The 144179-nt window shown below is 43.7% G+C and overlaps 1 protein-coding gene across 1 annotated transcript; it reads left to right on the forward strand.

Annotated features, from left to right (window-relative positions):
* The first annotated feature begins 40859 nt into the window (after positions 1 to 40859).
* On the forward strand, positions 40860 to 108880 carry MSN (moesin). The gene is made up of 14 exons (XM_079910650.1): positions 40860 to 40881; positions 41117 to 41272; positions 83651 to 83734; positions 92750 to 92845; positions 93990 to 94264; positions 95609 to 95692; positions 96373 to 96519; positions 97823 to 97919; positions 99642 to 99805; positions 102268 to 102398; positions 102659 to 102819; positions 104055 to 104147; positions 105655 to 105879; positions 106706 to 108880. Exons 2-14 carry the CDS (start codon positions 41261 to 41263, stop codon positions 106868 to 106870), a joined length of 1734 nt encoding a protein of 577 aa, XP_079766776.1. The 5' UTR covers positions 40860 to 40881; positions 41117 to 41260; the 3' UTR covers positions 106871 to 108880.
* The last annotated feature ends 35299 nt before the right edge of the window (positions 108881 to 144179 follow it).

Genomic DNA, 144179 nt, shown 5'->3' on the forward strand with positions numbered 1-144179 from the left:
TGTGTGTGTGTGTAGTATTGCTACTGCTAAACTACAATACTAAAATTTATTGAGTATTTTTATGAATACGTTATAAGTATCAACTCATTTCATCCTCACAACAACCCTTTAAGGTAGGTACTATTATTATTAGACCCATTTAATAGATGAAAATATAGGCTCTGATAGGTTATGTGATTTGCCCAAGGTCACACAGCTGGAAATGACAGGTCCAGGAGGTAAATCTAAGTAGTCTGACTCCAAGTTGATGAGCACCTGAAATGTGGTTACTCTTACTAAGGAACTTAATTTTTAATATAATTTTATTTCAATAAATCTAAAGTTAAAGTTTAATAGTCACTTGAAGCTAGTGGCTACCATGTTGGACAGAGCAGGTGTAGGCAATACTGCTTCTCCAGAAGGATAGAAATCATATCTAATAAACTTTTGTGTCATGACAGTGCCCTGCACAGTGCATGGCAAATCTATTACGTTCATCTATTCAGCTAAGTTAGGAGGATTTTGTGATTCAGGCAAGAAGGGAGTCTATACTACAGCAGTTACAGTCAGGAGGGATATTTGGGAAATCATTGTTATCATCACTATTATCATAGATAGCTAACAGGTATTAAATACTTACTATGTGCTAGGCAACTGTTCTAAGTGATCTACCTGGATTAATTCACAACCTTATAAAGTAGGTATAAGTACTGTTATCATCATTCCCATTTTGCAGGTGAAGGCACTGAGGCACAGAAAGTTTAAGTGACTAGTAAGTTGCAGAGCCAGCATATAAGCCAAGGAAATCTGGCATTAGAACCCAATCTCAACAATGACTGTATACTGTGAAGAAGAAGATAGTATCTGTGGGACTCAATGTTGGGTTAGATGTGGGGATTAAGAGCAGTCAAAGATGACTTACATGTTCTTTTGGTCATGGAATTCTGGGTAACCAGTAGGACATTTATGCATCTAGGGGACACTGGGGCAAAGGAACAGATGTATGGGGAGCAATATGAAGACTTTGGTTTGGTTCATAGTAGGGTTGTGTTGCATGTGGGATGTCCAGGGGAAGATATACAGTAGATGGTTGGCCATGTGGGTTTGGAGCTCAAAGAAGTGTGCAGATCTATAGATAGAACATTGGAAGTCATCAGAATAATAATGGTAATTGAAGTCACAGGAGTAGATGTGATCTCCCAGGGATAATTTGTAGTGTTAACAGAGGCCAGAAAGCACTATGCATCAACATGAAGGAGAGATTCTCTGATAGTGGAATTTTATGTAGAATGTATGGACTCCTTTTGAAGCTTGTGGTAGGTAAGCAAGAAAAAGTAAAAGGAACAAGGAGGTCAGGGAGAGAAACTGAACATTTTCCCCTGTGGGGGAATCTTCTCTGGCTTCCCCCAGTGAGAATGTCTTTCCCCCAAATCTATTCTTATCCAGTGGTCTCTAGCTCAGACTTTGGCTCCCTCATGAACACAATTGGGCAAACCCCAACCCTGGGCGTCATCTTTGACATTTCCATCTCCTTCACCTATCATATCCAATCTGTTATCAAGGACTGTTGGCTCTTTTTCCAAACTTGACCTCTTTCCCCAATCTCCATTTCCCTGGTCCAGGCTACCATCAATTTTTGCCCATATGACTGAAATAGCCTCCTTCTTGGTCTTACTTACATCCTTTCCTCTTTATAGTCAGTTCTCAACTCAGCGTCCAGAATGATAGTGTTAAAACAAAAGTTAGTTCATGTTGCTCCTTTGCTCACAACTGCCCCATGGCTCCCCCAGCACACTCAAGACTTATAATTCTATTAAAGATGCCCAGCCTCTATCTTGGGCTCCAGACTCATGTTTAGCATATCCATTTGCATGTCTTGCTGGTAAACCAAAGACAACTTTGGTTTACAACAGAACTTCTGTTTCCCTCCACCTCAAAGCCTGTCCTTCCACAATCTTCCCTATCAAAGAAAGATGGCATCACTATACCCAGGTGGCAAGTCAGAAATCTGAATTATTTTTGTCTCCTCTTCCTCTATCACCCCCTCATTATTCAGTCTATCAGCAAGTCTTGCTATACTCAGAATATATCCCTAATATATACACCTCTCTCCTCATTTACTTCCAACCGTTGGGTCATAGTCCCCATCATCTCTCACCTGGACAACTGCCATAGCCTCCTAACAGGTCTCCTTGTTTTCACCCTTGCCCCCTACAACACATTCTCCATAAGGAACCCAGAAGAATCTTTGTAAAACATAGATTATGCCTTTCCCCTGCTCAAAACCCTCCAGTGTCTTCCTATCATGTGAGGAACACAAGCCAAATTCTTTTCCATGGTCCACAAGGTCCTACATAATCTGGTCTCTTCCAGGCTCTCCAATACTACTTCTTGCTACTCATTCCCTTTCTCACCACAATCCAGCCCATGCTGACCATTTTCTGATCTTTCAATGGTCCAAGTTCATTGCCATCTTCTCTTCCTTACTTGTCGTCTGATTCACTCCTTCAGGTTCAGATGCTCAGTGGCTCTGGGAGATTCCCTCTCACCTACCAGACTAGGAAATTCCTTTTGTGTTTCACTCTCACAGCATCCTCCCCTCTTCTTTCACAGTATTTACCCCAGGTTCAATTATTGGTGTGGTTATCAATTTAATGACTAGATTGCAAACTCTATGAGGACAGGTATTGCCTGTCTTAGAACTCTGTCCCACATGCCTAACACAGTGCCTGGAATATAGTATTCATTCATTTGCTCATTCATTCATTGAAGAAATATTTATAAGCACTTATTTTTTCCAGGCTCTGTTCTAGAAGCTTGGGGTACAAAACAGACATAAAGTCTCTGCCCTCATGGAGCTTGCATTCCAGTGGGACACACAGTGAGTGGCAGGTATTATATTTGGTATTTACTGGGTCTGTGACCTTGAGCCTAAGAAGAAATGGTATTACTTAGTTTATTCATTTATTCAACAAACATCTACTGATTATTTTCAATGAACCAAGAACTTTTGCATCCTTTCATTTAATCCTCAAAACAATCCTATGAAAGAGATACCATCATGAACCCCATTTCTAGGACAGAGTAACTGAGGTCAGAATGATTTAGCAACTCACCTTAGGTCAAATAACTAGTAAAGAGTCAAGTACAGGCAGTTTGGCCACAAGGCCTGCTAGCTTACACATCACAGTATAGCACGCTACTTTTTTTTTAAACATCTTTATTGGAGTGTAATTGCTTTACAATGGTGTGTTAATTTCTGCTTTATAACAAAGTGAATCAGCTATACATATACATATATCCCCATATCTCCTCCCTCTTACGTCTCCCTCCCACCCTCCCTATCCCACCCCTCTAGGTGGTCACAAAGCACCAAGCTGATCTCCCTGTGCTATGCAGCTGCTACCCACTAGCTATCTATTTATTTGGTAGTGTACATATGTCCATGCCACTCTCTCACTTCCTCCCAGCTTACCCTTTCCAGTCCCCATGTCCTCAAGCCCATTCTCCATGTCTGTGTCTTTATTCCTGTCTTGCCCCTAGGTTCTTCAGAACGTTTTTTTTTTTAGATTCCATATATATGTGTTATCATACAGTATTTGTTTTTCTCTTTTTGACTTACTTCATTCTGTATGACAGACTCTAGGTCCATCCACCTCACTACCAGTAACTCAGTTTTGTTTCTTTTTATGGCTGAGTAATATTCCACTGTATAGATGTGCCACATCTTCTTTATCCATTCATCTGTCAGTGGGCACTTAGGTTATTTCCATGTCATGGCTATTGTAAATAGAGCTGCAATGAACATTGTGGTACATGAGTCTTTTTGAATTATGGTTTTCCCAGGGTATATACCCAGTAGTGGGATTGCTGGATCCTGTGGGAGTTCTAGTTTTAGTTTTTTAAGGAACCTCCATACTGTTCTCCATAGTGGCTGTATCAATTTACATTCCCACCAACAGTGCAAGAGGGTTCCCTTTTCTCCACACCCTCTCCAGCATTTATTGTTTCTAGATTTTTTGATGATGGCCATTCTGACTGGTGTGAGGTGATACCTCATTGTAGTTTTGATTTGCGTTTCTCTAATGATGAGTGATGCTGAGCATCCTTTCATGTGTTTGTTGACAATCTGTATATTTTCTTTGGAGAAATATCTATTTATGTCTTCTGCCCATTTTTGGATTGGGTTTTTTGTTTTTTTCGTATTGAGCTGCATGAGCTGCTTGTAAATTTTGGAGATTAATCCTTTGTCAATTGCTTCATTTGCAAATATTTTCTCCCATTCTGAGGGTTGTCTTTTCCTCTTGTTTATGTTTTCCCTTGCTGTGCAAAAGATTTTAAGTTTCATTGGGTCCCTTTGTTTATTTTTGTTTTTATTTCCATTTCTATAGGTGGTGGGTCAAAAAGATCTTGCTGTGATTTATGTCATGGTGTGTTCTGTCTACGCTTTCCTCTAAGAGTTTTATAGTGTTTGGCCTTACATTTAGGTCTTTAATCCATTTTGAGTTTATTTTTGTGTATAGTGTTAGGGAGTGTTCTAATTTCATTCTTTTACATGTAGCTGTCTGGTTTTCCCAGCACCATGTATTAAAGAGGCTGTCTTTTCTCCATTGTATATTCTTGCCTCCTTTATCAAAGATAAGATTACCATATGTTCATGGGTTTATCTCTGGGCTTTCTATCCTGTTCCATTGATCTATATTTCTGTTTTTGTGCCAGTACCATAGTGTCTTGATTACTGTAGCTTTGTAGTGTAGTTTGAAGTCTGGGAGCCTGATTCCTCCAGCTCCATTTTTCTTTCTCAAGATTAGCATGCTACTTTTGACACATCAGTTCTGGGCCTAAAATGATATGCGAGAACCCTTGCAAGGCCACTGATACAGAGGGAGACCTTGAGAAAAGGCAGCCATGCAGAAAATGTCCAGTCTAGACCAGGCCTGATATGGCTCCTTTTGCATTCTCCACTTCTCACAGTGATAGGGTAGACCTCATAATTGGTTTCTATTTGACAGATGGGGGAAATAGAGACAGGACCAGGGAAGGAGTCACCTAAAGGCATATTGACTGTGAAGAAAGACACTGGCATCCTTTTATTTAAGGGCGCATAGGACAGGGCACTGAGGGTTAACTCCAGGAAGGGGGAAGGCAGTGGTAGCTATAGAACAAGCACTTGATTATCACTCTAAAACCTGAACTCCTAGGGAAAACCCCACTTCCATGCCTTTATATGAGCACTGATCTCCAATTCCTCCTTACCTTTGACCAAGTATCTGGAAGATAAGAGCCAGAGAAAATGGTTCAGTGGTTCATCTCCCACTATAAAGGCAGATATAGGGAAAAAAACTCCAACACTGAAAGAGGGATAAAGTGCAAGGACAGGTAGAAGGGGGCATAGCCCTACCAGACTGGTCTTCCCTGAAGTCCGGGGCAGAGCTCTGTTGCATAGCCACCTTCTGCTAAGTGACTCCCAATCCACAGTGTTGGGAAAACAAACAAAGGAAGTAGGGGAAGAGTTGGCAGTTCCTGGGTGTGGCCTGGGCTGTGCCTATCAGTGAGCATGAGCCTGTGCGTGGGATCTGTTTGTGGGTAAAATGAAAACAGCTTGACATGGAGATAGAGCAGGTCTGGGAAGGGAGGAGATTCAAAGGGGGATGTGGCAGAATAAGTGAAGAATCTCTGTGCCTAGTTTTGTTACCAGAACACAGTGGGTGGGAAGGAGGCAGGGCTTATTATTTATTTATTTATTTGTTTGTTTGTTTATTTTTGGCTGCGTTGGGTCTTCGTTGCTGCATACAGTCTTTCTCTAGTTGCGGTGAGCAGGGGCTACTCTTCATTGCGTTGTGTGGTGGCTTCTCTTGTTGCGGAGCACAGGCTCTAGACATGCAGGGTTCAGTAGCTGTGGCACACAGGCTCAGTAGTTGTGGCTCTAGAGTGCAGGCTCAGTAGTTGCAGTGCACGGGCTTAGTTGCTCCATGGCCTGTGGGATCTTCCCAGACGAGGGCTTGAACCCGTGTTCCCTGCATTGGCAGGTGGATTCTTAACCAGTGTGCCACAAGGGAAGCCCAGGGCCTAATATTTGCATGGCCTGTGCAAACATATGTGTATGTGTGTAAAGTGCCAGGGGAAGAGGACTAGTACCAGTGTCTTTGTAAAGTCTGTCTGTATGGATGTGCATGTCAGTTTCTGTGTGGTATTCAAGAAACACTGGATACAGACAGTATGTCTAAGAGACATGTTACATGAGAGGTATACAAGAGAAACATGGGTGAAGTGAGCAGTGTGTGGTGTGGATTGTAGGGGTACATTGAAAAGTGAGGTTTTGGCAGAGTGCATGGTGCACTGGCTGTGTGGAGTATACATGAGCTGTGGAATGGTCTAGGTGCATCAGGCCCCTCAGTGGTCTTAGCCATGTCTTTTTTTTTTTTTTGCGGTATGCAGGCCTCTCACTGTTGTGGCCTCTCCCGTTGCGGAGCACAGGCTCCGGACCCGCAGGCTCAGCAGCCATGGCTCACGGGCCCAGCCACTCCGTGGCACGTGGGATCTTCCCGGACCGGGGCACAATCCCATGTCCCCTGCATCGGCAGGTGGACTCTCAACCACTGCACCACCAGGGAAGCCCTAGCCATGTCTTTTTGAACCTCAGCCTCTCTGCTGAAAAATCGGGATAATCCCCACCCCTACACAGGGTTGTATGAAAAGTCAGTGAGTTAATCCATGAGACGTATCCAGCACATAATAGGTGCTCAAGAAATGGTTATTACCATTATTCTGGCTGCAAAGTGAAGTTGCTAACATCTGGATCAGAGCAGGGGCTCTTTAAATATTTGCCAAATTGAGGAATGAATGACTTTGGTTTGGTTTTGCCTGTTTGACACGAAATAGTCAATAACTAAATTAGGCCTTGAATTGGCCCATTATTTTGTCTATGTTGAGAGCCCTGGAGCTGGAGCCCTGGACTTTCAAAGTCCGTGGTGGGTGAGATGGGGAAGAGAGGAGATGGGTGAAGTCAGTCAGCCAGGCCTGGACAAAAACCAGGGGACGGACAGTGCCAGGAGCTGTCCAGGCACTCAAGGAACTGATTCCAGGAGAGGTGAAGGCAGTGAGGTGCCAGCACCCAAGGGAATATTGTGAAGGGTGAGAAACATCTAAATTCTCCATGCCTGGCCTGGATTCTGTTATTCCAAGGCAGCTCTTGAGTTTGAGGCTCAAGCCTATCCAGGACAAGGGAAAATTGGCCACCTAGAGAGCAGAGGGAAGGGAGGGGCAAAAATTGCTTGCAGAGTAACTACTCATTGCCATGAACTTGACCATATGTAAAGCATAGTTCTACAACCTATGTCTCTAGGGTCTGGCCCAAGGCAGGGGCTCATGAAGTGGTCATGGAGAACAGAAGCCACATAGTGCCAGGGCTACAACAGTGCTGGGCTATAAATTTGGTTTCCTGATTCCTTACTTGTTTGTATATCATCTGTCTTTTCTCACTGGGGACTGTTTCCCCAGTACCTAAAACAGTACCTGGCATGGAGGAGGTCCTTTACAAAGGGTTACACTAGATCACAGCAGTAAGAGTAGTACTTGTAGCTGTTATTTTCACTTTTCCCCTCTTTTTTGGATATTTTTTATTGTGATAAAATGTGTATAACACTTGCCAATTTAACCATTTTAAGTGTACACAGTGGCACCGTTACATTCAGTGTTGTGCAACCATTGCCACTTATCTATTTCTGAAATTCTTCCATTAACCCAAACAGAAATTCTGTAACCTTTAAGCAATAACTTACTTCTCCCCCTCCCCCCAGCCCCCAGTAACCCGTAATTTACTTTCTGTCTATGAATTTTCCTATTCTGGATATTTCATGTAAGTGGAAGCATACAATATTTGTCCTTTAGTTTCGGACTTATTTCACTTAGCATAATGTTTTCAAGGTTCATTCATGTATCAGTGGCCTATATCAGATTTCTTTCCTTTTAGTGGCTGAATAAGATTCCATTGTATGTATATACCCACTTTATTTATCAATTCATTTGTTCATGAACACTTGGAGTGTTTCTGCATTTCGCTATTGTGGATAATACTACAACGAACATTAACATACAAATATATGTTTTGAGTCCCTGTTTTCAATTCTTTGGGGTATATACATCAGAGTGGAATTACTGGATAATATGTAATTCAATTTTTAGCTTTTAGAGGAACTGCCAAATTGTTTTCTGCAGTGACTGCACTATTTAACATTCCCACAGCAATGTAGGAATGTCCGAATTTCTCCACAACTTTGCCAACCCTTACTTTCCATTCTTTTTTTAAAGCTTTTGATATTTATTTATTTACTTTATTTTTAATTCTGGTAAAATATATAAAACAATGTTTACAGCCTTAGCAATTTTTAAGTGTTCAGTAGTGTTAAATACATTCACATTGTTGTGCAAACTATCTACACAACTCTCCATCTTGCAGAACTGAAACTCTATACCCATTTAACAATAATTTCTTATTTGCACTTTCCTCCAGTCCCTGGCAAGCACCATTCTACTTTCTGTCTCAATAAATTTGACTACTCCAGATACCTCATATATGTGAAATCATACACTATTTCTCTTTTTGTGACTAACTTATTTCATTTAGCATAATGTCCTCAAGTTTCATCCATGTTGTAGCATATGTCAGAATTTCCTTCTTTTTGTAAAGCTGAATAATATTCCATTGTGTGCATAGTGCACATTAAAAAAAATTGTTTGTATGTAGTTCATTTATTTTCTAAATTGAGGTATAGTTGAGTTGTAAGACTATATTAGTTTCAGGTGTACAACATAGTGACTCAAAATTTATATAAATTATACTCCATTTATAGTTATTATAAAATATTGGCTATATTCCCTGTGCTTTACAATATATCCTTGCAGCTTACTTGTTTTATGCATAGTAATTTGTACCTCTATCTTGCCCCTTCCCCCACCATATCTTCCCCCTTCCCCCTACCATATCCCCTATCTTGCCCCTTCCCCTTACCGTATCCCCACTGGTAACCAGTAGTTTATTCTCTATATCTGTAAGTCTGTTTCTTTTTGGTTACATTGACTAGTTTTATTTATTTATTTTTACTATAGGTATTTTATTTTTAAAATTTTTTTATTGGAGTATAGTTGATTTACAATGCTGTGTTAGTTTCAGGTGTACAGCAAAGTGAATCAGTTATACATATATCCACTCTTTTTTAGATTCTTTTCCCATATAGGTCATTACAGAGTATTGAGTAGAGTTCCCTGTGCTATACAGTAAGTCCTTATTAGTTATCTACTTTATATATAGTAGTGTGTACATGTCAATACCAATCTCCCAATTTATCCCTCTCCCACTCCCCTTTGGTAAGCATGTGTGTTTCCTATGGCTGTGAGTTTATTTCTGTTTTGTATATAAGTTCATTTGTATCATTTTTTTTAGATTCCACGTATAAGTGATATCATATGACATCTGTCTTTCTCTGTCTGACATACTTCACTCAGTATGACAATCTCTAGGTCCATCCATGTTGCTGCAAATGGCATTATTTCATTGTTTTTTATGGCTGAGTAATATTCCATTGTATATATATATACCATGTCGTCTTTATCCATTCATCTGTCGATGGACACTTAGGTTGCTTCCATGTCCTGGCTATTGTGAATAGAGCTGCAATGAACATTTTGGTACATGACTCTTTTTGAATTATGGTTTTCTCAGGGTATATGCCCAGTAGTGGGATTGCTGGGTCGTATGGTAGTTCTATTTGTAGTTTTTTAAGGAACCTCCATACTGTTCTCCATAGTGGCTGTACCAATTTACATTCCCACCAACAGTGTAGGAAGGTTCCCTTTTCTCCAAACCCTCTCCAGCATTTACTGTTTGTAGATTTTTGATGATGACCATTCTGACCCATGTGAGGTGATACCTCACTGTAGTTTTGATTTGCATTTCTCTAATAATTAGCGATGTTGAGCATCTTTTCATGTGCTTTTTAGCCATCTGTATGTCTTCTTTGAAGAATTGTCTATTTAGATCTTCCATCCATTTTTTTGATTTGTTTGTTTGTTTTGATATCGAGCTGCTTAGGCTGTGTGTATATTTTGGAAATTATTCCCTTGTTGATTTCTTTGTTTGCAAACCTTTTCTCCCATTCTAAGGGTTGTCTATTCTGTGGGAGAAAGTATTTGCAAACGATGTGACTCACAAAGGATTAATCTGCCAAATATACAAAACAGCTCACACAGCCCAATATCACAAAAAGAAAACAACCCAATCAAAAAATGGGCAGAAGATCTAAATAGGCATTTCTCCAAAGAAGACATACAGATGGCCAAAAGGCACATGAAAAGATGTTCAACATTGATAATTATTAGAGAAACACAAGTCAAAACTACAATGAGCTGTCACCTCGCAGCAGTCAGAATGGCCAACATCAAAAAGTCTACAAATAATAAATGTTGGAGAAGGTGTGGAGAAAAAGGAACCCTCCTACACTGTTGGTGGGAATGTAAATTGGTACAACCACTATGGAGGACAGTATGGAGGCTCCTAAAAAAACTAAAAATAGAGCTAACATATGATCCTGCAATCCACTCCTGGGCATATATCTGGAGAAAAACATAATTCAAAAGTTACATGCAGCCCAGTGTTCATAGCAGCACAATTTACAATAGCCTAGACATGGAAGCAACCTAAGTGTCCATTGACAGATGAATGGATAAAGAAAATGTGGTATATATATATATATATATATATATATACACACACACATATATATATATAATGCAATATTACTCAGCCATTAAAAAAAATGAAATAATGCCATTTACAGCAACATGGATGGACCTAGAGATTATCATACTAAGTGAAGTAAACCAGACAGAGAAAAACAAATATCATATGATTTTGCTTATATGTGGAACCTAAAAAAATGATACAAATGAACTTATATACAAAACAGAAATAGACTCACAGACATAGAAAACAAACATGGTTACCAAAAGGGAGTGGGGGAGGGATAAATTAGGAGTTTGGGATTAAAATATTCATACTACTGTATGTAAAATACATAACCGACAAGGACCTACTGTATAGCACAAGGAACTATACTCAATATCTTATAATAACCTATAATGGAAAAGAATGTAAAGAAAGAATATATATATTATATATATGTATAACTGAATCACTAACACAACATTGTAAATCAACTATATTTCAATAAAAAATTTTTAAAAAGAAAATTGTCTATTCTGGTCTTCTGCCCATTTTTTTTTTTTTTTTTGTGGTATGCAGGCTTCTCACTGTTGTGACCTCTCCCATTACGGAGCACAGGCTCCAGATGCACAGGCTCAGCGGCCATGGCTCATGGGCCCAGCTACTCCACAGGATGTGGGATCTTCCCAGACCAGGGCATGAACCCATGTCCCCTGCATCGGCAGACGGACTCTCAACCACTGAGCCACCAGGGAAGCCCTTCTGCCCATTTTTTAATCAGGGTTTTTTTGACATTGAGTATTGTATTAGTTGTATATTTATTTTGGATATCAACCCCTTATTGGTCGTATCATTTGCAGATATTTTCTCCCATTCTGTGGGTTGTCTTTTCGTTTTGTTGATGGTTTCCTTTGCTGTGCAAAAGCTTTTAAGTTTAATTAGATTCCATTTGTTTATCTTTGCATTTGCCTCCTTTACCTTAAGAGATAGCTCCCCCCAAATTGCTACAATTTATGTCAAAGAATGTTCTGTCTATGTTTTCTTCTAGAATTTTTATGGCTTCTGGTCTTACACTTAAGTCTTCAATCCATTTTGAGTTTCATTGATTTTTTTCTATTGTTTTTATAGTCTCTAATTCATTTATTTATACTCTGACCTTTATGATTTCTTTCCTTCTAAAACTTTAGGTTTTGTTTGTTCTTCTAGTTCCTTTAGATATAAGGTTATGTTGTTTATTTGAGATTTTTCTTTTCTTCTGAGGTAAGCTTGTATCACTGTAATCTTCCCCCTTAGAACTGCTTTTCCTCCATCCCATAGATTTTGGATCATTGTGTTTTTCTTTTTTTTCTTTTTTTTTTTGTGGTATGCGGGCCTCTCACTGCTGTGGCCTCTCCTGTTGCGGAGCACAGGCTCTGGACGCGCAGGCTCAGTGGCCATGGCTCACGGGCCCAGCCGCTCCGTGACATGTGGGATCTTCCCGGACCAGGGCACGAACCCGTGTCCCCTGCATCGGCAGGCGGACTCTCAACCACTGCGCCACCAGGGAAGCCCCATTGTGTTTTTCTTTTTCATTTGTCCCCAGGTATTTTTTTAAAAATTTCTTTAGTGATCCACTTGTTGTTTAAAGCAGTATCTTGTTTAGCATCCATGTGTTTGTTTTTTGTGTTTTTATTCTTATAGTTGATTTCTAGTCTCATAGTGTTGCAGTCAGAAAAGATGCTTCATATGTATTCAATTTTCTTAAATTTATTGAGGCTTGTTTTGTTGCCTAGCATGTGATCTATCCTGGAGAATGTTCCATGTATGCTTGAAAAGAATATGTATTCTGCTGCTTTTGGATGGAATGTTCTATGTATACCTATTAAGTGCATCTGGTCTAATGTGTCATTTAAGGCCAGTTTTGCCTTATTGATTTTCTGTCTGGATGATCCATCCATTGATTTAAGTGGGGTGTTAAAGTTCCCTACTATTATTGTGTTAATGTCAATTTCCCCTTCATGTCTCTTAATACATGCTTTATATATTTAGGTGGTCCTATGTTGGGTGTGTGTGTGTCTATATATATATACACACATATATATATATAATTATTATATTTTCTTGGATTGATCCCTTGATTTTTATGTAATATCATTTGTCTCTATTCAAATCTTTTGCTCATTTTTAAAATTGGACTTTTTGTATTTTTGTTGTTGACTTGTACGAGTTTTTGATATATTCTGGATATTAAGCCCTTAACACATATATGATTTGCAAATGTTTTCTCTCATTATGTAGGTTGTCTTTTCAGTTTATAGATAATGTCTTTTGATACACAAAAGTTTTTAATTTTCATTAAGTCCAAATTATCAATTTTTTTCTTTTTTGTTTTTGGTGTCATATCTAAGAATACCAATGGTGGTAATTCTTCTTTAAATATTTGGTAGAATTCATCAATGAAGCTACCTGGTCCTGGATTTTCCTTTGGGAGGTTTTTGACTACTGATTTAATCTCTTTACTTGTTATAAATCTGTTGAGGTTTTCTATTTCTTCTTGAGTCAGGTAATTTGTATGTTTCTAGGAATTTTTCCAATTCATCTAAGTTATCTAATTTGTTGTTATATAATTTTTCCTAATATTCTCTTACAATCCTTTTTATTTCTGTAAGGTCAGTAGCAATGTCCCCACTGTTATTTCTGTCTTTAGTTTCATGTGCATTCTCTTTCTTTTTCTTTGTCATTCTAGTTAAGGTTTGTCAGTTTTGTTGATCTTTTCAAAGAACCAACTTCTGGTTTCAGTAATTCTCTCTATTGGTTTTCTTTTTTAAAAAAATAAATTTATTTATTTATTTTTGGCTGTGTTGGGTCTTCATTGCTATGCGTGAGCTTTTCTCTAATTGTGGTCAGTGGAGGCATCTCATTGTCGTGGCTTCTCTTGTTGCGGAGCACAGGCTCTAGGCATGCAGGCTCAGTAGTTGTGGCACATGGGTTTAGTTGCTCTGCAGCATGTGGAATCTTCTTGGACCAGGGCTTGAACCTGTGTCCCCTGCATTGGCAGGCGGATTCTTAACCACTGTGCCACCAGGGACGCCCTCTATTGGTTTTCTTTTCTCTATTTTCTTGTCTCAATTCTAATCTTTCTTGTTCCTTCCTTCTGCTACCTTTGGGTTTTTTAATAATTCCTCAAGGTGTAAAGTTAGGGTATTGAGTATAGATTTCTCTTCTTTTTAATGTAGGTATTGACAGCTATAAATTTCCTTCTGATAATTGTCTTCAATTCATCTCAATAATTTTGGTATGTTGTGCTTTTATTTTAATTTATATTTAAGTAGGTTCTAATTTTCCCTGTGATTTATTCTTTGATCCATTTGTCATTTAAGATTATGATGTTTAATTTCCATATATTTACATCATTTCCATTTTCCTTTTGTTATTGACTTCTAGCTTCATTCCATTGTGGCTGGATAAAATGCTTTGTATGATTTCAATTTTTTTTTAATTTAATGAGACTTGTTTTGTGACTTAACATATGGTTTATCCTGGAGAATGCATCACCATGAACTTGAAAAGCATGCATTCAACCATTGTTGCATAGTGTTCTATATATGTCTGTTAGGTCTAGTTGGTTTACAGTGCTACTTAAGTCCTCTGTTTTCTTGGTTATCTTCTGTCTAGATGTTCTATTTATTATTGAAAGTGGGTTATTGAGTTTTCCACTAGTTTTGTACAATTATCTATTTCTCCTTCAATTTTGTCATCATTTGCTTTATGTTTTGGGCACTCAAATGTTTGGTGCATATATGTTTCTAATGATTATATATTCTGGTTGCATTGACACTTTACCAATATATAATTTCCTTTTTTGTGTCTTGTAATATTGTGACTTAAATTTTATTTTATCTGATATTTATATAGCCACCCAGCTACTTTTGGTTACTATTTGCAATGGATAATATTTTTCCATCCTTTCACTTTCAACCTATTTGCATTTTTTGGATACAAAGTGAGTCTCTTGTTGACAGTATATAGTTGGGTCATGTTTTTTAACCACTTCATCAATCTCTGCCTCTTGATTAGTTAGTTTAATCCATTTACATTTAAGAAAATTACTGATAAGTACGGACTTACTTACCCTTTTGCTATTTGTATTCTTTTTTGTCCCTCATTTTCTCCATTACTGCCTACTTTTGAGTTTATTTTTTTTTCATGAGGAACCATTTTGAGTCCCTTCTCTTTTCCTTATATGTATATACTTTAGATTTTTTTGTGTAGTTACCATATGGATTATGTTTAACATATTTATATGTTAATAACATATTATGTGTTTATAACAATCTAAATTGAATTATTAACAGCTTAACTTCAATAGCATACAAAGACTCTGCTACTATACAGCTCAGTCCTTTTGTGTTACTGTTTCACAAATTACAACTTTATATGTTTTGTGCCCAATAACATATTATAATTATTTTTATATGTCTTTTAAATAATGTAAGAAATAAAAATTGGAGTTAAAAGTATTAGCCTTGATGTTTACCTATCTATGGACCTTTATCAGAGATCTTTATTTCTTCATATGACTTCTAGTTACTGTCTAGTGTCCTTTCATTTCAACCTAAGAGACTTGCTCTAGCATTTATCTTGCAGGGCAGGTCCAGTGTTAACAAATTTCCTCAGCTATTGTTTATCTAGAAATGCCTCAATTTTGCCCTTGTTTTTGAAGAAGAGTTTTGCCAGGTACAGAATTCTTGGTTGAGAGGGTTTTTTTTCCTTTCAGCATTCTAAATATATCATCACAATATCTTCTATCCTCAATGGTTTTTGATGACAAATTGGGTGTTAATCTTCTTCAGAATCTCTTGTATTTATTTACATAATGAATCACTTTTCTCCCTTACTGCTTTCAAGATACTGTCTTTTGACAGTTTGATCATGTATCTCTGTGTGGATATCTTTGAATTTACTCTAGTTGGAATTTGTTAAGGTTCTTGATTTGTAAATTCATGTCTTGCATTAGATTTGGGAAGTTTTTGAACATTATTTCTTCCAGGATTCTTTCTTCCCCTTTATCTCTCAATTCTCCCTCTGAGATTCCCATAATATGTATGTTACTCCACTTGATTTACTTCAGGTCCCTTAGGTTCTATTCACTTTTCATTATTCTTTTTTCTTTCTACTTGATAAATTTCACACTTCATAAATTTCAATTGGCCTCCCTTCAAGTTCACTGATTTTTATTTCTCCCTGATTAAATATGTTGTTAAATCCCTCTGTTGAATTTTTTCAGTTACTATACTTTTTAGCTCCAGAATTTCCATTTGGTTCTTTTTTTTTTTATAATTTCTATCTCTTTATTGATGTTCAAAACTTTTTGATACATCTTCCTTCTGATTTTCTTTAGTTTTTTCTTCATGTTTTCCTTTAGCACTTTGAACATATTTAATACAGTTGTTTTCAAGTCTTTGTCTAGTAAGTCTTATGTCTGAACTTCATTAGGGATAGTTTCTATTAATTTTATTCCTTTTGAATGGGCCATACTTTCCAATTTCTTTGCATATCTTGTGATTTTTTTTTTGTTGAAAACTGGACATTTGAATATTATAATGTTATAACTCTGGAAATCAGATTCTCCTCCTTTCCCAGGGTTTGCTGTTTTGTTGATTGTTGAAAGGCTGGAGTAGTCTGTATGTTTAGTGAGTACTCCAAACTATTTTTGAAAAGATTGTATTCCTTGTCATGAATGGTCTCTGAAGTCTCTATTCCTTTAGCTCATGTTTGGCTAGTGTTTTGATAGAGATTTCCCTGAATGCCAGGAGCTAAAAACAAAATCAAATAACAAAAATAAAAGAAAAGCACCCTCCCTCAGAAAAACCTGAAACACCTCTCCCAGTCTTTACAGACTGGTTCTGTGCTGGGGCAATCTAACACTTAGTCAGGTTTGCACTGAGCTGGGGTGAAAGTTAGTGTGGTCTGAATTCTAAGTTAGGCAAAGTAGAGACAAGTTCCTTGCATTAGTCCTTCAAGTAGACCTCATAAAACTTAGAACAGACATATACAATACTTTGCAAATAAGGTCTTCTCTGCTCCCTCTGGAACCAGGGACCAGGGTCCCACACTGGAAGCATGGGCTTTTACCACATTAAGACTGCTACCATACCGAGGAAGGGGGGAGCAAGGGTATGCACCACAAAGCTCTCCTACCATTTCCAGTTGCCTTTTTCTTGATTTAGCATTCACTTGATTGCTAGAAACATTTGACTGCTTTTCAGAGTTCTAACAAAGTTGGTTCTAACACTTTCTGCTTATTTTTTGATGTCTCTGTGGAGAAATGAGAGCTTGGAATTTTCTACTTTGCTATTTTGCTACATGATCTATAATTTTTTAAACAATAGCTTTATTGAGATATAATTCATATATCATAAACTTTACCTTTTAAAGTGTACAATTCAGTGGGCTTTAGTAATCACAGAGTTTTGCAAACATCACTATTATCTTAATTTTGAACATTCTCATCACCATAAAAAGTGACTTTATCAGTCACTTCCCATTTTCCCCCTCCTCCATCTCTAGGCAACCATTAGTCCAATTTCTGTCTCTAGGGATTTGTCTTTTCTTAATATTTCATATAAATAGAATGATGCATTATGTGGTCTTTTGTTACTGACTTCTTTCACTTAGTATAATTTTTACATAGTTCATCCATGTCATGACATGTATCAGTACTCTATTCCTTTTTAAAAAATTAACTCTTAATTTTGAGATAGTAGTAGATTCACATGCAGTTGTAGGAAATAAGACAGGGGGGTCCTCTGCAGTTTTTTCCCAGTTACCAACAACTATAGTACAATATCACAACCAGGATGTTGACGTTGAAACAGTCAAAATACAGAACATTTCCATTACTACAAGGATCCCTCATGTTTTCCTATTATAGCCATATTCACCACTCTCCTACCTCCACCCTCTTCTTTATACCTGGCAGTCTCTTATCTGTTTTCCATATATATAATTTTTGTCATTTCAGGAATGTTAAGTGACTATAATTTTACAATATGTAGCTTTGGGAATTGACTTTTTTAACTCAGCATAATCTTTTGAGGTCCATACATACTGTATGTTTTAATCGTTTATTCCCTTTTTATTGCTGAGTGGTATTCCATGTTATGGATGTACCACAGTTTGTTCAAACATTCACCCACTGAAGGACAGTTAGGTAGTTTCTGATTTGGAGCTATTATGAATAAAGCTGTTATGAACTTTCATGTGCAGGTTTTTGTGTGAACAGAAATTCTCACTTATCTGGGATAAATGCCCAAGAGTGCAGTTGTTGGGTCATATGGTAGTTACATTTTTAGTTTTATAAGAAACTGCCAGAAATTGGGTCATCTGTAGAGACGTGGATGGACCTAGAGACTGTCATACAGAGTGAAGTAGGTCAGGAAGAGAAAAACAAATATCATGTATTAATGCATATATGTGGAATCTAGAAAAATGGTACAGATGAACTGGTTTGCAAGGCAGAAATAGAGACACAGATGTAGAGAATAAATATATGGACACCAAGGGGGGAAAGTGGTGGTGGGATGAATTGGGAGATTGGGATTGACATATATACACTAATATGTAGAAAATAGATAACTAATAAGAACATGCTGTATAAAAAATAAATAAAGTTAAATTAAAAAAATAAAATTCAAAAAAAAAAAGAAAAAGAAACTGCCAGGACTCCCCCGGTGGTGCAGTGGTTAAGAATCTGCCTGCCAATGCAGGGGACATGGGTTCGATCCCTGGTCCAGGAAGATCCCACATGCCATGGAGCAACTAAGCCTGTGTGCCACAACTACTGACCCTGAGCTGTAGAGCCCACGAGCCACAACTACTGAGCCATGTGCCACCACTACTGAAGCCCACATGCCTAGAGCCCATGTTCCACAACAAAGAGAAGCCACCACAATGAGAAACCCATGCACCACAATGAAGAGTAGCCCCCACTCACCACAACTACAGAAAGCCCGCGTGCAGCAATGAAGACCCAATGCAGCCAAAAATAAATAAATAAATAAATAAATTATAAAAAGAAAAGAAACTGCCAAACTGTATTTCAGAGCTACACCATTTTGCATTCCCAGCAGCAATGTATGAGTGAATCAGTTTCTTCATATCATTATCAGCATTTGGTGTTGTCACTGTTTCTTTATTTTAGACATTTTGATGGGTTTATAGTGATATCTCATTGTATGACCTGAGCTATTTTATGGTGTCCACCTCAATGGGGTTCATGTGAGAGTTCATGTGTGTTAAGTGTCTGGCATAGCTAGGTAAATGCTAGCTATAATAATTATTACAAAAATGTTAATGATATAGTCCCCACCTTCAAAATAGTCATTATATTGCGGAAGAAAACGACATGGAAACAATAATGTCAACCCAGATTGCTAAATGGAGGAGGCATGAACCAGAAATTAAGAGATCCCAGACTGGGGATGGAAGATGGTTGGGCAAGATTTCCTAGGAAAGGTGATATTTAGCTAAGCTTTGAAGAACAAGTTAGTTTAGCTAAGTAAAGGGAGGAGTGACATGGATGCATTTCAGGCAGAGAGTACACATAGGGGATGATGGCCAGAAGTTTAATATGGCTGTGTGACAGGGAGATTGGGGTGGAGAAAAGTCTCCCCAACCAAAAGGTTGTGGAGGAGGCAGCGAGGGATCGAGCAGGGACTTACTACAAAATGGAGTTTAGAATTAACCTCATAGGTACTGGGGAGCCATAGAATCTCCAGGAGTGACATTTAGCCAGGTTGGAGACTTTTATGGTGTCCCTTATCTCCTGAGGCTTCTTTCTCAGACTCCTGATGTCAAGGAGCTGGCTATTTTCTGGGTCTCCGATGGGTTGGCCATGCTCCCTTTTCAATGGTTTGTTATAAAAAGCTCTCTACATATTAGACATATTTATAATTCCTCCCTAACCCATCACCAAACAAGCCCAAACATGGCCATAGATGTGTAATTAATCACATCTCAGTTCTTATTAAGACAATAAACTCCGATTTCCATTTTTTAACCCCCTGCTCCTGTTTCCCCTGTTTTCCCCCAGGCCTCTTTCAGGCTTTCTTGCTTTCTCTTCCTGTGCCTGACCTAGTGAAATTCAGAGAGCCTGGGTTGCCTCATCTCTACCAGGAAGTGTGTTTGCTTTAATGGTCTGACATTCCTTAAAGCTATTTGTAATAATAGGAACTCTTCTCACACTTGTAGTTTCTAATAGCTTATTCTCTTGTTAACCTCATGAGAACTCTGGCAAGATAGGTATTCTGTTTTGTTAAAAAGGAAGCTGAATTTCAGAAGGATGAAGTCACATGCCCAAGTTTACTCAGTGTTTCTGAGGCAGTTGGGCCTTAAACCTATGTGGTCCAATGCCTTACTAGATTAGACACCGCTTCTTCACCTTCTTGGCCAAATCTCTTTGCTTTCTCCCCACTGATCCTTACAACCCCCAAAGGACAGGTTTGGGCTTGAAAGTTTCTACTTCTTATCCAAGGACTCTGACAAAATGACTGAGAAGGGGCAGTCAGAGAGGCATCCAAACAGGTCTAGAAGGGAAGCACGTCCTTTCATCACTGTAAACTAACACCCAGAACCACGGTGGCACATCAGGTGAAAACCTTTAAAGGTCCCAGATGATGAACAGATTGTGGTGGCCCTGCCAATACGTAATTCAAAATAAAAACAAAAAGCCATTGAAATCAGTGTAAAGAAGTTAATTAATATTCTGATATCTCATGATAACTAATTTGAAGTGTTTTAAAATATCAAATAGGAAAGTGTTCTCACTTTAGAGGTCATTTTTTTGTGCACTGGCTTTGAGGGTGACTATTTATTGGCCTATCTGCAGTACATGGTGGGTGTGAGTGCCTAATGAGGGCTGCTTGGGCTGACGGCCACACTTGCCTTGGTCTCTCTGTCTGTCATGGTCTCTGGGGGGCCCTCTCAGCTCCCACCCCTGAGGAACTGGGTTTCGTAGGGACTGCCTCAAGGGCTCAGTTCAAGCCTCTAGCTAAAAGTTGTTGGCTTGATGAAGGAGTTTAGGACAGGACAAGGAACTGAGGCTCCCTCTTTTCTCTGGCTCCCACTCTCCCTTTTTCTCTGCCTGTCTCTGACTATATATATATTTTTGCCTCTTTCTCTTTGCTTTTTTCTTGCCCTCTCTATTCAGTTATATCTCTTAGTCTTTCTCTTTCTTTGCCCTAGTCTCTCAGACTCAGTTTCTCCTTTATTTTATCCTTTCTATTTCTCTCCTTGTCATTCTGTCTTTCTTTCTCTATTTTCCTCATATTTCAGTGTTTCTTCCTTTGCTTCTTGACCTTTGTGGATGTGTGTCTTGGTCTTATTATCTCCCTCTCTTTGTCTTATTTTCTTTCCCATCACAGAGCCCACAGGGACTTTTAAAGAAGTTAAGTTGCTATATCCTGGGCTTTTTCTCCAGAGGAGTTAGGGATGGAGACTTAAGGCTAAATTTGAACTTTTCAGGCTTGGGTGGGGCCCTCCAAAGAGAAAACTAAAGCAGGAGGGAAAACTGGCTTACTCAGTAATAGGATGGAGGCTGGGGTGGGAACTTGGCAAAAACTGTGAGCTCCAATGTTCAGTCAGTGTCCTGGCCCTGTGCTCTCTAACTGAGGCCTTGAGGCTATTTTTGGAAGCTTTCAAAATATCCCAGAAGACTCCTACCCCCTCCATTCAGCCTGGGTTGTCAGAGGATTCATTGATGATAGAAGAACTAAGGCCTGCCGTCTATCCTTCCTGAGCTCCCACCAGGCCTGAGAAAACAATAGTAACACTGGCCCAGAGTGGAGTGTCTTGGAGAGAGAGGGGAGTAGTCGCAACACATGATGAGACACTCAGGGAGCACAATGGAGGTGAATAAAGCACCTCAAACCCCAAGATGCCAAAGTATCCTATCTGGAAGGCATCCTAGAAGTCAGCTGGTCTTGCTCCCTGAATATGTATACATGGGGAAGACTGGAGAGGGCACTATTTATATTTCTCAAAAAGGAAGGGAGAAAAAATCTCTTAGATCCATTTCCATCACCTGTGTCCTAGTTTACTATATCTGTCATGGATTGTTTCAATAGCTTGTTTTTTTGGCTTCTAGACTCTTTCTGGGCAATCTAGCCTCCATACTGGCCAGAGAAACCTATCGTAATTTGGGGTTGGAGTGGGATTGCAGGAGTGTGTCACACCTGCTTAAAGCCTTCACTAGCTCCCCAGTACCTATTGGATAAAATCCAAAATCCATTAGCTTGACATGTAAGCCTAAGCCTGTTTGTTAGTTCCCACTTACCTTTCTAAATTATTCTCTTACTTGCCATGTTTCCCTTTGGAATGTTCAAACTCCCTGCCACTCTCCATATTCTCACAACCTGACATTCTCTCTTTCCCCTCTCCCAACATCTGTCCCCCCCAAAAAAAACCCATTAACACATGCCTACTGGTAGAAATTAAAACAGCTTATTGAGCATCTACTATCTGTCAGGTACTGTGCTGGGTGCTGGGAGTGTACAGTGAATGAGACCAGAGGGGGAGGACACAGAGGGCAAACAGGCAATAAACATAAAGAACACATGGTAGTCTTCTCATTTTATGGATGAGGAAACTGGATCTCAGAGAGAGAATATGATTTGGCCACAACATACAGCTAGTGCTGAGATCCCAAATGCAGATTTGTTTAACTTTAAACTTGGTACTATTTCCGCTATTTCCACTACCTACCTCCCTGAACCTACTGCCTCCAAATCATTTCCTTCACCTACCTTAGTTCTCAAAATTACTCCATTAGAATGGTACTCTTGTGGGGTAGCACTTGCTTCCAAGAATTCCCTATCAACATGTTAGGACAGTATACCTGGGAGCCTGAGAACACATAGGTGGCTATTAGCATTTCTCAGTTTACTAGCTTTAATCTCTAGCAGGAAGCAAAGGAAAGCAGGTGCCAGATGCTGAGCTCTGATGGAAGGCAGAAGAATGATATAGTAGCCAGAATGGGGGCTTAAATGTATTGGAAGTAAATATGGATTAATATTTTTATAACCTTGGCAGGACAAAACAGAAATAACAAAACAAATATTGATAAGGTTGACAACAGAAAAAAAATTTGCATTGTGAAAAATTAAAGTCAAAAGACAAAGGAAAAACTGATGACATATTTGCAAGATATTTGACATATAAGGGGGTGATATCCTTAATTATAAGGAAATTTTCTAAATCAATGATAAAAAGAGAACACCTCAGGAAAAATTGAACAAAGGATATGAGTCAATTCACAAAATAAGCAATATATGACTAACTTAACATGAAAAGATGCTCAACCTCACTAGTAATTATATAAATGAAGATAAAGATGAAGGAATTTTTTTTTTTTGTCTAGCATATTGGCAAAGATTAAAATGATTGATACCCAGTGTTGGTGGGCATGTGGGGATAAAAGTACTTGCATGCACTGCTCATGGAAATGAAAGAACAATCTCTCTGAAGATTATTTGGCAACACGTATCAAAATTTAAAATTTGCTTACCCTTTGACTCACTGAGAAATAATTGTGGAACAGTGTGTAGAGATATATGCATAAGGTTATTCATTACAATGTTGTTTGATAATACAAAATTAAAAATAACCCAAGTGTCCTTAGATAGCAGAATGCTTAAATAAACTATGGTACATCCATGCAATGAAACACTATGCAGCCACTTAAAATGATGAAATAGATTTATATTAGTTGATATAAAAGGATGCCCATGAAATACTTTTGAGCGAAAAAAAGCAAATTATAAATCATCATGTAGAGAGTGTAAATTATGGTTGGTGTGTGTGTGTGTGTGTGTGTACACACACACACACACATATATTAGCTTTAAAAGTAGTTTATTTCCTTCTTCAGAAACACATGAGCCTTCTGACCATTGTGCAAGACAACACAAATATATATATATATATCCTGGACTATATTAAGAGAAATATCATTTCTAGAAGAAGTTCAGCTACACCTTGGGCAGAGTCCTCCAGCGTCCAGCTTTGGGCATGGTGTGTTAACAGGCACACAGACAAATGACAAATGAAAAATTGAGGTCTATCCAGAGGGAAGTAAGTAGGCTAGAAGGGACCCAACTCAGGGAAATAGGTGAAGGTGCTGGAGCCAGAGAGGATAAAAATTCCAGGGAAACTGGTTCTGGCTTAAATAAAAGAAACTCTTTAAATGCTCTAGTTCTCTTGTGATTGAGTAGGCTGTCTAGCTAGGTATGGGAAGTGAGCTTCTCACCACTGGAGGTAAGTAAGAAGAGGGTCAGGGAGTCAGTTAGATGGCTTCCAAGTCAGTTCCCCTCTAGTTTTTGAGTCTCACACTTGACAAATGTGGACCTGCATTGCCTGCCTGAGACGGATGGGAAAGGCAAGGGCAGGAGCCCCTGGGAATAAAGCCTGGTGGGACCTGTGTTGAGTTAGAGCAAAGACCACAGTCAGCCTGGCTTCCCACCCCCAGTCCCTTGGAGAGATCTCCCCTTACCTCTCCTGGCCTCTCTTCCCCACTAGCCCTTTCCTTCTCCTACAGCATCTGACCTGTTGGGACTGCAGGGCTTCCAGCAAGGAGACTGGAACTCCTACAGCCCTTCCCTCCTTCTGGGTCAGAGAGTTTAAATTGGTTGATTGTTAGGCTGAATAGGTAGGCGGTTACCTAGGTGGTGTGATTCCAAGGGCACTAGGCGGATCCCCTTGTTTTAAGAGACCTCCCCAATGTCTGATTTTTCACCATAGTGCTTTGTCCTTTGAATCTTGAATGCTTTCCAAAGTTTCTTTGCAAAAATGCCAATAATTCCGGGAAGGGGATCACCTTAAGCTGCCAGGAAAAGGGGAGGGGTAGGGAAGGGCTTCTGCATTCTGCAGAAAGACTCTTCTGAGAGTATCTAGAGAAGTTTTGTATGCTGGGAAGCTAAGTAAGGCAGAAGAGGGGAGGAGGCCTTTGGGGAGGAATTTTTCTATCCAGGGGCCCAATCTACAGTGCAGTTAAAGCTTAGAACAGCTAGACTCAGTAGCTCCTAGGCCTGGCTGCGCATTAGAATCACCCAGAGAGTTTTTAAAAATACTGATGCCCAGATTTCACTCAAGCCAGAAGATTCTGATTTAATTGGTCTAGGGTGGGGTTCAAGCATAGTTGTTTTTGCAAGTCTTCCTAACTGATTCTAATGTGCAGCCAGGGCTGTGAACCAAGTTAAGAGAAGCCCAGTCAGATATAATCTAGTTTGGGGGAGAACAAACAGGGCTAGATCAGCCTTCTGGTTCTCAGTAGTGCAGAATCATGTGGAAGGGACAGTACTACCCCTCTGCCCCCCAGCTACAGCCCCTTGCCTCAAGGGTGATTAAAGGTAGGAGGGCTAGTTACTTGTGTAGATGACCAAACTTTCCGGTTTTCCTGGGATTTTTCTGATTTTAAAACTTTTCTGATTTCCCACATCCCCAGCAAATCAGAAAGGGTGGCCACCACAGTGTGACTGCAAGTATTTAAACCTTCAGTCATTTATTTGAACACAGATTGGGACAACCACTTCTTTTTCCCCCTCAGTTTTCTCTTCTGTGAAACAGGAATAGCCTTTGAATGTTTATGCTGACTCTCTCACTTGCTACTATAAAATGGAATAACATTAGTGAAAGGGCTCAGTGATCTGTAAAGCACTGCATACAGTACTGGATGGAATGTTATAAATAATAAGCACTACCTGCCAGGCTGTAAAGGTCATAGGATTCTTGCCAGTCAAATCTGTAATGTCCATTGTGGTGATTGGCTGGCTCTCATTTATCCTTTTCTTCTCTCCCATGGTTTTCTTTACCTCTTCTTTCAACATTTAAAAAATGTTGGAAAGGACCACTGACACCTTTCGGTCCTATCCCACCATTAAACAGATGGAGAGACAGAGGCCTAGGAGGTAAAGTAACTGTTGATCAAGATCATACAGCTCATTAATGCCAAAGCTGGGATTCAAACTCAGCACATCTTGATGCCCAGCCCCTTCATTCCAGAGTTACATAACATTGTCCAACCACCTCCCTGACTCCCATAAGCCCATATGTCCTTTATGAGGGCACTGTATTGAATTTTTCCCATAAACATTGTCTGAACACAAAGAGAAAAGGAAGCTCAAGGGACTATGGGAGTTCAAGGCAGGGGAACCAAATTCAGCTTGGGGAAGTGGCTATGGTCAGGAAGGGCCTTTCAGATGAGATGAGTTGAGACTTGAAGAAAAGTAATAGTTCTTCAGGTAAACAGGGGTGTGTGTGTGGCGGGGGGAAGCCAGCAGGGAAAGGGCATTTTAGGCAGTGGGAAAAGCAGACCCAATGGCCCAGAAGAGTCAGAAAACATGGTTCTTCAGTCCAGTCCAGTGGTTGGTGTGACTAGAAAGCAGGGTGATTGGTAGCTGGACAGATGAGGCTGGTCATATAAATTCCTACTAAGGAGTTTGAACTTTAGCCTGTAGATGTCAGAACACCATTGAAGGGTTTTAAGCTTGGGTCAGATATTTAACTCTCTTTAACCACTTTTAACTCCAGGACAAATAGAGAGGGATTAACAAAAACAATGTGAGAGTTAGCGTTATCCTCAATCTCAGAACAAGACACACACTTTCCTGGCCCAAGTTGCTGAGTAATGGAATGACACCTAGCCCTGACTCATCCCTGGGATACTGGACTGGGAGGAGGCCCAGCTCCTGTGTGGAGGTTCAGCCTCACCCTCCCCTGTCTGGGCTGAGTCTAGGCTGAGCCAGATAGACTCTGGGCCCAAGCTGGCTGGCCTTCAGGCTGTCGCTCAAAGAGTGTGCTTCCTAGGTTGCTCCGGGACAAGGGGCCCAGGGGCCCCGGGCCTCTCTACCCCTGGCAGTTCTGTTCCCTGGAAATGCATCCCCCAAGATCTCTGCTCTGGTTCTTGTTCCAATCTGCACTGGGGGAGTGTTCCCCATCTGTATTCTGGGCTTCATGTAATGATCCCTTCAATTCAGTTCCCTATAGCACAAGGTTCTCTTCCTTTCTCCCCCATGGAGTTTTCCTGAAGCATGTTCATTCACTGACAGTCTAATGAGGAAGGCAGACAAAAGTAATTATAGGACAGTAGGAGAGCTGGGTGTCCAAAGCATAGTGGTAACACAGAGAAGGAAGGCAGTACCTGTGGTGGGGGTGGGCAGCTTCCCAGGGAAGATGACATATGGCTTGAGATGTAAAGGTTGATAGGGGTTGGTCAGGGGGAGAAGGATTATAAAACTGAGGGAACAATAGGCTCGAAGGAACAGAGCTTTGAACTGACCTAGGGATGATTAGGTGCGGTTCCAGCATAGAGGAAATGCATGGTGGGGTTAGGGAGGACAGGGAATGCGGGAGGAAACGTTGAGATAAGACTGCTCAGCTTCCTCCTGGGCCTCTCCACTTGATGGTTCATGGATACCTCAAACTCATCGTGTCCAAAAACTTCATCTTCTTGCCCCACAAATTGGTCCTCTTCTAGAGCTTCTAATCACTGAGTCCTAGTAATTCTACCTCTTTAATTTCTCTGTAATGTATCCTCTTCTCTCTGTTCCTAAAACTACCATCCTAGCCCAGTACTGAAGAATGAATATGACTTTTCCCATTCTACAAAGAAAATTATGTGACTGATCATGTCTCCCTTTTCATATGGAGTACAGGATGCTCAGAGCCAAATTCACAGCTCAACTGTGTCAGCCCTAGTGGCTTCCATATCTGTCCTCTATTCTTACCAATTTATCCTCCTCTCTCACCATCAACAAGGTTCCTCAATTTTGTCTTCTGATTCTAATGTCTGTCATACTGATTTAAAAATTGTATTTATTTATTTTATAATGCTATTGCATTTCTGTAGTGAGTTACCTCAGATCATTTATGGAACAAATTGAGAACTGGATGAGTTGACAGATGGTTGGCCCACAGGAGATAAAATATTTCAGATCCTCATTATTTTCACCTGAACTATTACAATGGCTTCCAAACTGAGTTCTATATCTCACACCCCTATCTCATCCCCTCCAATCTGTCTTCCTCTGGCCTGTAACATTATTCTTTCTAAAAGCAAATCCTGATCAAGTCATCCCCCTGCTTTAAAACCATCAGCAGTTCCTCATTGCCCTGAGGATAACATTAAAGACCCTTAGCATGAGTTGCAAGACCCTTTGGAAACTTACCACCTTTCATTTATTTGTACTTATTGAGTACCAATTATACTATGTGCTAAATACTGTTCTAGGCACTGGCATTCAATAGTGATCAAAAATATGTACTGTTCTTGCCCTCATGGAACTTACAGGCTATTTGGGGAGACAGACATTAATCAGCTCAAGACTCAAATGAATGTATACTTACAAACTGTGGTCAGTTCTCTGGATGAAGGGTGGCTAGTTCTCTGAGGACATATGGCAGGGGGCCTAAGTTTTAGAAAGTTCCACAAGAAGTGGTATTTGGTCTAAAAGAAGGAATAGGTTGGTGTTAACTAGGTAAATTGTGGGTGTAGGGAAGTATGTGCCCCCTGCAGAACAAATAGTATGCAAAGGTCTTTGTAGGGGATAGATTGGAGGAAGCATGATACATTTTAGAAACAGAAAGAGAACGCCAGTGTAACTGGGATGCAAATAGCAACAGAGAGAGTTGGTTGAGAGGCTGTAGAGGCAGGCAGGAGCCAGACCATAAAGGGCTTTCAAAGGCCATGACAAAGATTCTGTTCTTCATCATAAGCGCTAAGAGAAGAAGCCACTGAAGGTTTTTAAACTAGAGAGTGACAGGATCCGATTTGCATATTGAAAAGTTTCCTCTGACTGCTTTGTGGAGAATAGATTGGAGAGGAGCCAGAAAGGATGTGGAGAGATCAGTTAGGAACCTGCTACAGTTGTCCATTTGACTCAGCTGGGACCAGGGTAGTAACAGTAGAGATGGGGAGAAGTGGACAGATTTGAGAGCTATTTATGAGGCCCATTGATAGGACTTGGCAATGGACTGAAATGGTAGGGGTGAAGAAGAAAGAGATGTTAAGAATGACTCTTAGGTTTCTGAAGGAGGACAGGTTTGAGAGGGAAGATAAGAGAAATCCGACTTTTTGAAGTGTTGAGTTAGAGGAATCTGTAATGTGGAGCCTCTTTGCCACATGACCTAGTGCTCCAGCCTTATCAATCTGCTTGCAGGTTTCTAAATTTCTGTGATCTCTCTTGCTTTCTTCACTTTATAGATCCTGTTCCTTCTGTCTGATGCACTACTTTCATTACTCCCCCCACCCCATCCCCACTTTCCAGGAGGAAGGAGTAGCTAGAAGAATGTCTCTAAGGTGTGAATGTACAGGGTGTGTATGTGTGTGTGAATATAGAATAACCAAGTGAGTGCAGTAGTTAAAAGTGTGTGTCCTGCGTCAGAGCATCTGGGCTTATATCCTCTCATCTTCAGATGCCAATGACCTTGGGCAACTTACTTAAACCTCTCTCAGCTTCAGCTTCCTCATCTATAACACAAAGATAATAATACTAATGATTTGAGGTGGTTGTGAGGATTAAATGAGATAATAATGCATATCTAGTACTTAGCAAGGTGTCTGATACATAATAAACACTCAATTAAGATTGTATTTATTGTTGGGCATTTGTGTGTGTGTGTGTGTGTGTGTGTGTGTGTGTGCTTGTGTGTGTGTGTAGTGGGGGTTGGGGTGGGCATGGGCAAAGAAGACACCAGCCTGATAGAGAAATCCAGCTGCATTTAAAGGGAGAGATGAGTCTGGAAATGAAAGGTATAGGGCCTGGCTGTGGACAGAGAGAAAGTGCCAAAAATCACACTGTTCATAAGTCACCAAAGGAGCACTCACACCTAGGCCAGGATGCCAAATCCTATGACCCTTCTACTCAACTTACTGTTTTCGTTCACTAGAGGGAAAATGAAGAAAAAGTGCTTGCTAAAAGGCAGGGTGTATCACTTCAGCAGGGAGATGGTGGAATGTTCAGGATGTAGTCTAAGGGAAGAAATAAGGTAGGTCCAGCATATGGGATATTGCGTAAAAAGGAATGGTGGAGGTAGGCAGTAGTTAAAAAAAGTAAAATTATTACTGGGTCTAGTGTCTGGTGAGCTGGACTCTAGTTTCAGCTCTTATACCCTGGCTGTGTGGTTTTGGGCAGGGCTCATACCTTCTCTGAGCCTTTTCATAGTAGGGCTGGGAATCTCTACCTTGTCAAAACAAGGAATAAATAAGATAATAAAATTAACATGTGGGAAAACAGACTATAACCACCACCATCCACAAATAACATATGAGCATCATTGTTAACATTGCACATGCCAGATAGCAGGAGCTCCAGAAAAGGTTCTTGGATGAAAATCAGCATCTGTATATAAGAAAGTGTGAAAAAGAACATCTGTACATTCCTGTGTGGATAGACAGGTGGTTGATATAGAGTTCATAGGCTTCCTTTTCTTAGAAATAAAAGATGTGTTTCCAGGCTTCTAGTTTCTTTCTCCTACCAAACACTGGCTGGGAAGTTACTGGCCTCTCTTGGGCTCAGCCCCTTGAAGAGAAGGCCACCCCACACTGAGGGGCATTATGGAGGGAGGGTTTGTGGGGCATAAGGCATGCCCAGGCTCCATTCATTATCAAAACCAACCAGTGTTAATTGAGATCCTACTCTGTGCCAGGCACTATATTGCATGCTGGGGCTACGATGGTAAGCAGAACCTAGTTCCTGCCCTCATCAAAATTATGGTCTAACGGGGAGTGTAATAGTTTTCTATGGCTACTATAACAAATTAGTACAAACTTAAAGACTTAAAGCAACACTAGCTTATTCTCTTACAGTCTGGAGGTCAGAAATCTAAAATGGGTCAGCAGGGCTACGTTCCTTTCTGAAACTCTGGAGGAGAATCCGTTTTCTTGTCTTTTCCAGTTTCTTGAGACTGTCTGCATTCCTTGACTTGTGATCCCTTCCTCCATCTTCAAAGTCAGCAATGGCAGGTTGAATCCTCATCACATCACTCTGACATCTTCTTGGGCCTTCCTCTTCTGCTCTTCCACTTATAAGGACCCTTGTGATGACATTCGGCTCACCTGGATAATCCAGGATAATCTCCCCATCTCAATGTCAGCTGATTAGCAGCCTTAATTCTATCTGCAACCTTAATTCCTCTTTGTCATAAAATATAACATATTCACAGGTTCTGGTGATTAGGAGGTGGACATTTTGGGGGGGACATTATTCTGTTATTCTGCCTGCTGCAGAGAGGTAGACATTAAATAAGCAAATACATAGATAAAATACATTATTGCAAACTATAGTAAGTGCTGGGGAAACAAATCTCTGAGAATAAAGGGTTTTTTGGGGGGAGGTGGGGACAGAAGGCATTCTACTTTAGAAAGGACGGACAAAGAAAGGAATTATATTTAAGCTGAGACCTAAAGGAAAGGAAGGAGCCAGCTATGCAGATAGCTAGAGGAAGAGTGTTCCAGGAAGAGTGTATCAGGCAGAAGGAAAGGCATCTGCAAAGACCCCAAAGTTGAAAAAGTATGACACTGAATGGTAAGTGGAAGTAGCCCAAGTCCAGCCTTTCCTAAAGAGTGGGAGAGCTCAAGTAGGAGCAGAATACCTCACAGAAGTAAATCAAATAAATGTGATAAGGTGAAGGGGTTTCATTGCCTCCACCTCCATTCTCCATGTAGTCTATGAGGTCAGAGGCATAAGGATGAGAAGCAGCCCCCCTAGACCAGCAGGCAACCCCATGAGCCCTGCAGTGTACTGTGCTGATTCAACTCCCTAGAAGATGGGGACAATCAGAATGTGGAGCACCAAAGGACTGGTGTACTTGCAGCTCAAGGACACATCCAGCCAGTGGGTAGATCCAGACAGAGGCTTTTGCCCAGGAAGCCAGGATGATCTCATCTCAATGGCAAGCATCATCAATCAGGAGGCCTGGAGTTGGGCACGTTTCTGGGAGATGAAGAGAGAATGCAAGCCACAATCCTTGATGTCAGGAGCTTTGGCTGGAGATCTGGAATTCATGTCACAGGAGGAATAAGACCTACTCAGTTTCCAGATCAACTGCTAGACAAGAGAGCCCACATTTTTCCTGGGTGTCAGATACTCCGCTGAGCCATGGTAGGTAATTTGTCCAGGTTTGTTCTCGGCAGAGAGACTCACCAGCATGCTTCTGTACCTTTATTCCCCTCCCCAAGAACCACTCAGCTTCTATTTCCAGGAGATATCCCCAAAGCAACAGGACTGTAGGACCATTCCTCTTTTCTCCTAACTTGCTTGACCCTTATTGCTCTTGAGTTCGGAGATCCAGCAGAAAGAACACTGGCCTGGGACTCAGGAGAGCTAAGTTTTTCCCTGAGCAAGTTCATTTGCTTCTCTTGGTCTTTATGTGCTCACATATAAAATGGGGACATGTACCCTAGATGACGTTAAAGGTGTGATATTTCAGGATTCTGATTTCTGTTTTCATCCTTTCACAAGGATGTGAGAGAGGTGGGATTAGGAAGTGATGAAGGACCATGCCAGTTCTAAGATTCAGTGTTTCTATGAGTTAAACACAGGGCTCTCTCTCTTCTCCCAAACATTGTGACATTCAGAATAATTGACCAGAGGTCTTGGGACATCTGGCAGTACATTTGAGGCTTTGTTGATCTGAGGAAAGTAGAGCCAGACTTCTCAAGCTCCCAATCCAAAAGCCTTTGAGAAGGGGAGGCTGAAAGGGTTGGGGAGTGGTGTTTGTGTGAGGGGAAGTGGGGAACAGCTCCTCTTTTTCCCCTGAGGCATTACATCCACCAGCAGCACATCATCTAGAGCCACTGGGGTGGTTAAGGAGCACATGATATGTCTGGCTCTGAAAGGCATGTCCAACCCAGGGGAAGGCCCCGCATTTTCCCCATTGAGAAACATCCACATATGGGCTCTCATCTGCATGTATACAAATGGCTGGGTTGAACATACCCAGTGCATTGGGGGGCGGTGGGAAGAAGGGGAAGAGCTCTTGAAATATAGTTAGGGATGTTTGAGACCTACATTTCTCAGGTAAAAGAATGTTAGAATGTTTTCTGGTCTGAGACTAGGGATTAAGGAAAGAAAAAGTATTTCAGGAGGATGAACCTACATGTCACTCACTTGGAAATACACACACATACATGCAAATGCATAAATAGACAAGTATGGGAGCATATAGACAATACACATATGACCAAATAGAGGCACATCTGGACCCAGGAAAACCCTGGAACATGCATTTCTACCCCAAATAAACACAGCTATGACCATCCTTTTTCCACATGCAAGTACCTTATGGTTTGCAAAATACTTCTCATGTTCAACCTTATATATCTTCTTGACAACAATCCTGGAAGGTATCAATTATTATTACCTCAATTTTTACAGATGAGGAAACTGAGGCTTGGGGTTAATCAATTGATTTGCCTAAATTTATCGAACTAGTAAATGGCAAAACTGAGGATAAAACCCGGTCTTCTGGCTTCAAATTCAGTGCTCTTTTATACTATCTCATGCTGCATTCTATGTGGTGCTTTCTTTCTCTCTCCCATACACATACAAAAATTCATGCTGCTATCTTGCTGCATATATGCCTATCTCTATATGGTACAAATATGCATTCACATTTTCTGAATGAATAAAATGGATGGATGAATAATAACGTCAAATGGCTTAATACATATATAAATGCACAAAGCCACCAGCAGAAGGTGCTGAGCAGCACTTTTATGGAGGCCTCAGTAATGAGGGGAAGAGTCTGTTCAAACCCACGAGTTATCCTTCCTTCTGTTCCTTTTCCACTCACCTATGGGCTCCTTTTACAGAGCATAGGAGCTTTCCATGACGGGCCAATGATTTCAATTGGCCCTGCTGAGATGAAACCTTTGATCCCTATACCTCAACACTTAGGATGTGGGGAGTAGTGGAAAGAACACATTATTTCTATGTTTCTTCTCTGTCTCTCCCACCGGGCAATGAGCTCTGTGAGAGTGGGGATTTCTTCCGTCTTTTCATGTCTATATCCCTGGGGCTTAGTACAGTGCCTTGTGTATAATAAGCACACACACACACACACACACTCATTTTCTGAATGAATTTAAAAAATGGATGGATGAATAATAAAGTCAAATGGCTTAATTTCAACTCCTTACTTGTAGTGTGATCATGGCCAAGTGCCCTAACTTTTTTGAATTTCAGTTACCTTATCTGTCAAATAAAGATTGATACCTACTTTGTCTACCTAAGTCTACCTAAGTTTTTCTTAGGAGTAAATGAAATAATGATTTGAAAATAGCCCTGTTTTTACTTGAAGCTTTTAACATGCTGGTTTCATAGACTCTCAAAGTATAGCAATCTCCTCTTCAACCACCCACAGTGTGTAGTCATCCAACCTTTGCTCACACACTTCCAATTATGACTTCAGTATTCATTGAGTGGCCATTTCCAGTTTTAGACAGATATGACCATAAGGACCTTCTTCCTTGCATCCATCATAGCTTTCTCTGAGCTCTGCCCTTTGGGGTCATATGGAGCCCGTCTGTTCCTTCTTTCTTAAGGTGGGCATTTAGCAGTCCAAAGACATAGACAACATCTCCTTGAATCTTCCCAAGGTCAAACAACCTCAGATCCTCCAACTATTCATGTGTCCTGGGCCCAGCTCTCTCCCCAGCTAGCTCACATGGACATATACCCCAGTGTGTGTGTCTCTCCCTTAAAGAGGGGTGCACAGAAGGATACAGTCATCAGATGGGCTCAGACCAGGGAAGCAAAAGGCAGGACTGTCCCCTTCCCCCTAAAAATTAGCCTTCTGAGTTTGAATTAACTCTCCTGGCAGCCACAGCTCACTGCTAACGTTCACGTAGTTTATTAACAAGTAAAACCTCAGAGGTCTTTTTAGCCATACTGCTGCTAAGTCACATCTTTCCCATCTTTTCCTCACAAGGTGATTATTTGGACCCAAGCACAACCTTTACATCTGTTATCCTTTTAAGCTTTACCATCACTCGGGCTTGTCATAAACTTTTTGGATCCTGACTCTGTTGCCCAACCTATCCACATTCCCTCCCAGATTTTTTTCTTCCTTCTCTTCTTCCTCCTCCTACTCACCTTTCTTTCTTTCTTTCTTTTTCTTTCTTTCTTTCTTTCTTTCAGGCTCATTGAAAAACTCAAATAGTATAAAAATATATATATTAAGAAGGAAAAATTCTCCCTTTACTCTCCTCTAAAATCCCAGTCCCCGTTCCAGAGGTAACAACTAGTATCAATTTCATGTGCATCTTTCCCCTTTTCTGGGGACTTACAAACATATTTATAAAAACATAGATATTTTAATTCATAAATGGTATCATACTATTCATACTGTTCTGTGATTTCAGAGTAGATTTTTAAAAAAGTCTTTTCATAGTAGTTCATCCTTTTAAAAGGCTGAATAACATCCTGTTGTATGGCTATACCATGTATATAGTCAGTCCCATAGTGATGAACATTTAGGTTGTTTCTTTTTATTATTATAGTATTGTAGTAAATGTCCTTATAGATGCCTCTTTGTGAACAATAGAGTGTTTCCCTAAGATAGACTGGTAGTAGAGCTGGCGCATGCACACACACACCCCCAGCCCACCCCCACAAATAGAGCTGTGAATGGGGGGAGGAGTAATGAGATAGGAATAGAAGGCTCTATTCATTGGTCTTGTCTCCTAACAGGAGAATTTGAGGCAGTGTAAGGGGGAACTTGGGCCTTCAGAGAATCTGCACAGAATACCAGTTGATAGGCTTCTAGGGTTGGACATGAGAATAGTAGATCCCTCTCTTTAGCTGAGCAATCTATCCTGAGCTCTAAAGATATGCCTGGAAGTGTGCTGTGCTCCTTCTGCATGGAACACAAAGTGTGATCCCTTTTGAGGGACAACTACAGCCCAGCCTGGGATGGAGGAAAAGAAAAAAAAAAGCAGCAGCTGACAAGACAAACCAGAATGTGGGCGGGAGGCCAGATGAACACTGCAGACCTGGGCACTACAGGAGCTGGGGGGAGGCAGAGAGCACAAGGAGGGCAGGAGAGATCAAGGGAAGGCTTTGTGCAGAGACAAGAGGGAGCACACTGGGCTGTGTGCATGCGGTGAGAGTAGCCTGGCTCGAGCGGAAGGGCTGTGCTGAGCAGCTGTGGGAGCAAGAGAAGCCTGCAAAGGTTAAGTGTGTGTGTGTTGGGTGGAGGGGGTCATCTGACGTGTGCTCAAGCACAGGTGAAGGCTGCATTTCTGAAGATCACCATGGTGACCATGTGGAGGATGGCCTGGGTGGGGCAGCCTGGAGTCAGGGAGACCAGGGAGAGTCGGTGAGGGCTGACCTAGGGCACTGGCAGCAGCGATGGGAGGGAGAGAAGCTATGAAGGACAGACAGACAGAGAGCAGGGCTTGGTGATCAGATGGTAGAGGGGAAGGCAGAGGGGAGTTAAAGATGACGACATCGTGCATACAAAGTATGGCGCTAACAGCAAAACCACCAACAAGCACAGAGCGGTTGGGAAGGAGAGCTCCTGGGGAGGAAGAGGGTGAGTACCCCTTGCAGAGCCTCACATAGAACTGGGCACCCAGCAGGCACCTGGTCACCGCTGGAGGCATGGTAGGATGGACAGATGGATAGTTTCCTTCTAAGTGTATTGAGTTTGAATTGTGGGTTGTTCACAGAAGGAAGGGCCATGTGCTCAGCGGGCTGTTTTCTCTCTGGGCCCCATAGGCAGACCAGACACAGGTGTGGTTGCTGGTCACTGGCTGCTGGGGGTAGGGCTGGGAGCTAGTGATTCCACTGGGAGACCCTCTCTGCAGGACTAATTTCACATTCCAAGATGGCACTGGCTCAAACTGACTTGATATTGGCTGGCTGGGGGAAGCTCTCAAAAAGCTTCCAGCTTTACTACTAAGAGGAAAAGCCAGAGAGAAACTCTCTTCCCTCTCACTGTGGTCCATTTGTAGGATTAATAATAAATATTCCCAGGCACTTTATATTGGCAAGATGCCATATTACCACTGTTTATTATTATTACACACCCACTCTCTCAAGCTGTCTTGTCTGACCACTGAGGTGCAGGGGTGATATGAATCTTAAAATCCATCTCCTTCCTCGGGTTTGCCTGGTCACAGCTAGGGACTGAGAAGGTCACAGGTCAGACTGGTGGAAAGAAGGTGGACCTTGGACTCACAGGACCGGGCCCCAAATCCCAGTCCCACCAACAACAAATTGTGTGACTTTTAGATAACTCCTTAGACCCTAAATTTCCTCATTTCTACCCTTAAAGGTTCTTGTTAGGTATTGAAATGGCCTCCCCCCTGCTCAGCACATGATAAGTGCCTCATTAATGATATCTTCTCTTCTTTAAACCAAACCCTAGCTTTTGTTTCCAAGAAGTAGGTAGAAGATTGAGGATGGTTAAAAGCAAGACTTCTCTACTGCTGCAGTTTTTACTCTCAGCCATATTATGACAAGAGGACCTCTTACCTTTGGGGAGACAAGAGTATATCCTTCTGCTTATTTTCTTGTTTGTGTAAAGAGCACAGCTAGCCTAGTGCTTGGGCTGCTGATCCAGGGGAATTAAGAGAGAGAGAGAGAAGGACTCTGAGTGCATAGCCTTAAGCTTATGTTTGTCCTCACCTCTCTGTTAAATTTCTCTTCTATGAATGAAGGAGAAGAGCAACTTAGAGGCTTAGTTAATTCCTTACCCAAGCATCAGCCAAGAGCAATTGTGTGGAGTGAAGCAGAAGAGATCTAATTTAGATGTAAAGAAGGACTTTCTAACAATGATGAAAATGAAAAGCAGTCCTCAGAAAGTTCTGAGTGAAGGGGAACTTTTAACTGTTACCATCCAATGGATTGGGGAGGAATGCTTCTTTAGTCAAAGTATTCTTGGGATTCAGGACTGCACCCTACCCAGTTCCTCTCTGATATTGCCTCTCCTGCACTATTGTGTCCTCTGAAAGAGGAATACCATTTAGAATGCAGAAGCTTCTTTACTGCAGTGAGCTTATATCTTGAGTGGGAAGTGATTACAAGTCCAATCTCAGTTCTCTCTTGAGCTTGGCATAGGCTTTCACATAAATCAGCCTTACTCAGTTCCTGCTTGCCATTTCCTTGACTCTGACATCCAGATGTGGGGCAGCTCTGGAACAGTCCCAGCCTCCGAGGAATCCTGAGCCTTTCCACTTGAACCCATGTATGGCCCTAAAGCACAGGTCAGATTTCTCCTTTTGTATCTCCTACCCCCTGATTCAGATCCCCCCCTCCACCCCCGCTTCTTTGGACTCCAGCTTCAGAATGTCCTTGCACTGCCCCTCACCTAGCTTTACTGCTTGAAAAATAGTTGCCTGTTCCTCCTTGAACTTTGAATTCAGCTCTTCTAAAAACCCAAGTGTCTGGGCTTCACTGGTGATGCAGTGGTTGAGAATCTGCCTGCTAATGCAGGGGACACGGGTTCGAGCCCTGGTCTGGGAGGATCCCATGTGCTGCGGAGCAACTAGGCCCGTGAGCCACAACTACTGAGCCTGCGCGTCTGGAGCCTGTGCTCCACAACAAGAGAGGCCGTGATAGTGAGGGGCCCGCGCACCGCGATCAAGAGTGGCCCCCGCTTGCCACAACTAGAGAAAGCCCTCGCACAGAAACAAAGACCCAACACAGCAAAAATAAATAAATAAAATTAATAAAAGGCAGAATAGGTGATAGTGTGCCCCGAGCACACTATTAAAAACAAAAAACAAACAAACAAAAAAACCCCAAGTATCTTCATACCTCTTACTTCCCTCACCCAGCCAACATATGTGGGGATGTTTAGCCCTTACTCCCATGTCTTCTCTCTACAAACACTGGCATAAACCTCATCATGTCTAAAGCTAAGTATTGGGATTACTCTGGCCCCAAGAAGATTGAGCTAACTCAATTCACATGGGATCATGGTAGGGTGTGGGGTGGGTGAGGGAGATTAGTTCTGGCCATATAGGCATGAAGTATTTTACAAAGAGGTAAAAACAAAGGTGTGTTTCCCTGGCCATCTTGAAGAACAAGAGGGCACCTCAGCTGCCTCTGCTCTGCTTTGGAGACATGGAAATATCAAATATGGGTCCCTCCTAGCCAGGAGGTTTCAAGTCTAACCTTCAAGCAATGTCCAGCTGCTTGACTATAATCACCATAACAAACTTCTGTCTGGTGAAGTGGCGGCAGCACTACTCCTCTGATTGTAGCCTTCAAAAATTCTTGCTTGTATTACAGAAACAGCTTAACTGAGCCCTTTGTCTTCTTTATTACCCCTGAATCCATTCTCCACACTAGTTGCCTGATCTTGAGTAAGTTCTTTCCTCTTTTGGATCCTCAGTTCCCTTGACCTGAATGGGGGCTAGACTAAACAGTCTCCTCCCATTTCCCCACCCTTCTCCCCAGGGGGCTAACCACCTCCTCTCTCAGCCCCTCTTTCCATCAACCTCCTTGCTTCCCTACCTTTTGACTTCCCTTCCCTCACTTGAACTCCTGTGTCTCTTTTCCCTTTTAATACTGTGTTCAGATGCTTGACACTCCCTAATCAGGTCTCTTATGTGCCTGTGTTTGGAGCAGGGGGTGTGTTGGCATGGGATGTGGGGAATGACACACAGGGGGTTTCCACTTTCCAGGATGGACAATGAAAGTTGGAGTTTCCAATCAATTTCTCCTCCCGCTTTAGGCACTTAGCCTAGTTCCAGGCCCCTGTGAGCTCTAGAATATGAATGAGGGAATCAGTGAGTTCCTTGAACTCCTGGGAGAAAAAGGCCATGACAATGTCAAGGAATGTGATTGATGCCATTGCTACCCATGCTGCTGAGGCTTTCTGGGGAGTGCTGCTCTTCCTTGGGTCAACTGCTCAGCTCCAGAAAATGGTCTGGGCAGGGAACTCTGTTTTCCCTAGCACATATCAATGGATTTTGACAGCACTGAGAGAAGCTGAGGTACATTGATGCATGGACCCTGTTGAGCTGGGAAAGCATAGTGAATAGGACTGCTGATTCCTGAGAGCAAATGCAAGGCCAGTCTTTATGCAACCCTGCTAGACTCATCTATTGTCCTAGGAAGTCTACTTCCTTTGTTATCCTTTTATAATGTCAGAGTGGGAAAGGACCTTGGAAGCCCAGGAGTTCAGCCCTTTCTTGTTACAGAAGGGGAAACTCAAGTCCAGAGAGGGGAAGGGACTTACCCAAGGCTACACAGTGATCAGAGAGTGAGTTAATGGCAAAGTTATGACTAAAATCCAGGTGTCCCGACCATCCCTCTCAAATATCCTTTTCACTGCCCCAAGCTGGCTCATCATCCCTGAGGTATGTGTTACCCTACCTCACAAAGAATACTCAGACCGTGCCTCCGCACAATTACCAGTGGATAGTAGAAAAAAGAACTATGGCCCGTCACTTTCAAACTAAAGCTCAGACTTAACTAGATGACTGTTACAGTCTAGAACACCTCTATCCTGGGATTCTGTGACCTTGACAAGAAGCAGAAAGGGTGCTGGCAGACATATCTCAAAGGAGTGGACTGGGGGTGCATCTAACCTGGGGGAATTATCAGACAGTGAATCAGGTATCAGTGAATGTGTTGTGGGGGCTATAGGATCAGGATTTGAAGAAAGTGGAGACTGGGATTTGTAGGAAGGAAAGTGAATAGAGACAGATATGGGAAAAAGGAGCCCAATTCTGATAAAAATGAGGATTGAGCAAGGATGGGGTTGAAATATGATGGGAAAAGCGATATAGAATCCTACAGAAGAGAATTGATGAAGTGTTGGAGAAGCTGAGGCAGTTTAGCCAAGAGAAAAGAAGTTTCAGGGGGATATGGGATCTTCAGACTTCTGAGGAGTTAGGGACAGCAGGGGATTTGTGTTGTCTCAGGGAGCAGAGCTGAGATCCATAGGCGGAGCCACAGAGGAGTTCAAATACACACGGGAAGAACTTTCTGAGAGTCAGAGCCGTCTTGAGTAGGAACGGAGAGTTTTGACAGGTAGTGAGCTCCCCATTAGTGGAAAGTTGCAGTCAGAGCTGTAAGCCTCTTTCCAGGGTGCGGCCTAGGGCCCAGCCCTACTTGGGGGTGGGGCCGAATGGCCCGGATGCTGAGGGCCAGGGGCCGTGAAGGGGGTGGGAGAGGGGCAGGGAGGCCCAGGTGAGGGGTGAGAGCCCCCACCGGGGCGCCCAGGCCCAGCCTGGCCCCCAAGTAGCTGGTGTGGCCAGGCAGGGCAGGGCAGGGCTGGGCTGGGCGGGGCGAGGCCCGCGGCCGGCTAGAAGGCGGGCGCGAGGGCGGGGAGCGGTGCGGAAGCCGGGCCACATAAAGGAGCGGGCGGTGCGACGGGGGCGGCTCTTTCCTGGGTGGGGTTTGTGAAGTCGTGGCCCGTTAGCAGGAAGCGGAGCAGTCGCCCCGACGCTGGCGAGAGACCCAGTCCGAACCCCCAGTCCCCGGAGTCCGAGCCCTGTGTACTGCGTTCTCAGCGCCGTCCGACAGCTCCCAGCCAAACTTCACCAACTCCGCCGCCTTTTCCGCCACCATGCCCAAGACGGTGAGTGCCGGGGATGGGCGCTTCCGACCCCGGGGGCTCTTGCGGACCCTCATAGCCCCTCGCCGATGGCCGGGGACTTGGGCAGCCGCGCGTCCGCTCGCGATGCCGCGCCTTCCGCCGAGGCCAGGCGTGGGGAGGGGCGGCAGTGGAGTCCGGGTCTGGCGCGCCCTCGCGGGTAAAGGGGTCCAGGGATAGAAGTGTGGGCCGGGCGGGCCGGTTTCTTTCAAAGATTCTAGTTCCTTGTGTTTGGATTGCCACAGTAGGGAAGGCTTCCTTGGGGGCCCAAGGTCTCCTTTTACCCCTGACGGGCCCTGGGCGCAGGGGAGAGGACTCTGGTTCGGAAGAGGACACTTACCCCAGTCCAGGAATTGGCGCTTTTATGGGGCGAGGCTGCCACTGACCAGGAGGGGCCATGGGAACCGAGAAGCAAGGAGGAGGGTGGGAGCTGCTCAGGGCGGATCCCGTAACCCCACTCACCTTTCCCACAGCCTCCCCAGGCGGCTTCAGCTGTTTCCCACTAGGAGGGGAGGAGAGAGTTGTGGACTCATCGAGGCCGCTTGCTCTTAACCGGGAGCGCTAACACTTCACTAGGCACCAGTCTGAAGGGAGGCAAGAAGACTTTGCAGGCGGGGCGGGCTGGACGCGCGCGGTTGGGGGGCGGCTGGACGCGCGCGGTGGGGAGAAGAAGACTGGTTTCTTCCTCTTCACCACTCGCCAAATCCCTGCCTTTCCCATTACTTACTGGCTCTCTATTTCCTCCTATTCACTCCGTACTATTCTGTGAGGTGTGGACTCTCCAGTGGGGCCACACCTTTCTAGGGTGGTGGTAGCTTCTAAGGATCTGGTCTCCACCCTACTGGCTGTTTTGAGAAGAGAAGAAGCCTCCTGGGAGTGGGGCCTAGGGGGGGCCGGATGCCCAGGAGGGAGGGGGGAGGGGTGTGCCTGAATAATGAGCCCTGCTTGCTTTTGTGCAAGTCATGCCAAATGGCTGCTGAGGCTCTTCCCTTGCTCAGGAAAGCTGGGTGACCACCCTAGCTTGAGTCCCTTAGGCCAGGCAACTTGTTGCACTGGCTTAGGCTCTGCAGTTATCCCAGACCCCTCTCCCTAGGACTGTCTGAGCCTTGTAGAGCTGAGATAGTGACTAGTGGCCTTGAGAAGGACTGAGGGTCCCTGAAAGAGAGGAGTGGGGGGCCCAGTTCTTTTGGTGTGTGCTGAGCTTTAGTTGCCACATTGCTGTGTTCCAGCCTTACTGCAAAGTCATTGTTGCCTTTCCAGAACCTGTCCTTCAAAAACACCAAGTTTTCAACAAGTGTGTACTTCTACCTTCTCTCTCTTTTCAGTTGCTAATGGTTTTATGACATGGGGCTTTTCCACACACCCCCTTCTACCGCCCCACATACACACAAAGTGAGACAGAATGGTTTTGAAAAGGGGGGAGGGCAGTCTCTGCTATCACAGGGGATTATAAAAATCCTTCCAGGAGCCTCTCTTTGGCTTTATCTCTCTGTGGTTGACTCTTTGACTCCTTTTCAGATGTGGCTTTGCCTAAATAGGTGGGTGGATCTCTGGGAATAGACTGTGCCCCACAACCGCTTTTCTTTAGTGACATGTCTCCTGTTCAATCCTGAGATATCTCTCATTTATGTGCAACTTAATGGGCCTGGAAATTATCTCAAAGTTATCTAAACCATCCTGTCTCAGTCAAAAGTGGCAAAGACGACAGCATGGTGATCTTTTTCCTGCTGTGGAGAGATTGGAGTATGAGCTGTTTGAGGTCAGGCCTAGGGTACTGAAAGTACCTGAATACTGAAAGTAGTTTTATACAGATTGACTGGAACTTGAATCATGTTGGAAGGAGAGGGCTGAATTTTGATAGACTGGCAGATTTGGAGAATTTCCTATGCTGTTTGGCTCAAGGAATTGTGGTACTCCAAGGACAATGGTGCTTCAAGGACAAAGGACGACCCTGCCTGAAAAAGTTTCAGCGTTACACCCCCTACCTGACTCTTAATCTCCCTCCCCACCATGTTGCGATGGTTACGAAATTCCTGAGCCCACCTGGGTGACGCCCACCTGGGCAATGGGACCTGTCCCAAGTAAGGAATGGTCAACTTTTAGGAGAAACAACTATATCATGCCTGTTAAGACCATAGAATCTTAACCTGAAAGAGATCTCAGACACTATCTAGTATCTCTCTCTCTCTCAACTAATGAGGATATTTAGGCCTAACAGGAAAGGACTTACCACCTAAGGGCACATGGTGACAGAACCAAGATCGGGGTCTGTGCTTTTTGATGCTCATTCCATTGACCCTCTATTCTCACTCAGTGAAGGATTTTTGAAGTTGAGCCCCTTCTCTTGCTCAAAGCAAATTGGCCCCTATTCTCAGGACTTCTGGTCCTCAGATAAAAGGAAGTAGATGATTTGGGCAAAGTAACCAAGGTTGGCATTTGTGTGGTCTCCTGGTGAGAGTTTGAGGTGTCACAAAGTGCCTCATGTTACTTTTCTCATTCCTTATCCCAATGCTGAGGCATCCAGGGGCACACTCTAGTTCACTGCATACCAGCTAGTAACTTTAATGAAGAGAAAAAATTCCTTATTCTCTATTCCTTCTTTACTAGTGTGCTTTAGGCTATTTCTGGAGTATGACAGATAGGGAAGGTAGTGGAAAAATCAAATCCATTCATTCATATGAACGATGTCTACAGTCTGTCTAGGGTTAGTTTCACTTTTACAGCCAATTTTCTCCCTTAGTCACCCAGCTACCTTTAAATCTGTTAAAACATGCCCCTCTACACGCCCGTCCCCCCAACCAGTTCTTGGATTCTGTGCTTCTACTTGCCAGTTTCCTGAGTCTGCTTTAGTAGCCAGAATGAAGAAGTTTATTAACTACTGTCTATACTTTGTGATGATGATAAGACAGTTGTAAAACAAAAAAAAAAAAGTTTTTTCCCCTCCCTACCCTCTTTAACTTTTTTAGATCACAAAGTCTTTGGGACTCTTGGATTCCCTAAAAAGTGACTGTTTTGAATTTTCAAGATGTTCTTGAGTTTTTGGTTTACTAGAGTCGAAAAGGCTCTTCACAATTGTCAAGTCCAATTGTTCTCATTGTATAGATGGCGAAACTGAGACCCACAGATAGGAGGGACTGACCTAGAATGATGCAGCAAGTCAGTAGTGAAGCTAGGATTTGAATCTGGGACTTAGTTAGAGGATCAGTCTTCGTAAAACCTCTTCAGTTTGCTGAGTTTTTAGCTCTAGCTCGTCAGGTCAGGGGAAAGGTGATCAAATGGTCATTGATGGGACCATCCATGTGAGCAGATGTAAGGAGTCCAGCTCCTTGAAGTATCTGAAGGCTTCTGGGTCTGCATTCAGCTAAACTTTAACAGGGGCTGTGTGGACTGTTTATTCTCCTGCCATTCCTAGCATTACTTGAGCCACTCGAGTGGCACTAAAGTGGTACTTGCTGAATAGGAGGCAGAATATCAGTCTCTTAACCCTTCCCTGTCTGTAGACTTCAGGGGTGGACAAAGGATCAGGAATGGAGGTTATGTGAGAGAGACTACTCTTTGGATCCTGCATTTGTCCACTTCTTCGGTTCTCCAGTTCACTTGGCCCTCTGTGAAGTTTAGATGATAGAGCAGGAACCATCTTGGGGATTTCCTTTAGGCTTCTCCTTGAATAGCTCTCTGGGAAGAGGGGCTAGTGTGGCAAGAGAGCCTTTGTGGGACCCTCGAAGGTACCAACTAATCTATACTCTATGTAAGGCTTGGAGAAGGGAAGGTTGCTCTATGAGTGGGTGACAGAGATGGTATTGATCACAAGTCTGCTAACTCTTCATTATTATCTAGCTGCCTGTAACAATAGCTTGTTTTAAGGGTGTTCTTTTTTTTAAACTTTAAAAAAAAATTTATTTAGTTTTGGCTGCGTTGGGTCTTCGTTGCTGCATGCAGGCTTTCTCTAGTTATGGCGAGCGGGGGCTATTCTTCGTTGCCGTGTGCAGGCTTCTCATTGTGGGGTCTTCTCTTGTTGCAGAGCACAGGCTCTAGGCTCATGGGCTTTAGTAGTTGTGGTGCGTGGGCCCAGTAGTTGTGGCTCACGGGCTCTAGAGTGCAGGCTCAGTAGTTGTGGCCCATGGGCCTAGTTGCTCCGCGGCATGTGGGATCTTCCCGGACCAGGGATGGAAGCCGTGTCCCCTGCATTGGCAGGCAGACTACCAACCACTGTGCCACCAGGGAAGCCCTTGAGGGTGTTCTTCTTACTTTTCTCTTTCTTCCTTCTCTCAGGAGATTGCTTTACTGAATGGTGGAGCTGGAAGGGACATTCAGAGGTCATCTGGTCTATTTCTCTGACTCCAATTCCAATTCTGTCTAGAGGGATGAGATGAGTTGACAGCTACATTTATTCTGAAATCTTTTCTAAGTGTTACTTGGCAACAGGATATCTAGGTCCCTTTGTAGTTTCCTGGGAATCCCCGTCACTGGAATTTCAAAACTCAAGGTCCCCAGAAGGGAGAATATCTGTCTACCAACACTACTAGGATTGGGTCTTTAGCGGCTAGAGTTGCTGAAAATTGGCATCATTACAGGTTGGGAACAGTCTGTTTCTGATCTTTCAAAGATAGAACTGAGTTTATCATGTATATCTTTCCTAACTCATGATATTTTCTCCCTGCTACCTCATTCTACTCTTCTTCCCCCGAAGAAAACAGTACAAAGGTGATACCTTTTGGGGAAGTCTGTTGGTCAAGTGAAGGAGGTCGTCTTGTCGTGACTGACTGGTTTTGCTGTTCATTCCTCCTCCTTTTTTTTTTTTTTAAAGGAAGACTATTTTTTTTTTGCTGTACGCGGGCCTCTCACTGCTGCGGCCTCTCCCGCTGCGGAACACAGGCTCTGGACGCACAGGCTCAGCCACTCCGCGGCATGTGGGACCCTCCCGGACCAGGGCACGAACCCTTGTCCCCCGCATCGGCAGGCAGACTCCCAACCACAGCGCCACCAGGGAAGCCCCCCTCCTCCTATTTAATGCTTGATAGAGCTGAAAAACTTTTCAGTTCCAGGTTCTGATTTGTGGTGCAGGAGCAGTCACTTGGAGGGTTAGCTCAGGACTCCATTGATTTGGTAGGTGGGTGTTGGGAAACGGCAGGTAACACTGACCTGATAATTTTTCTTCTTCTCTTTCCATGTAAGAAGAACATCTTCCCTGTCCTCAGTAAAGTGATCTAAATGAAGTGGGCCTTTAGGCAAGGTCTTTCTTCAGGCCCTCAGTCTCTCCAGCTTGTCATGAGAGAACTGTACTAGTAATAGATACATTCTAGGGACCCTTCCAGTACTGATGTTCTTGAAAGCCTTGATGGTACAACCTCAAGCCTCCCATTGGTACGTCTATTCCTTCAGACATCCTTTCCTTAACATTTGAGTGCCTTCTTTGTACCAGGCAGTATGCTAGGCTATGCTGAGAATACAAAGTTCAACAGCACTTGCTAAAATGTATCTTCTTGTCTCCCTACACCTCTGGAGTGCTGTTTCTTCCTGGGTACTGGGTTCAGAATAGAGAGTTTCTAGCTTGGGAATTGGTTTGTCTCATTAGTAGCTCTGACACGAACACTGGCATGAGTGTTCTTGGCCGTTTCCTCTTGAGGCTACAGACTACGGCCTATGTCTATGGGCTATGTCTGAGGAACAAGAAAGAAACCAACTGAGACTATATTGTGAAGGCTGTGGGTTGACTGAAGAGCCTCAGACAAACACTCAGAAAACCTCCTGGGTTTCCCCCCATTTCTTCTCCTTGACTGTCGCTGAGAGGCCAGGAAGCTACTGAGTTATATTTCAAGTTTACTTTTCACCTGTGTGGTAGTTAGATATACTGGTAGACAGTGAGGAGCTGGTGGGCATAAACCGACCTCCTAAGGTATCTATCACCAATGAGCTGAAGGCTGGCTGTTGTGGGGTGCAGCATTTCAAATGCATCTGTATTTACGATGACCAAGAGCTTCCTTAGCCTTAAGCTTCCCTTTTAGCTGATTGTTCTGAGTGGTCTGGGTTTCTCACAGGAGTGTTGAATCACAGAGCAAAGGAGCTGGCCTTAAACTTTGTAGTTTAAGTTTAGTTTATATTTTAGATGGGGATACCAAAGTCCAACAAACAGAAGTAATTTGAATGAACTGGTAATAAGGCTATGACTAAAATCCAACTTGCCTGGTCCCAGATTAAGGGAGGAATTTTGAATGTCTGCCTTTCAAATGGCACTTGATGCAGTGTGCTCAGTGTTTTCGCCCTTTGTGCTGTGGGTGACTTGACCATAGTGTTAAAATGGTCCTGGGAAGAGCAGTCGTTCTGAGTATGTAGAGCTCATCTCAAAGGTTACTTTGTATGGAGATAATTGAGATGGTTCAGGCTCTGACCTTGCTTTTGGGATTCTTTGTAGCACTTCCCAGGAAGGTAAGTGTTTTGCTTTGACTGTAAAGTGTGGTGGAAAGTAGATATGTGCACTGAAGGGAGGTAAGGAGAGGAGACTAGCTATGTTTTCCTGCTTGAGGCTAGACTTCACAGTTTTAAGAGTCTTTATTTAGATATATATATGTATATATTTTTATTTATTTATTGGCTGTGTCGGGTCTTAGTTGCGGCATGCGGGATCTTTTGTTGCAGCACATGAGCTCTTTGTTCCAGAGTGTGGGCTTCTCTCTAGTTGTGGCACACGGGCTCCAGAGCGTGCGGGCTCAGTAGTTGTGGTGTGCGGGCTTAGTTGCCCTGCAACATGTTGCATCTTAATTCCCCGACCAGGGATCAAACACACGTTCCCTGCATTGGAAGGCGGATTTGTAACCACTGGACCACCAGGGACGTCCCAGTAAGAGTCTTTATTGAGTAGAGTTATTTCTTTCCCATATTCATACCTGGAAAGGTTAGCCCGCTTGTTCAGGATCACATGAAGTTGGTAACAGGTTTTGTTTTTTATGATAGCTATGATTATCCTTACCAATTAATTAATTAATTAATTAATTTATGGCTGTGTTGGGTCTTTGTTGCTGCGTGCGGGCTTTCTCTAGTTGCGGCGAGCGGGGACTACTCTTCATTGCAGTGCGCGGGCTTCTCATTGCGGTGGCTTCTCTTGTTGCGGAGCATGGGCTCTAGGCACATGGGCTTCGTTAGTTGTGGCATGCGTGCTCAGTAGTTGTGGCTCATGGGCTCTAGAGTGCAGGCTCAGTAGTTGTGGTGCACGGGCTTAGTTGCTCCACGGCATGTGCGATCTTCCCGGACCAGGGCTCGAACCCGTGTGCCCTGCATTGGCAGGTGGATTCTTAACCACTGCACCACCAGGGAAGTCCCTCGGTAACAGTTTTGAAAGGAGAACTTGGCTTTCCTGATTCCCAAGTTAGTGATCTCTCACTGGACTTGCCTGACTTGGAAGGATGATTCTTTTCATCCATGAGACACAGACGTCCAGAGAATTGGCTCTGTGGTGATTACATTAACAATATGGCCACAGTGGAGTTCCCCTAAATAGCTTCTGCTGTAGCAAGTTTCAGTCAGCGGGTGACTCACTTCTTCTGGGGCCTCAAAATGACTTTTTTCTCTTCCTGCCTGCCCCTCACCCAAGTTCCCCACTTTCTCTTTGCCATTTAAAATTTTGAGCTCTGACCTCTTTGTATTCTGACTCAGTGCTCCAGCTTGTCTTATTCCTTGAGTTAGGTGAATATTATGGTACTTTCTTCCACTTTGGTGATGCTATTTTCTGCTTTGCAACCATTTGAATACAGACTGGAGTGTCCTGGCCTCAACCTTCACTACTCACCTTTAGGTTTTGTAGGCCAAGGCTGATGAAAGTAGCTAGCCAAAAAAAGGACTTTTTAGGCCTTTATAGGAAGGGAACATAGAGTACTGGTGAAAAGCACAAACTCTAGAACCAGACTGCTTGGATTCAAATCCCAGCTCTGTGACCAACTAGTTTTGTAGCCTTGGGCAGGTTACTTAACTTATGTGCTTCATTTTCCTCAACTGTAAAGTGAAGATAATGGTAGTACCTATCTCGTAGGGTTGTTGTAAGGATTAAACAGGGCAATTCCTATAAAGTGCTTAGAACTGTGCCTAGCATCTATCTAATCAGTGCTATGCAAATGTTAGTTATTATTATTTATGGAACTACTATGTGCCCAACCCTGTGCTAGGTAGGATGGTAAGAATGAAGGCAGGCAGCTGCATTCTCACTGTTATTTGAGTGGTTACTAGGTACTATTTACTATAAGGGATACAAATAAATGAATGGAGGATACAATTGCTGCCTTCATAGATCTCCTATTTAACTGGAGATTTAGGGCTAACTCACTTAAAAACAGTTTGACAAAAGTGTGTACATGACATTTTCTATAGATTTTGAGAAGAAGGGAGTTTATTGGGACATGAACAGGGCCTTAGAGGATGTGTACACTTGGGGGCAGTGGCTTTTCTGGGTGGGACAGTGATGTAGTTTTGGTATGTGGGTGTAAACCAAGTGGCCCTATGCCAGTGTTCTCTTGAAAATGAGTTTGTCTGAAATGAAGGAAGGCTTGATGTGCTGACTGTTTGAAGGGATTGTGGATTGTACAAGCCACAGAGTACATGTCAGCATAGACCAAGTTGCTTTTTATAGGGTCAGTTGGAGCCAACAGTCCTGTCTCAACTGGCAAACCCCTTCTGAAGGGGTCTGTTGGGGGAGACTCTACCTTGGGTTTTCCAGAATCCGGTGAATTAACTAAAACAAATTTTGTTGTCTTTGTTGCCCAAGTGGGTATGTGAGCAGCTCCTTCCTTCATGTTTCCATGTGAGCTAAACCAAGGAATAGAGCTTAGTGATTACTCTCTTTAGGTCAGCAGCCTAAAACCAGCTTTTAGTTGTCTCAGTGGCTTTGCTATGACATAGGTATTTGAGAAAGGATGTAAATGAGGGGAGGATTTCTTCGTGTGTGATTGTGATAGGTTGAAGAGTGTGGAATTTTCTGGCCAGGACCCAGCTGGAGCATCTGGGCCTTAAACTTGAAGAAAGAACTTTTGGGTAACTTTCAAAGCACAGCTCTTCAGCTGTGCCTGATGACAGAACCAGATTTGATGCTCCTTTCAGTGGGCTTGTTGTGGCATAAGGTAAGTGTTGAGTTAGCTCCTAGGCCACTGGTATGGTGACCTACCACTGTGTTTGCTTAGTAGTAATGCTTTGCCAGGTAACTCCTGTGATAGGTGACTTCAAAGGTTGAAGTTTCTTCCTGTCCCTGGGGACCGTTCTATGTGGGAATTTGGTAGATATTTTGTGTGGGCAGGGTATCAATCCGGATCTAATGAGAGAAAAGTTGAGATGTGGGCATTTGGTCATACGTAACAAAGTATAACCCTGAGAAATCCTTTCCTGGATATTTATTTGGCAGATAGGAGGGGGAATAAGGCATACCTATCGGGCTTGGTCAGCATTTCCTTCCCTATCTTTAGTCCTGGCCTCCCTTAAATACCTGGGAAAGGTCAAGGCTCGTTTTTCTCCACTGAAGTATATTTAGATAAGGTTCCTGATCTTACTGTTTTGGTCTAATCTGCCCCTCACCCCTCCCCCACCCCTGTCCTTTTTCAGAAATCTCAGCCTGAAGGTTAGATGAAGTATACCAAGAGTATTCCTATATACCTGTTGTATACCTGTTGTAATCTTTAACTGGGGTTGACTAAACTGTGGTATGCAGTTGGAGGGTGGGGGTCAAGGTAATAGCCAATTTGGTTGTCTTTAGTTAAGGTGTACAAATCTTTGCTATCTTCAAGGGTTTTAAGTGAGCCAAACGTCTCTCTAATTATCCTTGCAGATATTCCTGGGAGATTGACTAACCCATAGAAGTTCCCTTGTTGAGAGCAAAAGTAACTTAACATTTTATGTTTGAATTTTTCTTTTCTCTGACTTGAAAATACCAACAATATCAGAAATATATAACTGGAGTAAAGCCCTTTTCCTCAGGTTCCTTACTCTTCTTGGCACCTGGGCCTTGGCCAATCTAGCATATGCTTGGTGAGGACATCTGCCACTTTGCTTCAGGGTTATACTACACCTCTCTGCTGGTACTTGGAGAGGTGCTCCAGCAGGACCTGAAGAGGGCCTGGGGAAAATTTAGCCTTAGTTGCCTTTCTTTCTACCATAGCCTGGGCATTTTCCTAAGGTTGGGAGTTTGCCGCCTGGCCTTAGGCCAGTTGCCAGAGGAAACCAATGACTAAAGGCTTCCTCCCTGCGACGTCAGCTTCTGGAACCTTTCCTGATGATTCCTTACCAGTCAAGTATGCCTTATTTGGCTATATTTTCCCCCCTCAAATGCCTTTGCCACCTCAACTAGTGCCTTGTTCTTCTTTGGTACAGGGAACACCTTCCTCATGTTTATATAGTGCCATCTGCAAACTTTTATTTTCTCCTTCTTTGGGTTTTGTTTGGAGCAGGAGGTGAGGCTCTTTGTTGGGGCCAGGGTGGGGGCCAGTGAGAAAGGAGAGAGGAAGATGAGAGAGCTTTGGAATGACTGTGATTTCTCCACCCTGCTTTCTTATCTCTCATTGCCCTCCTTACTCTGCCTGGTCACCTCCCTCTAGCTTCTTACTTAGATCTCTGATAGCCTAAGAGTAGTCTTGCTCAGCCTGGAAAGGCTCAGAGTGTGGGGGTGGGGTGGGGCGCGGTTGGGCTCTCAGCATCTGAAATTACTCCTTTGGAGTAAGTAAAGCCTTCCAGTTGCTGAGTTCTTTACGTGTGCCTTTCGTTTGCTTAGGCTTCTCAATTGACTTTCCTGAGCGGGCTGCGTCCAGCGTCCCTCTGCCTCTTATCTCCAGTCCTGAGCTGTCTAGCCCTAGCTTAGAAGAGCTTAGCTTTTGACACAGCTTGGAGCACTTGTCTGGAATTTTTTTTTTAATGCTTTTGAGTAGAAATGGTACAACAAAAAGAATAACAGACCGAATCAGGATATTTGGTTTTTAGTCTCTGCCTGTGTGACCTTGGGCAGGTCACTTTTATGGGCCTTAGTTTTCATATCTGTAAAATGAGAACATTGGCTTTTTCTGACATTCAGATTATTTGTGCCTAGTCTTTAAGAAGATAGTAAGAGGTTCTTGGAAAGAGTGTAACAGAACAGAGAACAGTGACTATTTGGAGAAGTTGCTCTTTCCTCTTTAGAATGGTATTGGAAGTGTCATTTCCCCCCCAGCTATCAAAGTGTAAGTAGCCCTCTCTATTTCAGTGAGTTTTCCTTAGGCGTATTAGATCCACCTACCACAGAGCTTGCCATAGGTATCCTGGCTTGGAGAGACAACTGTTAACTGAGTGCCTTGGGGGTGGGGCCTTTGAGTTCAGCCTGCAGAGTACAGTTGCAGGCTATTTTGGGTCATTGGTGACTCCAGGAAGAATAGAAGACCCTTGAATTGGTCATTGTTCCAGTAGGGAAGGAGAAGACCAAGAAACAAACCAAAACTGAAATGCAAATGAGATTTGACTTCCTCTACTCCCTTCCCCCACAACATCCCTCTCCTTAGGGTTATGAAATTGCTTTTGGCTGAGTCTTAAATTGCTAAGCTCCCCGTCACCTTCTTCTGTCAGAGTCACCGGTGCCTTTGTTGCCCTTGGATCGGGAGAGCTAGGTGATGTGGTCTTGGGTGGAGTGAAGGGGAGAAATTTCTAGTGAGGGAGATTGCCATAGGCCTAGTGTTCAGCCTTCAACTTATCTTGCATTTTGTGAATATGGCTTCCTGTGGTGTTAGACCTGTAGATGAAAGGGGAGGGATTTCTGAATTTCCCATGAGGGAGTGATAGGCTGATGAGGCATAAGCTAGTTCCTGGAGATGGTGTGCCCTTGGCTGGATCTGTTTTCACCCTTCTTCTTCCTCCTCACTGACATTTTGCACAAGGATCCTGGGCTGTATATCAACCACCTAGGAGTTGGCCATGAACATGATCTTCACCTGCCCTGAGCCTCCTGGAGTGAGGGCAAGATAGAAGTCTTCTTGGTGTCTGTCTTCTTTCCTTTGGGAATAAGTTCTTAGGGCAGTTTAATCAGAGAAGACTTAGTTGGGTAAAGCTGGACAATGCTTTTGGGTGGAAGATTCTTCTCCAGCATTGAGCTGGAACGGCCTCTGGACCATGCAGGAACTTGCTGCTTGGAGTAGCCACCTTGCTGGCAGCCTTTCCTTCCTAGGGGCCTCACATGTGTTGTTAAGGATTCCAGTCACAGTTGGTAGATTAGAAATGCTGTTGGTGAGGGAGAGTAGGGAAACCGGTAGAGGAGAGAGAAGGGGAGAAGGAAAGAGGAGTCAAATAGAAGAAGAGTGGTTATTTTTATACTTCTCCTTTTTATAAAACCCAACGTGGCATATGACAGAGTTTAGCAAATAGAGGGAGACATCTTCCATAAGTCCACCATTTTAACATAGCAGTTATTGTTTATGTGTATTTCTCATCACATCTCATATATGTACCTTAGTTTTCCATGGTATAATCGTATTGTACATAAAAAAATCTTACTTCTTTATCCCTATTTAACATATCACTAAAAACTTAGGTAAATGCTATTTAGTTTTTAAAAATGAACATTTTAATGCCTTTACAAAATTCCATCCAATGACTATGTCATAATTTACTAACCATTCCCCTTTTGCCGGTCATTTAGATTACTCCCAGCATTTGCCAGTATTTATAACACTGCAGTGAATGTGAACAAGAGAAAATTTAAACCCCTTAGCATGGTATATATGGAGAGCCCTTTGATACCAGGCTCCATCCTAGCTCTCTCTCCAGACTCAGGTCCACTTGGCCCCACATGTACGCTATGCTGTAGCTTTGTGGGATTAAGTTTCCCCAAGTAAGCCATACCTCTTATATCTTTCACCTTTAGCATATGTTTCTTCTTTCAACTTGAAATGTTAAGTGTCTCTTCCTCCCCTCCCCTCACTCCATGACACCTCCACTGGATATTTTCTTTAATACTCCCAGGTAGTATTAGTTGTACTATCTTCTGTGTGCCCACTGTACCTTGTAAGAATTTCTGTTATGATACTTACCATGTGGTATTGAAGCCACCTGGGCTCCCATGCTTTCTCCTTTAGTAAACTTGTGGATTTGAAAGTTTCTAACTCCTCCTGCTTCAAGAAGGGGCTGTTGTGGAGATGGTTAGGGATGGGCAGGCCTTTGAAGAGTGCATAGTCAGTGACAGACATGGAGAAGGGGAAGCAGCAGTACTGTATGCAAGGGATCCAACAGTGTTGGATGAGCACCTGGTAGGACATACTAGGTACTGATAATAGAGAAAATACACGTTGGAGAAGGGAAGATGCATTAGCACCTATAGGGTGGAGAGCCCTGAGAGAGAGTCTTGCTGGCCTTGACACACCAGAGTAGACTTCTCAAACCATTCCAGATCTCGATTTCCCATCTGTAAAATGGAAAGGGTAATAGCACCCTACTTCTTAGGGTTATGGTGAAGATTCGGGCACTAATGCACCTGGAAGTGCTCTGTGAGGTGTGGGGCACAGGGGAGGGAGGGTAGGTCCATGACACCCCATAATTTTTGTTCCAGTTGGCCTTTTAAAGTTCTGCTCTATGTGTGTTGCTCATCAAGCTTCTGAGCCCATAACGTCAGATGCTAGAGTTTCCCCGAGCAAGCATTCCCATAGGTGTGCCACAACCTGATGCTTTTAGTGGGAGGTATGCAGGGAAGTCCCTATCTCCCCACTTACCTGGGCAGCATGGCTCCAACTGACCCCAGTACAGCCCTACTAAAAAATGGCCACAAGTGGCCGGGGAGGGAGGTACCACCTTCTCTTCAGCTCTTTAGCAACAAATGAGTGGTACTAGAGTAGAGGGTTTCCTAATGTCTCTTCATCTGGAGGTGGAAGTATTTATAGAAGCTTCAGTGAAACTGGGCACCTTTCAGGCCTTCTGGCCTCAAACCAGCCATGTACTGTTAGAAGGACAGGACTCTGTGTCTGTCACTGACTATATGCTCTTCAAAGGCCTGCCCATCCCACCTGTCTTGGGCAAATAGCTCATGGGGAACATTCAAGGTCTTTGGATAGAGATTCTCCTCCATCTAGTGTGACTTTTATTTTCTCCACATACTACCCATGGCTTCTTGCTGCTGTCCTGGCCATTTGAAAACCCCGAATCCACCCCAGAATTTTATGTTTTATAAAGGAAGCAAATTACCTGAATCTATGGAAGATCTTTGTCAACTGTAAAACACAACAAGGTGAAGAGACTTGCTCAAGGTCATGTAGAGAGTCAGGGGCAGAAGCAAGGCTTTAAGCCAAGACTCTCAGGAGTGTGTTGTTTTCATTCTATCAGCTTAGCCCACTGAGAATGTAAGCTTCTCGAGAACAGGGACAGTTTCCCATTTTATCCCCAGTACCTAGCACAGTGCTTGACATAGAGGAGGTGCTCGACAAATATTTGTTGAATAAATACATTAATAGCTACTATTGTCAAGTTGGAATTGTCTTGCACAGACTCCTTTGGCTAGGTCTACTAGAAAGCCAAACAATTTCAGGGACCCACTGGAAATTACCTAATGTGGACCCAGCTGGGCCCCGGCAGAGTGGAGCTAAGTAGTGCCAAGAAATGGGGAGGAGTTTTCCCTCTTGTGCACCTTGAAGAACCTGTTTACCTGTGTGTGAGTGACCAGCTTGTTCATAGCTAATTTCCATTCCCTTTTCCCATGTCTTCACACAATGCAGTAGTGTTCACACCAAGGGAGAATATTCAAATCAAAGTTTTTAGTGGATTTTAACAGGTAGCCATGTAAGCATTTCTATCTGCGTTTGTGAAGCAACCCAGAGTTTGACCCTAGAGTACAAAGTTGAAGCATTACCCAGCTTTTAAAATTTTTTACTTTTTTTGTATGTGTGCTGCTCATTGTGGCATGGCCAGCATTGCAGGACTGCATTGTGTAATCTAATCCTGAGAGGTTTGTACTCCCAAGGTTTAAGGATTGAGTTGGCTCCTCTGCTTAGAGATGGGTAGGGCCAGAGAAGGACAGCAGGGAAATGCTGTAGTTCATCATGTTGGGGCACCCAGCAGCCGTGTTCTGCTGTTGCTGCTGTTGTCACCACCACTGCCACCACCATCACCCAGGCTGCCTTAGGTCCCAGACTGCATATCTTTGCAGAATTCGGCCTGTTTTAGTCAAGGTAGGCTAATTTGGGGAGCAGTAGGAGGTATTCTTCCTCCCACACATTCCCTTGAGAGAGGGGTATGGCCAGCATTTGGGAGGTATAGGTTTAGGCTTACTAGATAGGGTTGGGTGGCCTAAAATAGCAAGAGCCTCTGAAGGTTATCTGGTCTTTAAAGGACTTTTTCCATCTGTTCTTATAGTGCTGAGCTAGACACCGTACGAAGAATAGAAACAGACATAGTCTGTGCTTTTTGGTAGGGCAGACTTAAATAAAACCAGACTTTATTTATTTTACAATTTTTGATTTGTGTTTTTTCATTGTGAAACTAATACGTATTTGCTGTGAGAAATAAAACAACACTGAAAAATACAAAATCCCCTGTTTTCTGCCCTGACTCTATTCTCCAGAGAGAACCAACATTTATGTGACCTAGTTAGTTATATGAACTTAGACTCCTTTTTAAATGCATTTATATACATATAACTTTAAATACACACATAATGTAAATCCATACTGTTCTGCAACTTGTTTTTTTAAACTTACTATGTGGTGGCCATCTTTTCATATCAAATCAGATTTTAACATCTATATGGGCTCATTAATAATCAAATTATCAAGTGGGTGGAACACTTAAAAGCACTTAAAAGTGTTTCACAAATGAAAAGGGCTCATATTCTTCATTGAATGGAAAATAAAGAGAACATTGTAAGGGCTTGCCTGCCTGAGAGAGAAGGCTTTCTGGAGAAGGAGGGAGTTGTGGACCCTTCTGTTGGGATGAAGGATAGGGTGATGAAAGCTGTTCCCCTTTTCAAGCTCAGTAGGCCCCACATTTAGAGATTGCTGTGATTTCACCCATGCCTAAGTGATCTGAGTGGAGTGATTTGTGGTAGGGTAAACCACTTTTCTGTGCTTAACGTGGCCCTCTCCCTCTTCTGTGGTTTCGCCAGTTTGGGGTAGTTTGATTCCAAACAGTACCTGACTGAGAACCCTGTTCCTCAGAAGACCTCTGGCTGCTATAGCTATCTGAGGTTGAGGAAAGAAGCTGTGTTTTTTGTTGGTGTGCACATGCCTTTCCAGTCTTCTCCAGAGAAGAGCAGTGAAGCTGGATTAGAATCCCCTTACCCCGTACTTACCAGGGATCTTGTCCAAGTGGCAGAAAAGTGGAATTTTGCAGAGTGCTCAGCTATAGCTGAGGCATCCTGTTGAAGAGCTGAGAAAGATAGTGTTTTTTGAAATACAAATAAATACAGTTGACCCTTGAACAATAGGGAGGTCATAGGCTCCCCACCACCACCGTGTTCTGCCAGTCGAAATTGCATATAACTTTACAATTGGCCTTCCATATCCCTGGTTCGACATCCGCATATTAAACCAACCAACCACAGATTCAGCCAACTGCAGATTGTGTGGTACTGTGGTACGTTTTTATTGAAAAATACTCGCTTATAAGTGGACCAGCACAGTTGAAAGCCATGTTGTTCAAGGGTCAGCTGTACACAGTATATTAAAAAAAATCTAGCCCAGTGGCCACTCCTACTCTTCGAAGCTTGTTAGATTGAGGGTACTGATCCGAAGCCAGGCCAGGCAAGGAGAAGCAGGATTACCAGAAATGCAGGCTCTCTTCTGCTCATTCATGGCATGCCCCACCCTTCTCTTGTCTTCTTAGTTCCCAGACTTCCACGGTGGGTGGAGCAGAGCTTATGCTCGCCCAGCCTTTAATCCTAGAGCCTCTGCCGCCAGAGGTTGACCTTGATTAGGCCAGGCCTACTACAGGCCACTGCAGGCATTATTCCTTCCCCTTTAGACAAACAGGAAGCTGCCTGCAAATTGAGGGATTGGAGCTTTCTGAATCCTTGTGGGGCAGGGAGAGCAAGGCTCTGAGGTCAGAGTCTAAAAAGGGCAAGGGAATGACATTTTAAAGAATTCCTTGCACTACTTGAGAAGGCTTGGATCCAAAGTATCTTCAGGAATTTATTGTAGGTCAGGCTTGTAAGAAGATATGTGTTTCAACACATATTAGCTGTGTGACCTTTTGGAAGTTCCTTAACCTCCCATTCTTCATCGGTAAAGTGGGGATGATAATCCTCAGTGCTGGTGGGAAACTTGGATAAGAATACATTAAAAAGCCCTCGAATGTTAGTTCTATAGAAAATCAAGCATATAGGATTCAGGTGCTCAGAGAAGCGTAAATCATATTTTCTCACCTTCTGTTGACAAAAGCAGTAAAATGTGTTCAGTGGATGAAAGGCTTTCACCTCACCATTAAGAATGGTTATGATCCTTAAAAGGGTAAGCCTCAGTTATCAGGAAAAGTTCACTTCTGTGGAACAGATCATTTATAGACCATTTGGGACGAATGATGCATTGAAATATAATCAGCTCTCAACTATCCATAACAAAACATTCTTCTCCTAGCTATGTGTGGACTGCCTGTCCTAAGCCATATGAGCCCAGGGAATGCAAACTCCCTTGGCTCTTCTGATAGTCCAAACAAGACATAGTTAGTTACATAAATATTTCCAAAAAAAACTCGAAGTGAAGTGGTTAGATTGCTACTGCTGAGTTATCCACAGGGTATTATTCTTACATTGATGTGGATAACTGACCTTAACCAAAAGAATAATGGTGAACTTTGGCTTCTGGAGCAAGGAAAATGATGGGCTTCTACTTCGCAGATCATTTATGCCCTCTGTGACCATCCCTCCAGCCTATGAACTCAGGTAGATGTGACAAATTTATAAGACTGGGATTGGGAGAGAGGCAACCATTCAAAGGATGGAGCTAGGAAAGACCATGTGTGAGATTGCCCTATATGGACTGTTATTCCAGGGAGGATTGGAACAGTTCTCAATCCCGCCCCCCCTGCTGGGATCTAGCCTTTGTCAGAAAGAGGCAAGACTGAAGAAATCTTGAAAGAACTACTAGAGACCTCTCTGGGCAAGTTCCGCTGGAACCTCTAGCTGTTGAGCAGCCCAGAAAAGGGAATTTTTTGGTTAGGAATCTGGGAGGGAGTTATAAGTTTAGAGGGTAGCTGCCTGTTGTCCAAGTAGTTCCCTGTTTAAAATGGCCCTGTCAGATGTGAATTGAAGGAATCCCTTTATAGGTTGGCTGGCATTGCCCTGCAATTATTTTTCAGTGTTCCTAGCTGTACTCACCCCATGTCTGGACCAAAAAAAAAGTCCCCAACACAAATACTGATAATATTTACATTTGCGATATGCATTGTAGTTGTCAAAACCCTTTTTACCACTATTATTATTATGTCATTTGATATTCATTAACTCTCTCCAGTTGGCAGGTTAGGAATTATTTTTTTAACATCTTTATTGGAGTATAATTGCTTTACAATGGTGTGTTAGTTTCTGCTTTACAACAAAATGAATCAGTTATATATACACATATGTTCCCATATCTCTTCCCTCTTGCATCTCCTTCCCTCCCACCCACCCTCCCTATCCCACCCCTCCAGGCAGTCACAAAGCACTGAGCTGATCTCCCTGTGCTATGTGGCTGCTACCCACTAGCTATCTACCTTACGTTTGGTAGTGTATATATGTCCATGCCTCTCTCTCTCGCTTTGTCACAGCTTACCCTTCCCCCTCCCCATATCCTCAAGTCCATGCTCTAGTAGGTCTGTGTCTTTATTCCTGTCTTACCCCTAGGTTCTTCATGACATTTTTTCCCCTTAAATTCCATATATATGTGTTAGCATACCTCCAAAATTTATAAGCAGCTCATGCAGCTCAGTAACAAAAAAACAAACAACCCAATCCAAAAATGCACAGAAGACCTAAATAGACATTTCTCCAAAGAAGATATACAGACTGCCAACAAACACATGAAATAATGCTCAACTTCATTAATCATTAGAGAAATGCAAATGAAAACTACAATGAGATATCATCTCACACCAGTCAGAATGGCTATCATCCAAAAATCTACAAACAATAAATGCTGGAGAGGGTGTGGAGAAAAGGGAACCCTCTTGCACTGTTGGTGGGAATGTAAATTGATACAGCCACTGTAGAGAACAGTATGGAGGTTCTTTAAAAAACTACAAATAGAAATACCATATGACCCAGCAATCCCACTACTGGGCATATACCCTGAGAAAACCATAATTCAAAAAGAGTCATGTACCAAAATGTTCATTGCAGCTCTATTTACAATAGCCCGGAGATGGAAACAACCTAAGTGCCCATCATCGGATGAATGGATAAAGAAGATGTGGCACATATATACAATGGAATATTTACTCAGCCATAAAAAGAAACGAAATTGAGCTATTTATAATGAGGTGGATAGACCTAGAGTCTGTCATACAGAGTGAAGTAAGTCAGAGAGAGACAAATACCATATGCTAACACATATATATGGAATTTAAGGTTAGGAATTATTACCCCCGCTTTTTCATATGGGGAAACTGAGGCTCAGAGAGGTTAAGTGACTGCAGAAATCACTCAGCTAATGAATAAGGAGCACAAGAGTTCAGTGGGAAACATTAGACTTTGGTTTTAGACTTTGCATGGGGTAGGGGGTGTAGAAAGGGGAGATGAGTGTTGTTTCATAAAGGCCTGGACTTAAGCTCTAGTCATGATTAGGCCAGAGTTTTGAGACTAGAAAGGAAGTTTCAGCTTTAAACATCAGGTCCTTCCCCTGTTCTAATAGTTGCTCAACATCCCTTTAGTTTCTCCTAAAAGATCATGAGTGAAGAATAAAGTTCAGAGAGAATTGTAGTAGTTGGGATCTGTGTGTGGATGTCCACCTGTCATGTTTGTGTTCTGCCTGCTTGGGGCCTGGCCTGACACTTGTTTTGTATCTGGCTTCGTATGTTACCCTTCTTGCTAATGTCAGACTACTGCCTTCAAGGCTAGTTGAGCTTTCCACCTGGTTGGGCCAATAACTTACTTGGCTTTACCTTGCTCTTAGACACATAGATGTTGCTTGTTAGGAAGTGAGAATTGTTTGGGGATTGTTTCAGCCTAGCTAATGTAGAGTCTTGTTTGGACCTTGGTGGGAGCGTTAGTGGAAGAGGTACTGGGGAATTGTGGAAAGAGCACTCTTCTGGAGTTGGAGAGCTGGAGTTTAGTCTGAGCTCTGCTGCTAGCTTCCCAGGGCAATCTTTACCAGGCCCTTGCCCCTTTTAGGACCACCGTCTGTTCTACGAGGAGTTGGTTTGGCTAATCTCTGAGTGCCATTCCTGCTCCTCAAGTCTGTGATTTATTCAGAGATGTATTCCCTCAACAATGGAGGCTGGTCTGCCCCACCTTGGGTAGGGGGATTGTGGCATACATCTCAGAAATGTTCTCATTCTGTGGGATACTGGGCCAAATGGCAACCCTGCCAGCTCTGAGAGGTTGGGAGTGATCAGCTACACCTGGCCTTAGAGGCGAACCCTTCATAGAAAGGCCTTGGAAATGTTATGGAGCATAATTGGGTAGACGGTTGGGCAGGCCAGGGTGGCAAGAGTCAGACCTGGCCTGATCTGGGTAAGGAAGGAAGAGGTGCTCTGGAAAGGTAGTACTTGGGCAGCCCCCCAGAAACAGGCAATAGGATGGCATCATGAGGTGTAGACAGTTTAGTGTAGTCTCTGGCCAGATAGTTCCTGGTCACAAGTAGTTGGTAAGCCCTCAGGAATGTGACACTGTCACTAAGCAATGTGTCACTAGAGCAGTCAAAGGCTGTGGAAGCAGGAGGAACAGCTCTCCCTTGTCACCATTCCCATTGTGTAGAGTGTGAGGTCCTTAAAGTTGGGCCGTGGAGACCAGATGTGGCAATGGAGAAACCCAGTTTGTAATGGCAGATAAGCCTGATCTTTTAGAAGAAGGAAAAATCATAATGCTTGCTTAATGTCAAAGCATGTGAGGTTGAATTTACTAGTGCTGATGCATTTGAATTCTTTTATTGTGGATTTGAAGCAAGGTTGGGAAAAGGGGGAAATTTGAACTCGTGACCCTAGTGGCCCTAAGGGCTAGAATGAAGGTGGAGTTTAACTGTTAGGGCTCCCCTTCTTATAGTAGGGTGTTGAGTTCTGCATGGGAACAGCCTTCTGATCCATTGGGGAAGTCCAGCTTGCCTATACAGTTAGTTGGTCTTGGCCAGCTTGTGGAAGCATGTTGTAGACTCTGATTCATGTTTTGGCTTAGGGCTTTGGGCATCAGTATTTTTTAAGATCTCCCGTAGGATATTCTAATTTTGGGCCAGGGTTGATAACTACATCCCTAACTGAAGCCTCTCCATGTTACATCTGAGAAAACTGAGCCTAAGAAACGGAGGCCTATGCCCATGAACACAGCATGAATATAGCTAAGCTGAGCTGAGATTTTGTCTAGGGCTATTTCCACTCCATTCGTAGCTGGAAGTAAAGGTGGCCCAAACAGCTCAATTGAACATCCTCTAAACTTGGTTATTGGGCCTGGATGAGATGGGAGTTATGCACCACTCCCCACCTCAAGTACTAGAGGAAGGGGTGAGGTTCACAGAAACTAACTGGGCCCCAGGGAGGTAAGCAGCTCTCTTTAGAGCTCAAGTTCACTGGCTAGGCATCTGCATACCAGTGGTGGTGGGAGAGAAAGGGTAGGACAGGATGGAAAGTGAGTAATGCTGTGGACACCAAGGCATTCAGTTAGTGGGAACATTACAGGGAGTTGGTGAGTAAGAGCCCAAGGACCTGGTGACTTCATTCCTCAGTTCCATATAGAAATGCTGGGCTGGGACCCTGCCTTGTGTCCAAGGCAAGGTGCTTTGGAACTGAAGACTGCTGATTCTCCACTTCCTGCTTCAGCTGGATGGCCTTTACATCTGACTAGGTCCCAGCCCTTGCTGCTCCTGTACTTTCAGAGTACCCCAAGCTCTCTCGTAAGCCCTGGTACCATATCACAGTGTGGTCTTTTATTATTTCCCACTGTTTTGTATGTGGCACCCCAATTAGAGAATAAATTCCTTTTATGGTTGGAAAGAGGGCTTTGCTCCCAGTCTTCCCAGAAGCACAAGAAGGTGCTTAGTGTGGAGAACCAGGCAGTGCTAAGAGGGTATCTTGGTTTCTTTTCTCCTCCCAGCCTCCAAAGGAACTTTTTATTTGAAGAGAAAGGTGACTGGGAGCTTCAGGGTGGATATAGCACACACTGCATTCTTTGGGATCCAATAATTACATCTTTTCACTACTAGATGGGGAACGCTTTGAAGTAGGGGCTTGTCATAATCTCTGTATTCTCAGTGCCCAGCACCCTGCCCCACACTTTGCAGGTGCTCAATAGCTGCTGAATTGATTGGAAGGCATCTCTTCTCCTGGTCCCTCCCTTGAGTCAGGCTAGATTCCCTAGAAGCCTTCTGTCTCCTGGGGGAAGAATCTGGAAGCTAGGGAGGAGGAAAGGGCTGCATCTGAGCATTAGCTGTTGGTGTATTCCTTGTATCCAGAAGCCCACAGTTCTTAGTAGTAGTTGACTTTTAGAGTACACATACTTTCGCACATATGTTTTTTTTTCTTTTTTTCTTTTTCTACAGGAGGGGCAAGTATGAGGAGCCAGGGCGTGAAGTGGGAGGTTAGAAGGTGGGCACTCTTGAATGGTTGTTTCTTTTCACCACTTCCTTGTGAGAGAAGTGCTAACTGGATCCTGAAGATCCTAGACCTCGTCCAGAGGAGAAAGGCTTGTGTGCAGTGTTGGCCACTAATGGAGGTCTTTAGCCTTGGAACTTTGTGGTTGGCATTAGTTTCATTCTTAGCTGTCCCTCCCGCTGAGTTTGGCAGCTCCAACTTGATTTTCTTTTATTTTCCAAATATTTTCTAAGGGGATAGGGAGGGAAACAAGCCACTTATTATGTCCCTTTGTTTCTTTAGCCCTTAATAGGCCGGCTAGGAAGGTGCCCTTCTTCTTTCTTCTTCATGCATGCCTCTTGCTCTTCAAGGCCAGGGGTTTGAGCCAGAGGCCTAGGGGCCCCACAATCCTTGATTCAGCCTTTGGTCTGGGGCCTGCTATTGCAGGGGGGTCAGCTTGGCCCAGGGCCTTTCTGGTATCTGAATGAGCCTTTGGGGAATAGATGGTTAGTGGTCTAAGCTTATTACCTTTTTTTCCCCCACTGCCTTTACTTAGGAAGGGAATAGGTTACTGTGTATGATAATCTGGTCCAGTTTTCTTTGGTTAACTTTCAGATAAGACTCTTTCTGCCCATCTTCTATGGAAAGTAGAATGTGAAGAGTGCTATTGGTCCAGGTTTGAGACCTTGCAGATAGTGAATGGAGTTACTAGCCTAGTCTAGCAATTAGCAGACTTGCCCGTGAGGCCTGATTTTGTATGTATTGTAAGAATAGGTTTCATATTTTAAAAGCATTGTTAAAAAGAAAAAAGAGGAATATGCAACAGAGACTGTATGTGGCCCATAGAAACAGTTTGCCAACCCCTGGTAATCTATGCTTTACACTACCAAGTTATCATATACCAATTTCTTTTTCTTTTTAAGATTCCAAAATCCTTTTTTAAAAAAAATATTTATTTATTTGGCTGTGTTGGGTCTTAGTTGATGTATGCGAGATCTTTCATTGTGGCATGCGGGTTCTTCGTTGTGGCACATGGGCTTCTCTAGTTGTGGCACATGGGCTCTTGAGCGCGCAGGCTTAGTTGCCCTGCGGCATGTGGGATCTTAGTTCCCTGACCAGGGATCGAACCCACGTCCCCTACATTGGAAGGTGGATTCTTAACCACTGGACCACCAGGAAAGTCCCTATTATGTACCAATTTCTTATAAACTCATGATTCCTCTTCCCTGAGCCAGGCACATGGTAGGCCTTTGACTCCTGATTTATGATTGGGATGTTTGTAGCTAGTCCCTTCTGTGTTGGTTACTGACTAACCAAACCACATTGACTCCTTCTGGTGTGTACTTGGTGTCATAGTCACTGGGGGTTAGAATTAGAATTGTATCCTTCTTGGAGGGGAAAGAACCCGATAGATGATGCTCTCCTCCAGCTCACTGTTCCTGTGTAAGACTTAGCTTTTCATCTCAGATGGCCCCAAATCTGATAAGTAAGCAGCTCCTGTTGATGGTAATTAGGGAGATTTGAAAACAAAATCACAAAAGTCCAAAGCTGTGTTCAACAGGGGATTCTGGAGCAGGGGCTGATTCTTCCTGCTCCTCCCCGAACACTTCATCCCTGGCTTTGCTGAGCCTCCTAAAATCAATCCTGGCTTTTTGAGAAGGTGCCTCTTTTGTGTTCTTTCCAGACTGTGCTTGAACAGAAGGAATCCTGGGTACTTTTGGAATAAGATACAGAGACCGTTTGTTTTAGGGGTGATATTAGAGCATAGCTTTTACCCAGACAGGGAGGCATTCTCAGCTCTATCTGGAGCCCTTACATCCAGTGTTCTGGAGGTTTGCATTTTGTTAACTGTTGTGTGTTTCTGTGGGTATATGCCTATTTGGTCACCCATGCCCATTCTTGCCGAGTTCCTGGGAATCCTGTAATGGAGACAGTATGGTGCCAAGGCTGAGTCATTCTCCTGGAAAAGCCAGGATTATAAGAGGTGTTGTACTAGATCTGCTTTGGAATGCTTTCTCTTTTCTCCTCTGCTGTCCCCACCCTTCCCCAAACACACCTAGGACTGTAGATACCCACCCAACTCTAAGCTACTAGGCCTGGGAGACTCAACCACTGAGCTTTCTGAGGGGTGACCAGGGCTGTTACTCCTCTCCCCTTCCTTTCTGTCCCCAAAGCCCTATACCTCTATGCCCAAAAGTATAGAAGACTTGTGGAATGTGTAAAGATGTTTCTACCCTTAGGGACTGAAGCATGTTTGTGAATAGTCAGTGAGTGAGGCTAGCTTAAATGGTTTTAAGGCGACAATTAATGGTGAGCATTGCAAGTAGAGTTGCCTCAGGTTTTTCTCCTGACTTCTTTGGGCCAGTGTCTGGTCGGCATTGTTCAAGGTGACTTGAGAGAAAGGAAGATGGTAGCCATAAGATAAATTAAGTGGGCCAATTATGTAGAATTATTTTCTTTTTTAAAAAAATTTATTTATTTTTGGCTGCGTTGGGTCTTCGTTGCTGCACGTGGGCTTTCTCTAGTTGTGGCGAGCGGGGGCTACTCTTTGTTGTGGTGCATGGGCTTCTCATTGTGGTGGCTTCTCTTGTTGTGGAGCACAGGCTCTAGGCACGTGGGCTTCAGTAGTTGTGGCACGTGGGCTCAGTAGTTGTGGCATGCAGGCTCAGTAGTTGTGGCTTGTGGGCTCTAGAGTGCAGGCTCAGTAGTTGTGGTGCACGGGCTTAGTTGCTCTGGCATGTGGGATCTTCCTGGACCAGGGCTTGAACCTGTGTCTGCTGTATTGGCAGGCGGATTCTTAACCACTGTGCCACCAGGGAAGCCCCTGTAGAATTATTTTCAACCATTATTTATAGCTGCATGACCTTGGGTAAGGTATTTAACCTTGTGAATCTTAGTTTTCCATCTTTAAAATGGAGATAAAAAATGACCCCCACTTCCTTGGAATTTATGAGAGAGAAAAGAGCGCATGAGCATGAAAGTATACCTAGAAGGGTGCCTGGCATATTGAAGGTGCTTGATAAAAGCCCCTTTTCTCTTAATTTCTTTCATTGTATTTTGCCGTCTTTAAGTATTTGAGATCAAAGAATTTTAGTACCCTAGTTAGGCTTTTCCTCTAATTTGTAAATGGGCTCCCTGCACTGCACTACCTTCCACTGCAGCCCGTTGAGGGGAAACAGTCCAAGAATTTGTGTGGGTGAATCTGTTGCTCTGTGAAGAAGAACCCCAGCTCTGGGGAGTCTTGAAAGTCCCAAGATGAGGGAGTTGGGTATTATGAGACCCAGGTTAGACAGGATGGTTTTGGAATGGGAAGAAGAGAGAATGTTCAGAGGAGACAATGGTTAGAGGAACCCTTACTCAAGAAAGCAAAACAGTTTGTGAAATCATTGGGTCCCCACCCCTTTGCAGAAGCTAGGCAGCCATAGCTGAGGCCCACCCCAAGCCCTTGCTGTGCTGGTAGCTTTCACTTCCTGCGTGTGTGTGTGTGTGTGTGTGTGTGTGTGTGTGTGTGTGTGTGGTAGGGTAGTGTGCAGGGGGATCTTAGTCTGGTCACCCTTCCAGGTCTATCCGTGGGTAGACAGGTTTTCCATATGGACTGAAAGTGGGTTGTAGTAGGATCCCTCAAGATCTGGAGAGTGGTTCCCCCAAAGTTTGTGGAAGCTAGGGTAGGGAGTGCTCATTAAGCTAAGCTGGTACCTCAGTGTGGCTGTGTGGAATAGAACCAGCTTCCTACCTTATCTTGTATACTAGGCCACCTTGTCTGGCTTTGTCTTCAGGGATTTCTGTCTCTGCCTGTGGCATGCCTCTCCCCCACATCTGATGAGCTGGTGTTTAATACTGTGATGGTGGAAAGCTCTCTAATGTATTTTCTTCTGATTTCTGGCAAGAGGGTCAGAGAGCTGGGAAAGGAGGACTTGATACTTAACTTTGTACTTTTGGGAGGGATTTCACATATTGTATATTTTCCTATGGCATTTGAAGGGCCTACACTCTGTGTCCTTGTACAGGCTATTTGTCTACCTGGAATACCATGAGCTTCCCTTTCCCTTTAACATCTTTTTCCTGTGAAAATATTATTTGTCATTCAGGACAGGTCTGCTCTTTCTCTAGAAACCTGCCCTCCTGCCTTCTCCATTATGGCCTGGGTGCCCCTTTATGTTTCCACAGTTTCCTCTGATTACCTCTATCACTGCTCTTGCTGTACAGCACGGTAATTCCCCATGAACTTGCAACTCCTCCCCAACAAAAACACTCTCACACACTTGCTCACTCACTTTCACAATGCACATTTGCAAGCATTAGAATCATCTCAAGGCCTGGTCCATAGTGGTGTGTGAAGCAAGCATGTATATATATGTGACTGTGTCAGGGGTAGAGGTCCTTTCTGAAAAACCTGAGGTAGGTAAGAGGTGGCCCTGTTTGCTTTTCTAGGTCTTATTAGAATTGTAGGTACAATTTTAGGACTCACTTTGGATTGTGGAACAATATCTATAGCCTGGGCCATAAGAGAGGCTGCCAGGTAATTTCTATAGAGATTCTGGTGGGCCTCTTTCCTGCTGCTATGGAAAGAAACTAAACCAAAGTTAGGGTGTGGGCGCTTCTTACCCTACCCGAAGAACTCTGATGTGTGTATGTGTTGGGAGTGAGTGGTTTCATGCATGCTCAGCCTTACCATTAGGGGATACAAAGATTGTAAGTTTCTGGTGGTAGGGGTGCTAAAAACCCTGGTATTGTTGGTTAGATGGGTTAAACAGTTTTTACTGGTCTCAGTAAATTAGTAGCTGAGCTTGTGGTTTGGAGGGCAAGATGTGGCTTTATCAGCTCAAAAAATACAGAGCCAGCATTTAAAGAAGTTATGTTAATCTACATAGGGACCAAAATTAATAAGCTGGATGTCATGTCCCTGTTCTCTTACTGACTGCCCCCCTCACCCTGCCCTAGGACTTTTCCAAAACAATCATAGATCCACAGAGCTCAAGGACATTATTTGGGCTCTCTATACCTCTGCTTCCAGGAAGGTTACCGTGACAAAAATGAAGACTGTGGCTACAAACAGAGATACCTAGGGCAGGTGTGATGCCAGATGCCACTCTTCAGCCTTCAGCACATCCACTGGAGGCAGGTGCTAAGAGTTGGTATTTTCTTAAGGCCTATATGACAAACCTTGTTCCTTGATGGGGGCAAGAGTTAGATTGGGCTGCAAGATTAGGTGTCAGAGAGCAGCAGGCTGGTTGGGACTGGGGACGACTTGTTTAGGGGTAGTCAGTCAAGGTCTCCCATATAAATCTAGCCTGGGATTATGCTGCACTGAAGGTCTGCACTTAGTGAGGCAGTGCTGTGGAATGGCATCTGCCTTCTGATTTCTCACCCTGGATGAATGAGGAGGCCCTCCCTGAATATTCAGATGGAATGTTCAACTGCATTCTTTGCTACTTATAGTCTGGGAAGGGAAGACAAGGGGGGATCCAGGGCGTCAGCTGGTCAGAGAGGAGTGAAGGGAACTTGAACAATGAGTGGGCTCAGACTGTGGTACCCCCTCACCATCCCTTCCTCTGATCTTGTTGGGGGAGCTGTTCCTATTGGACTGAAGTCATTTTCTTTTATCCAGTGGCCAAAGCCACTCTAGGCCCATTAAGACCCTGTGCAAATCATGTTGCTTTAGCAGAAATGCTGATACTGGCATCTAAAACCCATGTGTAGTGAGACTTCAGTGATGTTTGGGAGCCTTTAAAAAATACGTTTACTGTATTTTTGCATCTCCTGGTTCATTAATCAAGGAAGAGCATTGGCATGTTTTCTTTCAGTTTCCAAATATAGGAGAAGTTGCCAATTTGTGTTTTCTCAGAAAATTCATTTTTCCAGAAGTACTTTGGACCATCACTATCTTTCTCTAGGCATGGGTCCTCCAGTGTGGAAGGTGCTCCAGTGGTTAGCTGGTCACCCTTCCTGTCCCTGTCTGTGAAACTGGGAGATTACTGCAGATTTTTCAGCTTGATCAAGCAGGTTACTCTAGCTCCCTCCCCAGTCAAGGAACGCCTCTTCCAGGGAGGGGAAGTGTGGTAATGACATTATCTTTCCCCAGGCAGCCACGTGTTCTCTGAGAACAGGATGTGGGGAGGGCTGGGGCCCAGTCACAGGGTATGGGGGCGGGCACGGGAAAGTGGGCTGGTAGTGTGGCCATGTGGGTTGGTGCCTGCCTCCTTGGCTTTGAGAGGCATGAAGAGCCCCTCTATTCTCGAGTGTTAACTCGTGTACACCCACCCACCCATGGCATGTCTGTGTTCTTACTCTAAGAAAGAACTGTAAACACCTGTGAATGAGGCCCAGCTCTTCAGGTTGGAGAAACTCAGTGGCAAGAAGTGGGTGGGCCCAGGCTGCCCGCTGTATCAGCCCATGCCTTGTGACTCCTCCAGCCATAGGCCATTTTGGCAAGGTTTTGTCCGGGGAGCTGTACCCCAGTAGAGAATGGGGTTGTTTTGTTGCTTATCCCCAGGCCCCAGTCACTCCCCTCTGAACAGATGGCTGCCTAGAACACTAAGGTGATTTGCATGTTCAGTTTCCTTTCAGGCCCCATCCTCTTCTTTTCCCCGCCCCCACTACTTCTTCTGGGGACCTTTGGAGATGTGCTGCCTGGGGTGGGGAAAAGAGGATGTAGCTAGCTTCCTGTGCAAGGGAGGGTGGGGCGCCCGCCTTCCTGCCTGTCTGCCCACCCGACCAGCTGACAGCGCTTGAGGAACTGACTGTAGAGTTAAGTTCAGAGTCATCAGAGGCAAAGGGGCTTTCTGGGCATAGGGATGAGGCTTTGCTCTTGTTGGTCTCTCATCACAGTTCTCCACCACGAGGATTGCTGGGCTCCCTTTTCCTAGAATCACAAGGCAAAAAAGGGCTTTTAGAGACTAACTGGTCCAATCACCTCATACCATAGATGGGTAAACTGAGCCCCAGGGAGTCTTTAAGTCCTCTAAGGAATCAGCAGAGTTAAGATGAGTAGATTTTTACAGGGTTAGAACTGGAGCTCCCTCCCTTCCCCCAAGCTGCTAGTCCAGTGGTTTGCAAACTGTATTTGGCCAAGCTGCCTGGGGAGCTGTAGCCATCCTTCGACCAGAACAATTCTACTTTTATGTACTTTATATCCTGAAATTTCATGAGATTTTCTGTTTGGGAGAATGAAGAGGCAGGAAGCTGCTTAAAAAAGTAATAAAACTGAAAACCACTGATCAAGACCTACCCAGTACAGTTAGGGACACTCCAACCTAGAGGGGGAAGGGACTATCTCAAGGTTACTGGTCCACTGTTTTTGGCTGGTTGCTTCCAACTAATGGTGTGGCTCCCTCCACTAGAAGAAAGACTGTTCCCACCCTGTGCTGCCTTGGTCTTCTCCCATCCCAAGGAGAGCCCCTCTTGTAGCACCCTGAGACAGAGCTAGAGGCCAGAGGCCACTAGGTTTCTTGGATGAAATAAATGATAGCAAGTAAGCCTTTGGAAGGACTCTCTTGCAACCTTAAATAAGAGAAACTTGGAAGGGCAAAGAACAGTGTACTTGCTAGTAGTCGAGGAGACCTGGGTTCTAGTCCTGTCTCCTTCACACTTGAGCAAATTGCCATTTACCTCACTGAGCTTCCATTTTTCCTGTCTATAAAATGGTGCTCATCTCTGCTCTGCCTTTCATACAGAGTTGAGTTCAGTGAGAGAATGCATGTGGACAGTGTCTTTTAAAGTGTAAAGCACTGTGCACATGGGGTTAGGATTTTTATTGTATAAGGGTGAGCCAGAGGTCCTGGATTGGATAATGAGGTTGCAGGAGAAAGGAACTAAAATGTATCAAACATCTAATACATGCTAGGTGCCAAGCCAGGTCCTTTCTTATGAGTAAAGGAGATAATCCTGTCCTCACAACAATCTGTGAGGTAGGCATTGTTACTCCCATTTTACTTTCAGGAAAACTGATGCTTCAAGAGATCTAGGGACTTGCAGCGCCCCCAGGGCTTCCTTCCAGGACCCACACTCTCCATCATGTATTTGTAAAGAGACCTTAAGAAAGTGCTGTGGTTTCCTTTGGGGCTTTCCAACCCCATTCCCTGCTCCACTCCAGCCTCTCTCCTCTGGTGGGGATGAAACTGTCTCTTGTTGCCTTCATGTCTTAGTCCTGGGCTCTTTACCTCTTGCTTTCCTTGGTGGTACACCAGGTGCACTTAGGTGCCCTTTGGGTGTTAGTTGATGGAGGAGCCCTTTGGGTCAGCTCCCTTTTTGTTGATGAGGGCTTCCTACTGCCCTGGGGTGCTGGTAGCAAGAGCCTGGGATTTGTTGCTAGTTGGACAGACCTGGTTCTTGGCCAAGATCATGCAACTAAAGGATGGCAGTTGCTTCTGTTCATTGAGATCAGTTTCCTCATTTGTAAAATGGGCCTAAAGGTGGCTTACTTCATGTGTGTTTCATGTGCTGGTAAATGTTTCACAACAAACTCTCTGGTGAAGCCATGATTTGAACTGTTTACTAATCCCTGTGGTGTAAATACTCTCACCATGGCCAATTTCAAACTACCAATACAAGGGCTTTGAAGGAGGAGTTGTACGGAGTGGCACATGATCAGCTCTAGTACGAGCTGGTTCCAGTGCACTGTTATTAATCACACCTATTTTAGAGTCCCAGGCTCACTCCCACCCTCAATCTGTTCACATCTATATGCAAATGCAAGACCCTCTCACCATGTTTTTTCTGTTCCCCAAGTTCCCAGAGCATCCAGGAAAGAGAGAGTATCATTTAAGGTCTGCTTCTTGCCTAAAAGTTCTCCCAAGAGAAAGTGTTTAAGGGGCAGAGAACTTGACAAGATTTTGATTGGGGCCCTAATTAGAGTATTATTATTATTATTATTTTGCGCGGTACGCGGGCCTCTCACTGTTGTGGTCTCTCCCGTTGCGCTCTGGACGCGCAGGCTCAGCGGCCATGGCTCACAGGCCCAGTCGCTCCGCGGCATGTGGGATCTTCCCGGACCGGGGCACAAACCGTATCCCCTGCATCGGCAGGCGGATTCTCAACCACTGTGCCACCGGGGAAGCCCCTAATTAGAGTATTTTGATCAATGTGTTTTGGCTGCTGAGGTATTTGCACCAGTTGTTTCCTCCCACTGTCTAATTCTTAACTAGATGGGAAGATAATGGAAGGCTCTGGACAGTGGCCTGAGGGTATGGTCATATCAGAAAGCACTTAGCTGTCTTCCTTTTTTTTGGCTGAGCTGGGTCTTCCGAAGCGGGCTTTTCTGTAGCTGCAGCCTGCAGGTTTAGTTGCCCGGGGGCATGTGGGATCTTAGTTCCCCGACCAGGAATGGAACCCCATGTCCCCTGCATTGGAAGGCAGATTCTTAACCACTGGGCCACCAGGGAAGTCCTGCACTTAGCTTTCTGATTGGAATTCCAAAGCTTTCTCCTCCCTCTTCTGCCTGCAGAGCATCCTCTGCTGGGTTCTAACCTAAAGGTTCCTGCCATGAGGATCTCTGGGCCAGGAAGCATTTTGGAGGACCGGAGCTCTGGTCTGACCTCTCATTTCATCTCAACAGCATCTGTGCCAGGTGATGTTTCTTTAAACTTCCCAGAGGGTAAGAATCACTTGGGACAAAGCTACTGCTTCCCAAGCTCCTCCTCTGGAGAGTCTGTTTCAGTAAGCTTGGAGTGGAGTCCAGGTATCTGGGTTTTTAAACTAGTGCCCCAAATGATTCCCAACAGTTAAGTTTGGGAAACACCACATTACCACTGCACAACTGTCTGCCAGGTGGATGTCATTATGCCCATTTTACAGATAGGATGATTGAGAGATCATGACTTGTTATTGGCAGAGATGGATGCTGCCCTCAGGTTTTTAGACTACAAATTTATGTTCCTGCTACAAGAGAGAAATTGCTTTAGTATATAATAGTGTCTGTGGTGGTGGGAAGTGATGATACTAGGTAGGGAGGGGCAAGGATAATTCCTGCCCTACTTTACAAATAAAGAGACCAGGTTGCAGAGGGCTTTGGAGGCAGTAGCAGGACTGACTGCATTCCTGATCTTTTGTGGAGGTGAACTGCATTCAACTCTGGAGAGCCATTCACTAGGCTAACGGGCCTAGATGTCCCTGTAGTTACTGCTCTCTACTTGGCTTTGTTTCCCTTCCATCAAGCATCCCTCTGGCCATATTAACACCAGCACATGAGAGGCTGTATTCCATTCCAGAGGTTCCCAAACCTGGCTGGGCCTTGGAATCATCTGAAGCTCTTAACTTCTGGTGCCCAGGCCCTGCTTCTTACATAATAATAAATCATGATCTCTGTGGATGAAGCCAGGGAATCTGTATTTTAAAAAGTTTGTGATTTTTCTGGATAACAGCTGAAGGACTTTGGACGTCTTAGTGTGTTGTGTTGAAGGGTTGGGAACTTGTATATATTGATGGGACATGTTTGGAGAAAATGGCAAGGCAGAGCCTAGAACGAGGAAAGAAAATCAGGCAGCCTTTAAAAGGACAAGGTAGCATAGGTGCTCTGTTGTATTCTGCCTCCCCTCAGGGCTCTGCTTCTTGGGGGAAATCCCCATCCCTCCCAAGAGAGAAAACATTTAAAATAATGCAAGGATATGTGTGTGTCTACCTGATGTGCATGGCTTCAAACTGTGTAACCAAGTAGAAATCTAATCACATTTTTAGAGTTTGCCCCTACAGTCAAAGAGTCCTTTATGCTAGGAGGGTTCTCTGGAGGTCTTCTTGGGCAATCCATAGCCCTTAGGTGCAGTTGAACAGGTTTTTGTTTTAAATCATTTCAGAGAGGTAGAATATTTGTAATAATATGGCTTAAAAAGGAGGGGTTAGTAATCATCACATTCTACTTATGATATACCAAGTACTTTCATGTCTGTTATTTTAACTTAAATCTCCCAGTAACCCTGTTGTGAGGTTGATGTTATTAGACCCATTTTATATATTAGAAAACTGAGTTTCAGAAAGAGGAAGGTCAGAGAGACTCCAGAACCTCTTTCTGCTATACCATGATTTGTTCCTCAAAGAACTGAGACCATTATTTCTGGGACGAGGGCTGCAATTTTGTGAGTTCCCCAGATACCAGGTTTGGCTGTTGGCTTACCAGCAACATTGGCAGGAAGCTGACCTTAGCTTAGCTCTGGGGTTGAAAACAGAGCTGCTTTTTTTTTTTCAATTTTTATTGGAGTATAGTTGATTTACAATGTTATGTTAGTTTCAGGTGTACAGCAAAGTGAATCAGTCATACATATACATATATCCACTCTTTTTTAGATTCTTTTCCCATATAGGTCACTACAGAGTATTGAGTAGAGTTCCCTGTGCTATACAGTAGGTCCTTATTCGTTATCTATTTTATATGTAGTAGTGTATATATGCCAATCCCAATCTCCCAATTTATCCCTTCCTCCCTTTCCCCGCTGGTAACCATAAGTTTAGAAAACAGCTTTTTGATTTACCCTGGAAGCCTCCCCTTTCTCCTGCATAGTTGACTGATCCTGGCTTCAGCAATTTTAATACCGAGGAGCACAGGACAGGGCAGAAATCCCATGAGTAATGGATGGAACCCAAGCTGAGGCTTAGATCATCTCCAGTGCCTTTCAGAGCTGGGATGCTGGAGGTCGCTGTGATGTGTTCTTGAGCACAGAAAGTAGAGCCCTCTTCTGGTGCTCTGGGCAGAACTGGTGTCTCCAGGCAGCTGCAAATGGTCTGTGTTTCCAGTCTATAAATACTTCCTGTGAAACTTGTAGGCAGGAAGCTGGGTCAAGCAGGAAACTGATGCTAGAGACTGAAGCCCAGCTGGGTGGGGCCCCAGAGAGGGGCTTAACCCATTTGAGAGACTTATTTTATTAATGATGGGCCCTCTTTCCTTTTATTTCGGCAGCTTCAAAGTTTTATGAGAATTGAAGAATCTGTTGTTCTTGGCTATCTAGATATAAATCCGTTCCTCAAATTCCCTGCCTCTTTCCTTGCTGTGTCGTCTCCACCCTCTCTGTACCTCCCCGCCCTGTCCCAACCTCCAGCTTGGCTGTGACTGCTGCCAGGGACCTTCCCAATCAGTTGCTATCCAAGTTTTTGCAAAAGAAAATATCCTAGAAACAAGGGATCTTTGAGTTTCCTTCCATGCTGTTATAAAAGGTTTAGTCTCCCTAGAATGGGTGATGGTGAATGTATCAGAGCCTGAAAGTTAGGCTTGCCCTCTGTCATAAACTAGACTTCCATTCGGTGTCAGCTTGGAGTTTTTCATGGAAGCAAGCTGGTCCTGCCTCCTCCACATAGTCTTTCCAGCTCAACAGCCTGACATGTCTCCTGTTTTCCAAGTGCTAGGATGTTTCTATTGCTTATTATGGCCAGTGGTTCAAGAGCCAGATTTTTAATCCTTGCTCTCACACTGTCCAGCAGCTGTGTGACCCTGGGCCAGTGCTTCCCCTTCCTTGGACCTCAGTTTCCCGAGCTGTATATTGCAGAGTTTGAATCAAGTGATCTCTAAGGTTCCTTTCAGGTCAGATAGTTGGGGATTCTGGATTATTTATTCTTTTGGAGAATAAGGATGAGAAGTTCAGAAGGGTTTATTCTGGAGGTGCCAGATGAGATTCTAGGATGAGTGGATTGAAATCTTGAGGAAATTTAAAGAGGAATGGCTATGCTAAGGAGCTTGTGGGGCAGTCCCCTGTGCCTTGGAAAGAGAGATGTGCTGGGGTGGGGGATAGGGGAGTGGGTGGTGTTTGCTCCTGGGATATGGTTTGTATGAGCTGATTTTGAAAATAAGTCCTGGAGTTAGGTATAAATGGTGAGGAACTAGTTTCCTTCCTGACCTTCATGTGTTGAGAAGAAGAGGGGGAATCTACCTTAGTCTGAGTTTGAGCAAAAGACTGTGCAATTAAGGCTGAATTAATGGGGAAGCTGTAGCTTACTAAGGTAACCTCACTGTTTCTGACCTTTGACCTTTTCAGCTTTGTCCTCTGTCCTGAGCTCTCCTCCTATAGTGACAATGTAGTTATATTTTCATTGCTAAGAGGGGTTAGTTTTGTTTGGGGTTACTCCTCTAAGTATATGATAACTGGAGGAGTAACACCCAGTATCCGATATGCCCTTGTCTCCCAGTTGAAATGCTTCTCAGGGAGCTTTTGGAAGGCAGGACTGGGACAAAGCAAGTGAAAGGGGACCGTTGTCTCCCATGCCCTTTGCAGCAGTTGGAGTGATTAAAGAATTACTGCTGACCCATTAAAGGTATGGGTGTGCATGGGGTTGGGTGTGGTCTCCTTTCTAGAACCTACTGGGAAAAAGCACAGGCATAGGAAGGGTTAACCCTAGGCAGGTCTTGCCAGCTGTATTAAGGGTCTGGAAATGGGCAGGAAGAGGTCAGAACAGATAACTGTACCAGGTACCACTTCCAAGTCCACAGGGAAGAGACTGAGTTGCCGGGAAGTGAGTCAGTGGAGGAGGAGGAGGGGAAGGGGGAGGGGGAGAATGCCTCCTAGGCTAGAGATTCAAAGCAACCCTTGTTTTACCCCTTATGGAAAACAGCTGCTTGAGGCAGTGCTGTCATCCCAAGAGGCAAGGCAGACCAGGCCCTGCCCTGCCCTGCCCTGCCCTGGCCCCAGTTCTGGAAGCAGGAAGTGGTGGGTGCTAGAGCCTAAATAATGGGGATAGGCAGTTTGAGTGACACTGTGGTGACTGCTCTCTGCCCAGGGAAGAGACTGAAGTTCTGGGGTTACCCTGGTAGGGCTTGTCCTGCCTCTGGCCACCCTCCTACACATACCTTTGCCTTCTCCATAGCAGCAGTGCCACTGAAAGCCCAGAGGAGTTGGGCCTTTGAAGAGAATGGTGGGGTGGCAGGTGAGGGGTGATGTCATTGAGCTCAGCCCCGACTGGGCTGACTCATAAGCTCTGCCCTGGCAAGGGGGCCTTCCCAAGCAGTGCTTCCCAGATGTGCCCAGGCTTCCTATGCTAAAGTGTTTGGGCCTTAGCCAAAATAGCTGCCAAGGCGGTGTCTGAAGTCAGCAGTGAAATCAGCGTTACTGGAGAGGTAGGTGGAGTCAAGGATGGTGCTCTGGGAATGTCCAGAAGACTTGTCTTCACCACTTGCTGGCTGAGTAAATGTGGTTTCAGTGATGTTGAGTGAGACTGTGAGTGAAGGGGCTTGGCACATAGTTGCTATACAGTAAGTGTTCATTTCCATCCTTCTGTTACCTGCCTTTATGCTCGTCAGTTTCCTTATCCATGGTGTGAGGCTGGTAATGCCATTTGCCTTCTGTTTACAGGTCCATGCTTCAGACAAGCCACTTGTGATTATTTGACTCTCTCTGCTTTGTCCTCTATCTCCCCCAAATTCCTTTCCAGGAAAGAGCCATCTTGTAGTTCAGTGACAGGGGTGAGTAAGAGGAAACTTTGCCCTGATCTCACTGTGGCCCAGCTACTGCTCATCTGGGTGCTCCTGGCCCTAGGGAAAGAGAGGTTCCCTTATTTGAAGCTGGCCAGGTCCAGAGAGCAAAGTACCCCAGCTGTTGCAACCAAGGCAGAGGTAGCATGTGGCCTGGTTATTTTGTTTCTTAGGCCAGCCAACTGGGGACACAGGAGAGATCCCAGTTTGTTGAGGGCTTTGGATGACAGACCACTGACATGGGCTTGTTAGTGTCCAATGAAAGGCTTGGTGTGGGAAGTGTCTGTGTTCAATTGTTCAATAAATAACAGTGGATTTATTGTTCTTGCACTAGGGGTGGGAGGGCTAGGGTGTATGAGAGGGTGTCACCCCCCCACCACACCCAGACTTTTTTTGTTCCTTAAACTCTAAATGTTCTCCAGAGACACAGTTTTCAAGGACAGGCTTAGACAGGGCGTTAGTTCTCTGTTGGGGACCACATCTTGAAATGCTACTCCACCCAGGCCAGCTCCTCCACTCCTGCTGAGCTGAGGGCCTGCCTGGGAACTTTCTGCTGACTTTGGAGGCTTTATTTTCAAGTTCTTGCCTCTCAAACTAGACTGCCCTCTTCTCCTCATTGAGATTGAAGAGGCCAGGCCCAAAAGGAAGGCAGTGGGTGCCCACTAGGGTGAGCATCCAGTGGGCCCTGTGTGGCAGTGGGTCTGGGCCTGCAGCTCCTTGTACACATTTGAGTCTCAGATTACTCTTATGGAAAACAAGGGATATTCTTTGATCAACACTCCTGCCCTATACCTATCACCTTCAACCCCAGTCATGCTATTACCCTTACTACCCCCTACCTCTGACACACAGAAAAAAAGGAGAACACAGACCCATGACCCTGTCTTCATGACTCACATTTTCTTCTGAGTTAAGTGATGGCAAGAAGAGAAGTCCCTTTGTGTTTGCTTTTCTTTCCAGTTTTTTTAAACCTAAGATTATTTGTCTCCACAGTGAAGTTCAGGGAACCACAGGCTGCTTTCCCTCGAGAAGCAGCCACAGTGGAATGACAGAAACTCTGAGCAGAGATTCTAGAGAAGTAGGTTCCAGTTTGGTTTCAGCTGGACAGCTTCAGATTTGAGGAGAGCCCTTGTTCTGGGGCGATGCTCTATTAGGAGGGAGGAAGCTGTACAGTACTAGCCTCTCTGACATGCTTATTCCTAACCCAGGCTGAGTTCTTTTCTACCAGTTGATTTATTTAAGAAACATTTATTTACCAAATATTTAAGTTAAATATTTGGACTTGTGGGCCAGCCCTTGAAGATGATAGATTGGTATGACCTGTGATTGACATGATCTGCAAGAGACACTGAATTTCCTTTGAAAATTCTTCCCAGTAGTGTGAATTAAAGGGAACTCTTGGGACTTCCTTGGTGGTCCAGTGGTAAAGAATCCGCCTTCCAATGCAGGGGACACGGGTTTGATCCCTGGTCAGGGAACTAAGATCCCACATGCCGCGGGGCAACTGAGCCCATGTGCCACAACTACTGAGCCCCCTCACCTCAACTAGAGAGCCTGTGTGCCGCAAACTACAGAGCTCATGCACTCTGGAACCCACACGCCACAACTACAGAGCCCACGCACCCTGGAGCCTGCACGCCACAACTAGAGATAGAAAATTCACACGCCACAACTAGAGAAAAGCCCGTGCACCGCAATGAAAGATCCTGCATGCCCCAACGAAGATCCCGCGTGCTGCAACTAAGACCCAACACAGCCAAAAATAAATAAAATAAATAAATAAATAATAAATCTTAAAAAAAAAATAAAGAGAACTCCTAGCTGTGGAATGTTCCCTAGAGCCCCACCCCTTTCCTCGGTGTCCTCCCTGGGTGCTTTCTTCTAAAAAGCCCTGTTCTGATTCTGCCCCACCCTGCTCAGAACCTTCAGGGTGGCTGGCCACTCTCAACAGGATTAAGGCCCAGCTTTCTAGCATATTCTTCAAGGCCTTCCACCTACCTTCCTGGCCTCTCTGCCCACTCTTCACCTTGCAGGCCTCATTTACCCTGGAGGAGACCTGCATGCTTTTTTTTTTTTAATTACAAATGTGTTTTTTTTATTCAAACAGAAAGTCACAAAAATTATAATCATCCTCATCAGTTCACTCAGTCCCATGTAATTAATTTTTTTTCATCTTGATCTTTTGTTAGTACTTTTATGAATTAATCAGTTTTCCATTAGAGTTCTGAAAATGCTTATTCATTCAGTTCAGCAGTATAGACCTGCATGCTTTTATCTCTGTCTCCTTTTGGGCCATTGCACGTGTTTCTTTCTCTACCTAGGGCATTTGTATGCTCTTCCCCCCAATTCCCACCCTCTCCCTTTTTCAAAATCCAGGTTATCCTTAGAGACCAGTGCAAATACCACTTTGAACTATGGTTCCGTATTTCCACAAAATGTTTCTTCTGTTCTGGTATGGCACTTCTCAGGGTTTCCCTTGTATATTATAATTTTGCTGTTAATTCAGTAAGTACCTTGGGGTCAGGGACTGGTCCTGTAGCTCTACTGCAACCATAGTTCTTTAAACATACTATTCCATTAATATTGGGTAAACTGAAATAAATTTATAGGAAGCTCCTTAACCTGGAGTCCTTGAGCCTCTGTGAAGTCCATGGGTATAATTTGAAGTGGGAAGGATCTATGAAGTTGGATGGAGGAAAATTACATATTTGTTTTCACTAACCTCTCACTGAAATTTAGCCCCTCTTTCAATTATGAATGTAGGCCAAAAAAAAAAGTTAGTACCTATGACTTTGTCACCAGTGGAAATCTAAGATACTTTTGTATCACGATTTACTTATTATAGATTTCTCAAAATATCATTTATGCCGAAGACAAAGTTGAAATTACAGTAGTAATAATTAATAAGACCCAGTGTTAGGTAAATATATAATATAATAAAGAAGTACATATTAAACTTTGATAACTATTTCAGTATAATTGGTCTCTTTGTATCTACTTTATTTCATGCATTTACAAATATTCTGAGAAGGAAGTCCATAGACCACACTAAACTGCTTGGCAAGGTCCATGGCACAAAAATGTCAAGATGTAAAATGTTCCCACCTCTGATTCTGTATACTATGTTATATCTATCTCTTATATCCCCTTGCTTAGTACTGTTCATTTAGCCAGTATCTTGTGAGTACCCACTGAGTCTTGGATACTAGAGAGGTAACTCTAATTAAGACAGAAACCTTGAGGTGAGAATGAAATTTCTCAGTGCACTAAAAGGGCCACTGTCCCTTTTCTACTCTTCCCTATCCCTATCAAGTCATTGGTGTTTTGAGGGCTCACCTGACTCAGCTCAAGGGTGATTTAAGGCTAGATGTTGAGGCCAAATTCCAGCCCTTTGGGCCTCATTCTCCCTACCTTATGAGGGCCTATTCTATGGAGGTCACTGTATTGGCAGGAAGCCTAGGTAACACTGAGTCAAAGTGGCTAACCCTGCCCGTTGTCTCCCACTGGGGTACTTGCCTTACTTGTTCCTGCCTTCATGGCCTTTCCTGTCCCATTGTCAATCCTGAAATAGATTTCCTCCTTGGCTCCCTGGTGAGATTTATTTACAAAATTGTTCCCCAGGCCTAGTCCTCATCAGAATTGTTTAGCTGGCAAAATTGCTGTCTGGCCCTCTCTTCCCTGCTAGCTGACCCCTGTGCTCAGGAAGGGCCCATAGGTGTCAAAGACTGATAAGGCCTTATGTCTTACCCACTCCGTGGGGATTTGCATCTTTGACAATTCTATTTTTAGTTCCCTCCCAATAGTATAAGTAATATGTGAGCATCTTAGAAAATGTAGATTAGTTTTTTTTTTAATTTAAAGAAGGGAGAATGCTCTCATAAGATCACTACCCAAAAACCAAGACTGACTAACACTTGGGTATGGTTCCAATAACCTCTGTATGCATACTTTTTACAAAGTTGAGCTCATGAAATCTTGTTGCTTAGTCTTCCTTACTTAATATTACTGAAGTATTTGCCTTGGGCATGAAATAGTCTTTATGAATATTTTATATGACCATGTAACAAGCCATCTTGTGGCTATACCATATAGGTTACTTAAGCAAAATGTCCAACAACAACAAAGAACACTTAATCTTTGATTTCTTTTAATGGAGACTTTTACACTTTGGTGTAAGAGGAGTTTGGCGTATTGGTTTAAATTGTGAGGCTTGGACTTAGATCTGAATTCAAACCCTGTCTTCCCCACTTACTAGTGATGTGACTTTAGGCAAATATCTAAGTCTTCATCCCCACTGTGGAGATAATACTCTCTACTTCACAGGGTGATTGTTGATATTAAATGGGGTAGTGCATATAAAGTGCCTAGTGAGTAATAAGTCTGCATACATGAAAGCTGCTGCTTATTATTGCTATTAATACTATTACCACCACCACCAAGCTTTCAGCCAAAGGAACATATCTCTATTGATGAAATTTCAGCTATCATTGACTTTGGCTAGGGGATCTCTTCTTAAAGGTAGAGGGTACTTTTTCTAGTGCCTGTGAAATACTGTGTGTTTCCATCTGGGCCTGTCCCTATTCCTTTTCTCTCTGCTGACTTGGCTTTGGGAAGTCAAGCACCTCTGTGCTGCCCACACCTATCTCTGTTGAGGCCCCTTTCCTATCTTGAGCCTAGGGAGACCAGTGAGACATAAATACAGGAAGTGTTAACAATGTAAGTCAGTATATAGAACCATAGAAGTCAGCACTGAAATGGTTGTTGGAGATTGCCTAGTGTAACTGACAACCTCCACCCCCTGCACTCCTGCCCTTGCACAGATGAGGGGAACTAAGGCCCAGGAAGGGGATAAGACTTATCCAAGGTTGTGGAGTGAACCAGTTATGATGCTAGGCTTAGAATGCAGTGTTCTTTATCCTGCCCTTAACTTGCCTCTGCAAAGATCAGTGCTGTAGATAATCCAGGCTATAGATCAGAGGTGGGGAGAGAACGCTGTGGGCTTGCAGCTGGCTGGTGTAGGTGGAAGAAGTACAGTCAACACTTGTTTCCTCTTGATAGTAGGTTGATTTGCATTCATTTGTTTGCCCCTTGGTAAGCATTGCCCTGTAGCTCTGGGGTTTTTTGTCTTCAGTAAACTGGTTGGGAGCAGGGGCTAGGTTATTGTTTGTTAAAATAGTCTCCCTTCCTTCACACCAGTATCTAAATGTCTTAGGTTCTTGCATCTTAGTTCCCTCTCCTGTGGTTGAACAGAGACTTGTCCCAGGCTCTGCTGAGCATAGAGCCAGAAAACTAACTTGCCTCCTTTGATCTCATCCTAGATCAATGTGCGTGTGACCACCATGGACGCAGAGCTGGAATTTGCCATTCAGCCCAACACCACTGGCAAGCAGCTGTTTGACCAGGTAAGGGAGGGACTTGTTGCTCCTTAGCCCCCCACTTCTCCCAATAGCTTCCACCATAATACCCACTTTTGGGGAATCTCTTCTACTCACTCCTCCAGGATAGGTCAAAACAAAGGCTGGCCTCAGCCTTAATAACAAAGGAGGCAAAGTTTAACTTTGGCAGCCTACACCTTGATGGCCCCGATTAATCCTATCCTTGGTGCTGAACATGGGAGAAAAGAGAAGTGAGTAGGATATGACTGTGCTAGATGCTTTTAAAATGTCAGCATGCAAAGCCTTTCTCTCAACTCTGAAAGATGTAAGTGATCTCTATTTTGATGATGACGCTCAGAAATTAAATAACTTAATTGCACTCAGCTGGTATCTGGCTGGTATTTGAACCCCATGTTCTTGTCACTACAACATGGCCTCTGTCACATTGTTTTTTCTTCCTAGTAGAAGGAAACCAACATATTCTCCCTGAAGTAGTGTGCTCTATGTACATTTCCCTCAAGGAATATTGGGACTTAGGATACCACTGGGGGTGATGAATGCAATAAGAGGATACCTCAGCTCCTGTAATCATGCCATGGAGATGATGCTGAAGTGGTCATTCCCATCTCCAATCCAAGGGGTGTTCCTTTGCTGTGAATCATCATTGTCAAAAGGGATGTGCTATATAATAGGCAGGTGGGGGCCACAGAATCTGTTAGCATTCAAAGACCCTCCAGGGGCCAAAGGAGTGTGCCATCTGTGACCAGACTTCTAGGAGTAAAAATGGGTTCCCATTTCCAGAGATTGGAATCCCTCCAGGTGGGCCATTATCCTACTTCCACACCCGCCTCTGGTGAGGTGGGAGTCTAACATTGTCCTGGATGTTGGGACCGCATGTCCCCTTAATGGATTTTCCAGGCCCTCTTGCTTCCCTTCCTTTGCTCTCTGAGTACCTCTGCTGTCTGAGAGCTTACCCAGAGTTGGGAAAGGAAAGGAAGAAGGAGATTATATTCAAATGAGATCATTCTGTTACTATGAATACTCCTGACTGGTGAGGGGAGAGGATGGAGATGGGGATGGTGCAAGGCTGTTTTCCATTCAGATCTCTATGTAAAAGGAAGGAAAATATGCCTAGAAATGTGAGGACAGCTTGGGCATGTCTCCTGAGTCCCTGATGTCATGTGGTAGAGTGGGAAAATTGTTGTCTATGGCTATTACAGATGAAAGTTAACATTTGTCCAGGGCTTACAGTATGTCAGGTACTGTGACAGACATTTTGTGTACCATATCATTTGACTATCACAAGGCCCAATGAATGCAGGAATTAGTACTGGCCCCATTTTACAGATGGGGAAACAAAACTAGGCCTTGGGAAAATTATTGAACCTTTCTGGGTTGGTAGTCTCATTCCTCTCCTGGCCCTGCCCCCCAAAAGTGGGTCTAATACCTACCTCAAAGGCTTTTTGTGAGGTTATGAAAGAGTATGTTATTTGTATCTCACTTGCTACTCAGAAAACTTGTTACGGTGGTTTATAATTATACAAAAGGATAAATTAGAAATAGGAGAGAAAGGCAATAAGAAAATATAAATAGAGAAGTGAGTGTTATGTGAAGCATCTGGCATGTAGTAGAGATGTAATAAATGATAGCTTCCAAATGCTGTGACACTTCTTGTCTCATTAATCAGCTAGAGTTGGGAGATGGGCTTGAAGATCCTCAGCATATCTAACTTTGGATCTAGCTAGAACTTGCTTCTTCTCTGGAGTTTGTTTTGTATCGAATGGTGAAAGGTAGTCATTGATATTTAATTTACAAAAGACAAATTAGTCAGAGGAACATTTAAACACACATTTACTACAATTAATGTGCTGACATTCACATAGTTCACAAGTGATTACAATGCTAGTCTGGAATGACTGAATGCATTTTGATTACATTAAGGTTTTGCATTCTCCCTTTGCATGCAGGTTTTATACTGGAAAGCTTTTCAAGGGACAGCCTGGTGAAGTCGAAAGGGCACTGGATAGAAAGTTGGAAATTTGGAGCCTTAGGCCTGGCTCTACCACTAACTCTCCTGATACCTTACACAAAACTTTCCCCTCTTTGGGCCTCAGTTTCCCCATCTGTACACTGTCTAACTGATATCTCAAATCTGGTTATCTCTCAGAAATTTATCTGTGGCATTTATTTCTGTATTCCATATCTTTTCTTTCCCATTTCTAACCCCACTATTTGGATTTCAGATGACCCCTTTCTGTAAAAAGGAGGGAAATGCTTCACTTGAGTATGATCTGTAATTGGCATATGCCAGTGGGTGGGGAGGGGAAGGATACCTGGTGAGGGGACAGCTCTTCCTAGATAGGCTTCTACTGTCTCTGGGACAAAAGGGAGAAGGTGTCCATACCATAGGTAGGCTGTTGGGCCCTTTGCTTCAGACAGCAGTATCATTCTGGGCAGCATCTGTAGAGAGGAGAGTATCAGCCAATGTGGATTTTATAGTCCAGCTGGGTACCAGAGACTCCCTTGGCCTCTACCCAGACGCCTTCCCAGAGCCCTGGTTCTATATCCCACCTCTCTCAAACAAATGACACTGTTCCCTGCCTTCAACACTGGGGGCTTTGTCCATTTGCATTGGAGGGCGTTGCTGTGGAGGGTGAAGAAGGCATAATTTAGAGCCTAGAGCAGAAAAATACTTGAACAAAGGGGTTTGTTAACTTTGAAAAGCCACAGGGCCGGATAGTTCTTTGTTAGTGTTGGTTTGGTTTGCGTACTGTGGGTGTGGTTCTGAGGGAAACCCAGTTGGTAGGGAGCCCTGGCCAGATTGATGTGCTAGTTCTGAAAGCTACTGCTTCCCCAAAAAAGCCCTTGAGAGACTTGAATCTTTCATACTGGTTGGGGAGAGGAAAGGGAGGAAACCCGGAAATTCATGATTTCCCACCAGGAAGATAAGTGTTGTTTTGAGAAATATGATTTAGTGAGCACCTACTATGGACTAACCTTGTTTGAATCCTTGTAGTGACCCTGCCTATGAGAGGTGAAAAAACACACTCTAGGTTATGTAGTTAGTAAATTGTGATACAGAGTTTCAAATATAGCTCTGACTGTAAAACTATACTTTTCCCTACTGTGCTACTCTGTTTGGGGTGAACGAGCCTGTTTAGCTTGGAGAAGACTCAAGAGAAGATGTATTCTCTGTCTTGAGATCACTGAGGGGCTGTTGTAGGAAGGAGGGGGCAGTCATGTTCTGTGAGGTCAGAAGGAGCAGAGCTGGGATCCCATAGGTGAAAGCTACAGGAAAAAAAAATTTCAACTCTGGCACAGAATTGAGCATCTGGCACTCTCGGGACCAAGGCCGGTCTGGATGGAAATCCTCAGAGATGCGTGTTCACAGGCCACTGGGGCATTTGATCTCTTCCCTTCTTCCCTCTCTCTAAGTTGATGAGGCATAAGGAGGGAAGTCCATTCTGTCTGACCTTTGAGATCCATCATTCAGGGAGATCAGGGGCCGAGAAGGAAGGAGCTGGACTCCTTGGGAGGAATTGACAGAAGCTCTGGGGCCATCCTGGAATCCAGCAGTTGTCTGGCTGATGACCAGAGAGGAAGCTGACTGGAGAGGAAGCACCCTCCTTGGCACCAGCGATAAATAACAGGCAACAATGGGAAGCCATAGCTTGAGGAGTTACAAGGCCTGGTGGGAAAGGGAAGTGGGGCCCATAGTTCTTCCCGTTTGCTTTTGTTCCTTCTTGTGAGTGTGTTCACAGCTAGGGAGGAGAGAGAACACATTTTGTTACAGCGATTTTGTTACTTAGCCCCATTTCTAAAGCGTGAGGTTCTTCCGAGGGCTCTTGATTACCTAGGTGCCACTAAGGGGCAGTGCTGCCATAATAAGTTCCACTTTAAGAACCCTCTGCCTGGCTCCTCCTCAGCCGTGGTCTCTAGCTCTAGCTCTATTCTAGCTCTACCTGCCCCCTCCACTTAAGGTTTTGAGCTCTAGAAGAGAGGTGAAATCTCAGAGCATCCATCCATTCATTCATCTGTTCATTGACTGATTCAGTATTGACTGAAGGTCTACTGTGTCTCTAGGAGAATCTCTAGACCTATCAAACACCATCTCTGTCCTTAAGGAACTTGGAGTTACTCACCTATGGAAACAGAGAAAAGTACATGCAACTCTCCTCTCACATTGAATGAAACAAACACCCTTGAGGCTCAGGTTGTATATAGAGGTGGTATATAGAGCATGGGATTTGGTGTCAGCCTTGGGTTCAAATTCTGTCCTGCTATTCAGCCGTATGACCTTGGACGGCTTGTTTAGCCTCTTAGGACTTTACTTTCCTCAGTAAAATAGTAATCACACTAATCTTAGAGATTTTGTAGTCTTATTTAATCCTCGAGTAAGTAAAGTGCCTGGTGCATAGCAGGCATTCTAATGTTGCTTATTCTTGTTAAGGGCTAAATAAGTGGGTGGAATTTCCCCTGGGAGTTCAGATAAGGGAGCCATGAAATCAGGATGCTTTTCTGGCTTAGTGAAAGCCTTAGGATTTGTCGACTCTGCATTGAAGGCAGCAATCCCTTCTTCTCTTTTTTACCATTTTTGTTTTATAAAATAACTAATATCTATTATTATAATAATAGTATCCCCATCTTATAGATGATGAACTGAGGCTTGGAGAGGGGAAAATACCTGTTTAAGGTCAGATAGCTAGGAAGTAGTATAGTGGCTTGAACCAAAGCTTATAGCAAAGCATAGCAATTGCAATCTTTTGTCAGCTGTGTCCTCTGTGACCTCCTCTTTATTTGCCTGTTTCCATTCTAAGAACAAAGTTTGGTCCCTAAACTTAGAACCCTAGCCGAACGGGTTCTGTGTTACAGAGCAGGTGGCCACTTGGGCACAGGCAGTGTGGGGTAGCAGAAGCAGCGATGGTGGCAGCCCTCCTGGAATTTTCCAGTTGTGCACTGATTTGCTTTCAGGTGGGTGGCTGATGCAGCTGCTGCCAAGCCTGTAATGGGATCTCAGTGGGCCTCAGGTGTTTGGGCATTGGTGCAGTTTTGCACATAATTTCTCATGCAGTTTTCCTCTTGAGGCCCAAGCCTTGCTTCCCAATCCTGCTCTGGACTTCTGAAGTGACTGCTTATGTCACTAGTTTATTTACTCAGATAGATGCATAAGGGATATGAGGAGGGGGGCTTTGGTTTCCAGAATTGACCTAATCTCCTCTCCCCTCCCCAGACCTCAGACGTAAGTAGCCTTCACATGCAAAAGAGAGGCAAAAGGGAGTTCTTGCTTACATCCAGATGCTCCTGGTAATTAGTGAGGATTTTCTCAGAGGCAAATCTCTTTCCCTCACTGGACCCCAGTTTTCTAGTCTATATGCTGCTTGGATCCTGCAATGCTCCAGTCTGTTTGGGGGGTTTCTATTGTGTGGCTGAATAGAATCCACAGCCAGTGTCTTACAAACTGAAGTCCTAGTCCCTCTAGGTGAATGTGGCAGGTTCCAGGAGGTACACAGAGCCGTGGGATGGATGTGATTTAGTATCTTGGCGCATCAGTTTTACTTGTAGATAATATCTATTTCATTATTAAAACATGGATATTTAAGGAGTAGAAAGTAAAATTTGCACAAATGATTAAGGTTAAACCTTCAGGCTTCAAAAAAATTGTGGCTTGCAGCCATCTTCTTGTATCTCACGCTGCCACCCCCACCCCACCCCACCCCCGTCCCCGGGGTATATGCATTCATTATCTTCTGCTGCTTAAGGATTTCTTCCATGGCAGCTTTGAGAAATACTAGCTCAGGCCAGATGAGCTGGCTCTCTGGAATCAAAGGGAGCAAAGAAAGACATTTTTTCTCAGGGATGCAGCCATTTCTCAGAGTGGAATGGTAAGGACCCGTCACTGGAGCCACAGATGTTGTTCCTGGAACTGGGACCTAGATACTCTTTCCCACTAGAAAATGAGGTTTCTGTTTCCTCTGGAGTAAGGTCTCAGCTGGAGGCAAAGCTGGAAGCAAGCTAAGCTTGGCCTCATTTCCATATTTCAGGACTTTGAAATGGGGCCAAGAGTTGCCTGATCAAATGATTCCCAGCACCCTGTGGACCTTAATTGGAGTTTTCCTTATAGCCTGGGGTCCGGGGGTCATCTGTTTTATCCTTTGTTCTTTTTCAGTCTTGATTCTGACTTCAGACCATATTTCCTTCCCCCAACACCCTCACTTCCTCACTTTAGGACTTCAGTGGAGGCTAAGAGACATTGCTCATCTCTCCAAGCCCTACAGCCTAAGGAAGTGGAAAATTTATATGCATCTGATTTCTCTGTATTCATAAGGGAAGAGGCAGTGCTCAGAGAGATTAAAATGCCTTGCTGATCCTGAAATCTTTCTTTAGATATCGCTTTAGCTATTACTTTATCCTCAGAGATACTCTAGATCCTGGAACTGTTTTGGCTCCCATGATCCTCTTCTCATCACACCCCTACCCATCCCACTAGTGAAACAGACAACATGGTGCAAGAAGAGGCTAAGGAACTTACTCCTGGGACCTGTGGGACTGGCTGTGTAGTCCGTGCCTTCCTCATTTCCTTTTAGTTCTGGGGTCTCTGAGCCTCTACAGCTGTGCCATTGGTACAGACAAAAACCAGTTGCTGCCCTACTAGTTCTGTTCCCAGTCTGCCCTGCCGTGACCTAGCATCCTGGCCCTAGTGGTCCATCTTCAACATCTTCAGTGGGTCCCTTTCTCTCTTGGGGCTGAATCGTTTCTTGGAACTTATTTCTTTCCACCAACTGTACCTTGGTACATTATTATTTTGCAGCCTTGTGAAAAACCATTAGAATTGTTAATTAGGCCCTATCTTAGATATAGGATAAGAGGTGCTTTAAAAAAATCTTTCCTGTCCACATCCTCTCCCTCTGTCCTCTGCAAAAAAGCCAAAATCACATTTCAACATGACTACTTTGTTGTCATCTAAAACCTGGTAATTCCTACTGCCTATTGACTTAGACTCAAGGACTCACCTTGTCATTGAATCCTGGAAGTCTTTTGATCTTTCCTCATACCCTGCACCTTCCTTCATTTATTTTTTCTAAGCATGTTCCTAGTTACCCAAGTTGGCAAGAGGTAGGTGGGAAATGGGGTTGTATTTCTTGGTCATTTACAAATAACCTAATTAGTAGAATGGTAGAACTTGAGAGCAGAAAGAGGTCATTTAAGCCACACCATTTGTAGTAGATGGGGAAGCTGGATAGATGAGGAAGCTGAGGCCCACAGAGGGAAATATGCTACCTTAAGATCATACAGCAAATTGGAGACAGAATTGAGACTTCCACTGAGGTTTTCTGATACCTGATTCAAGCTAGAAAGGGAGGGGTGATCACCATGCATACCCTGGTGAGCTCACGAAGGTTAATGACCTCGGGATATGGCTTCTCTCCAAAGCTGTTGTTGACTGAGTCTAGTGGGAAAGCCAGGAACTATATCTAGATGCAGAGGTAGTCAAAGTTCATTGTCTGGCTGGGATATCTGGGCCAAAAGAGAGACAAGGGAGTTAGTCACTTGGGAACCCCGGGGCTTCTAAGATCCTTTGAGCCCTTGGCATTAGGAGATAGCATGCAAGAGAAAAGGGTATAGGTTTTGGAGTCATACAGTTAGGATTCTAGTCTAGGCTCTACAGTTTTAGACAGGTTGCCTCTCTAAGCCTTATTTTCCTCATTTATAAAATGGAGATAATAACTATCTCATGGTTGTTCAGTGTTTGATACCTGGCACATAACAGGTACTTTAATAAACATGATCTACTTTTTCCTTGGGACCTCTGAAGCTCTAGATCGTAAGCTCTGGGAGTGACTATGGGGCCTGGCCTTGGATGTGTAGTGCAGACTTTGGATACAGTGCAGTGTGTGTGTGTGTGTGTGTGTGTGTGTGTGAGCGTGCGTGTGTGCGTTTTGAGGGGAGATACTGATTTATTCACAGGGAGGACATAAGCAACACTGGGTCCTTGTTACCTGTTTCTAAGTCCAGGTAAATTTCTTCACCTCAACCCCCCCCCCGGCACCCCCCCCACAATAGAAGAAAATATAAAGAAGACTCTGATGCCAGTGTGACCTCATTAGGATGTGGCTCAGCTTTATTGCCTCTATCCCCAGTGGTGGGCATGCTGGGTTTGAGCCACCGGCCAGAACTATTTACATGCTAATGTCGGGGACTGGAAAACAGACCCCATCTGTCTTCTCCTGGCTGGCCTCCCTTTCCTGCCCACTGCTCAGCCAAGATGCCCAGAACACCATGGGGCCCCTCAGCTACCACATTGAGGTGCTCACCCTGTTTCCACCCTCATTCCCACTCTCAACCTGTGTGAGTGGTAAAGGGGAATCATGACTGAACTCTAATCAGGATTGGAAAGAAGCATCTCAGCCCCTAGGCACAGCACAGCTTTGGGGTGTATAGATACCACAGTCCCTGCTCTGTCTCCTCAAACATTCTTTATTTGGACATTGTAAATAGGACTCAGTCTGAAGGGTGTGGGCATTATTCCTAGTTGCTAAACATAAAGAAGTAATCCAGGAGAACAAGATTCAGGATTTAAACCAACAGTTTTTACCTTCAGCTTTTAATCCATCCTGGGTGTGTGAAGCTGCAGGGCATAATTGAGGGGGCTGGTGGTGGTGGCAGAAAGCACTGGATTTGAATGGGTTTGGAGTCAAACAGACCTGACTCTGCTACTTACTAACTGAACCTTCACTTCTGAACCTTACTTTTATTATCTATAAAATTGGCCCAATTGTAATTATATCATAGGGCTATTGTGAACATTCAAGGAAATAATGGATATCAAGTTATTGGTGTGTGGTCGTGCTCATAAGTAATCGATCCAGTCCCTACCTCAGCGAAAGTACTTTGTTCAGAGAGATGTTGACATCGTTTCTTAGCTCCTGCCCAAGTATATTTTCTTGCCAGACCCTGGGACCATGTGAGCTCCACATTTCTGTCCTCTGTGCCTGGCACAAGGTAGGCATTCAACTAGTGGTTGTTTTGTGTTTTTTCTTTCAGGTGGTGAAAACTATCGGCCTGAGGGAAGTTTGGTTTTTTGGTCTGCAGTACCAGGACACTAAGGGTTTCTCTACTTGGCTAAAACTCAATAAGAAGGTAATTGCTTATCCCATCGTCAGGTTTGGAATTCACTCCTCTGCCAGATCTTTCTCAGGGGTGTAAAATGTGTTCGCTGGCAAATGCAGGGCATCTAGGGCTCAGTTTTTCATGAGTGAAAAATTCTGATCGACCACTAGATCAGAATAAGGGCAGACCTCTTGCTGTCTCCACTTGGACTCCTAACAGCGGGAATGGCCAGTGTCCAAGGAGGATGGGACCCACTTATGGACCATAGCCATTAGTAGTTCTTCAGGACGGAATTGGTATCCTTTTTTCCTTTCCAAACTGAAGGGCTTTAGGAAATTTGTTAAACAGAGAGTCATAGACTATTAAACTGGAAAGAATCTTGAAAGTCTCATAATCTTTATCTTGTCCCTTTTCTTGCCTGTCAACTGTTGCCTGAGCCCCATACAGATGTGTCCTTTCTTGATTTTCTCTCTCAGTTGAACTCCAAGTGGGATGGTTTAAGTATATGTCCATTCAAACTCTCCACCTCCAAGCAGCATCTCTGCAGGAACTTGGCAGTTCTCCATCTCATTACCCTCAAACTGGCTGACTTTGTCCTTGGAGGTCTCCATTACTGTCCTATGGCTTATTTTCCTGACAGTGTCTAGGGGATGGGTGCCCCACCTTCTGCTGGCAGAGTCTTCTTTTCACAAAGAGTGGAGACTTCTGCTGGAAAAATGTGGAGCCGCTAATAGCCAATTTCAGGCTTTAAAAGACAGTCTGATTTGTGCTTTTGCCTATAGTCAATTCCCAGACCTAAGTCATACATCCTAGTCTTTATTTTGCTGATTTATGGAGTTGGGGGGGCCTTAAGAGAGAAGTTTCTTAAGCCTACTTTCAGAACGTGGGGGCAGCTGGATATATTGTCAGATGATGATGGCTTAAGGGCTTATGACTATCAGTGGGTGTTAGGTTTTTTCAGGAAGAAATTCCCTACAGGAAGCAATTATGGATATGGGATTGGGTCCCCAATGAAAGTAATGTGTCTCTTTTCTGAATTATCAGGAGAATTGCCACCCAACTCTTTGGGATTATCCAAATTGATGACTTTTCAGTGTCTTCTCCCCACCCTACAGCCACTCCCCCATCCCTAAAGTCTATTTTTTGAGAGCCCATAACCCCTTGCTGCTCCCAGGTGACTGCCCAGGATGTGCGGAAGGAAAGCCCCCTGCTTTTCAAGTTCCGGGCTAAGTTCTACCCTGAGGATGTATCCGAGGAATTGATCCAGGACATCACACAGCGACTATTCTTCCTGCAAGTGAAGGAGGGCATTCTCAATGATGATATTTACTGCCCACCTGAGACTGCTGTGTTGCTGGCCTCCTATGCTGTCCAGTCCAAGTATGGTGACTTCAATAAGGAAGTCCACAAGTCTGGCTACTTGGCCGGGGACAAGTTGCTGCCACAGAGGTGAGGTGATGTACTGGCCATCTGCCCTGTTCAGAGTGAGCTGCAGCCCAAAGCTGACTGATCCCTATTATACAGAGGTTGCCAGATCTGTCCCTCTCCACTAGGGTCTGTCTGAAGACCGTGTTATGCTGCTCAGACAGACATATTTGCATATGGCACTATACCCTGTTGTTATTTCTCTGGTTCTCAAAATAAAAAGCTTTTTTTCCTCCTCTGTTTGCCTAATTACAGGACTTCATTCCCCTGGAAACAGGTGCTTATATAGAGAACCAGAGATGGATTAATTCTCCTTGCCCCAGTTCCATTTTCTCAATCCTTTTCACTGATTTAGACCTCTTATATCAGAGGTTCATAGGAGTGAGAAATACTTAAGCCAGGGATGTGGGGAGCTCAAACAGTCTTTTAATATTGATAACCAGTGTACAGAGATTTCTGCTTTTTTAAACTTCAAAATTGAACATTCTCAAACACTCATTCTTGTTTTAGCATCACAACAACATAGAAAATGAATAAGGCAGCACAATCCTTATTAGCTCAGGAAATAGATGTGCAGAGGTGCTCACTCTGACCTGCTCAATCTCCCACAGCTCATTTAAGGTGACCTAGAACCCTAGTCTCTTGATTTTTTTAACCCCACTGCATCCATTTGCTATTTTCATAGGCTTTTGGATTGGAAGGAAAAGTTCTGTTTCATTCTGGTAGCCTCAGTCCCAGTGGAGCTGTGGCAAATGTACAACTCACCTGAAGGTATTAGGGATAGTGGTTGTGCCCTGGGACTCTACCTAAGTCACTGCCATAATGTCTGAGATAGCATATTTAAAGCAAGCCTTGTTTATGATCTAGTAGATCTGGGAGGTTGAGCCCATTATCAATAGTTTCTCCCGGAGCCATTTGGGCTCAGTTCTTTGTTCTGTAGCCACAGGCTGTAATCTTATCCCTGAGCAATAGTCTCACAAATGCAAACTGTTGGTACCACAAAGATCTAGGAGAGCGCGTGCATGCCTCCATGAGGCCCGTTCCTACTCTTAGCCCCACAAGCCAGCACAGACTGTTGATATGTTATTGCTCTGCTTAGAGACCACAGCACATTATTGGATTTTCTGGTTAAAGGTACAAAGGAAGGTGTTCCTATTGTCTTTCTTGGTCACGCATTCTGTATCTCTCATACTCCTCAGGCAGTTCCCTATGTCTAATTAATACCTCCTGCTGTAATTTCAGTCTGCTTCTGGTGTAATGACCCCACATACTTTTTGCATCAACCCCTTGGGGAGCTAAGTAGACTTCCCTTTACCCCTGCTTTTGGACTTTGTGCTTTAAACTACTCACCATGCATTGTCTTTCCAGGGTCCTGGAACAGCACAAACTTAACAAGGACCAGTGGGAGGAACGTATCCAGGTGTGGCATGAGGAGCACCGGGGCATGCTCAGGTAAGCCGGCCCTAGCAACTGTGGGCTCTATTGCCCCTGCAGGGAGAATGAGAGTTGATTCTGGAGAGAGAAGAGGCAGAGGGCAAGGAACACTGGAGGACATTGGAGAGAGAGAAACAGGAAATTAGAAATGGAAGGCAAATCAGGGCCATCATAAAGCTGTACTTTTTGTGAATGATGGCAACTGATAGCCCAGACAATTTTGACCATAAAGAAATGGAGGAGATCTCAGGATCCCTAGGGAGCTTCTGCGCCACCAGGGTCTCCTCCCCAAGAATGAAATGAAGAAGGAGCTCTATAAACGTGGCATGCCATTTGGGAATTGTCTAGTTGAAGAACAAATTTTACCATTTTGCCATCACCACCTCATCTGGGCTCTGCTAATAATGTGCCTGCGTACGAGGCTTCTGTGATAGCAAACATGCCAGAGGCCAGCAAGGGTCATCCCGCCTTTATTCCCCTTTGGGAACCTCAGACCTGAGGCTCCTGTGAGCATGTTTTGGCAAAAGTCATGTTGTGCTCTGTTCGCCATCATCTGTTCACCTTCCATCCTCTTTCCCACCCCTTATAACAAGATTCTTGTCAGAATTGCAGAACAAGTAGGCTTTCTGTCTCCCCGGGTCTGATTCACAGGGTCCCCTATATTCCCCGCCCCCGCCCCACCCTGCTCTCTTGTTTAGGGAGGATGCTGTCCTGGAGTATCTGAAGATTGCCCAGGATCTGGAGATGTATGGTGTGAACTACTTCAGCATCAAGAACAAGAAAGGCTCAGAGCTGTGGCTGGGAGTAGATGCCCTGGGTCTCAACATCTATGAGCAGAATGACAGGTATAGTTCAGAGCTTACTTAGTTTTTTGGGCCACTTTGACACCTAGGATTTGACAGAGTAGGATTATACTTCCTGGGTCCCACCTATATCATTCTTCTTCTACCTAGTTTAGACCAGTCCAGATGATTGTACAACCTCCCTCAGGTCTCTAAATCTTGCATTGACTAGACTTGCACTGTCTGCTATGGTAGCTTTTGGCCACATATAGCTGTTGAGCACTTGAAATGTGGCTGCTCTGAATTGAGATGTGCTATAAGTGTAAACTCCATACTGGACTTTGAAGACTTGGTGTGAATAACAGAATACAAAATATCTCACTAATATTTTTAAAAATATTGATTTACATGTACAAATGATAGTATTTTACATATACTGGGTTAAATGAACTGCTGTTACAGTTAATTCCACCTATTTCTTTTTACTTATTTTCATGTGGCTGCTAGAAAATTTAAAATTACATGTGTGGTTCTCATTATATTTCTGTTGGACAACACTGGTCTAAAACCTACCTTGTCACGATTTGTAATTAATCTCCTTTGCATATGATGATTAAGTGCCTTTTGGCCTATAATCCCTCTTGCTACAGCCTTATCGCACTAGCTTATTTTTTTTCCTTGGATTGCTCTTTTTTTAAAAAAAATATTTATTTATTTATTGCCATGTTGGCACTTAGTTGCAGCACATGGGCTCTTCGTTGCGGTGCACGGGCTTCTCTCTAGTTGTGGCGCGTGGGCTCCAGAGCACGTGGGCTCAGTAGTTGCGGCATGTGGGCTCAGTTGCCCTGCAGCATGTGGGATCTTAGTTCCCCCACCAGGGATCGAACCTATGTCCCCTGCATTGGAAGGTGGGTTCTCAACTGGACCACCAGGGAAGTCCCTTCTTGGCTTGCTCTTGATGAGGATGGAGATCAGTATATTATTGTTTTGTGTAACTTCTGAGTCTTGGAACTTATTATTTACCTTCTCCCCAACTTTTACAACCTTGGTAGAATAGAAGAGTTCCAGTTAAGTAGGGCTGGGGATTCTTGTGAGAGATTGTTACAAGGTCCATGCCTCAACAAAAAATAAAATAAAACAAACCTCAGATATTGGGACAAGGGATATGTTGATTGTGGTATCAGGAGGTCCTTTGTGCACCCTCAATGCTGGCAACTGACCTGGTGGCATGTGATGACACTGGCTGAGCTGGCAATGAATCTACCTCCTTAAGGGAGAAGTTGGTGGTGGGGAGGGCAAGGCACCAACCCTCTAAGTCCTTCTTGTCTTGCCTTTATCCTAATGTTCTTGGCATCCATTTTTACAGACTGACTCCTAAGATAGGCTTCCCCTGGAGTGAAATCAGGAACATCTCTTTTAATGACAAGAAATTTGTCATCAAGCCCATTGACAAAAAAGCCCCGGTAAGTGACTCCTCCCACTGGCCAACACAGGTACTTGCCAAGGCCTGGATAATGCTAAAAGCAATTGTGTCATTCTATATTTCTCTCCCTTTTTTGGCTTTTTTGTGTATGTGGGTGGGAATAGGAGGCACAAAAGGCGATTGGCAATGAAAGGGGATGCTGATGTCAGGAGGCATCCTATAACTGGTGCCACACTGCTACCTGTGTCTCAGGAGAAGCATGGATTATGGAGAGCCACAGGCAGTCTAATTACTGCCTCTTAGCCACTATCTTTTACTTCCCTGAGGCTCTGGGGTGGAAACAGAGAGTACATCTTATCTTTTAAAGCCTCTAGGCCCTAGAAAGTGGAAACTGTTCATGTACTCGATTTATCTTTAATTCTGGAGAAAGGACAGAGCCAGGAGAAGTCCAGATCCAAAGATGATTCTCCAGGTGTTCTTTCTGTTATAACTTTGCTGCTGTCCTCTCAAGACTTCTTTCCAGAGCAATCCAAAACCAAGAAAGTGCTTTCAGTCCAGTCATTCCTCTAACATGCTTGCCATTCCTGTCACCTACTCAGTTGCCTGTGGCTGACAAGACTGGAAAGCTGGTGCTTGGGAATAGGATAGAAAACTGAGAGGAGACTCTCCTCTTTTGATGTACCTCATGTCCAACAAGGGCCAATGGCCATGCTGAACCAGACCTTTCTCATGAGGCCTCAACCATTCCTCTCCAGCTCTGAGGTCTCTGAACTTGCCCTGCTAGGAACTTTATATATGTTGTCTCTTTAAACCCTCAACGACATTGTCAGGTAGGTAGTAGCATACCTGTTTTATAAGTGATGAAACTGAGTTTCAGAGGGATGGAGTGATTTGCCCAAGATCACATAGCTAAAAATGATAGAGCTGGGATTTACACCTAGGTTGTTTGACCTCTGGTTCTTGTGCTTCTTCTACTGCACCCCAAGCAATGCGAGATGGTAGCAGTTTGGGTTCAGTGGCAGAGGAGCTGGTGGTTAGTCCATCAGCTGGTGACCTTGGTCCAGTGGTATTTGTAGTAAGAAACTCAAACTCACTGGATTTTCTTGTGTGTGTGTGTTTTTTTTGTTTTTTTGTTTTTCTTTGTTTTGTTTTTTTAATACTGCTGCTGTGCTCAACTTTCATCAGAAAAAGGTAAGTAACAAAGTCAGCTGAGATCAAGGGCATATTTAAAAAACAACAACCAGGATAATCGATGTTCAGATTTATATATTCATGTATGTATTTACAAACTGCCTTATTCCAAACAGGATTGAAGGGACTGGGTCTAGGATATGCTTTTAGGAGATTATAGAACCAGTCCAGCCCACCCATACTACACTCACCACGGTATTATGCAGGGATTATTTGGCCTCTAAGAGAGGCCCCTGAGACCCAGCAGGATATCTAATTAGCAGATAAAGTCAGTTTCTATCTTTCAACTGCATTGATGGTATTTTAGGATGCTTTTCATAAGCAAAGGTTGAAAGAAATTGTGGCTCGGTGGAAAGAGCACTGGTTTCGGAGTCAAGAAGCCTGGGTTCCAGTCCTGGGTCTGCCACTAACCTGCCATCTGACCCTGGGCAAGTCACTTCACCACTCTGATAATTGGTCTTCCCATCTGTAACATGATCTTTCCAGTGCTTTTGGACTTAGCTTTTCAGAAGGCAGAAGCCCACCTTCATCTGTCCCTCTAAACTCTTTCTGACTGCTGGTTTTCCACCAGGACTTCGTCTTCTATGCTCCTCGGCTGCGGATTAACAAGCGGATCTTGGCTCTGTGTATGGGGAACCATGAGCTATACATGCGCCGCCGCAAGCCCGACACAATCGAGGTGCAGCAGATGAAGGCACAGGCCCGGGAGGAGAAGCACCAGAAACAGATGGAGCGGTAGGTGACGTGGAACTGAAGTGGGGGCCAGGGCTGTGGCAAGGAAGCTTCTCAGAGGTGCCAAGCCTGCTAAAGGCAAGGCATGAAGCCATCCTGGTACTGGGGGAGAGAGAGATGTACAGGGATACACCCCTTCCATTAAGTCTCAGGCATCCCCATCCCCAGGAGGCAGGCATTTAGAACCCTAGGATTTCAGAGGCTGATAGGAGGGAGGGACATTTCATAGTTCCCCATTATCTATGACCCTCATGCCATTGCTTTTCTAGGTGGACTCTGGGTTGCTCTGGGCTATCTGACCAGTATAGCAGCAGTAGCAGAAGGCTTCATGCACATTTAAACCTGGACTCTAGGGTTTTTTGAGTGAAATTGGGCAGAGCCACCAGAATTTTCCCTACCAAGCCCTTTTGCACTGAGGACCCTTGCTACTCAAGGTGCATCAAAGCTCAGCAGCATCAGCATCAACTTTGGAACTTTTTAGAAAGGCAGTATTCTGAGACCTACCTCAAAGCTGCTGATTCAAAATCTGCAACTTAAGATCCTAGTTGAACATTTCTTCAAAGAAGATATGCAAATGGCCAGCAGGCACATGAAAACACCCTTAGTCATTAGGGAAATGCAAGTCAAAACCACAGTGAGGTACCACCTCATACTCACTAATATGGATATAATAAATGAAAACAGAAAATAACAGTTGTTGGCAAGGGTATGGAGAAATTGGAACTCATGCTCATTGCTAGTGGGAATGTAAAATGGTTCAGCTGCTGTAGAAAACAATTTGATGGTTCCTCAAAAAATTAAATGTAGAATTACCATACAATTCCACAATTCCACTCCTAGGTATATACTGAAAAAAATTGAAAACAGGTGTTCAAACAGGTACATGCACATACCTGTTCATAGCTGTGCAATTCACAATAACCAAAAATTGGAAACAGCCCAAATGTCCATCAGTGAATGAATGGATAAACAAATTGTACAGCCATCCAATGAAATATTATTCAGCCATTAAAAATTTTAGAACAAAGTATTGATGCATACTACAATGTAGATGAATCTCTAAAGCATTATGCTAAGTGAAAGAAACCAGACACAAAAGGTCACATATTGTATTATTCCATTTATATGAAATATCCAGAATAGATAAACAGAAGGCAGATTGGTGGTTGTCAGGGGCTGGAGAGAGGGGAGATGTGGAGAAAGTGCTTAATACCAGGTATGAGGTTTTCCTTTGGAGTGATGAAATGTCTTGGAACTAATAGAGGTAGTGGTCATACAACATTGTGAATGTATTAAATGCCACTGAATTATTCACTTTAAAATGGTTAATTTTATATCATGTGAATTTCACCTCAGTAAGTTATTTGAAAAATAAGATCCCTGGTGATTCCTGTGCATGTTAATGTTTGAGAGCACTGTTTTAGTAGATACTCTGTCATAAAGAGTTTGGAACCTCAGGAGGCTTCTAATCTAGTAGGCTGGAAAATGACTCCGTGTATGGGAGGTTAGACACCAAAGTTCACATTTATTCCGGAAAAATGAAATTAGGGGCAGTTTACAGAACTGGATCTGGCAGGAACCTGCCCTCAAGGACCTCACAGTATAGTAGAAGAAAGGGAAAAAATAGTATATATATAACGGTTCAAGGTACAAATGCTGTGTCATTCATTCACTCAATATATATTTATTGAGCAGTGAAAAATAAAGAGACAAAAATCTCTGCTCTGCTCCCATGAAGCTGTCATTCTAGTGGGAAGAGACAGACAGATCAAATAAGCATATTATATGGTATGTGACATGATAAGAAGTACTATGGAGAAAAATAACAGGGAGGAGGGATATGGAGAAGGGTAGGCCAAGTATTCTGAGGGGTCAGAAAGAGAAAAGACATCTAGCCAAGGGAGAAAAGAAGGCCTCCTGGAAGAGGCACTGGGGCAAGAAAAAGCAAATACTTATTTTAGATTTACAACAAATTCTGGAGAAAAGGAGCCTAGAGCTGAGCTTCAGAGGGCAGGCAGAGGACTGATGCCCCAGCCATAGGGATCACCAGACTTGAAGCACAGTATATCAGCACAGATCCAAAACTTTTCTCCCTGTAACTTTATAAGGTAGATAGGGCAGGACTTATTTGGCCATTTTACAGATAAGGTTACTGAGAGCAAGAGCAAAGAAATGATGTAGCTAAGGTCACCCACTGATTACCCACTGGGTAGTGGACAAGCTGAGAGTCCAGGTTGGATCTCCTGATTCTGGGACAAACTGACAGGGCCCTGAGCATACCGGCCCACGTAGGGCTGTGATGTAAGGACAAGAATGTAGAGAGAAGGGAGAGTGGTCTTGTCTCACAAGCCCTGAGTGTGTTGGATGGGTGGGGACTGAGGGGCCAGGGCCAGGGAGCCTTGGGAATTCCAAGGCTTCCATGTGGCCTTGCTATCCTGTTCCCTCCCTTCTTTCTCCTTTCCTAGTGCTCTGCTGGAAAATGAGAAGAAGAAACGTGAGATGGCAGAAAAGGAGAAGGAGAAGATTGAACGGGAAAAGGAGGAACTGATGGAGAGGCTGAAGCAGATCGAGGAACAGACTAAGAAGGCTCAACAAGGTGAGGCTTGGAGTCACCTTGGAGACTGGGTTTTCCCACAGTCTGACTCTATGAACTGGAAACCCTTCTGTCTGAGCTGCAGACTCAGGCCATATATTCCAGATATGACTAAAGAATAGAGGAGTGATGGAGCAAGAGGAAGAGTGCCTAGAACTTTCTGCCAGCTGTGTCCTGGGGTGAAGCATTTCCAGGAAGGAAGTTAGGTGTCCCTTCTTGATCTCTGCACTTTTCACCACCTTTCCCCTACCTTCTCTTCCCAGAACTGGAAGAACAGACCCGCAGGGCTCTGGAACTTGAACAGGAGCGGAAGCGTGCCCAGAGCGAGGCTGAGAAACTGGCCAAAGAGCGTCAAGAAGCTGAAGAGGCCAAGGAGGCCCTGTTGCAGGCCTCCCGGGACCAGAAGAAGACCCAGGAACAACTGGTAAAGCTACAAAATGGGCTGGGATTATGGGACCTTAGTTTTCTCTTCTGTCTGCCTACCTATTCACAGCTACCTCTGCTTGCAGGACTGGTTCTTTCCAGCAGGGTAACTCTCAGCAGGCTTCCAGCAGATAGCTCCTTCAGAAGCAAGCTGAGAAGTCATTTTGCAAATACTCTTCCCTAACCCTTACTTTTATTCTCTTTCTTAGCAATTGGGGATTTGAGCTGATGACCTGACAAAGGAGAGAGGGAGGAAAGTAGTAAAGGGATTCACACTTGATTGACTAGCTACGTGTGTTACAAGCTATACTAGCAACTTTTCCCTTTTCCTTACTTCCTTATTTCCTCTTCCTAATAACCCTATGAGATTAATCCTTGTGGGATAATATGCCCAGAAAAGGAAATTAGGACTCAGAGAGGTTGAAGAGACTCGTCAGAGGTCACACTGTTGTGACTGAGTAAGAATGAGAAGTCATTTCTGCCTCTCTTTTAAAGGTTTGCTCCCTAAAAGCACACGTAAAACTGTGTGTCTATACATTTTTTAGGGGAGAAGGGTGAGCATCTATTCTTTCATCACAATTTCCAAGGGTTCTGTGACTCAGAAATTAAGAACCTGTGTCCCAAATTCCTTGACGTATGCTCTTCCCCTGTACTGTTTGGAGTGAGAGTGCAAGAACCTAAAACCTAATTCTCAGGGGGAAATGTCCTCTGGGAGATTTGCCCGAAGTGTGAGGGCATGCATAAGCTTATTCCCTTCTTCAGATCACTTTGTGACACTTGAGTGTCATTCCTATACTTGTCCTGGGAAGAGTCTTAGTGGAGCCCTGAGCATTGTAGGATAACAGGAAAGGGTCTGCCACTTCAGGCAGTGACACAGTGATCTCCAAAGCTTTACTGAGGCCCTAACTGTGCAATTGGCAATACCAAGAGGGAGAGAGGGAGAGAGAGATGAGGAAGAGCCAGAGATGACACGTTGTTTGTCCTCAGGTCTATAGTCTAGGCAGGGAGCTCTGACTTACAAGGAAATAGTTTGGAGTTAATAGGGTGCTATAGTAGATCTGAGAATGAGTGTTCCTCTGGGCTTCCTGGAGGAAGTGTGGTAAAAAGAGCCTCCAAGAGCAGCAAGCAAGTGGAGCAGGAAGTTCCCTGTTAGTTCTCAGGGGATCTGGGGTTGAAGACACCTGGGGCCTGAGGACCAGAAGGCCCACCTCTCATAAGCTTCCAATTGATCCACAGGCCTTGGAAATGGCAGAGCTGACATCTCGGATCTCCCAGCTGGAGATGGCCCGACAGAAAAAGGAGAGTGAGGCTGTGGAATGGCAGCAGAAGGTAAGATACCGTGCCCAGGACAAAGCAGTGTGGGATGGGGTATCATATGCATAGGCTCCAGTTCCTTAGATTCTTTTATTTATTTATTTATTTTTAAAGATAATACCTGGAAGTATCTTTTATTTTTTTTTTTTTATTTATTTTTTCCGGTACGTGGGCCTCTCACTGTTGTGGCCTCTCCCGTTGTGGAACACAGGCTCCGGATGTGCAGGCTCAGCGGCCATGGCTCACGGGCCCAGCCGCTCCGTGGCATGTGGGATCTTCCCAGACCGGGGCACGAACCCATGTCCCCTGCATTGGCAGGCAGACTCTCAACCACTGTACCACCAGGGAAGCCCCATTATTTTATATTTTATTTAAAAAATTATTTTATTTTTTTTAACATCTTCATTGGCGTATAATTGCTTTACAATGGTGTGTTAGTTTCTGCTGTACAACAAAGTGAATCAGCTGTGTATATACATATATCCCCATATCTCCTCCTATTGCATCTCCCTCCCACCATCCCTATCCCACCCCTCTAGGTGGTCACAAAGCACCGAGCTGATCTCCCTGTGCTATGCGGCTGCTTCCCACTAGCTATCTATTTTACATTTGGTAGTGTACATATGTCCACGCCACTCTCTCACTTCTTCTCAGCTTACCGTTCCCTCTCCCCGTGTCCTCAAGTCCATTCTCTACGTCTGTGTCTTTATTCCTATTCTGCCCCTAGGTTCTTCAGAACCATTTCTTTTTATTCCATATATATGTGTTATCATACAGTATTTGTTTTTCTCTTTCTGACTTACTTCACTCTGTATGACAGACTCTAGGTCCATCCACCTCACTGCAAATAACTCAATTTCATTTCCTTTTATGGCTGAGTAATATTCCATTGTATATATGTGTCGCATCTTCTTTATCCATTCATTGGTCGATGGACACTTAGGTTGCTTCCATGTCCAGGCTATTGTAAATAGTGCTGCAGTGAACATTGTGGTACATGACTCTCTTTGAATTATGGTTTTCTCAGGGTATATGGTTTGCCCAGTGGTGGGATTGCTGGGTCATATGGTAGTTCTATTTAGTTTTTTAAGGAACCTCCATACTGTTCTCCATAGTGGCTGTATCAACTTACATTCCCACCAACAGTGCAAGAGGGTTCCCTTTTCTCCACACCCTCTTCAACATTTATTGTTTGCAGATTTTTTGATGATGGCCATTCTGACCGATGTGAGGATTTGGGTTTCTTCACGCTTCTATCCTTCCTTGACAGTGGGTATCATGGGAGAAGGAGCTCAAGCCTTTCTCAGATACTTCCCAGAATTCTCCAGTACCCCCAGGGAATTTGGTACTAGTAATAGGAATTACTCCTATTATACAGCTGAAGGAACTCAGGATCACTCAGGCAAAGTGACTTGGCCTACCTGGTGCCTGCTTTCTGCTGGGCCATTCTAGGCACACATAGGGATGCCGCAAGTTAGCCTGGTCTGACTGCCAGACCTTCTCTTCCTCTGTTACTGGGCAGGCTCAGATGGTACAAGAAGACTTGGAGAAGACCCGTGCAGAGCTGAAGACTGCCATGAGCACGCCTCATGTGGCAGAGCCTGCCGAGAATGAGCAGGATGAGCAGGATGAGAACGGTGCAGAGGCCAGCGCTGAACTGCGGGCTGATGCCATGGCCAAGGATCGCAGCGAGGAGGAACGTACCACTGAGGCAGAGAAGAATGAGCGTGTGCAGAAGCACCTGAAGGTATCAAGGCTGACCCAAAGGGTCATGGAGACCATGTGTATTGACTTAGTAGCCCATGGCCTTCCCTAGATCATCGGGGCACGGGAGCAGTAGAGGAGCCTGTCTCAGTGCTCTGTGGGAGCTTAAGCATTTCTCAATGAGAGCTTTAAGGGAGAGCACCTCTCACTTATTTTTTTAATTTTTAATTTTTATTTTTATAAATTTATTTATTTTATCTTTGGCTGTGTCGGGTCTTCATTGCTGCACGTGGGCTTTCTCTAGCTGTGGCACGCGGGCTTAGTTGCTCTGCGGCATGTGGGATCTTCCCGGACCAGGGCTTGAACCCGTGTCCCCTGCATTGTCAGGTGGATTCTTAACCACTGCGCCACCAGGGAAGTCCCAGCTCTCACTTATTAATCAGAGCCTGGACCGCCTCTTCCTTTTTTTTTTGTTTTTTTGCTCCATCCTCCACCCATATTCCATTTACCTCATATTCAGAAAATACTTAGTTGTCACAATTCCTACTTGAATCTCTTTGGTGTATTGTTCTACTCTCAGGATTCTGTCATCAGTTGATCTGCTAAGTTGGTGTTCTGGTTTTGTTTTTTTTTTTTATTATTCTTGCCCCACTGCAGTTCTAACAGAGCTGGAAATGGCTCTCAAAAAATGTGTGTGTCTGTGTTTGTGTGTATAAAGAGGGGGGCAGGGGTGGGGGAGTGAGAGAGAAAGGTGGTGGAGAGGGTGGGAGGAAGGTAAGAAGGAAATAAATCAGGAAGTACATCTGGTTAACGAGGGGAGGTAAAATGAGAGGAAGCCATTAACCCCTTATCCCCTTGCACCCTCACAGGCCCTCACTTCAGAGCTGGCCAATGCCCGTGATGAGTCCAAGAAGACTGCTAATGACATGATCCATGCTGAGAACATGCGACTGGGTCGAGACAAGTACAAGACCCTGCGCCAAATCCGGCAGGGCAATACTAAGCAGCGCATTGATGAGTTTGAGTCCATGTAATGGGCACCCAGCCTCTAGGGACCCCTCCTCCCTTCTTCCTTGCCCTCACACTCCTACACTCTTGCCTAACTCACACTGTGCTGGAGCCACTAACTAGAGCAGCCCAGGAGTCATGCCAAGCATTCAGTACAGCCATGGGACCAAACCTAGCCCCTCAGCCCTCACTCACTTCCCTAGGCAGAGAGATGGCCCACTATGGTGATGATGGGACCCTCTTTTTCTTCTATCCCAGGTGATCTAGCTTTCTAGAAGAGATCACTTTCTCAGCTCAGAGGCACTTCCCACTTGATTTGGGAAATACCCCCACATTTACTGTTGCTTTGCAGGAGTCAAGTGTAGTAGGTTGAAAACTAGCCCCCACCACTGCCTTCCTCTTCATGGTCCTGTGATTTGCAGAATTGGAACATCATAGGGTTTAGAGAAGGAGGCGGAGCCCTGGCTATATGCTCTAGGATGTCAACTGCCCTAGGATTAGGCCTCCCAGTGTCCATCCCTTCTAGAGTTATTTAGGCTTTGTAATGATTGGAGGCTAAAAAGATGTTCACTCATTCTTCTCTCTACCTCCCAGATTGGACCTGTTACAAACTTGGTCCCAGTAAACCTTGTCCCTGAGTTCAGGGACTTAGTTTCTCTTCAGGGTGATATGGGGGAGACAGTGCCTGCAAGAGGCTTCACCAACATCCTGGAAGGCCGTTGGCCATTCTGTTCAGACAAGATTGGGTAGAGGATCTGCCCCTATGCCTTATGGGAGCCTAGACTTGTTTCAAGTGAGCTCTATGGGCAGAGATATCCCTTATTATTCTGTGTTCCTCTTCCCCTCTTGGGATCTGCCCCTCCCCACTCCAATCCCCAAACCCCCTCCAAGTAGAACAGTAGGGATGGTTACCCCCAAACCCAGCCAGCCCCATCCAGGACTTTTGCTAAAGGGAGGAAATATTCACACGTGGCTTGAGTATTTTACCTGCCAGGGGTCCCAGACTACTTCTCCCTTCAGAGTTGGACCACAGCTCCTGCTTCAGGGCCATTAAGGCCTTGGTTTGGTGAGCCCTAGATCTTGATGTCAGTTGGCTCAATTGGTGAGTGGGTGGAAGAAGCTGAGTATGGTGAGAGAAGTTTGTGGCCTAGATCCTACAGTTTACACCTCTCCAAGGTGGTGATTTGGTCCTGCCTCTGTTTAATAAATCTCTAACCCAGGTCTTGCCACCAACTGTGCTATCCCTTGGAGCTGTAAACCAGAGAGCTGTTAGGGGCTCTGGCCTGGTCCTTTTCACACTCCCACCTCTTTCTTTCAACCCAGGAGCAGCCTCCTCCTCCTCTCTGTCTCATGTGTGTTCTTTTTCTTTCCACCAGTATTATATATTTTAGTGGCCTCTAACTAAATATTGATTTCTGTGTTTCTTGCTAATGCACCCTTAGAAGATATTAGTGTTGGGACAGGATCATTTTGGCCTCATTCCCTTACCACCCCCTACACCTAGGAAGCATATACTATATTGTAAAAGAATATTTTGCCAGAAAAATTAATGTAGGAAGCTTTCAGTATTAGTGATATCACCTGTCACTATAGGTCATACAATCCTTTTTTAAGGTTCTTGGTATTTGGTTTTATTGTTCCTTTTTTTGCCTTCTCCTCAGAGTTCATTCCCCAAGGGGCCCTACTGTCCTTGCATGCAGTGCCCCTAGCCCAGAGCCCATGGCTTTGATCCCTCCCTCCCCTTGCCTCCTGCTTGACCTTGCGGAGTCTTATGTGCATTGCTGTGAATTATATTGACACTCTCTTGGTGATACGCCCTATATTGGCTAAATTCAAACCTGGAATTGTGGGGCAATCTAGCTGCCTTAAAGGTAGTACCCCCCCACCCCAGGGAAGCTGGGGAAAAAGGTTAGATTTTATATTCAGTTTTTTTGTGTGTGTATTTTTGGGGTTTTTAAAATTTGTTTTTGGAGGGGTTTATGCTTAACCAATGTTCTATTTCAGTGCCAATAAAATCTAGGAAGACTTCACTGTGACTTGATCTTTCTTTGTGGCATGAGTGGGTGGCTGTAAGATACTTCACTGTAATTTGCACTCTGTGGACCACTTTCCTATCCCTGGTCTCATTTCATTCTCACTTCAGTCCTATGGAGAGTGGATATGACTATCCTCGTTTTATAGAGGAGGGAATGGATTTGAAAAAGTAGAATAACTGCCCAAGGGCACAGGACTGTATGACTTAATAGCCTGTGTCCTTTCCGTAGCCCTAGGCCAATTTTTTCTGGTGTAGATGGGCCCTGCATTGACCATATGATGCTCCTGGGCTTGTTTGGCATTGGAGCTTTGGGGCTGCTTGTGGGGGGTGGTTTATATCTCTGGACTCCCCCTGGGGTGGTCAGGCCCTATCCTGCCTCTTTTCAGGAAGGCCTCCAGGCTTGCTCACCTACTGTCCTCACTTATTGCAGTGCCAGTGAAGGTCAGAGAAATTACCTTGAGCACTGTTGCAAAAGGTAATAGGGAGTGGAGTATGAAGTAAGAATGGAGAGTAGTATATGTATGTACAAAAGATGTTGTACTTTATGGTTTATAAAACATGGCAATTTTGTAGCCTAGATGTGGTTATCCCAGTTTTACAGGCGAGGAAACTGAGACCCAGATCAGCCTTCCGGGCCGTTTTGGACCTGGCATACTCTCACTTACCACCTCCCTTCTTGGTGAGCCAATACTTGCAAGGAAAAGTAAGTATGTATTCTGTGAGCTTTAAATCCTTACGACAACCCTTTGAGGCAGTGGCTCTCAAACTTGTCTGCATATTAGAATCTTAAAGATTCCAAAGCCTAGACCACATCCTCAGATCAAATTACAATCTCTAGTAGTGGGACACAGGTATCAATGTAGTTAATGATTCCAAAGTGTAGGTTTCCAGCAGTTAAGGAAGTGGGGGGAAGCCATCTGAGAAGTAGATCTGGATATATAAGAGAGCAACATGAGAGATCCTTGCAGTGATACTCTGTCTTGACTGTGTCAATATTAATATCTTGGTTGTGAAATTATACCATAGCTTACAAGGTATTACCATTGGTGGAAAGTGAATAAAGTATACATGAGATCTCTTTGTATTATTTGTCTTATAACTGCATGTGAATCTACAGTGATATCAAAAGAAAAAGATATAATTTTTAAAAGGGGTGGTGGTACTCCTGGGTACATATCCAAGAGTAATGAGTGCTTCTGTCCACCAAAAGACGTAGCAGTACTATTTGCAATAGCTCCAAATCTGAAAACAACACAAATATTCATCAACTAGAGAATGGACAAAACAATAGTATATTCATATAATGGTATATTGCTCAGCGGTAGAAATTAAAGAAAAAACAACTACTGACACTACAGTATGAATGAATCTCACAGGTAATATCTTGTACAGAAAAAAAAAGTAGACACAAAAGAGAACATATAATTCCATTTATGTCAAGTTCTAGAGCAGGCGTGGTTGTCTGGAGCTGGGATGCGAGGGATTGACTGGAAAGTGGCACAAGGAAACCTGAGGTCATGGAAATACAATTGGTTTGGGTGGTGGTTACAGGGTACAAACATGTAAAAATTCATCAAGATGTATATAAATTACAAATCCATATAAAAGAAAAGATAAAGGGGGGGCTCCCTCACTGCAAAAGTTTGAAAATATCTAGAATAATGGTTCTCAAATTTTACTGTCTATTGGAATCTCTGTGGGCTGCTTAAAACAGATTACTAGACTCCACCTCCAGAGTCTCTGATTCAGTGGGTCTAAAGTGGAACCTGAGAATTTGCATTGATGCTGCTGTTCCAGGGGCCACACTTTGAGAGCCACTGGAGTCCAGACTAGACAAATACTTTCCTGAGGAGAGATAAGAGACTTGTCTAAGGTCACACAAGCAGTCAGGCAGATAGGGGCCTAGAACTTGCTTCCTGACTCTTCGGTAGGCCTTCAAGGCCTAGGTCAGGCCTTCTCTGCCATCCAGGAGTAGTGCTCCATTGCTTGCTTTACTATATCCCTTAATTATAATATCTGATCAGGAAGGGACCAGAGAGATTTCTGGATCTAATCCTTTCTCCCCATTCTGTAGAGTGGGAAACTGAAGCTCAAGGATCCAAGGTACTTGTCCACAGTCACAATGGCAGGACTTAGCCTTGAACTATCTCCTGTATCTGCCCCAGACCTGTACACAGTCTACCATGGGGCACCCTTACTGCCTTAGCTGCTTTGTTTCCAATCTTCTTCCTAAAGATATCCCCCCATCCCACATTTACATATCTGTGCATAGGTGATGTTTCTTGAAGCCTTTAGTCAAGATCTTAAGGAAATAGGCCACACTACTTCTAGATCATTTTTCTAGAGCTGAAATGGAGGGCTCCAAGCCTGTTGCTCTTTGAGAACATCCATTACCTTGCTTAGCTTAGGGAGCATTCATGACTCTTCAGAATTTGACTTGTCTTTTCTTCCACTATTCATCATCGTCTGTCTCCCCCCAGCACTTTACATTCTAGACATAGAGCCTTCCCAGCCCCTCAACATCTCAGATTTGCTCATGGCTTTGTAATAATAATTGTAATTATAATTAATGTTTACTAAGTGCTTACTGTATGTTGGACACTCTTCAATGTGCTTTATAGTTCTTCATGTTATTTTCACATCTCTGAGTCAAGGCCAATTATTACAGATGAGGAAACTAAGGCACAGAGAGGATAAATTGTCAAAGGTCACACAGCATGGAGTGACAGAGACAAGATTTAAATATTTCTTGGAGCCTTAAATTCAGAATGTCTAATAAGCAAATATATTCTCTATATTGTCACCCTACTCTGCTTATCCTCATCTGTTCCCCTCTCACTTGGTGGCACCACTATCTACTCATTTTTCCAAAATAAGAACCTGGATATTTTCCTTGACAATTCCCTCTCGTCTTACCATGTCCCTGTTCCCAGTCCTCCTGCCTTTAATACTGTTCCCTAAATAACTTTTTAATGCCACATCTCCTTACTCCTCCTCTGGTGCTGGGACGATTGCCATGGCTTCCTCACTAGATCTCCTGTATACCTTTCTACCCTCTGCTGCCAGCCACCTGCTAGAAACCCCTATACCCTTCTCATCTTCTTTGCTCAGATTCTCCTACCAGGTTGGTCCTGGTCCTTATTTTTGTTCCTTTAATATTCTAAGCTCATTCCAGTATCAAGGCCTTTAACTGTCCCGCTATCTGCAATGCTCTTCCAATGGCTGGCTCCTAATTGTTCAGGTCCCAATTCATGGAGTCCTTCCTTTCCTACCCTATCTAAATTAGTCCCCAACTCCCAACACATACACACCTACAATAAATAAAACATATGACTTCTTATATGACAGATACTGTTCTAAGCTCTTTATATATATTAAATCATACTCATTATGCATCCATGAGGTAAATACTTTTATTACCTCATTATAGATGAGGAAGGAAACTAAGGCACAGAGAAATTAAACAGCTATAGAAGGTGTGGCCAAGATGGTGGAGTAGAAAGACCCTGAGCTCACCTCCTCCAATGGACACACCAAAATCAAAACTATTTACAGAGCAACTATCTAAGAGAATTATCTGAAGACTAGCAGAAAATATTTTCTACAACTAAAGATTTTTAAAAGGAACCAAAACAAGATGATTGGGAGGGGCAGGGACATGGTATAGTCAAGGCCCACACCTCCAGGTGTGCAACCCACAAATGGGAAGATAATGACAATTGCATAGGTTCTCCCCAAGGAGCAAGGGGTCTGAACCCCACATCAGGCTTCCCAGCCCAGGAGTCTTGCCCCAGGAAAGCAAACCTTCAGAACATCTGGCTTTGACACCAGCAGGGCTTGCATATCGGAGAGCCAGAGGAAACAGAGACTCTGCTATTAACAATTTTACATGCTCCAAGTCCCAGTGCAGAGGCAGTAATTTGAAAGGAGCCTGGGTCAGACACACTGATGATCTTAGAGAGCCTCCCAGAGAGAGAGAGAGAGAGAGAGAGAGAGAGCAATTGAGAATCTCCCTGGGGATGGAGATGCTGGCAGTAGCCATTTTGGGGAACTCATTTTACTGTGAGGACACTCATGCTGGCAAGCACTATTTTGGAGTTCTCCCTTTAATTTAACAAATGCCGGAGGCTTACTCACCACCAGTGGGCCAGCACTAACCCTGAGTCCCCTGGGCCCTGCAGCCAGCTGCACCAGGACCAGCCCTGCCTGCCAGTGAGCCAGTGGGCCAGTGACCATCACATAAGGCAGGGCCTGGCAGTCAACTGGGCTGGTGGCCATCTTCACCTACCAGCACAACCACAGTAGTAGGCCTTGCCACAGAGTAGGGCCCATGCAACCAACATGGAAGTTAGCACTAGAGAATATAGCTCTGGTCACCAGAGAAGAGTATGCTTCTGGGCCTCATAGGATGTCTCCTACATAAGGCCACTTCTCCAAGTCAGAAAATGTAACAGACCTACATAATACATAGAAATAAACAGAGAAAATTAGGCAAAATGAAGAGACAGAGTACTATCTTCCAAATGAAAGAACAAGAGGGCTTCCCTGGTGGCGCAGTGGTTGAGAGTCCGCCTGCCGATGCAGGGGACATGGGTTTGTGCCCCGGTCCGGGAGGATCCCACACGCCGCGGAGCAGCTGGGCCCGTGAGCCGTAGCCGCTGAGCCTGTGCGTCCAGAGCCTGTGCTCCACAACGGGAGAGGCCACAACAGTGAGAGGCCCGTGTACCACAAAAAAAAAAAACAAACAATATATAACCTCAGAAAAAGAAAATAAATGGAGATAAGTAACCTACCCAAAAAGGAGTTCAAGATAACAATCATAAATGCTTAATGAACTTGGGAGAAGAATGAATGAACAGACAGAGAATTTTAACAAATAGAAAATATAGATAGAGAAAGAACCAAACATAGCTGAAGAATACAATAATTGAAATAAAAAATACACTAGAATGAATGAACAGTAGATTATAGGATACAGAAGAATGAATCAGCAAGCTGGAAGGCAAAGTAGTTGAAATTACCGAAGTTGAACAGAAAAAAGAAAAGTGAATTTTAAAAAATTAGGATAGTTTAAGACACCTCAGGGACAAAATAAAGCATACTAATTTTTGCATTATAGGGGTCACAGAAGGAGGAGAGAGAGAGAGAGAGAGAGAGAGACGAATGTACAGGGAACATATTGGAGACATCATAGCTGAAAACTTACCTAACTTGGGAAAGGAAACAGGCACCCAGGTCTAGAAAGCACAGAGTCCCAAACAGGCTCAACCCAAAGAGGACACCACCAAGACACATTAAAATGGCAAAGAGGGAGGTCAAGATGGTGGAGGAGTAGGAGGATATGGAGTTCATCTCTCCCCACAAATGCAGCAAGAATACATCTACATATGGAACTATCCTCACAGAGCACATGCTGAACACTAGCAGAGGACCTCAGACACCTAAAAGGTCAAGAAATATCCCCACATAACCAGGTAGGCCAAAAGAAAGAAGGGAAAAGGAAGAGGAAAGGAAGTGGGATGGGACCTGCACCCCTGGTTGGGGGAGAACTAAAGAAGAGGAGAAGTTTCTGCATCTGGGGAAGGCCCTTCACTGGTGAGGAGATCAGCTGGGACAGAAGGGGAGCTTCGGGGGCTTGGAGGAGAGCACAGCAACCGGTATGTGGCAGGCAAGACAGAGTAAGACCTACACAGATGGTCTGTGCCATCTAGCTCTGCACACCCTAGGCTGAGATGGGTGTCTGCCAGTGCACAAGGGGGATGGGTGCTGGAACGTGGGGTTTGGAGAGCAGACATGGGGAGGGGACTGCTGTTGGCTGTGAAGAGACAGCCTGAGGGGACGGGAGTAAGGAAATCTGCAAACAGGAGTGCTCATGGAAGAAGCCCGGACCACCAGAGAAGCAAAGCACCATTGTTGTGTGAGGTGCAAAGGGTGGGGCCACCATTGCAGCTTCTGCCCTCAGGTGCTGACCCCTGCCTCCATGGGCACTAGGGCGGGGCCCCGCAGGAGTAGGCTTACACGACCGACGCCTCCTCTGCCCCTCCCCACCTGGGCAACATGCTAGCTCCGATTTCTGCCTCTGCTCCCTCCTTCCTGGGCAGCCCGCTTGCCCCATCGCCTTTGCAGCTCCCTCCCACTTGACAAGCTTGTGTGCTCTGGTAGACTTTGGAGCAGATGCCAGTGGGTGGCCCACATGCAGAGGTGAGACTGAAACCACAGCTGAGTCCCAGAGGTGGTGTGACTAAGGAAGGAGAGCTGAAATCTCTCCTCCCACCAGTGTGAATGGTAGAGTTATAACTCTGCTAAAGGCTTCCTAAATTCAGCACCTGCACAACATCCGAACAGACAAGTGCTCCTGCAGCTGAGATGGGTCTGGCTTTAGCAGATGTGGGATTTGTGGGCATGTACACATGGGGGTTGGGTCAGGCCAGAATTTGAGCTACTTCAATAGCTCCCATAGCAGGTCCAGGTACATGATTACTGCAGTCCTGGGACCTGACCACAGTGATTCTGCACTGGTGGCCTGGTGAAAGAGTGCCTGAGAGACACCAGAGCCAATTGCCAGCATACCCATGGTGAAAGGACTGAGACCAGTCCCAACAACAGTGTACTTTGTGAGCCAGCACAATGGGTGAAAGGAGACACAACAGAGCACACACACAGTTGAACAGCTCCAGAGGAAGAATTCTCAGTGCCTTCCCTCCCAGTGGGAGTGCTCCAATCCCACCTACCTTGCAACGCAGATCAGAAACACAGTAAAGAAACAGAACTGGGGGCCACTACTCCAAAAACTAAGGAGAAGACACTGTCCCTGACAGGGCAGTGACAACCACACAGCAAAGGGGAGGCCCCACTCAATATCCAGGGTAGGCTCTGGTCACCAAGACACCAATCAAACACCCTATCAAGGGAAAAATGACCAGCACACACTGAGGAAAGAGGTGGCAGTCATCCATACTAAAAAGAGCCCTTGACCAAAAAAAAAAAAAAAAAAAAAAAATTAACCCCATGCAGATGCAGGCTACACAGGGACATTTCCTCTTGGAGAGCACACACAAGGCCTCATGTACAGTGGAACCCAGCAAAAAGCAGTACTTCCGTAGGAACACAGGTCTAGACCTACCTAGGGGTCTTGGAGCATCTCCTAGAGAGGCGGGGTTAGCTGTATGTAGCTCACTGTGGCGGCAAGGGGATAGGTAGTGGAGGCCCCAGGGAATATTAATCACTGTGAGCTCTCCCAGAGGTACCCACCTCTACACCAAGAGCTGGCCCCACCCAACAGACAGCAGGCTCCAGTGCTGGAACGTCTCAGGCCAAACAACCAGCAAGACAGGAACACAGCCCCACCCATCAGCAGACAGGCTGCCTAAAGTTGTACTAAGCTCACAGACACCCCAAAACACAACCCTTGACATTGCCTTGCCAACCACAGGGACAAGACCTAGCTCCACTCACAGGAGGGGAGGCACCAGACCCTCCCACCAGGAAGCCTGCACAAGCCCCTAGACAAATCTCACCCACCAGGGGGCAGACAACAGAGGAAAGAGGATCTACGATTCTGCAGCCTGTGGAAAGGAGACCACAAACACAGTAAGCTAGACAAAATGAGAAGACAGAGAAATATGTTGCAGATGAACAAGCAAGATAAAAACCTATAAGAACAACTAAATGAAGAGGAGATAGGCAAACTACCTGAAAAATAATTCAGAGTAATGATAGTAAAGATGATCCAAGATCTCAGAAAAAGAATGGAGGCACAGATTGAGAAGATAATACAAGAAATGTTTAACAAAGACCTAGAAGAACAAACAAACAGAGATGAACAATAAAATAACTAAAATGAAAAATAAACTAGAAGGAATCAATAGCAGAATAACTGAGGCAGAACGGATACGTGAGCTGGAAGATGGAATGGTGGAAATCACTGCCACAGAAGAGAATTAAAAAAAAAGAATGAAAAGAAATGAGCACAGTCTCAGAGACCTCTGAGACAACTTTTAATGCACCAACATTCGAATTATAGAGATCCCAGAAGAAGAGAAAGAGAAAGTGTCTCAGAAAATATTTGAACAGACTGTAGTCTAAAACTTCCCTAATATGGAAATAGTCACCGAGATCCAGGAAACCCAGAGTGTCCCATACAGGATAAACCCAAGGAGGAACATGCTGAGACACATAATCAAACGAACAAAAATTAAATACAAAGAAAAAATATTAAAAGCAATAAGGGAAAAGCAACAGACACAATATAAGGGAATCTCCATAAGGCTATCAGCTGATTTTTCAGCAGAAACCCTGAAGACCAGAAGGGAGTGGCATGATATGTTTAAAGTGACGAAAGAGTCTCCTCACACAAGGGTTTCCTTCCGGAGGGGTTGGAGCTGTGGCAGACGGAGGCCTGGGAAGCCCATTCTCTGCCGCCTCCTTCTCTTCCTGAGGGCTCCCCGGTCCTCTTGCCCTCCAACGCTACCCAGATACATCAGAAATACATCTACAAGTGGAACAACTCCTACAGAACACCGACTGAACGCTGACAGAAGTCCTCAGAACTCCCAAAAGGCAAGAAAGCCCCCACGTACCTGGGTAGGACAAAAGAACAAAGAATAAACACAGACAAAAGAATAGGGATGGGACCTGCACCAGTGGGAGGGAGCCGTGAAGGAGGAAAGGTTTCCACACACTAGGAAGCCCCTTCATGGGCGGAGACTGCGGGTGGCAGAGGGGGGAAGCTACGGAGCCGTGGAGGAGAGTGCAGCCACCAGGGTGTGGCGGGCAAAGTGGAGAGATTCCCGCACAGAGGATCAGTGGACCAGCACTACCAGCCCGAGAGGCTTGTCTGCTCACCCACCGGAACGGGCTGGGGCTGGGAGCTGAGGCTCGGGCTTTGGTCAGAGTACAGGGAGAGGACTGGGGTTGGCAGCGTGAACATAGCCTGAAGGGGTTAGTGCACCACGGCTAGCCGGGAGGGAGTTCGGGAAAAGTCTGGACCTGCCGGAGAGGCAAGAGACTTTTTCTTCCCTCTTTGTTTCCTGGTGGGTGAGGACAGGGGATTAAGAGCGCTGCTTAAAGGAGCTCCAGAGACGGGTGTGAGTCGTGGCTAACAGCACGGACCACAGAGACGACCATGAGACGCTAAGGCTGCTGCTGCCGCCACCAAGAAGCCTCTGTGCGAGCACAGGTCACTCTCCACACCTCCCTTCCGGGGAGCCTGTGCAGCCCGCCACTGCCAGGGTCCCGGTATCCAGGGACAACTTCCTTGGGAGAACGCACGGCTCGTCTCAGGCTGGTGCAACATCCCGCCGGCCTCTGCCGCCGCAGGCTCAACCCGCATCTGCACCCCTCCCTCCCCCCAGACTGAGTGAGCCAGAGCCCCTGAATCAGCTGCTTCTTTAACCCCTTCCTGTCTGAGCGAAGAACAGACGCCCTCTGATGACCTAACGCAGAAGCGGGGTCAAATCCAAAGGTGAGCTCTGGGAACTGTCTGAACAAAGAAGAGAAAGAGAAATCCCTCCCAGCAGCCTCAGGAGCAGCAGATTAAATCTCCACAATCAACTTGATGTACCCTGCATCTGTGGAATACCTGAATAGACAACGAATCATACCAAATTGAGTAGGTGGACTTTGAGAGCAAGATTTATGATCTTTTCCCCTTTTCCTCTTTCTGTGAGAGTGTATGTGTATGCTTCTGTGTGAGATTTTGTCTGTATAGCTTTGCTTTCACCATTTGTCCTAGGGTTCTATCCATCCATTTTTGTGGGTTTTTTTTTTCTTTTAAAAAATTTTTTTCTTAATAATTATTTTTTATTTTAATAACTTTATTTTATCCTCTTTCTTTCGTTCTTTCTTTCTTTCTTTCTTTCTTTCTCATTTTTCTCCCTTTTATTGTGAGTGGTGTGGATGAAAGTCTCTTGGTGCTCCAGCCAGGAGTCAGTGCTGTGCCTCTGAGGTCGAGAGCCAACTTCAGGACACTGGTCCACAAGAGACCTCCCAGCTCCACATAATATCAAACAGTGAAAATCTCCCAGAGATCTCCATCACAAAACCAGCACACAGCTTCACTCAACAACCAGCAAGCTACAGTGCTGGACACCCTACGCCAAACAACTAGAAAGACAGGAACACAACCCCACCCATTAGCAGAGAGGCTGCCTAAAATCATAATAAGTCCACAGATACCCCTAAACATACCACCAGACGTGGATCTGCCCACCAGAAAGACAAGATCCAGTCTCATCCATCAGAACACAGGCACTAGTCCCCTCCACCAGGAAGCCTACACAACCCACTGAACCAACCTGAGCCACTGGGGACAGACACCAAAAACAACGGGAACTACGAACCTGCAGCCTGCAGAAAGGAGACCTCAAACACAGTACAATAAGCAACATGAGAAGACAGAAAAACACACAGCAGATGAAGGAGCAAGATAAAACCCCACAAAACCTAACAAATGAAGAGGAAATAGGCAGTCTACCTGAAAAAGAATTCAGAAAAATGATAGTAAAGATGATCCAAAATCTTGGAAATAGAATAGACAAAATGCAAGAAACATTTTACAAGCACCTAGAAGAACTAAAGATGAAACAAGCAATGATGAACAGCACAATAAATGAAATGAAAAATACTCTAGATGGGATCAATAGTAGAATAACTGAGGCAGAAAAACGGATAAGTGACCTGGAAGATAAAATAGTGGAAATAACTACTGCAGAGCAGAATAAAGAAAAAAGAATGAAAAGAACCGAGGACAGTTTCAGAGACATCTGGGACAACATTAAACGCACCAACATTCGAATTATAGGGGTTCCAGAAGAAGAAGAGAAAAATAAAGGGACTGAGAAAATATTTGAAGAGATTATAGTTGAAAATTTCCCTAATATGGGAAAGGAAATAGTTAACTAAGTCCAGGAAGCACAGAGAGTTCCATACAGGATAAATCAAAGGAGAAACATGCCAAGACACATACTAATCAAACTGTCAAAAATTAAATACAAAGAAAACATATTAAAAGCAGCAAGGGAAAAACAACAAATAACACACAAAGGAATCCCCATAAGGTTAACAACTGATCTTTCAGCAGAAACTCTGCCAACCAGAAGGGACTGGCAGGACATATTTAAAGTGATGAAGGAGAGAATACTACAACCAAGATTACTCTACTCAGCAAGAATCTCATTCAGATTTCATGGAGAAATTAAAACCTTTACAGACAAGCAAAAGCTGAGAGAGTTCAGCACCACCAAACCAGCTTTACAACAAATGCTAAAGGAACTTCTCTAGGCAAGAAACACAAGAGAAGGAAAAGACCTTTAATAACAAATCCAAAACAATTAGGAAAATGGAAATAGGAACATACATATCGATAATTACCTTAACTGTAAATGGCTTAAATGCTCCCACCAAAAGACACAGACTGGCTGAATGGATACAAAAAGAAGATTCATATATATGCTGTCTACAAGAGACCAACTTAAGACTTAGAGACACATACAGACTGAAAGTAAGGGGATGGAAAAAGATATTCCATGCAAATGGAAACCAAAAGAAAGCTGGAGTAGCAATTCTCATATCAGACAAAATAGACTTTAAAATAAAGACTATTAGAAGAGACAAAGAAGGACACTACATAATGATAAAGGGATCAATCCAAGAAGAAGACATAAAAGTTGTAAATATTTATGCACCAAATATAGGAGCACCATAATACATCAGGCAAATACTAACAGCCATAAAAGGGGAAATCAACAGTAACACATTCATAGTAGGGGACTTTAACACCTCACTTTCACCAATGGACAGATCATCCAAAATGAAAATAAATAAGGAAACACAAGCTTTAAATGATACATTAAATGAGATGGACTTAATTGATATTTATAGGACATTCCACCCAAAAACAACAGAATACACATTTTTCTCAAGTGCTCATGGAACATTCTCCAGGATAGATCATATCTTGGGTCATAAATCAAGCCTTGGTAAATATAAGAAAATTGAAATTGTATCAAGTATCTTTTCTGACCACAACGCTCTGAGACTAGATATCAATTAGAGGAAAGGATCTGTAAAAATACAAACACATGGAGGCTAAACCATACACTACTTAATAACGAAGTGATCACTGAAGAAATCAAAGAGGAAATAAAAAAATACCTAGAAACAAATGACAATGGAGACACGACGACCCAAAACCTATGGGATGCAGGAAAAGCAGTTCTAAGAGGGGAGTTTATAGCAATACAATCGTACCTTAAGAAACAGGAATCTCGAATAAACAACATAATCTTGCACCTCAAGCAATTAGAGAAAGAAGAAAAAAACGCCCCAAACTTAGCAAAAGGAAAGAAATCATAAAGATAAGAAATAAATGAAAAAGAATTGAAGGAAACAATAGCAAAGATCAATAAAACTGAAAGCTGGTTCTTTGAGAAAATAAACAAAATTGATAAACCGTTAGCCAGAATCACCAAGAGAAAAAGGGAGAAGACTCAAATCAATAGAATTAGAAATGAAAAAGGAGCAGTAAGAACTGACACTGCAGAAATACAAAAGATCATGAGAGATTACTACAAGCAACTCTATGCCAATAAAATGGACAACCTGGAAGAAATGAACAAATTTTTAGAAATGCACAAACTGCCAGGACTGAATCATGAAGAAATAGAAAATATGAACAGACCAATCACAAGCACTGAACTTGAGAATGTGATTAGAAATCTTCCAACAAACAAAAGCCCAGGATCATAGAGATTCACAGGAGAAATCTATCAAACATTTAGAGAAGAGCTAACACCTATCCTTCCCAAACTCTTCCAAAATATAGCAGAGGGAGGAACACTCCCAAACTCATTCTATGAGGCCACCATCACCCTGATACCAAAACAAAGCAAGGATGTCACAAAGAGCGAAAACTACAGGCCAATATCACTGATGAACATAGATGCAAAAATCTTAAAAAAAAATAGTTGCAAACAGAATCCAACAGCACATTGAAAGGATCATACGCCATGATCAAATGGGATTTATTCCAGGAATGCAAGGATTCTTCAATATATGCAAATCAATCAACCATATTAACACCATATTAACAAATTAAAGGAGAAAGACCATATGATCATCTCAACAGATGCAGAGAAAGCTTTCAACAAAATTCAACACCGATTTATGATAAAAGCCCTGCAGAAGTAGGCATAGAGGGAACTTTCCTCAACATACTAAAGGCCATATATGACAAACCCACAGCCAACAACGTCCTCAACGATGAACAACTGAAAACATTTCCACTAAGATAAGGACCAAGACAAGGTTTTCCACTCTCACCACTTGTATTCAACATAGTTTTGGAAGTTTTAGCCACAGCAACAAGAGAAGAAAAGGAAATAAAGGAATCCATATTGGAAAAGAAGATGCAAGGCTGTCATTGTTTGCAGATGACATGATACTATACATAGAGAATCCTAAAGATGCTACCAGAAAACTACTAGAGCTAATTAGTGCATTTGGTAAAATAGCAGGCTACAAAATTAATGCACAGAAATCTCTGGCATTCCTATACAGTAATGATGAAAAAATTGGAAAGTGAAATCAAGAAAACACCCCCATTTACCAATGCAACAAAAAAGAATAAAATATCTAGGAATAAACCTACCTAAGGAGACAAAAGACCTGTAGCAGAAAATTATAAGACACTGATGAAAGAAATTAAAGATGATAAAAATAGATGGAGAGATATACCACGTTCTTGGATTGGAAGAATCAACATTGTGAAAATGACTCTACTACCCAAAGCAATCTACAGATTCAATGCAATCCCTATCAGACTACCACTGGCATTTTTCACAGAAGTAGAACAAAAAATTTCACAGTTTCTATGGAAACACAAGTGACCCTGAATAGCCAAGGCAACCTTGAGAACGAAAAACAGTGCTGGAGGAATCAGGCTCCCTGACTTCAGACTATACTGCAAATTCACAGTAATCAAAACAGTATGGTCCTGGCACAAAAACAGAAAGATAGATCAGTGGAAAAGGATAGAAAGCCCAGAGATAAAGCCCCGCACATATGGTCACCTTATCTTTGATAAAGGAGGCAGGAATGTACAGTGGAGAAAGGACAGCCTCTTCAATAAGTGGTGCTGGGAAAACTGGACAGATACATGTAAAAGTATGAGATTAGAATGCTCCCTAACACCATACACAAAAATAAGCTGAAAATGGATTAAAGACCTAAATGTTAGGCCAGAAACTATCAAACTCTTGGAAGAAAATATAGGCAGCACACTCTATGACATAAGTCACAGCAAGATCATTTTTGACCCACCTCCTAGAGAAATGGAAATAAAACTAAAAATAAACAAATGGGACCTAATGAAACTTAAAAGCTTTTGTACAGCAAAGGAAACCATAAACAAGATTAAAAGACAACCCTCAGAATGGGAGAAAATATTTACAAATGAAGCAACTGAAAAAGGAGTAATCTCCAAAATTTATAAGCAGCTCATTGCAGCTCAATAATAAAAAAATAAACAACCCAGTCCAAAAATGGGCAGAAGACCTAAATAGACATTTCTCCAAAGAAGATAATACAGACTGCCAACAAACACATGAAAGAATGCTCAACATCATTAATCATTAGACAAATGCAAATGAAAACTACAATGAGATATCATCTCACACCAGTCAGAATGGCCATGATCAAAATATCTAGAAACAATAAATGCTAGAGAGGGTGTGGAGAAAAGGGAACACTCTTGCACTGCTGGTGGCAATGTGAATTGGTACAGCCGCTATGGAGAACAGTATGGATGTTCCTTAAAAAACTACAATTAGAACTACCATGTGACCCAGCAATCCCACTACTGGGTATACACCCTGAGAAAACCATAATCCCAAAAGAGTCATGTACCAAAATATTCATTGCAGCTGTATTTACAATAGCCAGGAGATGGAAACAACCTAAGTGTCCATCATCGGATGAATGGATAAAGAAGATGTGGCACTTATATACAATGCAATATTACTCAGCCATAAAAAGAAACGAAATTGAGCTATTTGTAATGAGGTGGATAGACCTAGAGTCTGTCATACAGAGTGAAGTAAGTCAGAAAGAGAAAGACAAATACCGTATGCTAACACATATATATGGAATTTAAGAAAAAAAATGTCATGAAGAACCTAGGAGTAAGACAGGAATAAAGACACAGACCTACTAGAGAATAGACTTGAGGATATGGGGAGGGAGAAGGGTAAGCTGTGACAAAGTGAGAGAGTGGCATGGGCATATATACACTATGAAATGTAAAATAGATAGCCAATGGGAAGCAGCCGCATAGCACAGGGAGATCAGCTCGGTGCCTTTTGACCACCTGGATAGGTTGGATAGGGAGGGTGGGAGGGAGGGAGTTGCAAGAGGGAGGAGATATGGGAACATATGCATATGTATAACTGATTCACTTTGTTATAAAGCAGAAACTAACACACCACTGTAAAGCAATTATACTCTGATAAAGATGTAAAAAAAAAAAAGTGATGAAAGAGAAAAATGTACAACCAAGAGTACTCTACCCAGCAAGGCTCTCATTCAGATTCGATGGAGAAGTCAAAAGCTTTACAGACAAAAAAAAGCTAAGAGAATTCTGCACATCCAGTCCAGCTTTACAACAAATGCTAAAGGAACCTCTCTAGCAAGGGGAAAAAAAGAGGCCACAACTGTAAACTAGAAAACCACAAGTGGGAAAGCTCACTGGTAAAAGCAAACATACAGGAAATGCAGGAAACCATCCATACACAAATATGATATCAAAACGAGCAAGCATGAGAAGTGGAGAGTACAAAGGCAGAATATGGGAATTGCATTTGAAATTAAGAGACCAGCAACTTAAAACAACCTTGTACATGTGTAGACTGCTATATCAAATCTTCATAGGAAAAGCAACCCAAAAACTACAATAAATACACACACAAAAATAAAAGCAACCCAAATACAAAAAGATGATCCTCAAACCACAAGAGAAGAGAACAAAAGAGGAAGGGAAGAAAAAAGACCTACAAAACTAAAGCCAAAACAATTAGAAAATGGAAATAGGAACTTACATATTGATAGTTACCTTAAATGTAAATGGATTAAATGCTCCAAACAAAAGACACAGACTAGTTGAATGGATACAAAAACAAGACCCATATATATGCTGTCTACAAGAGACCGCATCAGACCTAGGGACACATCCAGACTGAAAGTGAGTAGATGGAAAAAGATATTCCATGCAAATAGAAGTCAAAAGAAAGCTGGAGTAGCAATACTCACATTAGACAAAATAAACTTTAAAATAAAGACTGATACAAGAGACAAGGAAGGACACTACATAATGATCAAGGGGTCAATCCAAGAAGAAGATATAACAATTGTAAATATATATGTACACAACATGGGAACACCTCAATATATAAGGCAAATGCTAACAGCCATAAAAGGGGAAATCAAAAGTAACACAATAATAGTGGGGGAGTTTAACACCCCACTGAAACAAATGGACAGATCATCCAGACTGAAAATTAAAGAGGAAACACAAGCCTTAAATGACATATTAGACCAGATAGACTTAATTGATATTTATAGCACATTCCATCAAAAGCACAGAATATACTTTCATCTCAAGCGCACACAGAACATTCTTCAGGATAGATCACATATTGGGTAACAAATCAAGCCTCGGTAAATTAAAAAATATTGAAATCATATCAAGCATCTTTTCTGACCACAATATTATGAGATTAGAAATCAATTACAGGGAAAAACATTGTAAAGAACACAAACACATGGAGGCTAAATAATATGTTACTGAACAACTACTGGGTCACTGAAGAAATCAAAGAGGAAATAAAAACAATACCAAGAGACAAGTGACAATCAAAACACAACGAACGAAAATGTATGGGAAACTGCAAAAGCAGTTCTAAGAGGGAAGTTTATAGCAGTACAGTCTTACCTGAGGAAATAAGTAAAATCTCAAATAAACAAGTTAACCTTACACCTAGAGCAACTGGAGAAAGAAGAACAAGCAAAACCTAAAGTTAGTAGAAGAAAAACATCATCAAGATCAGAGCAGAAATAAACAAAACAGAGATGAAGAAAACAGTAGCAAAGATAAATGACTAAAAGGTGTTTTTTTTGTGATGATAAATAAAATTGATAAGCCTTAGCTAGACTCATGAAGAAAAAAAGGGAGAGGACTCAAATGAATAAAATTAGAAATGAAAAATAAGTTACAACTGTCACCACAGAAATACAAAGGATCGTGAGAGACTACTACAAGCAACTGTATGATAATAAAATGGACAACATAGAAGAAAGGACAAATTCTTAGAAAGGTCCTACCTTCCAAGGCTGAACTAGGAAGAAATTGAATATATGAACACACCAATCACGTATACTGAAATTGAAACTGTGATTAAAATTCTTCCAACAAACAAAAGTCCAGGACCAGATGGCTTCACAGTCGAATTCTACCAAACATTTAGAGTAGGGTTAACCCGTATCCTTCTGAAAGTCTTCTAAAAAATTTCAGAGTAAGGAACACTTCCAAGCTCATTATACAAGGCCACCATCACCCTGATACCAAAACCAGACAAAGATATCACAAAAAAAGAAAATTACATGCCAATATCACTGATGAACATTGATGCAAAAATCCTAGTAAACCAAATCCAACAACATATTAAAAGGATTATACACCATGATCAGCTGGGAACTATCTGAGGGATGCAAGGATTCTTTAATATGGGCAAATCAATCAATGTATACTATACTTAAGAAACTTGGCTGTTCTTTTCCTATTCATGATTTCTGTACTTATTTCCTTTCTATTCTTTAGGATTTGTTACTATCACTTTTGATGGATGTTAGTCTCAGCTGAGGACCCTTTGGAAAAAGGTCTGTGCCACGTGTGAGGGACCATCCAACTTTGGAGGAATCAATCCCACCCCAAATATGTTGGTTCAGAATATTCAAGGGAGATGTCTGGCAATCTGTAATTGAAAGAACTCCCACTCCAAGTGATTGCAAATATTAGATAAGTTTTGGAATTTATGCCTAAAAGAAGATATTTTGAGAGGGAAAATGTACACAAGTTGTCTGCCCCATGATCTACGTCCCTAATTGTGCAGTTCCCCAGTCAGCACCTAGCCCAGAGCCCCGTATCCACTCTCTGGTCTGACTGATGCCCTGCTCTCAGCCTGTATGTCTGGAGGGAAAGAAATCATCTGTCTTCCTGGCAAATGACCTTTTTTATTACCCATCTCATTCAATACCAAGCATCCCAAAGGAGCATGACCATGAGGAATATATTCATAACACCTGAGACATAGAAAATGTCAGTGGTCTACAAGATCTTTAATATCATGTGGCCCAACACCTTTGCTTCCACTTTCCCCAAACCAACCCAACTCAAACCCCATTATACAGATGAGGAAGAGGAAGCTGAGAGGAGAAGTGATTTGACCAAAGTCACATCCTAAATTACTTGCTTCTACTCAACATCACTAATTATTAGAGAAATGAAAATCAAAACTACAATGAGGTATCACCTCACACCAGTCAGAATAGCCACCATTAAAATGTCTACAAATAATAAATGCTGGAGAGGGTGTGGAGAAAAGGGAGCCCTCCTACACTGTTGGTGGGAATGTAAATTGGTGCATCCACTATGGAAAACAGTATGGAGGTTCCTTAAAAAACTGAAAAGTTGCCTTGATCCAGCAATCCCACTCCTGGGCATATATTCAGAGAAAACTCTAATTCAAAAAGATACATGTACCCCAATATTCATAGCAGCACAATTTACAAAAACCAAGACATGGAAGCAACATAAATGTCCATCAACAGATGAATGGATAAAGAAGATGCTATATATATATATATATATATATATATATATATATATATATATATATATATATATAAAATACACACACACACACACACACACACAATGGAATACTACTCAGCCATAAACAAAAATTAAATAATGCCATTTGCTGCAACATGAAAGGACCTAGAGATCATCATGCTGGTGAAGTAAGTCAGACAGAGAAAGACAAATACCATGTGATATCACTTATATGTGGAATCTAAAATGTGATACAAATGAACTTATTTGCAAAATAGAAACAGACTCACAGACACAGAAAACAAATTTCTGGTTACCAAGGGGGAAAGAGTGTGGGGGAGGGATAAATTGGGAGTTTGAGATTAGCAGATAAAAACTACTATATATAAAATAGATAAACAACAAGGTCCTACTGTATAGCACAGGGAACTATATTAAATATCTTGTAATAAACTATAATGGAAATGAATATGAAAAAGAATATTATATATACACATATGTATACAGATATATATGTATACATATATATGTAACTAAATCACTTTAATTACACCAGAAACTAACACAGCATTGTAAATCAACTATACTTCAAAAAAAATACTTGCATCTAGTGGTCAGAGTGTCCACTTTTTATGCCAGTTTCTAATTGACCATTGCCTGTTTGGGCTGGAAAAATCAGGCAGTTCTGGGTGTCAGTTCCAGCACTTGTACGTACTAACTGTGTACTCTTGGAGAGGTTATTTCATCTCTCAGATCCTCTATTTCCTCCTCCGTAAGATGGAGGACCAATAATAATCCTAACCACACGAACTACCCAGTATATAGTAGGTGCTTTAGAAGCATTATTATTACTCTTTTTGGTCCCCTTTCCCTTCCCTAAAACACACAGGATGGTGAATGTCCATTAAAGACCATTAATGGTGATGGCCATTAAAGGCTCACACCTTCCTAGTCCCTCTCACACTCAAATTCCCAACTTTCCTCCTTTTGCCCTTTGAAATTTGAGAATTTCAGCCTTACTGAAGTCCAAGCAAGCTGTTCGGAGCTAGAGGGCTGAGAGTGATGTTCGCCTATCCCCTGAGTAGATTCAGTAAAACTTCAAATCTGATACTACCACCACAGTTTAATTCATCTTCCCAAGACAGGGATCTAGATAATGGGATGAAGGGATGTGGAAGGAGTGTTGGGACAGGGCAAGAAGGAGGGGCTAAGGAAGAGAACAGGTGATTGGCAATTACAGTTCCCCACACGGGACTGCGGTAGTTGATGTATGTCAGGGAATAATTTTGACAAAGAAAGGAAGGGAGAGAGGGAAGGAGAAAGGAAGGAAGATGGAAGGAAGGAAAGAAAGAAGGAAGATGGAAGATAGGAAGGAAGGAAAGGGGGAAACTGAATGCAAACAGAAGCTGGGTATGATACTCACAGTGTTAGGCTGTCCAGCAACCAAAGAAAGCTGGGATCTTCAGTGAGGAAGGGATCATCAGAAATTAGACCTTTCTCCTGTTGGGAGAAAAGATTATACTAGCGCCAAGCCAGGCAGAGCACATGGCTTCTGATTATCAAGGATGTCACTGTCTCTTTCTTCTTCCCTCTCCCTAACCCATTGCAATAATAGAAAACCCTGAGTTACCAGGAAGTTCTTCCTTAAGTACAGTTTAAATTCTTCTTGTGGCAGGAGCAGTTAGTTTCTGTCCCCATTAAGACCTTATGTTTGGAGCATGTATTATAGTTGAAAACTGTTTTCACCTCTATTATATCCATGATAGTCTCCACAACCCAATAAAGTTAGTACCATTATTCTATATGGTAGCTGAGGAAACTGAAGCCCAAAGAGATTAGGGTCCCACCTTATCTGGTGTGGCATCAGGGTCAAGTCTGGCGTTTTTTGTTTGTTTTGTTTTGTGTTTTGTTTTGATATTTTCGTTTTGCTCTCCTTCCCTCTCTAGGCAGGTATGGGTCATTTGCTCCTGAGGAAAGGTGGTAGATGCTCCAAAAAGAGGCTATTGAATTTTTTCTTGTGGGATGATATTTTGTCACTCCTAAGGCTTGGAAAAATTTCTCTTTCTCCTGGGTTGAGGGGTATACCTTCCTTAAAGTAACATTCCATCCTCAGATACGCCTTGAGTCTCAAAACTTACCTTGGACTCATTAAATACCACTTGTTATAATATTGATGATGGTAATAATGCACTAGTAAATGCACTAGGCACTTACTTAGATTAACTCATGTCACCCTCTCCTCAGCCCTGTGAAGTCGTATCATTATTATTTCCATTTTACAGCTAAGGACACTGAGTCACAGAAAGGTCAAGTAGCTGGAGTGGAGTGTAGGGCAGTAGGACTGGCCTTGGTCTTAGATTCTTATAGAAAGGGCTAAGAAAGGGCAAGATGTGGGAAAAAGGAAGCAAACCTTGGCTGAATGTTGATATGATTAGTTCCTTGCTCTCAGCAAGCCACTTAGGCTTAGGGCATTGTGTTCATTGATAGCAGGGAGAACCTTACATTGGGCTACATCTATAGTTCTTTCTCTGACCACACCCCTCCCTATCACCCACCATCCCTATAACAGTGAATCTGAGATTATCATAGGGTTTTAAGGCTACTGAGCTCTGCTCTAGGTTTGGGGATACCAGTCTAGGAATGCTCCCTGTAGACTTAGAGTTCTCTCTAAGTGGCCACCTTCAGTCTTTGCACCCTGGAATATTTCCAGGAAACCTATCCTTAAATGAGATACTGCCCCTCATCAGCACTTCCCATTCTGAAGTAAGGAAACAGTGACAGAATTAACACTAGGACCAAGGCCTTTCTTTCAGAGGCTCCTTAAGAACAGAGAGACATACTTTTTTATTAGCCTGTTTCTCTGAAACTTGGAGATCTCTAGAGAATGCAGAGCTACCCATCTAAAACTCTATCTCTTTGCAAAGATTTTACCAGGCAGTCCAGCACCATGCCTGGCACCGGTGTTCACCTAAGTCTGCTGAATAGTACCAAGCTGAATTTGGAACAGGGCACCAAGGGCAATGGGGCATTTGCCCATGGTAGATGAAGGTAGATCTCGGACCCTCTTTCCCATGGCCTGATCCCTTGGGAGTTGTGGAAATGAAGGTATATTAGTTGGTTGGTTTAGAAAGTGACCTTAGAGGGAAGAAAGAATCATTGAATATGTGGTCCAAGGTCACTGAACAAACAGGTGGTATCATTGAAGGGGTGAGCAGCTGAGGAAATGTTAATAGGAATGTTTAGGTGTCTTCAGACAGGCATAGGAACCAACACGTAAGTTCCTCAATAGGGCCTATGGAGAATAAAGCGTGCCAACAGGCCTTATGTAGTCTGAGGAAGTAGGGGATACTTTTGAAGATTTCACATGATGAAAATAAGAAGACTTTTATTTTAAAGCTTAGAATAAACAGAGCAGGAATTTTTCTCTGTTTTGTTTGCTGCTATATCCCCAGCACCTAGAACTTGGCTCATAGTAGGTGCTCAGTAAGCATTTTTAAAATCAATTAATGAATTTACAGATACGGCAACTGAAACAGATTTATCCAAAGTCACACAGTGGCAGAATTGGCGGGTTGGTGGTTAGGAGACCCCAGGCCTCCACTATACTAACCTATAGGTCCTTTCAAGTCCACCTCGATAACCTGACACAATTCATCTTCCCTCAAGAAAAAATAAAATATACCTTTTTTGTTTCTTTGGTATAAAAATGATGCATGCTTATTTTGAAAAATACAAAAAAGAAGAAAATTACTTAGTATACCAGCTCTCAAACACAATCGCGGTAAATACATTGCTGGATTCTCTTTCCAGTAACTTCTTTTCTACATATAGGTCTTTGTTTCACAGGTCAATCTTATATTTCCCTATTCAAAAAATCCCATGCTCCAATCAAACTGCAACACTCATTTCTTCACTGTGTCTTCTATTTTCCCATTTCTACCCTTTCACCCGTGGGATTCCTTCAATCTGTTACATTTCTGTGTGTCTTTATTCTACCTATCTTTCAAAATCCTTATTAAATGCTAAATTTTCCATGGCACAACTTGATTTTTTCTTTCTTATGGTATTGATTAAATACATTTTATTTCATACTCTGTAATGAGCCTTCCTCACTTCATGTCCTACCCCACCAAGTGTGAGCAACTTAAAGATTAGTCCCATATCTGACTCCACTCTTTCTCCCCCAACAGCATAGCCTATCACTATGTCTGCCATAGAGTATGTGCTCTGTAAAGACTGAATTGATTCAACCATGGTTTAATAAATTTATTGGACACAGATTATGTGCCAGGCACTGTGTTAAGCACTTTACATGCACTAACTCATTGCGAAAACACAATATTCCTACGGGTAAGTACTATTATTAGTTCTGCTTTAGAGATGTGAAAACAGAATGACAGAGGCTAAGTAATTTTTCCAAGGACATACCACAGTATAATATGATTCAAATCCAGGCTATTTGACATCAGGATGCATACTCTTAACTGTTATGTTCTGTTGCCTCTGAAAATCAGGGACAGAAAATGATGGGATGGAAGCAAGGAAATAGTTCAGGCACAGAAGGATACAGGAAGTGGCAGGGTAAACACAAAACACCTTCATGCAACATCAGTTTTACTTACAGATTTGGCCTGGGGGGAGTAAACAATTTAAATAGTGTTGCTTTTATCTTAAAACAAACATGGCTATATCAAAGAAAACAAAACTTGCATAAATATTTGATACATAACATAACATTTCAAAGAAAATTTGGCTTGTAGTTAGCTGTTTTGGGTTGCATCCCTAGCACACCCCAGAAAGACAGAATATTCCCCCCAACTTCCTGGAGTATATGAGAAACACTGGCTCAGAGGGCCATGACAAGAGTGATGGTGGATGTCAGTGGTGAAAAGCATGGGTGAAGTAATAGTTGGAATGCTAGTGGGCTGGAATGGTAGCAATTATGTTGACACTTTGGGTAGCAGCGATGACAGTCCTGACAATGGTGATGATGCCAGTGGTGACACATGAGATGAGAGCGGTGAAGATGAACAGTGCTGATCATAGTAGCTATGGTGATTACTTAATCATGGCCCAGCTTCTTGCCAAACTCTGGGCCACCTCCAGAATCAAATTGAATTAGAAGTGTTTATTTGCTCTCTCACCACGCCCCCCATCCAAATTTCAGGACCCCATTTAGGAAGCCTTAGCCATTTTGCAAACTCCTGCTATTTCCCATGAATGCATGATCAGGACTCCATGAAGTTCCCTCTATCTGAGCTACCTGCCCCCTCCTCCCACCTCATTTATACATGCAGCTTCTTTATCTTTCAGGACTCAGCTCTAGAATGTCCTCATACAGCCCCTCCTAGCCAGGTAGACTCAAGTACTCCTGCACCTGTGCTCCCATAGCACCCTCTATTTGAGCATTTGTCACACATTGGATTTGAGAGTCATTTTCCACTTAAGATGTTGCCTTCCATCAGCCTTGGGATGTGGAAGAGGATGAGGGTAAATCAATAAGAGATTAGTTTTCTCACTGTAAGACTGCAGTTTGGCCCAAAGTCACTGAACAGCCAGGTGTTTATTTTGAAGACTCAGAATCTTATGGGATGGCTTAGAGTTCTTTGAGAGGTAGGTTGATAGATTTGGATGACTTTTAATGGACCATTTCAACTCAAGAGATTGTAGCAGTCATGCCTACCCTGGGATGTTCATTCATTCATTTATTCAACACATATTTATTGAACCTTCAGTAAAATATAAGGCTGTGCTGACTGGCTCCTGAAGACACAAAAGGAGATAGTCTACTCCTCCCTAGCACCTGCCCATGTGTCAGTCAACAGACACTTATTGAATGCTCACATGATGTCAAGGCATTAGCTTTTTTCTATATGGCACCAAGGGATAGAATTTAAAGCTGCAGGAAACAGCTTAATACAAGGAAATACTTTCTAACCATTAGAACTGGTTATAATTAGAACAAGCTGCCTCAGGGAGAAAACAGTTACCCATCATTGGAGGTGTTTCAAACAGGAGCTGGAGTCTTGAAGTAAATATCTAAGATCCATTTGACCTCTGTTCTTCTGTCCCTAGAAAGAGCTTTAAGTCCCTCCTGTCTGTATCTTCATTGCCACTCTCAAATACAAGTTGGTCACTGGAGAATCATCTACCTTAGATTCTTCTTTTATTTGTTGTTCTCTTATTCCTTTATTTCCTATTTCAAACTTCTCTTCTCCTCTCCGTTTCCTTCCCATGCCCCAGTCTTAAGTGAGGGGTGAGAATGAGTGGCAAAAATCACTTCCTTTATGTGACTGCAAAACAGTGTCCTGACTCTCTCTACCATTTGGTATGGAGCTTTATAGTTTGCAAAGCACCATCACATGTATGGATCTGTTCAAGAGACATTTATTGAGCTCTTTACTGTCATGATCTCATGACATCCTCACAACAACCCTGTGAGGTAGTTTGAAGGGGCCCAGGACCCAGCTGTGGACTCTGGGCCCTGGTCACTTGGCTTGTGAGCAGCATCTCAGAGAGGATTGGACTTGCATCTCATGGATCCTTTCAGTCTCATTGGCTGGCTCTCAGATCTATCCCTAAGGAGGAGACAGTGCTTCTCCTAAAAGGAATGGGGAAAAGTTTAGACAGGCTTAGAGGCAAACTGGTTCACAACCAGCCCCAGCTGTTCTATGTCTCTAGAAAGAATGCTGGATCTCTCCAACCTGTACCCTTACCTCACCACCCTCAAATGCCTCATGGCCCCTGAGGAGTCACCTGGATCTAGTTCTTTCTTGCTGGAGGTAGGATGGCTTTTGCCAAAACAGACAGCAGCCAAGCAGCCTGTGTGGCCAGCTTCCAGCTTTGTGGCCTGGACAAAGAGGGTGATTTTTGAGTCTCTTGTCCATGGGCACAGAGTCAGAGGCCAGAATGATTCCGGGCTAGCAACGTTGCAGGCCCTCAAACCACTTGTACCACAAGAGAAGTCTCCTCCAGAAATGTAAGGGGGCCAGCCCTTACACTGGGGCTGAAAAAAGGAACTGCCCACTATCTGTTAGGGCCTTGCCCTAGCTACCCTTACCTCTTACCCTACTGTCTTAGTCCCCATATCTCCCATGCAGAAATCACCTGAAAAGAAAAGAAAACCAAAAATGAAAATTCAAAATATGCAGAACAGGTCAGGTGGCTGAATTTCAGGTGGTGATCAAACTAAGGGGAGAAAGTTAGACATCTTCTACTGCTATCCATACTTCCATCCCTCTGTTCCATCTCTCCTCTTGCTATTCTTAGTGGCAACAGAAATGGTACTTGGGCTAAATTTATATTTGAATTATGCCCTTGTCCGTAACCCTGCCTCTCATTTGTATTAATTTATTTTTATTTCTTAGACTTGAGAATAAATATTTGATGGATATTTGGCCTGGTGTTTGTTTGTTTGGTTGGTTGGTATTTTTTGGTATCCACATTATTTGGCCTGTGTTTTTTGGTTCACAAAGACCATGCTTTGTCTTGTTGGATCCTTGTAAGACCTTGTAAGACGATCAAGGTGGGACCGATCAGCCCCATTTTGCAGATGAATAAAGTAAGGGAGAGGAGAAGCAATCTGCCTAAGGGCATAGCCATGCTCTTTTCTCCCATAGCAAGGTCATTTCCACTGAAGTGTCTAGGACTCATAAGATTAAGATAGCAACAGTATCCAGGAGGATAATTTTTGAGATCACAGTACCTTACTTGGCAACCCTGAAATTGAAAAGAGGCAGTGACAACTTCACTCCCATGGAGGGTTTACTATTGGCCCTTTTGTAGATCCAGTGAAGTGACTTAAAAAAATCTATGAGGGACTTCCCTGGTGGTCCAGTGGTTAAGACTCCGCACGTCCAATGCAGGGGGCGTGGGTTTGATCCCTGGTCGGGGAACTAAGATCTCACATGATGCTGCAACGCCTCCAAAAAAAAAGAAAAAAATCTGTGAGCAGGTGAATGGGTAGGGTTGGAAGAAGGTGGAGGGAATAGAAGTTCTGGAGGGATAGTCCTGAAGAAGGGCCCTCACCACCATAAGGAAGCAAGCAGAAAGGAATAACACCACTCCATTGCGCTTGGGCAGAGGTCCAAGCGCAAATGGGCTGATGCCAGTACTTCCTGCTCTAAACTTGGTGGAGATAGGGCTTTCTGGGCTCAAAATGATTTTACTAAGCAGTCTACTTACCTACCATTCACCCTGATCACTTTGAGAAGTGCTTCCCTGAAGCCAAGGAGTTGACCCCCATCCAGGGAAGAAGCTGGACAGGGGATGGCCAAGACTGATGTGCACACAGGCCTCTTCTGTAGTATTTAGGGAAATTAGAATATATGGATTTTGTTCCATATAATTTTAGTGCTTGGAAGTTTGTTTTCATTCATGCCAAAGTTAACCAGCAATATTAACTGCATTAATTTTAGCTGAAATATGAACACACAAACTTGTAAAACTGACCTGTGCAACCGACCATACTCACAAATATAATCATGAACACACACAACACCACTCACTTATATAATTTACATAGAAGTCACACTATAGTAAGAAAAGTAAGTATTCACCCCCTTATTCCTGTTCCCAGGGTAGATGATTGCCAAGATGATGTGTAAAATGGACCAGAATTCTGGGCCTAGAGGAGTCTTTGAAAAACCAATATCTATAAATAGATCCCCTCCACACATACCACCTCTCTTCCCTTAAAAAAAAAAAACCAGAAATTTCAAAGCTTCATTGCTCATTTCTTTATCTAGCTACTAAGCCTTATCTGGTGAAGAAGTCTATGTGGGCAGCCCATGGTATCATAATACCAGAGGCAAAGGAATTGGTTTTCAGGGATAAAAAATGCAGTCCAGAGCCCAAGGTAAGTAATAATATGGGGGCTTCTTGAAAACTCCACTTTCCATAACAAAACTTCAGATAACCAAGGTTGGTCTAGGGCCACTGAGTGGTAGGTAAGGAATAAAACAGTATGAGTGTTTACCTTGGCCTTTTATCTTTTCACTCCTGTCTGAGATACCTGTCTTAGGGCTGGCTTCAGGAGGACAGTTTAGCAAGGGAGTGGGGTACGGGGTGCAGAGTTAACTGCCTGTGATGGAGAAGGGTCATGCATGAGCTGAGTGGGCTTTATAAATCTAAGTCAAAATGAAGACATTGTCTACATTCCTTCTCCTTGGGTCCCTTCATAGCCTGTTCCACTCCAATCTCTCCCAGTCTATTATTGATACCAGATACCAGATACTTTAGAAGGTATCTGGTAGGACATTCATTTGGTTAAGGGTAAATCTGCCCTGAGGTCCTCTTTTCAGGGGTAATCCACCTGGGAAGGGAAATACAATAGATGGCTAACATTTCATTGTAAATGAATAGGTCCAGTCCTGAAGAAGCCTCAGAGTTGTGTGTGAGAGTGGGTGGGAGGGGTGGTGCTGAGAGGGAAATGGTAATGCAGGTTTTATATCCTATTCTGCCACTAACAGTGTTACTGAGAAAATCTTTTCTTTCTGGGTCTCAGTTTACCACCTGTAAAGTGAAGAGGACAGTCTGGTTCCCTTCCAGTTTTGACAGACATGAAAGTGTTGTATTTGGACTCACTTTAGCTAAATGTAGGGTGGGTAGGGGGATTAGGTAAGGGGAGATTTAAGACTAAATATTAATTATTCTTTCCTGTCAGGAAGGCTGGGTATGCTCTATCCTAGGAGTGTTTTCCTTGGGAGGGAAAGGTGGGCAGAGGAACGGTTTACTTTTTCCCCTCCCATGGATCTTTGGGTAGAGCAGGCACCCTTCATTTCAGCTGAGGGGATGGGAAGGAGAAAGATACCTGGGACCCAGGGCGTTTGTGTTTGACCCTGGTTAGAGCTGAGAAGACATAGAGGATATGTTCATGGGACAGGGTGTGCGTGCTTGGTTTTTAGTGGCTAAAGAGTATGACCAGGGACCAGTCAAGCTCGGTATATTCATAATTGACACAGGGTACTTATCATAAGCTAAATAGTAGTGCTAGTTTTAAAATATTACCCACATAATTCCTAGACTTTTAGGTCCCCAATAAAATCCATCAACAAACCTTGGTCTTTCTGGGTCTTTCTCCTTGGGTTTGTGGCAGCAGCAGCAATGCAGTACCCCACAGAGGTTCTTACTCTTTGGCAGCTACCAACAAATGCAGAGGTTCTGGGTAGGGCAGAGAGAGAACAAGGAGAAAAGGAACTTAACCAGCATTCTCTGGAAACAATTCAGACTGAGCTGACCGATTTAATAAATTAGGATTCCTGTGGGATCAGAGCAACTGAGAGGGCATTGCACTCTGTGGGAGCAGTATAATCTTCAGATATCTTTTATTGGTATGTTGATTGAAGACATTTGGGATTCTCCTGGTGCCTCACCTAAAGGCACTTGGGTATGAGCTCAGGATTGGAGATAACAGGGTGCCCAAGCCCCCTTAGAGTCTAATAATCTTTCTTCTGAGTGGTGATCAGCAGGCATAAGCAATCAGTCTCTTGTCTCACTCACTGACAGGGTAGAAGCATCAGTGATTGTCAGACCACCAAGCCAGATATGGAAGCAGAATCTTCCTGCACCTGCACCTGCACCAAAACTTGGATTCCCAGGATCCCCTGGTAGCCCAGCCAGGACCACTAGAATAATTTGGCAGTGAGACTACCTGGAGAGCTCTTGAGACTCTACTAGGGGGAATAGGCTGCCCTGAGCGCCAGCCATTACCTCAACTCCCTTAACTGATTACCCTGAAGTTGATGAGTAAATGTGTCATCCAGAAATTGGTTTATAGAATCACAGAATCACATAGAGAATTTCAGATGAAGAAACTGAGGCTCAGCTGGGAAAATTGGCTCAGCACTCCCAAGTTCAATACAGAACTAGGTAATACAGTGTTTTTGACTTTGTCTTATTACATGATGTCACTTCTCCTTAGTAGGCTTATATTTTAGCTTTATTCTGACAACAGTGATTGTAATGATAATAATAATGATATATTAATGAAATAACTAAAACAGAAATAAAATTAGCATTAAATGAGAAGGGAGGGTGAAACCTCAGGCAAATAAGTAAGCAGCTGAAATCTGAAAAAGACAAGAAGGCCCCTCTGTTCAAATATCACTTAAAATATAATGGTCAATAAGCCCTTTAAGATTAAGGCCAGGGTGGGTGCCAGAGGTAAGGAAAGAAAGGAGGGAAGAAGAAAGAAAGGGGTAGGGAATGTTTTAATTAAGACCCTGAAGCTGGGGGTTGTGGCCTAGCCCAATCCCCTCCTTGAGGATCTTCTTAACCTATGATACACAGTTTTAAACTAGTCATCTCAGCCTAGCTGGCTGGGGGGACAAAAAAGTAAAAGATAGTGGCCGGGCTGGGATTTCAGCCCTCTCCTGGGATAAAACTCTTTCCCCAAAGCCCCTTCTTCATTGATCACACTGTTCTCCTGGGGTCTTCATCCTTAAATTCTGGGTGTTTACCTGGCTTGCTGAATTGCTCTTCTCTCCCAGGGATTCTCCTTTTTTCTGGGTATCGATCTCTTTCTTGAAATTTTTCTTCCCCAACTCCCTGAAATCCCTGATAGTCTAAAATTTTATGAGGTACTCCTTCTTGTCCTGAGTCTCTTTTATTTGTCTTACCACCCCCACCTTTTTAACAATACATTTAACCAATCTCTAATGCTGTGGCCATTTTCTGAAGTTCTATAACTATCTTAGAATCATGGTCTTCAAGCCTCTGGGGTTCAGCCTCTCCCCTGGAGTTCCATTCCCAAATCACTGGGGTTTCAACTTTGATTGCCAATTCTCTCTCTCTTAGGGTCCCCTCCTTGCAGCCCTGGGACTTCCCCACCTTAGGCAGTTTTATTTCGTGCCTAGAAGCCCCTCCTTACATCTTTGTGACTTTACCCCTTTTCTGAAGTCTCTTCTTCAACTTACTTGCCCCAAATTACTGGAGTTACCCCTTTTTTGCATGCCACCAATTTTGCAGGGCACTTTTTTTCTGGGGTCCTCTATTGCTCCTGGTGTCTCCTCACTCTATATCTAGGGCAATCCATTTGGGAGTCCAAATTCTCTTTGGGGCTCTCCTTCCTATATCGGCAAGTCAGCTTTCCTTTCTCCTTCCCTCCCTGTACTTTCTTTCCTTTCCTCCTTCCTTCCTTCTCTCTCTCTCTCTCCCTCTATCTATCTATCTATCTAGATATATTTAGATAGATATTCAGGTACCATATAATTCAACCATTTAAAGTGTACACTTCAATACTTTTTATTACAGTCACAGGATTGTGTAACCATCACCATAATAATTAGTTGGAGAACATTCTCATCATCCCCAAAATAAACCCCATATTTGTTAGCAGTCATCTTTCTTTTTAATAGAGTCCTAACTTTCTCCTTTGGTTTACTCTCTATGTCTCTGGGCCTTGCCTTTTATGAGGGGGTGTCTTATGTCTCTCCTGGGGACTCATCCTTACATCTCTGAAGCTGTACACCCTTTAGGGGCCTTTTATTTCTCAGGGTCTCCCCACATCTTAGGGCTATACCACTTTTCTGGTGTGCCCTTCCTGTATCTCTGCAATTCTACCCTTTTTCTTCATTCTTTCTTCTGGTATCACTACCCCAAATCCCTGGACCTATTTCCCTTTTCTGATGTCCCTCCAATATACAGGCCAGTCTTTTGAAAGGTTCTATTTCATTTCTAAAATACCCTCCCTTTAGATATAGAGTCCTACCCCTCTTTGGGTCCAAATTTTATTTAGGCCCCCATTCCATCTTTCCCTGGGGCTTCACCTTTTTTTCTGGAATCTTACCTTTCCTGGGGAACCCCTATGCTTGCATATCTTATCTTTTTTTATGTTTTCTTCTCCCTAAATCCCTGGCACTACAGGGAGGTTTTTTTTTTAATTTATTTTTATTTTTGGCTGCCTTGGGTCCCCACTGCCTTGCCCGGGCCTTCTCTAGTTGTGGTGAGTGGGGGCCACTCTTTGCTGCGGTGTGCGGACTTCTCACCATGGCAGCCTCTCCCATTGCAGAGCACCGGCTCTAGGAGCGTGGGCTTCAGTAGTTGTGGCACGCGGGCTCAGTAGTTGTGGCACTCAGGCTCAGCAGTTGTGGCCCGCAGGCTCAGCGGCCGTAGCACATGGGCCTAGTTGCTCCGCGGCACGTGGAACCCTCCCCAACCGGGGCTCGAACCCATGTCCCCTGCATTGGCAGGTGGACTCCCAACCACTGTGCCACCAGGGAAGCCCGGCAGGGCAGTTTTTATCTCTCTCAGGAAACCTTCTCTCCCTCCTCCTGATTCCACACCTTTTCCGGAGTACTGTTTTTTAGAGACTCTTCCTTGTACCACTGGGACCCCACTCATTTTCTGCAGTCTCATCTCTATCCAGTTATTTCCTTTGGGCATCCTTGGGATTCCACCACTTTTCTGCAATCTTCGTCTTCGCCTGGGTTTCTAGGTCTCATGGGATTCATTGTCCCCCATGTCTCTGTGGCACCACCTTTTCTTCTTCAGTATCCTTTCTAAATCTGAGGCTTCAATCTTTTTTATTTTGGGGGTTTAATTTTTCTCCTGGGGCTACCCTGTTCAAATCCCTTGGACTCTACCTCTTTCTCAGATTCTACTTCCCTGCTGGCATCTCCTCCTACTTTGCAGGGCTCTTCCTCTCCTTGGGATTCTTTAGTCACCAAAGTTTCTCCTTTCATTAGCAAGTTCCTCGTTTCTTCTGGACTTTTCCTGCCCACTCCTACTTGTCTCTTGAGCCTCTGTCCCTGAGGTAGCTAATTCAGCATGATCTGTGCCTGCGAGGTCAAGAATATCACCCCATAGGAAATGTGCCAGGTTTCTATCATTCAAAGGTTGTAGGGGCAAGAGCAAAGAAAAGTAAAGGTGAGTGACCTGGGCTTCCCTGGTGGCGCAGTGGTTGAGAGTCTGCCTGCCGATGCGAGGGACGCGGGTTCGTGCCCTGGTCTGGGAGGACACCACATGCCGCGGAGCGGCTGGGACCGTGAGCCATGGCCACTGAGCCTGCATGTCTGGAGCCTGTGCTCTGCAGCGGGAGAGGCCACAGCAGTGAGGGGCCCGCGTATGGGAAAAAAAAAAAAACCTGAGTGACCCCTGTGTGTCAAGAGCTATGCACATACATTACCTCCAGTAATCTTCACAGCAGCCCTCTGAGTGGACTTTGGTAGCCTCATTTAACAGATGAATAAACTGTGGCTTAGTGGAGAAAAGCTTCTGGGGCTGTATGGAGCAAAGTGGAACCCCCACCCCCTCTGAATGCTGAGTGGGAGTGGGGAATCATCATGCCCAGTCTGGGGAGGGGGCTTGCCTCTGCCTGTGCTACATTTCTCTGACTGGGAAGAACCCAGCCCTGCAGAGTCCCTGGCACTCTAGGATTTGACTCTCCAGCTCGCACTCCAGGAATGTCAGGGAAGAAGGAAGTGATTTTCGCACCTCGGAAGTGAGGTCATATATATACTTTCAAGTTTGGGGTGGGAGATCAGGGTGTTGACAGGGCTTTGAAGCTATGGGAGGTGGAGTCGGTGTTGGAGGACCCTCCCTCAGCCCTGATTCCCCTCGCTGCTATTCCCACGTGCACCTTCTCGTGCGGAGCCTGGCCACGTTGTAGAGCTCAACTGCCTCCTGTTCCATCCCCGCTGCCCCAACTACATACCTTGCTCTGATCTTCTTTACGGGGGCCCAGGCACTAAAGTTGGCCAGATCTGGCTAGTGGAGAGCGATCGGCGGGGCTTGTCCAGCGTTTCGCCCAAAGGATAGGGGAGACATGGTCCGCGAGGTCGCAGTGGTAGCCTGTCAGAAGCCCTCAGCGCTGTCATGGGCCAGCAGCAGTAGCCGGGATGGTGGCGGGTTGCCGCAGGAATAAAGCTCTCTTCAACAATCGGCTGTATTCTCCCTGTCCCCGCCCTGGGACCCCAGGTCCGTGGCGGCGCCCAGCGGGCTAGCGAGTGAGGCTGCCCTAAGTGCCTGGAGGCCGATAGAGAAGAAGGTGAACAGGGATGCAGCGAGAACTGACCCTGAAAGCGCGGAACAGTCTTTGACCAGAAATTCCTGGTTCCCACTGGAGGGTTTCAGAACCTCCCTGTAGCCTGCCAGCCGCCGATCACCCCCCTCGCGTGTTAAATACGTACGTGAGTCATCTGGCGGGGGCTGAGGGCGGTTTGGATTGGACTGGGACGGATTGGACGGAATTGAGCTGGAAAGAGCCTCTGACCTTAAGACCGCCCTGGGGAGGGGCTACTGGAGAGCTGCGAAGGGGAGGGGAGGGAATCTGGTGCAGATCTGACAGCGCAGTGTTTGGGGCGGGGGCTGCAGAAGACTCCATAAGAATAGGGCTTCAGAGTAAGGGGCTGGGGGTATAGCGGACCATGTCTCCCTTATGCTTCGGGAGGCCAGGAAAGAGAGGGCAGGATTGGGGCCACTGTAGAGAGATGCAGGGGCTAGGGTGCCCCAGGGAAGACAGGGGTTGGGGATCCTGAGCAGAGAGGAAAGTACAAGGCAAGAAAAGACCTCTAGCTGAGTGATTCTGAAGGGAGTGGGGAATGAAAGGAGGGGGGCACTGAGGGATGAAGGCATAGGAGAATGTTTGGAAGAATGTCTGGCTAATTTGTAGTGACAGGAATTATACCCCAAGGACATAGGAAAGGGCAAGAAGAAATGATTTGGGTTTAGAGCTCAATCCTGCTCTCATTGGATCTTTCCAATCTTCAAGACCTTGTGGTGAGTGCTTCCCTCCCTTGTTATGAGGGAGCTAGTGGAAGTAGCACACCATACACACACACACACACACACACACACACACACACACACACACAGAGTATGAGCCAGCAAGACTGAGGGGCTTCATGCAAGAGAGAGTATTTGAGGATGAGAGAGTAAAAGCAAAGAATTTGGGGGTGCTCTGGATATGTACAGTGCCAAATGTTGATGCGGCCTGGAAAAGAATGTGTAGACCAGATGTTTCCTTGGGAAAAGCACAAGCAATTTCAGGGAAGCACAAGGTGGAGATGAGGAGGTTCTGGAGATGCTGATGGGGAGGTAGGCAGAACTAGCTGATGGTAGAGCTCGGTGGGACGAGGACTGGAGACAACCCTGACTGTAGCCCTAGGGAAAAGTGCAAGGCACATGAGCTAGGCTGACTGCTCAAGTGGGGCCAGAAGGAGGTGGCTCCTGAATGACAGTCTTGCTCTGACAGTCCCCTGGACACAGTTATTGGGCTATCATACTGTTGCCAAGAAACAAGCCCGCATTTGGACAGCTCCACTGACCAGTCTGAATCCTGTCTGAGACGGCTGTACAGTCCTCTCCCCACCCCCACTTCCTACAAAAGGGGCATGGGTTTCTGCCTGGTTTGGCTGAGCCCTATCCCCTGCCTTACTGGTTTTCTTCTGTGTATTAACCATTCAGACTGTTCAACAGT

Source organism: Stenella coeruleoalba (genome assembly GCF_951394435.1).
Source record: "Stenella coeruleoalba genome assembly, chromosome: X".
NCBI classification, from domain to species: Eukaryota; Metazoa; Chordata; class Mammalia; order Artiodactyla; family Delphinidae; genus Stenella; species Stenella coeruleoalba.

Excerpts from the sequence above, each read along its gene's own strand:
- MSN (XM_079910650.1), top strand. Across the intron at positions 83,735-92,749 it reads GCAAGCAGCTGTTTGACCAG|GTGGTGAAAACTATCGGCCT; the intron begins GTAAGGGAGGGA and ends TTTTTCTTTCAG. Across the intron at positions 94,265-95,608 it reads GACAAGTTGCTGCCACAGAG|GGTCCTGGAACAGCACAAAC; the intron begins GTGAGGTGATGT and ends TTGTCTTTCCAG.